Below are 144,179 nucleotides of genomic sequence, written 5' to 3' on the forward strand. Positions count from 1 at the left end.
TGCCCCTATTTGGGTGTGAGCAAAAACACGCCGTTTTTGTGTGTGTCCCTTTAAATGCAAATGAGCTGCTGCTCCCGACCCCTTTCCAGAAGAGGGCGGAGCTTTAACAGCTCAAAAACAACAAAGTTAGAGAATCTTACGCAGCCAAAATGACGACGGTGTTCAGCCTTACATTGTTCAAACTGGAGTCGACACTGATGGAGAGACTCAGGAAGAAGTTACAACTTTTAGACGTTTCTGAGTGGTTAGTGGATAAATTTATGTAGTTGCTGTGGAGTTGATTCAAGTCATCCACTAGCATGTGCCGTCATGTTCATCTTTTGTGTTGAATTGACCCTCGTTTGTGAAGCAGTCCGGCGTAAAATGACGGCATGTCAACAACACTCTACTACAACAACTCTTCCTCTTCTCTAAAGCAGCCCAACATGGCCCCGCCCCCTTTGTTGTGTGTTCTCGGGGGCGGGGTTTATGCAAATTTTAGGGTTAGTGATGTCGCTAACTCAGGAAGAAGCTTGTTGTAGTCCCTACCAGCTGTTTGTTGTAGTCCTTAAAAAGCGATTTCTGTAAAAGAAAATATCTCCCTTTGTATTGAACTTTGAGCGTTGTCAATCATTAAATCATGTTTTGGGCACTTGTGATTCATATACAGAACATGCTGCAGTATTTCAGTCACTAAAAACAGCGACTGAATAACGTTAAAAGCACTTAAAGTGCCTTAATGTACTGAAACAGTGACGTTAAACAATCAAAAGAAAAAGACTAGACAAGCATGAATCTCTCTAGTGCGCATGTGTCGAGCACTTGTTCGTGAACGCCATCAAAGGCTCGAGACTGTGCGCGCAAGTAAAAAACAAAATAACCTTATTTTTCCATGATGAAATGCAGTTGACATTCCTCAAACTTTGCAGTGTGTTGCCGAGGATCATGAAAAACAAACCTTTTATTCTTAATGTCAATGTGTTATAAACAGAAAGCAAGCAGAGACCTGTCATCACATCATTGAGCTCACAGAGATTATCTGATTTATCATGTTTTCAACGTTGGTTATAGTTAGATAATTCATGAGATTGTGATTGAACATTAAAAAAAAAGATTTTTGGATTCTGACCAAATTAAAATTTAGGTAATAATAATACAAATAATAAAACATTTATTCTCTGAATATAAATAGGGTGAATTGCCCTAATGTGGGACATTTTTTGCATTTCAGACTTCTGTGACATATTGCAATTTGTAGCCAAAACATTAAATTCACACACAATACCATTTTAAAAACCCCAGGATGTCTCCTAATCAAATCAAAAGATAAAATGGAGATAACACATTCATAAAAGAAATTATAGACATATTAGTGCTCTTAGTGCAAGTCGTCTAAAACAATCTGGTGTTCCCTAATGTGGGACACTGAAAATTCTATGATAAAAGGCCAAAATCTATGATGATGATAATAAGAATAATGATGACAATAATGATAATGATGATAATAATAATAATCATAATAATAAAAGGTCTATGAAAAGTCTACGATAAAAGGCCAAAATCAATTGATTCATGCAGAATAGTAAAAATCTTCTGAAGTTAGTAATTATCTTGGTTATGGATGGATTGATTGATAATTGAACATCATCAGAAAAATAATACAATATGATAGTTTTGATGCATTTATTGTAAAGACATTAGGCAACTATTTTCATAGGCTATGTTATGTAATATATAGAAAATAATTAAATGCACAGTCAGAATTCTTCACTGTTCTCTTCAACATATAGCCTAGGCTTATTTGAAGGCAAAATATAAAATCTTGCAACCTGCAAAAAATAAATTAAAAAAAACCTTGAACAAACTTTAGGCTAGATTTAACATTGAGTCAAAATTCATAAAAGTGCTGCGAACTGCATAAATGTTTATTTGGCATAATGTTTTCTATTTCACTAAACAACAAACACACACAATCATTCTATTATTGCACAACAACACTAAAACACTGTAAATAACCATTTTTGTCCCACAAACCATGCCCCAATACACATTTTTGACTGACTAAAGTACTGTCCCACATTAGGCAATCATACTGTCCCACTTTTTGAAACCACATTTCCTAAAGTGGGACACTAGGAAATTTGATAAAAATATAAAATATATAGTTTACACATACAATGTTATAGTATTTTTTGATGGACATACATTTCATAAGCACATTAGGCCAAAAGATATCATGATTTTTTTGTTTAAAATTAATTTATACTCCTTAATGTCAAGTTTGTCAAAACTCTATGTCATTGACCTTTGGGTGGCTTTCACACAAGGTCCTTCCTTTTTGATGATTGCTACAGTCTCATATATGACTGGACATTTGAGAGGCTATGTGATTTTGACCACATGGCACCACAGCTTCAGATAACCTATAGTTTCACTGACATTCATGTATTTATGCGGGACCTACAAACACTAAACCTTAGGTGTCCCACATTAGGCAGTGTCCCACTTTAGGGCAATTCACCCTAGGTGCTATAAAAAGTGTTAAAAAGGTGCAATGGAGTATAAAAATCAGGGGCGGATCTACCGGGGTGGCACCCTAAGAAAAAGCTTTGCCACCCCATAATTATCAGAGAATAAAATATAAATGTTAGCACTGTTTCAAGTACTACTGCTTTTCAGCAGCGGCGCTTCAATGTGATGACATAAAAAAGACAGCGTATTGCTAAATAATGGCAAGAAAACACGTCTTTCAATAAGCGCGCCCAATGTAGTCAGCTTCATTAACAAATGACTCTTATGAACCGGTTCTTTGGGAGTCAAAAACACAGCGCAGCCAAGTTCACTTACGAATTGTTTTCCATTTGTTCGTGAATCGGAAAATTACTGCTTCTCGGCTAACTCAGAAGTCCTCGAATTTTCGTAATTTTTTGCGAGCTGATTCACCGACCGCCCGCTCCTCTTTCATCATAAAGGTCTTTTTGCCATCCGACGAAACGGTAACATGAAATCAATAAGAAGATCCCGGTCACAGAAACTAGTTAGGTAAGAATCTAAATGTATTTTAGCTTTTCTCGATTGCTAACACATTATAAGTGATTCAGTCGGCCCACTTTCCCAAACCATTCACTCAGTTATCAAAACAAAAACACATTTCTCAAAATGTTTAACAATGACTACATTAGGTAGCAAAACTGATGACACACCAGTCAAAATCTGAGAGAGAGCTGAATGAATAATTTACAGGGGTTTTAAACTTACACAGTACCAGTACTTTAGATGAGGGAAATACAGTAAACTGTAGCACGCTGTACAGCTTTCTCTGTAGCCGTTTGTTATACTGTATTTTGCAGAACTGAGAAATGACTGTCTTGTGTCAGAAGACCAATACACTGCTATAGTACCTTATATACTGTAATAAAATTTGGCCAAATGTGCAGAGGATGCTGAATTTAGTTTTACTGTAATTGACAGTATATTGACAAAGAAAAAATCATTGCTGTATTTTACTGTATCTGTAAATTTATTTCTGTATAGTGTAGTAGACAGTGAGATGCAAAATAATTCCTGAATCCCAGTAAGTGGTATTTTTGTTACAGTGTTACATGAATTGATATCACTAGTGTTCACTGGGCAGTGCAGTAGTGTGTATTTGTTAAGTTTTGTGTGTCATCTGAGGCCAAAGTTTGATTTTGTCAGACAAGAATACGTTTTTGACTAAGACATTTTATTTTGACCTGGAAGTTTGAGGTTTGTACAAGTTGGTGCATAGTTTTGAGATTGTGTTTATAGTTGTGAGAAAATGTTGAATTGTTTCATTTCAACTAGATTAAAAGTTTAAAAGACAAATTTATGCTGGCTTGTCATAAAGCCAACTTAAAGTCTTGTTTATAGGCCAGAATATATATGTTCTGGGTGATTGCTAAAGTGTTGCTAGGTGGTTGCTAGGAGATTCTGGGTGGTTGCTAGGCTCTTGCTATGCAATTGCTGGGGTGTTGCTAGAGTATGTACTGTAGTTGATAGGGTGTTCTGGGTGAACACACACAGACATTCCCACCTCTGTTAATAAAAGAAACTCAAAAATTGTTTGCAAAGAACAAGTTTATGTTGTTCTTTAACTTGCACTAAAACATGTGATTTTTGCCATCGATGTAGCCTGTGTAATATTAATAAAACTGCTCATCTCCTTTAGTGATACAAGCTCAGACTCATTTTAAATCTGTTGATGTTTTTCATATAGTGCCTTTACTTGGTGCCATGATGGATATTGAAATCTTGTTATTTATTTTGGTAATGCAATGTTTGTGAACACAATTGTGTATGTCAGGCCATAAATCTCCAAAAACTATGCATGGGCGCTTGCTTTGGTGTTGCCACCCCTCATAGACCTCATGCCACCCCTTTGCCACCCTATAAATAATAAAGTCAAAATTCTGACATACCAAGTCAATTATGAGGTAAAAAATCAAAATTATTATAAAGTAGAATATAGACACTAAGTCGAAATTTTATGAGATTAAAAAGTCAAAATTATGACATAAAAATGTGAAATTGACATTCCAAGCCATAATTTAGATTTTTGTTGAGTCATAATTATGGCATAAAAAGTCAAAATTATGATATAAAGTCGAATTTATGACATGCTAAGTCATAATTATGAAATTTAAGTTATATATATATATATTATCAGCGAACATGTAGAATAAGTAGAATATAGTCTTGGTGTCTATATTCTACTTTTTGAGATTAAAAAGTCAACATTATGACGTAAAAAGTTGCCATTGAAAAGTCATAATTTAGATTTTTGTCAGTTATGACATACTAAATTTAAATTATGACATGCTAAATCATAATTATGAGATTAAAAATTCAAAAGTATGACAAAAAGCCAAAATTGACACTAAGTCATGTTTTTTTTATTTTTTGGGTCATAATTATAGCATAAAGTCAAAATTTTTATACAAAGTCGAAATTATGACATGCCAAGTCATGAAATTGAAAAGTCAAAATTGACACAAGTCTTTTCTTAAAAATTTTGGATTTTGTTTTGTCATGATTATATGGCGGGCCGGAAGGTCCAAAAATATGGCTACCGACTTGTCGCGGGAATTCACTATACAATTGCCAGTAGCCACTGAGTTTACCACTGATAGGCCGGCGGTGCATCTGCATACACACTCTCCTCACGCAGCGAACGACTCACTTTCCTCACGCAGCTGACCACTGACTCTCCTCAGCCGGCGACTCACTTTCCTCACGCAGCGGACGAATCACTTTCCTCACGCAGCTGACCACTGACTCTCCTCAGCCGGCGACTCACTTTCCTCACGCAGCGGACGAATCACTTTCCTCACGCAGCCGGCGAATCACTTTCCTCACGCAGCCGGCGACTCACTTTCCTCACGCAGCGGACGAATCACTTTCCTCACGCAGCCGGCGAATCACTTTCCTCACGCAGCCGGCGACTCACTTTCCTCACGCAGCGGACGAATCACTTTCCTCACGCAGCCGGCGAATCACTTTCCTCACGCAGCCGGCGACTCACTTTCCTCACGCAGCCGACGACTCACTTTCCTCACGCAGCCGGCGACTCACTTTCCTCACGCAGCCGGCGACTCACTTTCCTCACGCAGCGGACGAATCACTTTCCTCACGCAGACGGCGAATCACTTTCCTCACGCAGCCGGCGACTCACTTTCCTCACGCAGCCGGCGACTCACTTTCCTCACGCAGCCGGCGACTCACTTTCCTCACGCAGCGGACGAATCACTTTCCTCACGCAGCCGGCGAATCACTTTCCTCACGCAGCCGGCGAATCACTTTCCTCACGCAGCCGGCGACTCACTTTCCTCACGCAGCCGGCGACTCACTTTCCTCACGCAGCGGACGAATCACTTTCCTCACGCAGCCGGCGAATCACTTTCCTCACGCAGCCGGCGACTCACTTTCCTCACGCAGCCGGCGACTCACTTTCCTCACGCAGCCGGCGACTCACTTTCCTCACGCAGCCGGCGAATCACTTTCCTCACGCAGCCGGCGACTCACTTTCCTCACGCAGCCGGCGACTCACTTTCCTCACGCAGCCGGCGACTCACTTTCCTCACGCAGCCGGCGACTCACTTTCCTCACGCAGCCGGCGACTCACTTTCCGCAGCCGGCGACTCACTTTCTGCAGCCGGCTACTCACTTTCCGCAGCCGGCGACTCACTTTCCGCAGCCGGCGACTCACTTTCTGCAGCCGGCGACTCACTTTCTGCAGCCGGCGACTCACTTTCCTCACGCAGCGGACGAATCACTTTCCTCACGCAGCCGGCGAGTCACTTTCTGCAGCCGGCGACTCACTTTCTGCAGCCGGCGACTCACTTTCCTCACGCAGCGGACGAATCACTTTCCTCACGCAGCCGGCGAGTCACTTTCTGCAGCCGGCGACTCACTTTCTGCAGCCGGCGACTCACTTTCCTCACGCAGCGGACGAATCACTTTCCTCACGCAGCCGGCGAGTCACTTTCTGCAGCCGGCGACTCACTTTCTGCAGCCGGCGACTCACTTTCCTCACGCAGCGGACGAATCACTTTCCTCACGCAGCCGGCGAGTCACTTTCTGCAGCCGGCGACTCAATTTCTGCATCCGGCGACTCACTTTCCTCACGCAGCGGACGAATCACTTTCCTCACGCAGCCGGCGAGTCACTTTCTGCAGCCGGCGACTCACTTTCTGCAGCCGGCGACTCACTTTCCTCACGCAGCGGACGAATCACTTTCCTCACGCAGCCGGCGAGTCACTTTCTGCAGCCGGCGACTCACTTTCCGCAGCCGGCGACTCACTTTCCGCAGCCGGCGACTCACTTTCTGCAGCCGGCGACTCACTTTCCTCACGCAGCATTAACTCTCCTCACGTTTCTTTTCAAATACTGTGATGGTGCAATAACTAACTACATCTAGTAAAATTGATCATTTTTGTGTTGTAAATGTAATTTATTCTGAAGCAATATTCCCATCAGTGTTCTGTAAACTGTTACTGTTAAGATGTAAACTGTTAATCATCAGATTTGTATATGCCCCCTTAAAGGGATAGGTCAATCAAAAATAAAAATTCTGTCATCATTGACTTACCTTCTAGTTGTTCCGAACCTGTATGAGTTTCTTTCTTCTGTTGAACTAAAAATATATTTTGAATGTCAGTAAACAAACAGCTGACTGTAGCGAGTGACTTTCATAGTAGGAAAAAAAAACAAAAAAAAGGAAGTCACATCCTTTTTCTTTCTTCTGTTGAACTAAACTCATATAGGTTTGGAACAAACTAGACTGTAAGTCAATGATGACAGAATTATCATTATCATTATTATCATCAATTATCACAGGTTTAACGATCCCTTGAAATTGATTGTCATGGCATTTTTTTTTTTTACCTTTATAAAAAGGTACTTTTCCCCTAACCTTGGCTATCAGTCTCATGTTAATTAGATTAACTCACTGTAGGGCTTTTACCGTTATTTTTTCCACGGCAGAGGAAACAGAATCTGCATCAGAAGTGGCATTTAGATGCATGTATAAAATTGAATATGAATGTGCAAAACAAGCATGAAAAACACTGTTTAACAACTTTACAATAAAGATCTATAAAGCTTTTGTGGATTTTACAAATTATCTTTAATATACAATATTCTGAAAAAGTGACATTTCCCTTTTTGCAAAGTTCAAATGTTGATAAAATATATAACTTTAACTAAAGATACAACCATCACATTAGACTCAGTGAAACAGTCACTGTTTAGGGGCCCAAGCTGTTGGTGCCTTGTTTAAAATGTTATTTGTAGTGAATGCTCTTTTGAATGGTGTTATCAAATAAGGAATCTGTTGTAAGCTGACTAAAAACAAAACAAAAAAAAAACATGAAAGTAGCGTATACCATAAACTAATGTGATGGTTACAAAAACAATGCAAATTTGAAATGTCAAAAATCTGCAGAACCAGTGTTTAAGCATGACAGCTGCAAATCAAAAATTTATCTTTAGTTAAAGTTATATATTTTATCAACATCTGAACTTTGCAAAAAGGGAAATGTCACTTTTTCAGAATATTGTATATATTGTATAAAGATAATTTGTAAAATCCGCAAAAGCTTTATAGATCTTTATTGTAAAGTTGTTAAACTGTTTTTCATGCTTGTTTTGCACATTCATATTCAATTTTATACATGCATCTAAATGCCACTTCTGATGCAGATTCTGTTTCCTCTGCCGTGGAAAAAATAATAAAAGCCCTAGAGTGAGTTATTCTAATTAACATGAGATTGATAGCCAAGGTTAGGGGAAAATTACCTTTTTATAAAGGTAAAAAAATAAATAAAAAAATGCCATGACAATCAATTCCAAGGGACAGTTAAACCTAAATGATAATTCTGTCATCATTGACTTACAGTCTAGTTTGTTCCAAACCTATATGAGTTTAGTTCAACAGAAGAAAGAAACTCATACAGGTTCGGAACAACTAGAAGGTAAGTCAATGATGACAGAATTTTTATTTTTGATTGACCTATCCCTTTAAGGGGGCATATACAAATCTGATGATTAACAGTTTACATCTTAACAGTAACAGTTTACAGAACACTGATGGGAATATTGCTTCAGAATAAATTACATTTACAACACAAAAATGATCAATTTTACTAGATGTAGTTAGTTATTGCACCATCACAGTATTTGAAAAGAAACGTGAGGAGAGTTAATGCTGCGTGAGGAAAGTGAGTCGCCGGCTGCAGAAAGTGAGTCGCCGGCTGCGGAAAGTGAGTCGCCGGCTGCGGAAAGTGAGTCGCCGGCTGCGTGAGGAAAGTGATTCGTCCGCTGCGTGAGGAAAGTGAGTCGCCGGCTGCAGAAAGTGAGTCGCCGGCTGCGGAAAGTGATTCGTCCGCTGCGTGAGGAAAGTGAGTCACCGGCTGCAGAAAGTGACTCGCCGGCTGCGTGAGGAAAGTGATTCGTCCGCTGCGTGAGGAAAGTGATTCGTCCGCTGCGTGAGGAAAGTGATTCGTCCGCTGCGTGAGGAAAGTGAGTCGCCGGCTGCGTGAGGAAAGTGATTCGCCGGCTGCGTGAGGAAAGTGAGTCGCCGGCTGCGTGAGGAAAGTGAGTCGCCGGCTGCGTGAGGAAAGTGATTCGCCGGCTGCGTGAGGAAAGTGATTCGTCCGCTGCGTGAGGAAAGTGAGTCGCCGGCTGCGTGAGGAAAGTGATTCGCCGGCTGCGTGAGGAAAGTGAGTCGCCGGCTGCGTGAGGAAAGTGAGTCGCCGGCTGCGTGAGGAAAGTGATTCGCCGGCTGCGTGAGGAAAGTGATTCGTCCGCTGCGTGAGGAAAGTGAGTCGCCGGCTGCGTGAGGAAAGTGATTCGCCGGCTGCGTGAGGAAAGTGAGTCGCCGGCTGCGTGAGGAAAGTGAGTCGCCGGCTGCGTGAGGAAAGTGATTCGTCCGCTGCGTGAGGAAAGTGAGTCGCCGGCTGCGGAAAGTGATTCGTCCGCTGCGTGAGGAAAGTGAGTCGCCGGCTGCAGAAAGTGATTCGTCAGCTGCGTGAGGAAAGTGAGTCGCCGGCTGCAGAAAGTGACTCGCCGGCTGCGTGAGGAAAGTGATTCGTCCGCTGCGTGAGGAAAGTGAGTCGCCGGCTGCGGAAAGTGACTCGCCGGCTGCGGAAAGTGATTCGTCCGCTGCGTGAGGAAAGTGAGTCGCCGGCTGCGTGAGGAAAGTGAGTCGCCGGCTGCGTGAGGAAAGTGACTCGCCGGCTGCGTGAGGAAAGTGATTCGTCCGCTGCGTGAGGAAAGTGATTCGTCCGCTGCGTGAGGAAAGTGAGTCGCCGGCTGCGTGAGGAAAGTGATTCGTCCACTGCGTGAGGAAAGTGAGTCGCCGGCTGCGTGAGGAAAGTGAGTCGCCGGCTGCGTGAGGAAAGTGATTCGTCCGCTGCGTGAGGAAAGTGATTCGTCCGCTGCGTGAGGAAAGTGATTCGTCCGCTGCGTGAGGAAAGTGATTCGTCCGCTGCGTGAGGAAAGTGATTCGTCCGCTGCGTGAGGAAAGTGACTCGCCGGCTGCGTGAGGAAAGTGATTCGTCCGCTGCGTGAGGAAAGTGATTCGTCCGCTGCGTGAGGAAAGTGAGTCGCCGGCTGCGTGAGGAAAGTGATTCGTCCGCTGCGTGAGGAAAGTGAGTCGCCGGCTGCGTGAGGAAAGTGAGTCGCCGGCTGCGTGAGGAAAGTGATTCGTCCGCTGCGTGAGGAAAGTGAGTCGCCGGCTGCGTGAGGAAAGTGATTCGTCCGCTGCGTGAGGAAAGTGATTCGTCCGCTGCGTGAGGAAAGTGAGTCGCCGGCTGCGTGAGGAAAGTGATTCGCCGGCTGCGTGAGGAAAGTGATTCGTTCGCTGCGTGAGGAAAGTGAGTCGCCGGCTGCGTGAGGAAAGTGAGTCGCCGGCTGCGTGAGGAAAGTGATTCGCCGGCTGCGTGAGGAAAGTGATTCGTCCGCTGCGTGAGGAAAGTGATTCGCCGGCTGCGTGAGGAAAGTGAGTCGCCGGCTGCGTGAGGAAAGTGATTCGCCGGCTGCGTGAGGAAAGTGAGTCGCCGGCTGCGTGAGGAAAGTGAGTCGCCGGCTGCGTGAGGAAAGTGATTCGCCGGCTGCGTGAGGAAAGTGATTCGTCCGCTGCGTGAGGAAAGTGAGTCGCCGGCTGCGTGAGGAAAGTGATTCGCCGGCTGCGTGAGGAAAGTGATTCGCCGGCTGCGTGAGGAAAGTGATTCGTCCGCTGCGTGAGGAAAGTGAGTCGCCGGCTGAGGAGAGTCAGTGGTCAGCTGCGTGAGGAAAGTGAGTCGTTCGCTGCGTGAGGAGAGTGTGTATGCAGATGCACCGCCGGCCTATCAGTGGTAAACTCAGTGGCTACTGGCAATGGACTATATGCACGGGTTACTTCCTGGTTGTCGTTAAGCCAGCTCGGGCACTTCCGGTGAACTGTTAGCTGTTCATTCTGAAGTCCTTGTACATCGACACAAAACCATCTATGGTTGACTTTTTAATGTTGTATTTATATTTTAATGCAGTTATTACATTTACCTAATTTGCCAATAAACCAGTTTTATTGATTGCAATAAATACGAAGCTATTGGGACTGTTTAAAAATGCCGTGTCTGTAATTAGACACAAACACACACATTTTTTCCCCAGCACTTCAAATGTTATTTTTAATGCGATGACCACATGTAAAATATAACATAATTTGTTCATCCTTCTGAGATTGTCCCGCATTGTAAAACCGAACGTTTAAAAATGTAGGAAATTTAACATTTGATAAAAAACACTTATTTAAAAATAAAAAAGACAGTAATTAGCACTTTAACCAGCAGGTGGCGGCAAAGTAGCATTTATTTGCGTACATATCAGCCATTTCCTCTAAACATTTTTCACTTCGTTTTTGACTAAATATTAAACATTATAAAATAACTAGGTTTGAAAAAACATTTTGTCAATGTGAAGTATGAAATACTCACAAAATCTTATGAAAAACAATAACTTTTATTGTGAATTAATTACACAGAAAGCGAGCACCGCGCTCTCCCTTTGTAATCACAGCAGATGTCAGTCAGAGCAGCGCAAGATCAATGATTTCAGCACACTTGTGAAAACACACATTTTATTCAATTAATCTAACTAAAGTGCACAATAAATATTTAATTTTTGAAGCTTTTTTTTCACATAAAAGTGTGAAAACTAATGGTCGAATTGAATTTAGCCGAGGAGGAACATTGAGGTACGTCTTTATTTATTTATTTTCTAAGCTGTCTTACGTTTGAATAACTAAATTAATGCTATGCCTGACTATTTAAGTGACTATATTCTGATTATAAACTAAGTATTACACTACTGATGCTCAACACACCAGCAAATGACATCTCACCGGAAGTTATCGAGCTGGCTTATATTAATGCGGAAGTTCTAAAGAACGCTCCGTGCATATAGTCCATTGTATAGTGAATTCCCGCGACAAGTCGGTAGCCATATTTTTGGACCTTCCGGCCCGCCATACGCTACTGCCTATCCATGGGTTTCAAAGACGTCACTTCACGCTCTCCGCCCCCCCAGAGCTCTCGACTCTATCGTTGCATAAACAAAGTTCACACAGCTAATATAACCCTCAAAATGGATCTTTACAAAGTGTTCGTCATGCAGCATGTCTAATCGCGTAACTATGGTATTTATTTGGATGTTTACATTTGATTCTGAATGAGTTTGAGGCTGTGCTCCGTGGCTAACGGCTAATGCTACACTGTTGGAGAGATTTATAAAGAATGAAGTTGTGTTTATGAATTATACAGACTGCAAATCTTTAAAAATGAAAATAGCGACGGCTCTCTTGTCTCCGTGAATACAGTAAGAAACAATGGTAACTTTAACCACATTTAACAGTACATTAGCAATATGCTAACGAAACATTTAGAAAGACAATTCACAAATATCACAAAAAATATCATGTAATCATGGATCATGTCAGTTATTATTGCTCCATCTGCCATTTTCGCTGTTGTTCTTGCTTGCTTACCTAGTCTGATGATTTGGTTGTGCACAGATCCAGACGTTAATACTGGCTGCCCTTGTCTAATGCCTTTCATAATGTTGGGAACATGGGCTGGCATATGCAAATATTGGGGGCGTTACGTAACAGTCGGTGTTATGTTGAGATTCGCCTGTTCTTCGGAGGTCTTTTAAACAAATGAGATTTATATAAGAAGGAGGAAACAATGGAGTTTGAGACTCACTGTATGTCATTTCCATGTACTGAACACTTGTTATTCAACTATGCCGAGGTAATTCAATTTTCAATTCGATGGCACCTTTAAAAAATCTTACTGACTCCAAACTTTTGAACGGTAGTGTAGAAGTTCAGGTTTGCTCTGTGTGAATGTATTGTTCTGTGACTCAACCTTAAAGGGAATGGATATCTTCCATGTTTTATCTAATGGTGTGCTTGCAAGAATTGTTTAAGAACACAAACAGCAACAGGAATCAACAGCCACTAGATGAGAAGTGTCTTTGCTGGATTTATGACTCACCTGTGACTCTTATGATAATGTTTTAATATTGTTTTTGGTTCTAAGTATATTTGCAAAATGTGTTCATTCCTGTTGCTCAAATGGTGCTGAGGTCATGGGTTTGATTCCCAGAGAATGCATGAACTGATAAAATGTACACCTTGAATGCAATGTAAGTCACTTTAGATAGAAGTGCATAAAAATGTGAAATGTTTTCAAAGCCAAAGCTCATGTAACCTACAGCTCTTCACTACAGACACTAGATGGCAGTCACACATAAAGCTGCTGAATATCATCAGCATTCTGTGGGATTGTTAAAAACAACAGTGTTGAGCTTTGATAACACAGCCAACACTCGTTGACTCATCCTGGACTGATGCCATGAAGAGACAAAGAGATACACACACCAGATCACCCTCTCTGTGTTCCTGAAGGTTGTTATGTAAGCACTGTGATGAGGGTGACCATGCATTTACATCATTGACATACTGTAACTCTTTTAAGCACATTGTGCATTGAAGGAGAGACCTGAGCCATACCTAGAGACCAGAATATTCTTATTTAGACCAGTAAGCAACCACTCACAACACCCTAGCAACTGCTTGACAACACATTATTAACCTGCAGAACACACATGCAGCTGCATAGAAATGCACTTGTAACCATCCACAACACCCTTGCAAATGTATGGCAAACAATATTAACCACTCAGAACACCATAGCAACTGCATAGCAAAACACTGTTACCAATTCAGAACCCACATGCAACTACATAGCAACACCCTGGCAACTATCCAACTATTCCACAACACCCTAGAAACTGAATGACAACCCACTATTAACCCACAAAATACACATGCAACTGCACAGCAACGTCCTGGCAAAAAAATCATATGCAACTGCATAGCAACGCCCTGGCAACCTTCTACAGCACCTTAGTAACTGAATGGCAACAAACTATTAAGCCACAATATACATATACAACAGCATAGCAACCATCCTCTACAACCTAGAAACTGAATGGCAACATACTATTAACCCACAAAATACATATACAGCTGCATAGCAACGCCCTGGCAACCATCTACAACACCCTAGAAACTAAATGGCAACATATTATTAACCTGCAGAACACACATGCAACTGCATAGCAATGCCCTGCCAACCCTCCACAACACCCTAGAAACTAAATGGCAACACACTATTAATCCATAAAATTCACATGCAACTGTATAGCAACACCCTGACAACCATCCACAACAACCTAGAATCTGAATGGCAACCCACAAAATACATATGCAACTGCATAGCAACACCCTGGCAACCTTCCACAGCACCTTAGCAACTGAATGGCAGCACAATATTAAGCCACAGTATACATATACAACAGCATAGCAACACCATGGCAACCATCCACAACACCTTAGAAACTGACTAACAACACACTACCCACACAATTCACATCCAGCTGCATAACAACACCCTGGCAACCATCCACAACACCCTAAAAACTGAATGGCAACATACAATTAACCCACAAAATTCACATGCAACTGCATAGCAACACCCTGGCAGCCATCCACAACAACCTAGAATCTGAATGGCAACCCACAAAATACATATGCAACTGCTTAGCAACACCCTGGCAACCATCCACAACACCCAAGAATGGACAAGCACCACATTTTTTTCAAAAAGCACATTTCTTTTTCTTTTTTCTTGAAAGCACAGTGTTTTTAGGGAATGTGTGCCCGGTTTCATCGGCTGGCCCTATTTTTGAGCCTTGGCTTGGATGAATGAATTTGTTGGCTGTGAAAGATGAGCTGCCATGTTGCTTAATAATTCAGAGTTTGTAACAGACGGCACATCGACAGGAGAAGCAGCGGAGCTGCACTTGACTGATATGTCATGCCAAAACAAAAGGAAAAAGAGGCAGTCATTGTTTTTATCGAAATCGGATCTTTGGAATAGCCGAAGCTTGCCTTTTGTCCGGTCCGGTGTACACTTTGACATGGGAATACACCCCAGAATTCTGTTTGGACAGCTTGAAGCAATGTTTGATGCGCTGAGGGCACCATAAATGTGTTTCTCGCATATCAAGTTTTGCTCTGTCCAAACCACTACAGACTGCTGCATTGCTGCGTCTCCTCATTCATCATTTATTAAGGTGCGCCCATTTAGTTTCAGGCCTTATCAGTCACACGCCTGATAATGGCAGCTATAAAAGACATGGTTGATTTCTAATGCATGTTGGAAGCTTTCTGACAGCTGAACATATAGATAATCTGCACTAGTAGACACAGGTGACTGCGCTTCTGTCATACTCGAGCGCAATACAGATGCAAGATAAATAGAAGGGACCGTTTACAAAGAATGCGTTTTTCAATTCTACTGTGCTACTTTTCCATTGTTTTTCAACTTAAACACACACTAGACAGACATCTTTAACCATTGCACTCGTATCTTTTGCAGCATCTTGTGCATGATACACAGCATTCTAAAAATGCAGCACATTTTTTAAAAGTCAAACTTATTTTAACTTGAGCGTTGCGCTTTTAAAATGCCATGTACCATGCACAAGACGCTGTAAAAGACTCGAGATGTAAGCGCAATAGTTAAAGGTGTCCGTCTAGTGCGTGTTTACATTGAAAAACATTGGAATGGAAATGGACAGTGAAATGGAAAAACGTGTTCTGTGTGAACCGCCCTTAATTACATAGCGCACTAAAAACGCGACACTCAAGTTAAAATAAGTACATTTTTAGACATTGGATTTTTGTTTAACTTCACTGACTTACGTCTTACAACAGCAATAACGTGTTCTGTGTGAACCAGCCCTTCAATGATCTTATTTATGAATTTAAATGGATCCATCAGGGATTCTCCCAAAGGAAAACAAACACAGAGACACAGATTCTCTTTGCACGTTTTCTGACACCTGCAGCTCCACTGTTAACTGCTGATATGAGAATAATCATTTTATCATCGTAACATCCTGGAAATACTGTGAGTAACCTGCTTGCACATCAATTCATAACCAGTGTTTCATCAGCCTTACGGGAAACCAGTAAAAGTACCAGTAAATGGAAACTTTATGATCTAGCAAGCAACTCTAAGTGACAACTGACATATCAGCTGGTAAGAGAGGAAGATTTTGACATATATGGCTCTTTGCTCAACCCCGTTTAATCAAAACAGTGCAAAGTCACATCCATTACTCTCCATTTCCTCCTGGCAAAGGATATCACAGGATAAGCACCATTACCTTTGATAATGGAGCAAAGTGTCTGAACAAAAGAAGTGTGCTCCAATATATATATATATATATATATATATATATATATATATATATATATATATATATATATATATATATATACGGCAATGCCCCAGGAACCTCCCAACACCTTGGAACCGCATAGCAACACCATAGTGACAGCTTAGCAATCTCTAGCAACCACCCAGAACTCCCTAGAAACCACATAGCGGAACACTAACAGCCACTCAGGATATATCTTAGCAACCCTAGCACCGCCCTAGCAACCACCCAGAATACCCTCAAAATAGTTTAGCAAACCCCTAGTGACCACCCCAGCAATACATTAACAGCCACTCAGAAAATCTTAGCAAATCTTATAACAATGCACCTATAACAACTACCGAGAATACCCTAGCAACTACATAGCAACACCCTGACATCCACTCAGAAAATCCTAGCAACAGAACAGCTTAGCAAACTCTAGCAACCACCCAGAACTCCCTAGAAACTACAAAGCAGAACACTAACAGCAACTCATTATATATATCTTAGCAACGCCCTAGCAACCACCCAGAACACCCTCAAAATAGCTTAGCAAACCCCTAGCGACCACCCCAGCAATACACTAACAGCCACTCAGAATATCTTACCAACCTTATAACAATGTCCTTATAACAACCACCCAGAACACCCAAGCACCCACATAGCAACACCCTGACAACCATTCAGAACATTCTAGCAACAGAACAGAAACCTCTGGCAAACACCCATAACTCCCTAGAAACCATATAGAATCAACACTAACAGCCACTCAGAATATCTTAGCAACCACCCAGAAAACCCTCAAAATAGTTTAGCAACCCCCTAGTAACCACTCCAGCAATAAACTAACAGCCACTCAGAATATCTTAGCAATCTTATCAACCACCCAGAACTCCCTAGAAAACCACATAGCAGAACACTAACAGCCACTCAGAATATCTTAGCAACCCCCTAGCAACCACCCAGAACACCCTCAAAATAGTTTAGCAACCCCTTAGTGACCACACCAGCAATACAGCCACTCAGAATATCTTAGCAACCTTTTAACAATGCCCTTATAACAACCACCCGAAACACCCTAGCAACCACATAGCAACACCCTGACAACCATACAGAACAGCTTAGAAACCTCTAGCAACCACCCATAACTCCCTAGAAACCATATAACAGAACACTAACAACCACTCAGAATATCTTAGCAACCCCCTAGCAACCACCACACCACCCTCAATACCGCTTAGCAACCCCCTAGCGACCACCCCTGCAGTACAATAAATGTTATTATTTGAAAATGTATTTATTTATTTTCTAAAATGTTATTTATTTATTCTTTACAGCTTAGCAACCCCATAGCAACAACTCAGAACACCCAAGCAACAGCTTAGCAACACTCTAAGCACCCGGAAACCACATAGCAACAGAACATCAGAACATCGTATCAACCTCATACCAACGTGCTATCAATCACTCAGAACAAATGGCGAGTTTCTCACATTTTCAGTCCATTAAAAGCATACAATTTAAAAGCATGCAATACTATTTATTTATATATTTTAAAATGTTTTTTTGCCAAATGCATCTGCTAAATGAATAAATATAATGGTATTTTTTAAATTCTCCCATTGCATATGAATTACAGTAAGAGCCACAAGAGCTTTAAAACAAGTGTTTTGACCTCTGACACTGATCTTGCATGTTATCAGTCCTGAGTTGAACTATGTTCCTCCTTAACACACACATGAACACACAACAACAACACGTCTTCACTGCTAGTGTATAAAGGCAGCAGACAGTGAGTGCAGGAGAGAGAGAGAGAGAGAAGGAGGGAGGGAGAGAGAGAGAAGGAGGGAGGGAGAGAGAGAGAAGGAGGGAGGGAGGGAAGAAGAGAGGCAGTGTTAGTACAGCACAGACAGAAGACAGGCGCTAAAGGAGGCTGTTGGACAGAAACAACACGATCATGAGTCAGAAACACACTGCAGTATAGAGAGTCACAGAGGAGCAAACGACAGCAGGACTGAGACTGAAGGACCCTGTGTTTGAATCTGTGAGACAGACAGACAGACAGAGAGAGAGACAGACAGACGCCTCTTGGACTTCTCCCCGTCCGCGTGAGGTTGTGGCAGGCATGGCGTCGGAGCCGGGCACCCAGTCCATAGTGAAGTTTCAGACCAAAGAGGAGGAGCCTGCCCAACGCAAACTGGGCAAACTAACGGTCAAATACAACCGCAAAGACCTCCAGAGGAGGCTGGACATCGAGGAGTGGATCGACGGGCAGCTGCACCTGCTGTTCGACTGCGAGGTAAGACAGATCCAGAGAGACGCATTACAGCACCTTCCCTGCCATCAGACTGAAGTTAATAATGCACCAATATAAACAGCAAGACAGATGATCCTCCTGAAACAGATTCAATAGTTGTCATCCTATGAAATGAGTGTGAAGAGCAGCTCAGATGTTTGGGGAGAAGTGTTTGAGCTCATGCAGACGTTGTTGAGATCTCCTCACACACTCACACATGAGGTCTTTTCTCAGGAGAAACATCTGAGACTGCAGCGAGTATCTCGATTCAATCTGATGGCTGTGGAGGAACATCATTAAGGGAAGTTTTCCTAGAGGAAATACATTAGTTTACTATGGTAACACCGTAGTACGCTTTCTGTTTTTCCTGCAGTAAATATAATTTGAACATATAAGTCAAATTGACTATTATTTGTCATCAGTAGGAACATTGTTATTAGCACTGATTAAAATATTATGTGCCTCATTGTTCAACCCCATCAGAGATCATTCGTCTCATTTATAAAACTTTATTATAAGAAGTGCAAGTAAACATGAGACAGTTTACTGCTTAAAGAGTCAGCAATGAGTTTTACATGAACATTTATTCTTTTAGCAGATTAATTAATCTAAAACGAGTTTGAAAAATGAGGTCAGAATGTCTCAGAAAAATGCCACAGAAAATAATTCTGAATCCTTCCTCAGTTTGTAAAAACAAGCATGTCTACATGTGTATATATATACATATATATATTCCAAAAATTTTAATTATATATATTTTAATGTAGCATGTATGTATGTTTAACCCTCTGGTATTGTTCATTTGGAAGTCACAAAATGATCGAATACCTGAAATGTAACTTTTTTTTATTTTGAGTAAAGTCAATGTAACATATTTTTGTTCAATAATATTTTTTCTTTTTTCTTTTGCTTTTTGAAAAAAAATTATGTTACTACTTAATATTTATGCAATAATTACAATCCATTTTTTCCCATTGAAAATAATACAAAAAATCTTTTCTTTTTTTTTTTTTTTTTTTCAATTAAAGCTGTATTTCATGTTAAAATTGAGACAAGGCCTTTGAAATCCAATTTTCTGAAGGCAGATTAGTGTAATCTGGTGGGAGTAAAAAAAGAAAAACATCTGTAATGCCTACAGAGCTCTATATAAAGTGGTTTATAAATTCTCAAGTGGTTTTTAGACATAATTACTAACTTTTATTAGGTTGTGGATTTGGATTTATATGCATTCTCAGACTATTTTTTGTCAAGGTTTAGGATTTTTTTTTTTTTTTGAAATGTTGATTTGAAGTGTCAGTTTTTCCATTAATTTTACTACAGTCAAACTTACATATAACACTTCAATAAAAATTTAACAAAATTCTTTATCAGAGCTAGATCAATCTGGGTCTGATCTGATTTCAACCTCTTATTTGAGTCCTCTGTCTCAATTTTACCATATTGTTACAGCCAAACCAGCTCATTAGTGTGTGTGTGTGTGTGTGTTAGCCAATTAGCTTTTTCGAATCAAGTACACAATTTTGTTTGTGGTCACATAGCAATTGCCACAAAAGTCACCGATAAAGTAGCGATTTTTAAAAATTCTAAACTTTTTTTTTTTTGGTCTAAAATGACCAAACACCAGAGGGTTATATAGTAATAGCCTACAACATGTGTAAGACTACTAAAAAGGGCACTGTCTACATTCAGGAACTATCATCCTAAACACATAAAAAAGATGAATTAGACACTTTACAGATCAAATAACAATTTTTGCACCATGCAATATACATAAGAGCTCCACAGACTGAGGAGTGAATGTAAACGACAGCACGTCACAGATGCCGCTCATGTAGGTTAAGTTGCATTGAACCCAGAATATTCCTTAAAGCACACAGAGATCAGACTCTAATCAGCATCTCCACTGACGTCACGATTCACTGGTGATGAAACATCTGGGGACGTGCAACATCTGTCACGTTACATCAGAGAGCCTGTATCTGAGGTGCCATGGAAACAGGACTCCGGTTGGTTGAGCGGGAGGCAGAGCGGCATTGATGAGATGCGTGTGATGATGACACATGATGTGACAGTGACATTTACTCGAATGCACTGCAGATACAATGACATTAGAGGAGAAGGTGATATTTGAACAGATCCCAACATTCCCTCTCACACGTGTGGACGGTTCTTCCTCCCACATATCACCCAGCGCGCCACAGTTTTTGCATGCACCTTTACAGTTTGTGGTTAGACTGTTAAGGCATGTTCTCAGTAAGAATGATAACATTAACGCACGATAACGTTCTGTCGTCTGCCGCTTTAAATGCTCGAGCTGTCAGCTGGAAATTTTTAATGTTGCAAACTGAGATTTCTGGTTATATAAACACATCTTTGCCTAATAATATAGATAACAGGAGCAAAGTAGGACTAACTTACATTCATGCATTTTGGCAGGTGCATGTGATGATCAGTGCATGCATTCTCTGAATCAAACCCTTGATCTTTGCTTTGCCAATGCCATGCCCTAGTGTTTGAGATACAGTATTTATCATTTAATTTATTCCTGTGACAATCTCCTTGGTGTAGTGAGGTGTTTTACTCAGTGATGATATGGGGGTTTGAAGCTACAGCCTTTCACTTACCATCTAACCCACCCTGATAACATGATAAACTGGACCATGTGCTTTGGTGATATGATATCTTGCATATGACTGCAGGCCGTACACTGGAGTAAAGCTACCAGAGCAATACATGGCTCAAGCACTAGAGCATGACGCTAGTAAGAGAATGCATGAACTAAACAAAACATATAGCTTGAATGCAATGTTGCAAATGTCAAATGCATAAATGTATCAAGGAAAAAATAATAATTTCTTATTTTTACAGGCATTTTTACCTTTATGACAGTGTATTTCTTATGTAATTGCACTGTTTGTCTTGCAATTGCAACAAATACCTCAAATAAACCGAAAGAAATGTTCAATATTATGAACAATTATGTCTGAAATGGAAACAAATACATCAAATACAGAAGTATCTGTAAATAAACCGCAAAATATCGGTCACTCACTGCTATAATCTATGTAAAATATGTCACTGTATTTGATTCTTCAGCTCTCTGTTGTTTTTTAATATAAAAAATCACTGTAGATTTTAATATAATGGCTGTTTCAGGTTTTAGAGTTGTTGGAGAGTTTAAACACATTCAGTCTTTTATTGCATTTTCATCAACATCCACTTCATGTTATGTTAGTTCCACTTCAGCGAACAGGGAATGTCCTCAGAACGTTCTGACAAGGTTCTCACAAATGTTCTTCCAGCAACGTTTAGAGAATGTTTGTTAAAAGTTATCTGGTCTTTAAAAGATTAGTTCACTTCAGAATTCAAATTTCCTGATCATTTACTCACCCCCATGTCATCCAAGATGTTCATGTCTTTCTTTCTTCAGTCAAAAAGAAATGAGGGTTTTTGAGGAAAACATTCCAGGATTTTTCTCCATATAGTGGACTTCACTGGAGCCCAAACAGTTGAAGGTCAAAATTACAGTTTCAGTGCAGCTACATGATTACGTAATGCATGGAGCATCACAGAGCAGCGCAAGACGAGAATTTGTGGTTAAAAAGTATATAATTTTTATTAATTTTAGAAAATGGCCGATGGTTTCTCTAGATAAGACTCTTATTCCTCGTCTGGGATCATGTAGAGCTCTTTGAAGCTGCACTGAAACTGACATTTGGACCTTCAACCCGTTGAACCCCAGTGAAGTCCACTATATGGAGAAAAATCCTGGACTGTTTTCCTCAAAAACCTTCATTTCTTTTCCACTGAAGAAAGAAAGACATGAACATCTTGGATGACATGGGGAAATTTTAATTCTGAAGTGAATAATCCTTTAATAATTATTTATACATCATTGATGGATGGTGTTTTTCTGAAACATTTTAGTTTGACATTCATTTTTAAATGTTGCAAACTTGTTTCGGAACATTCAGAGAACATTCAAATGTAACATTCTCATAATGTTTGAAAATGCTAAAACGGAATGTTCGTACAAAAGCTTTTTAAAAAAAACTCGGCCTTGTGAATGTTCACAGGAAAATATTTTCATAACTTAATATGAACATATTTTTGTCAGCTGGGACATTCAACAACACTCACCTCTGAAAGCGCGAGGTCACTAAACACATTAGCAGCACTAGAATAGATGAGAATAAATCAAATGTTAGATAACAGATTAAATCATTTCAGCTCCCACATTGTGAATATGCGGATCGCTGGTGTCGGTGCTGGTTAATGTCTGACCCTGTTACTAATAAACTCAAGGACATGTGGGACATTCAAGCATTTCGCTGCGGAGATCTTTCAGCATGGTGTGTGTGAGAGAAGTGGCAGATGTCCAGCATCTCTTCAGTGTGTGTGTGTGTGTGTTTACTCTGCGGCAGCTGTCAGATGACACGCTGACTGATTGCTGACAAACACACAAGTACAGAAACACTGGATTATATCATTATTTTCTAGGATTTTCAGGGGATTTAAATGGAGCAGGCTTTGAGGGGAAGACGTCTGCTGTGTCCTAAATACATGCTAAAGCAGCTCCGTTTAAAGAGCAACGCTTTCATGTTTTCTGCATCTCTGATATAATCCCTCTACACTGAAGATACACAAGCTTAAGGCAAGACACAAAAGGATAAAAATAAACAAAGAAAAATCATCATACTTCACTAGTTGATTGATTACATTAAGAATTGCAAACAAATGTATGTTTAAATATGCAAATGATACATTATTTTATTAAATATGCACTAAATTGCATACACTTCCAGAGCAGAAGTATGAACATTGCATCAAAATTCTTCTTGTTTGATTTTGTTAACATATTAGACTTAAAGCGGACCTATAATGCCCCTTTCACAAGATGTAATATCAGTCTCTGGTGTCTCCAGAATGTGTGTGTGAAGTTTCAGCTCAAAATACCCCACAGATCATTTATTATAGCTTGTCAAATTTGCCTCTATTTGGGTGTGAGCAAAAACACGCCGTTTTTGTGTATGTCCCTTTAAATGCAAATGAGCTGCTGCTCCCGCCCCCTTTCCAGAAGAGGGCGGAGCTTTAACAGCTCAACAACAACAAAGCTGGAGAATCTCATGCAGCCAAAATGAGGCGGGGCTAATTTGCATATTCATTGATCTGCGTATATTAAATGAGGCAAGGGTACAGCTACATTCAAGCTTTTTTTTTTAAAGGAAAAAACACTTAAATATATAATTTTGGTGATCAAAGATGAGTTTTAGGGGTAAAATTATTGACTACAGGGGAACTTTAAAAGAAAATATTTCTCTTTGCATTGAACTTTGAGCGTCGTAACTTTGCAGATGTTGTTTATGATCAAATAGCAACATTACACACTAACTAAAGTCATATAGTTATTTCATATAGTTATTAGAGTCTTTTTATCACTCTATAGACCTTATGTAGCCCCACCCCTTTTCAGCGCTGCGCTCGTTGTCTTTTGACTTCCGGTTTGTATTTCCACAGCGATCTTACATTTATGAATGAACTGCTCGTTTTAAAATCCTCCGGGTCTATTGACATTTGTTAAGACATCTGCTTTAAATATAACAATGCTCATGATAACTTTCATTAACTCTACAACAAGTAAATCCACTTAACCAACTAATTATTCTTTGACAACGATGCCATAGAAATGTACAGAGCTACCGCAAAGCGGAAGTTCAAAGACAATTTTATAAAGATGGCGGCGCGCTTGTTTCTCTGGTAAATAAGGTCTATAAATCAGAAAATACTGTCAACAGACAGAAAAAAAAACATTGTCACCATGTTTTTAGGAATATGAACAAACCTTCTGAATATAGATAAGAATAAACTGTTAAATTTGGTAAAGTGAGATTTCTAACTCAAACTCATGCCTTTAAAGAGACATTTTTAGATTGAAATCTACAGACGTAACCTAAAATAAACACAATTTTGGATGTTTTCTTTCCACTAGCCTGAAACAGCACATTATGAAAAGTTTGAGCAGTGCATGAAAAACAGTGTTTTTGCGTGTAGATTATAGTGGATCATTGTATGTAGTTCAGATCAGTGCATTTGTTCTTTTAAGGCAGCAGATACTGTACAGAGCTTTTAAAAAGAGCTTGAGAATACAAAGTTCAGCTGGCTGTGGTTTGGGAGTGGCGGTGCGTTTGTCCACGTTTTGGCGATGATGATGAATATTTCATGGCCAGGCGGAAGGGTTTCACTCCGAAGGTTCTCTGACGCTTCCGTGTGGAAGCCGGTAACAGTCCGCCCACTGTGTCAACCGCTGCATTATTCATGAGCATCTCTAATTTATGCGTGAGCTCATTGGATCCTGCAGTTACTCTGCCCAACCTTGACTTCAAATCACGTTTTTGGCTTTTCTTAACATGATATATGAGTATGAGTGTGAAGAAACTATCTCACGAGTGGTTGCCAGGGGGTCGCTAGAGTGTTGCTAGGTGTCCGGTGTGAAAAGACATATGATTGCATGTCTCACACAAATGAAAAATCAGTCATTTACTCATTGAGGTGTTTGTATTAAGCTGTGTGAACTTTATTCTTTTTCAGAACACAAAAAGAGCAATTTAAAAGTTGCATGGGATTATTTTATGAAGCTTTTGCATTCTTTCTTAAAGCTCGAAGGGCATCATTTACTGCCATTATATGAACAAGCACAAACATGACTTTTGCTTTTGTGTTCTGAGGATAATACTAAAATAAATTTACACCAATGCCTAGAAAAGTATTATATTTTATTTAGCAAGCATGTAACCACTTAAATCATAGAAGGAAATGACCATTTACAACCAATACAGGCAGTTTACCATAGGAAATATATGTTTTTAAAAGCTTTTTTAATAGTTATAGCGCCACCTATGGTCCGATCTCCATAAAAATTGGCATGCTTCTTTACAGTCATATGCTGCATGTGCTCACCTATTTTCGCGAAGTTCCAAGTTTTCATTTAGGAGTTATAGGCTTTTGTGGGCACTTGGCCATGCCCCTTTTCTAAATGACCCTTCAAGAGTTCAAGTTTTTTTATTGATCTAGAGAGTCCAGAGAATTGTGCTGCACCGGTTTGGTTCCGATCAGACGAAAAACTTAGGACTGGTTCGCAAAAGTAGATGATTCGAACATGCCCACTGAGTCTCATTCCAATCGGCCTCCGTAACCTTGTCTAATAGGTGATCAAACTTCATTGGCCGATAGCGGACATGTTTTTTGAGATGCATCAATGTCCTCATAGACAATCATGGCACCTCCGACAAAGACATTGCATGCCAATTTTCAAGTCGATTGGACTAACGATGAAGTAGTTATAGCCATTTTCATGTTTTTTTTACTGTTATAGCACCACCAAGTGGCCAGTCATTGCATCCTTTTTCACGTGATGAAAGATGAGCTCTTACATAGGTGTGCTGAGTTTGGTGAAAATATCTCATTCTGTTCACGAGTTATAGCCATTTGAGTAAAAGTGGCTCCGTCCACTTTGAACGTGAATCGAAATTTCATCTTTTTTTTTTTGATAACTATTGACAATCAGACTCCTGAGCATTGGATTGGTTCTGATTGGGTCAAAAACCTAGGACTAGTTCACAAAAGTTTTTCAAAGAATCCAAAATAACCAAAAATTTCGCAGAAATTTAGGAGTTGAGCGTTTTCGTACTTTTGACTGCTGTAGCGCCCCCGTCAGGCCAATCAGGGTGAACCTTGTCAAGTCAATATAGCGCTTTTTACAATGTAAATTGTGTCAAAGCAGCTGGTACATAATTTTGGCTGCACAGCAGCTCTTAAAGAATAGTGTCAATGCAGGCAAATCAAAGCACTGTTGAATATCAAATGTCAAGTCAAATGTCAAGTGTCCCCAACTAAGCAAGCCAAAGGCGACAGTAGCAAGGAACCCAAACTCCAACAGGTGACATCAGGTAGCAAACAAGTGGCAAATAGGTGTTAAAATGGAGAAAAAAACCTTGGGAGAAACCAGGCTTAGATTGTAGACGGTGTGAGCACTACCAGCCCTCAAAGTTTCAAGTCTCTACGACTTACGGTTTGGTCCACCTGATCACTTTTAGGGGAGAATGCTGATCCTTGGAAATTTTAACAATTACAATAGAGTTTCAGCGCTACACGCTTGAACTACTAATGACTGAATTTTCATTTTTGCATAAACTATGCCTTTAATACTTAGAGCTAGAGGTTTGATCTTATCATTTGTAGCACCAGAATAGTAAAGCTAATTGCAGTAACTATGATAGTTGATAATTTGGCAGTCAAAGGTTACCACACTGATCAATAAGTCATGGCAACATGTTTTCCCCATTACTGAAACTCTTTAACCAACTTTAACTTTTTTTTAAAGTTTTTTTTTTATTTTTTATTTTTTTTAAGTTTTTTAAAAAAAAGGTAAATGTACACTGTGTAACTTTTGGCCCTCTAGCGTTTAAAAAACAAAACTGCATGATTTCGCAGAAGAGCATTGTTTTGGTTGTGCTTCGGCACTGCTTGACTGTGCAGACAATATAGTGCTTTACAATTAACTACTAATTATCTACATATGGCAATTTATAGGTTCAATAAAATACCTTACTTAACTGTTGAGTACTAAATCCATCATCTCCGTGTCGCTTTTACAACATTTCAAATCCAGTTCTCGCATTTCCGAAAATGTTGATTCTGTCGCGTTCTCTTTTTGCCAGCAGACTCTCCTCTGTTCGGCGTTTCTTTAAAATGGGTGAGTTTCGACATTTAACAAGATCTGTAAACTTTCTCGCTCGTTTCTCATTCCCACACCATTACCGTGTCAAAGTAACCGGAGCGGGTATGACGAGACGCACGGGCGATTGACGTATGCACGCGATTTCCCGCAAAAACCGTCCCGTCAGGTTTAAAATATGAATCAAGGTAAGACAAAAACACGGTTTTGAAGAAGGATTGGTTATATATTGATATATTGAAAGTTAAAATGACATTTAATTAAGTGTTTAAGCTTAAAGGATTAGTTCACTTTCACATTAAAATTTCCTGATAATTTCCTCACCCCCATGTCATCCAAGATGTTCATGTCTTTCTTTCTTCAGTCGAAAAGAAATTAAGGTTTTTGATGAAAACATTCCAGGATTTTTCTCCATATAGAGTATTACTGCCCTCCACAGGTCAAAGTTTCAACTAATTGTTATATACTTGCACTAGCATATTGAATATGACAATTTAGTTCAAACTTTGACCTTTGGAGGGCAGTAATGCACTTAGCAGCGTCTACACTGCTGGAATTCTAATAGAGAAGAAGAAGAAGAGAGCTAGTTCAAGATGAGCATTTATGGTTAAAATGTATACATTTTTTAATTTTTTTTAGAAAATGATAAATGGTTTCTCTAGATAAGACTCTTATTCCTCGTCTGGTATCGCTGTAAACTGTAATTTTGACCTTCAGTCGTTTGGGCTCCATTGAAATCCACTATATGGAGAAAAATCCTGGAATGTTTTCATCAAAAACCTTCATTTCTTTTCAACTGAAGAAAGAAGGACATGCACATCTTGGATGAGTAAATTATCAGGAAATTTTAATTAGAAAGTGAACTAATCCTATAAGTAGGTGGAATTATTTTTGTTTTTGTGCGGATGGTCATGTAGGCTATCATTTTCTCCGGGTCAAACAGTGTTTCAGGAGAACATTTCCACATTATGTGAAGGTGGCTTGTAGTATTTGTGTCCAGCAGCGTGTTTTGATGCTCTGAGCTGTGGCAGGAAACCCGGGAAGGAAGATCAAATTAGTAACGGATCCACATTAGGGAATCAGCGCCGCCCGACATCCCGTGAAATCTCATTCAGACAAAACACAACACACCCGCGTGCTAACGCCCTCCTTTACTGTGACTGTACGGTTATTAGCATTAGAGGAATAGTTCACCTTCATGACTTTGATGTTTTAATGAAAGCAGACAGACATCAGGAGCTGTAAAAAATACACTATCATTCATGATGCTAAAAGAAGTCATATAGGTTGAGTAAATGCTTTTACTTGATTAGCATTAAAGTGTTGGAGGCCTTTTAGTACTTAAATAGCTTTTATTTCTTATCTTCAGTTTTCATTTTCATAGTAAGTCTTCTTAATTTTAGTTATTATATATATTTAATATAGTTATTTTTTTTCAGTTTTAGACATTTTTGTCCTATTTATTTCAAATATTTCTGTTGTCATTACTATTTTGTTTTTAAGTTTAATTTTATTTCAGATTTATTATTAAATGTATTAATGTATTTATTCATATTTTAATGAGCTTTTAGTTTGTTTTTATTATTAAAGTAGCTTTTAGTTTAAGTTTCAGTCATTTGTGCTTTTGTCATGTTTATTCGTTTTTTAATATTTCTATTTAGCTTTAATTTTTTTTATTTCCATTTTAGCTTTAGTAATTTTAATATTTCAATGTTAATTTATTTTTTGTTAGTTGTCAATGGAACATTTCTAATTTTTCATTTAAATTTTTACGTTTTTTTAAAAATGACATTATTTCAATTTTAGACATTTTAGTCCCATTTCAAATATTTATGTTGTCATGGCAACATCACTATTTTATTTTTAAGTTTTATTTTATTTCAGATTTTTAATTTTTATTAAATGTATTAATATATATATTCATATTTTAATGAGCTTTTAGTTTAAATTGTATTAATATGTGCTTTTGTCGTTTTATTAGTTTTTAAAAATATTTTTTATTTTGCTTTAGTTTGTTATTTTAGTATTTAAACTTATTTAATTTCAATTAGTTGTAAAGACAACATTACTATTTTTTGTTTTTTTAAGCTTAATTTTTTATTTTATTTCAGATTTATTAATGTATTGTATTCAAATTTTAAATGTGCTTTTAGTTTTAGTTTTAGTAATTTGTGCTTTGTGCATTTTTATTTATTTTTTTTAATTTCTATTTTCTTTAATTCAATGTTTATTTCAGTTTTAGTAATTTTAGTTCTTAAACTTTATTTATATTAGTTGTAAACTACTATTTCCTTTAAGTTTTTTTTAAGTTGAATTTTTATTTAATTTCGGATATTAATGCATTAATTTATGCATTCATATTTCAAAGTAGCTTTTAGTTTAAGTTTCAGTCATTTGTGCTTTTGTCATGTTTATTAGTGTTTTTAATATTTCTATTTAGTTTGAATTTATTTTTATTTCCATTTTAGCTTTAGTAATTTTAATAATGTTATTTTATTTTTTGTTAGTTGTCAATGCAACATTTCTAATTTTTCATTAAAATTTTTAAAGTTTTTCATCTAATATTTATATATATATATATATATATATATATATATATATATAGCTTTATTTCAATAAACAAAATTTACTTCAATAAACAAAACTATTTTTAATACTTTTAGATTAACAATAACAACACTAACTTCCATCACATTACCAATCTAAAAAACATGACATGTAATAGCTATGTTTGAATAAATTACAGGAATAAATTCAGCGTATCCCAATAGAATCCCAGCTCTTTAAAATCCGCCCGCGGGTCATTAGTGCCCTGCTAACACAGCGGTTCCTCTAAAGTTCTCATCTCGGAGTTCCTGTAATATTCATGTGCAGCGATTAATCGTGCGGTTGGTAATGCGGTGTCACTCTGGGGGTCGTCATTTCTCTTATCCCTCTAATTTGAGAGGCTTTTAAGAGCGGATGCCATTTAAAGACTCCAGCAGAGATGAGATGCGGAAACACTTTGAGCTTAAACTCAAAGGACAGTCTCACTCAAGATATATACGTGATATATAACATACATTAAGTGTGAGATGCTGAAACATTTAAGTAAGGATATTTTATCATGCGGTTTGTATAGTTTGATGACATCCGCAGTGTCTGTGGACCAGCAGCCTTCATCATAATGAATTGATTTGTGTCGACTGCAGTAATGAGCGTAATCGATTGTCTGTGCAGGAGGAAGAGATTCCTGAGCTGGAGATCGACATCGATGAACTTCTGGAGCTGACCGATGAAGAGCAGAGATCGAGACTGCATGTACGTTCACATTCGGCTATAAGCATCAATATGCATCCATGACTTTATGACAAACATTGTTCCTGCTGTTCTGTTTTAACAGGAGCTTTTGCAAGAATGTGGAAAGCCAAAGGAGGTAAGACAAACTCTGTAAGACATTAAAAACACTTCCAGTTATTAACCTATTCATTGTTTCTCTAGCGCTTTATACGAGATTGTTTGAAAGCAGCTTCACAGTGACGAACGACTCAATAAACAGAGTTAATGTTGCTTCAGTTCTTCAGTTATGGAGCAAATAGAATCTGAAGATGATAGTATCGTTCAGTTCAGTTCTGGAAGCCCATTTCACCACATCGGGGGAAAAAAATCATAATTTCCACTTATATGACTTATATAATTTATTTTTGATTTTTCATAAATATGACTTAGTATGTCAATTTCGACTTTATCTCATAATTATGACTTATGTCACAACTGCAACTTTTTGTCTCAGAATTGACATTTTACATAATAATTATGATTGTCATAATTTTGACGTCATCTCATAATTATGACTTAGTATGACATAATTTCGACTTTTTATGTCAAAAATATGATTTTTTTTATATCTCAATGATGTCAATTTTGATTTTATGATTTCAAATGTTTGTCATAAATGACTTAGTATGCCATAATTTCAACTTTTATCTCATAATTTCAACTTTTTGTCATAAATGATTGTCATAATTTTAACTTTTTAACTCATAATTTTAACTTTTTTTCATAAAATTATTACATACCTAGTCATTTGATGTTTTATCTCATAATGACTAAGTACGTCATAATTTCAATTTTTTATCTCATAATTTCAACTTTTTATTATAAATATGACAGTATGTAATATTTTTGATGTTTTATCTCATAATAACTTAGTATGTCAATTTCCACTTTTCATCTCATAACTAAGTACATCATAATTTGACATTTTATCTCATAATATCTAATTTTGGTCATAAATGACAATTTCAACTTTTCATCTCATGACTAAGTACATCATAATTTTGACTTATCTCATAATTTCAACTTTTTATCTCATAATTTTAACTTTTTGTCATAAATATGACAGTATGTAATTTTTTTTAAGTGTTTTATCTCATAATAACTTTGTATGTCAATTATCCACTTTTCATCTCATGACTAAGTACATCATAATTTTGACATTTTGTCTCATAATATCTAATTTTTGTCATAAATGACATAATTTCAACTTTTTGTTAAATGACTTAGCATGTGAATTTGACTTTTTATCTCATAATTTTAACTTTTTGTCATAAATATGACAGTATATAATATTTTTGACGTTTTATCTCATAATGACTTCGTATGTCAATTTCCACTTTTCATCTCATGACTAAGTACATCATAATTTCGACTTTATCTCATAATATCACATTTTTGTCATAAATGACATCATAATTTCAGCTTTTTCATGACTAAGTACATCATAATTTCAACTTATCTCATAATTTCAACTTTTTGTTAAATGACTTAGTATGTAAATTTTTGACTTTTTGTCTCAGAATTGACATTTTATGTCACAATTATGATTTAGTATGTCATAATTTCAACTTTGTCACATAATTATGACTTAGTATATCTAATGTTGGCTTTTTCTCATAATTTCAACTTTTTGTCAAATATGACTTATCTCATAATGACTTAGTACATCATAATGTCAACTTTTTATGTCATAAATATGACAATAATTTTGACGTTTTATCTCAATAATGACTTTACACATTTCATTTCATGACTATGTCATAATTAATCTCATAATATCAAATTTTTGTCATAAATGATGTCATAATTTCAACTTTTCATCTCATGACTATGTCAATTTTGAATTTTATCTCATAATTTCAACTTTTTATCAAATGGCTTAGTATATCATAATTTCAACTTCATCTCATAATTATGACTTCGCATATCTAATGTTGACTTTTTATCTCATAATTTCAGCTTTTTGTCATGTGACATCTAATGTCAACTTTTTTTAATCTCATAATTTCAATTTTTCTGTCATAGTTTGACAGTCATATTTGTCTGATGAAAAGTCGAAATTTTGACATACTAAGTAGTAAAAATCTGATAAAATGCAACTGTAAGAAGCTGTTTATTGATAAGTTTCATCACCACAGATGGTTTTAACTCCACAGGACTTTATCAACGGGCTGCTCTATCGGATGAAGGGACTTCGTAAGATGTCAGGATCTCTGAAGAAATAGTATTAGGTCAAAGTCTGGATTTTTCCTGATAACGTGAACCGCCCCACCCCGCCCCTGGCCCCGCCCTCCCTCGACAGCCCTGCCCACAGTCCTCCCAGTATGTGTAGAGCGTTGAGTGTCTGTCTGTGGATGTTTCTACAGTAGAACTGTAATAATTGACTGCACACACGGGTCAATGACGGAAGCTTCCATAAACAGTGTTTTTGACCACTCAGAATTCTGTACAGTTTCTCCTAGCTGATGTAGAGTTGTATTGCAGATTGTCTATTATTACTCAAAGGAGATGTTTTTTTTGTGACATGTACATTTTGTTCCCTATTTATATATATTTTGTTCTGACAGGTGTTGTATGTAACAATAAACCATTTCAAGATTTTAGATTCAGTTCTTGATAATAAATCAAGAATCCAGGATATCTTTCTTTTCAGTTCTACACTGATATTCACTGCACAACTCAATTAACACTGTGACAGAAGAATATGTGATCGAACAATTTCGTCCAAACTGAAGGAAATATGTGCACTTGCTCTAACTAATGGAGGTTTATGGGGTCAGATATTCAAAAGGAGGTTATACATAAACACAAAGTAGCGTGCGTGAGGACAGTGAAATATAAAACACAATATAACACACCCGTAAACAACAGAGCAGTAAACAGTGACGCTGCAGAAAGCAAAAGTACATGGAGTGGTCATAAAAGTAAAGATGCTTGTTGAATGTTAACTATTATGGTGGCATTTCTCGGTTTAGTCATTGACCTCCGCTGTTTACTGTGATAGTGTTCCTAAGGAGAGGAACAACTGTGCTGTTAAACCAGAGATCATGTTCTTCCACACATTCAGAACTGAGTTTAAATACAAGTGTAATGCTCTGTATAAAATAAAATAAAATAGAAATAAGGTCAAATAAAATAATAAAGAAAAGTAAAATAAAACAAGATAAAATAATAAAATAAAAGCAAAACAATTAAGATAAAAAATAAAAAGTAAAATAAAATAATAAAACAACAGAAAAGTAATGTAAATTAATAAAATAAAAGCAAAATAATCAAATAAAACAAAAGAAAAGTAATATAAAATATCAAATAAAATAATAAAATTAAAGTAATAAAATAAAAGCAAAACAATTAAGCTAAAATATAAAATAAAAAAATAAGATCAAATAACATAATAAAACTACGGAAGAGGATTAGGGCCAAGCAATAATAAAAAAATAAAGTCATCTTGAGATTAAAGTTGTTAAATTACGAGAAAAAAGTTTAAAAAAAAATGTTATTCTTTTTTAAGAAAAATTTTATTCTCGTAATTTAACAACTTTTTTCTCGTAATTTAATGAATTTGTTCTTGTAATTTAATGACTTTTTTCTCGTAATTTAATGACTTTATTCTCAACATTTTATCTCAACTTTTTTCTCGAAATTTAATGAAAATTTTCTCATAATTTAACGAATTTGTTCTTGTAATTTAACGACTTTTTTCTCGAAATTTAATGACATTTTTCTCATAATTTAACGAATTTGTTCTCGTAATTTAACGACTTTTTTCTCGTAATTTAACGACTTTTTTCTCGTAATTTAATGACTTTATTCTCAACATTTTATCTCGAATTTTTTCTTGAAATTTAACGAATTTGTTCTCATAATTTAACGACTTTTTTCTCGTAATTTAACGAGTTTGTTCTTGTAATTTAACGAATTTTTTCTTGTAATTTAATGACTTTATTCTCAACATTTTATCTCGACTTTTTTCTCGAAATTTAATGACATTTTTCTCATAATTTAACGAATTTGTTCTCGTAATTTAACGACTTTATTCTCAACATTTTATCTCGACTTTTTTTCTCAAAATTTAACGAGTTTTTTTCTCGTAATTTAACGAGTTTATTCTCAACATTTTATCTCGACTTTTTTCTCGAAATTTAACGAGTTTTTTCTTGAAATTGAACAACTTTAATCTCGAGATGGTTTTATTTTTTTATTATTGCTTGGCCCTAATCCTCTTCCGTACAAAACAAAAGTAATATAAAATAAAAGTATAATTAAATAAAACCAAATAACATAAAAGTAAAATAAAATAAAAATAATATACAATAAAGGAAAAGCAAAACAATTAAGATAAAAATAATACAATAATAAAAGTAAAATAAAATCACAGAATAAAGCAAAATATAATAGTAACATAAAATAAAAGTAAAACAAAATAGAATATAAATAAGATAAAATAGTAAAAGAATAAAAATAAAATAAAATCACAAAATAAAGCAAAATAAAATAATAAAAAAATTAAAAAATAAAATATAAATGAGATAAAATAAAGTGATAAAAAGTAATATAAAATAATAAAATAAAAGTAAAATGAAATTATAAAATAAACACAAAATAAGATAAAAGAAAATAATAGAAGAAAAAAACAATTAAGTTAAAAAATAAACTATAAGTAAAAACAAGTTCAAATAAAGTAAAAATAAAATACAAAATAAATAAAATAATAACAGTGAAATAAAATAGTAAAGTAAAAACCATGACTAAAGGCGTTTTAGTTCATAACTATGTCGTTGGTGTGTGAAGTGAGTACAGAATGTATGTGGGCTGAAAGACAAACACTGGTCTATTGTACACACACACACACACACACACACACACACACACACACACAATATGTTAATGAGGTCATAACGTGACAACACTTGAAACCAGCTGATGTGCTGATAAACCCGTGTGTGTGTATAATACACATCTCACACAAAAGCCACTTTTCTCCATTTATTTGTATTGAGTTAGTTTTTATTGATCTGAGCCAGTGCCAGTGAATCTGAGAAAAATATAAAGCACAAAACAAGCAATAACAACAACAACAACAACAAATCCTCTAGCGTCTTCAATGTCTCTAGAGAGCGTCAGTATCGCTCTCAAACACTAATGCACTCCACTTCCTGTCATACGTCTGTGTTTGTGTGACGGCCCGACAGCGTCTGCTTGCTCTCAATACTGTCCGTTTCATTATTCATGACGACATGGAAATGCCAGCGCAGGGAAGATGATGTACAGAGCTGGTCTAACCAACACAGACGAGCTATTCTTCATCTTGAGCGCGTAAATGAATGAGACACGCTTTACAACTGACATAAACACCAACGCCCAGAATACAGCCGTACAGATCAGAAGAAGCAGCTGAAATGATAAAACACATGACTGTTCTCGAGCACATGACCTGCTGTCAGTTCAAGTGTTTTATTGGAGTTCACAATGACATAATATTAACAATCGTGAGTCTAAGGCTGCTTTGTGTCGTCCTTAACGTGTTTCAGCAACATTATTATCTTCTGCTGGCTATCGGAGAGGTCAAAAGCATGAGGAGTTTAATATGTTAATCACCTAATATATCTATATCTATATATGCTGCTGCACACTGAGGTTCATGTTTTCTTCTTGCCTTTCTTAGGAGCCGTGTATGTGGAAGTGCGATGCTCTTTCCTGTCGTATTTGTCGTGGCCTTCCCTGTGGCAGAATATGACACAGATTAATATTGCAGGATCAGTGTGTCAATATGCAGCAGATCTCATGGAAAAATCCCAGTGAATGATTCAATGTGTCAAGATTCAGAGTTCAACTCCGTAAACATCTCAAATCCTGACAATAATTAAGACTGGTGTGTCATCAAGAAAAACAAATCCTGCTTTGGTAAATCATAATTATGTCATAAACCTAATTATGACACATAAAGTTGAAATGATAAGATTTGAAATCGTTGTTATAATTAGGACTTTTTAGGTCATCATTTCATTTGACTTGTTAGGTCATATTTATGAGTCGTTTTCATTTCATAATTATGCCTTTTTATCACAAAATTACTTAATATGTCATAATTTTGACTTTGTGTTGTAACTATGACAGTATGTCATAAAAAAGAAAAAAAATTATGTTTTAGTAAATAATAATTGTGTCAAAAATATGTTGTAAAAAGTCAAAATTGTGAGATACTAAGCCATAATAATAAAAAAAAGTCATAACTTTCACTTTTATGTCATATTTATGCTTTTTTATCTCATGATTATGACTCTGTATGTCAGAATTTTGACTTTCTATCCAATAATTATGACTAGTATGTCATAAAGGGGAAAAAACATGCTTTGGTAAATCATAATGTCGCAAAATCACTTGTCATAAAAAGTCGAAATGATAAGATTTTAAGTCATATTTATACTTTTTGATTTATGTTATAATTGTGACTTTTTAGGTCATCGTTTTGACTTTGGTAAATTCTAATTATGTCATAAAAAGTTGAAATGATAAGATAAAAAAGCCATAATTATGAAATCAAAAGTCAAAAATATGACCTAAAAAGTCACAATTATAACTTAAGTCAAAAAGTTATTTAAAAAAAAAAAAAATCATGCTTTGGTAAATAATAATCATGCCAAAACATTTATGTCATAAAAAGACAAAATTGTGAGATACTAATAATTATGACCTCCACTTTTAGGTCATAATTTTGACTTTTTATTTCATAATTATGATTTTGTATGTCAGAATTTTGACTTTCTATCCAATAACTATGACTGTGTATGAAATAAAAGAAAATAATCATGCTTTGGTAAATAATTTTGTCATAAAGTCGAAATGATAAGATTCTAAGTTATTGACAAGTTTATGACTTTTTAGGTCGTCATTTTGACTTTTTATGTCATATTTATGACTTATTAATTATGCCTTTTTGACTTGTTATAATTATTAGTTTTTAAGTTATGATTTCAACTTTTTATTTCATAATTATTCCTCTATCTCATAATTTTGTCTAATACTAAGTCATAATCATAACAAAAGTCATAATTATGACTTTTGATTTCATAATTATGGCTTTTTATTTCATAATTATGATTTTGTATGTCAAAATTTTGACTTTCTATCCAATAATTATGACTTATATGTCATAAAAAAAAAACATAATTATGTCATAAAAATGATTGTGTCATAAAAAGTCAAAATGATAAGATTCTAAATTATTGACATAAAAAGTTTGACTTTTTAGGTCGTCATTTTGACTTTTTATGTCATATTTATGACTTATTAATTATGCCTTTTTGACTTGTTATAATTATTAGTTTTTAGGCTATGATTTCAACTTTTTATTTCATAATTATGCCTCCATCTCATAATTTTGTCTAATACTAAGTCATAATCATGACTTTTGATTTCATAATTTTGGCTTTTTATTTCATAATTATGATTTTGTATGTCAAAACTTTGACTTTCTATCCAATAATTATGACTTGTATGTCATAAAAGAAAAAAATCATGCTTTGGTAAATCATAATTATGTCATAAAAATGATTTTGTCATAAAAAGTCAAAATGATAAGAATCTAAATTATTGACATAAAAAGTTTGACTTTTTAGGTCGTCATTTTGACTTTTCATGACTTTTAGGTTATGATTACAACTTTTTATTTCATAATTATGCTTCTAATTTTGACGTTTGATTTCAAAATTATGGCTTTTTATCTCATAATTACGACTTAGTATGTCACAACTATGATTTTATCTCATAATCTTATTATTATGACTTAGTATTTCATAATTTCATATTATAAGCATGATTTTTTAACTCATAATTGTCAATTACCACAGCATGAATTCTTTTCTCATGTGGCAGAAATGGCCTTCCATTACTTTAGTGAGTAAAGAAGGTGAAATACTATATTAAATATTATATTTAATACACCGTGAACGCACCTGAAGCAGCGGGAGCAGTACAGATCGCGCTCACACGTGTGGCAGCGGATGGTGGCGTCTCGATTACACATGCAGCACCACGGCAGCTCTTCATCATCCTCCTCATCGCTGTCTTCATCATTACAGCGCTGGATCTGTGAGGCGGCAGCCGGCAGCGTTGATTTAGACCGCTGAACACAAATGAACACATGACGCACATCAGACAAACGCTGATTATACAGACACAAATCTTCATCATCTACTTCATCAGAGTGATACGAAACTTGGTGACTTTTGTAACACTTGATATATGAGGAAAAATAAATTATATCTAGTGGTTACATAGATGATTTTATTTATGTTTTTCCACCAGGTGGCACTAATCTGCCTCCATTCAATGGATTTTAAATACTTTTGCTCTGTAATTGACGAATTTTGTATAGATGAAATCCCCCAAACTACAAAATATTAAAGCTTTTTGGGATATTACCCATCATGTAGTGTGTAATAAAGCAGTTTGTGAATATAAAGTTTCAAAGATCAAAGATAAATGGAGTTTTTGTCTCCTAAAAGAAAGAAGTGATTCTGAACTGCTCGTAAGTAATTCAGTCTAACTTCCTATTGAACCTACGGACTAATTTGCATAATGCCAGCCCATTGGCTGCCCCCGCCCTCTGTAAGATGTTGATCAATCATAACAGACTGGAACCAATCAGAGCAGAGCAGCTCTCAGAAAGGCGGGGTTTAGAGAGACCGAATCTTTGAACGAAGCGTTTCAGACACTGTGAGAAAAGAGCTGATGCTGCAGTGGATATTATGAGAAAAATAAAGTGTTGTTTGAGTTTAGATGCCTGTAAATCTGTTGTAGGAGACTCCAAAACAACATTACGAACCTTAAAAATACAATAATAGGGGCACTTTAAAGTTTTGCTGCATTTTTAACTTAAACACTGCATTAAAATAGAATGGAAAAATAGTATAAAATATTTTTTAATCATAATTTAGATGTGAATATTGTTTAGTAACATGAAATACAAAATATTAAAGAAAAAAACATTACTGTGAAATATAGTAGATTCATTCTATAAAATAAAAATGATGGTCTCTGGTCTGTTTTGATGACAAACTATACAAGTGTGACCCCTAAATGAACAATCCCGAGGGTTAAATGTGACTCCATGTGTGTAAAGTGTGCAGGGATTGTACCGGTTTCCTGCCGGACGTGTCCTTCTCTCTGTTCATCGGGCCGCTGAGCTCTGGTGGGATGTTGTAGCCGCTGGCCTCATCTAGAGCCGCCTCCTCTGATAACTGACACACACACACACACACACACACACACACACACACACACACACAGTCTTCAGATTGAGCTCTGATGGATCTGTCTGAACAGCGGCCTCTGCTGGTCATTATAGGAAGTGCCACAGTAGTTTTATTAATATTTTGAATTAGCTTTTATTTTTATATTTTTATTTTACGTTAAATTTAGTAACATTTTTAGCAATTTCATTATGTGCTTTTATTATATTATTATTTTTTAAATATTGTTATTTAGGTTTAATTTTTAAGTTTAATCTTTTAGGTTTAATCTTTTGTGTCGAATCAGCGGTTCGGAGCGCCAAAGTCACGTGATTTCAGCAGTTTGGCGGTTTGACACGTGATCCGAATCATGATTCGACACAAAAGATTCATAACGCTCCGAATCTTCCTGAAGCAGTGTTTTGAAATCGGCCATCACTATATAAGTCGTTATTTTGTTTTTTTGGCGCTCCAAAAATATTCTCATAGTTTTATAATATTAATATTGAACCACTGTACTCACATGAACTGATTTAAATATGTTTTTAGTACATTAATGGATCTTGAGAGAGGAAATGTCATTGCTCAGGCCTCACTGAGCCATCGGATTTCATCAAAAATATCTTAATTTGTGTTCTGAAGATGAACGAAGGTCTTACGGGTGTGGAACGACATGAGGGAGAATAATTAATTACATTATTTTCATTTTTGGGTGAACTAACTCTTTAACGGTACACTTTAGCTGTACATTATCTATCAAAAGTTTACATACATCTTCCCATTCTGTATCATTTTCCACAGAATATTAAAATGACAAATATTATAATTATAAAATTATAATGAAAATGATTTTATTCTGTTTTATTCTTACCAGTAAAACAACTTTTTAAAAAAGCAACTAGGATCGTAAAGATACAAATTTGCCCACATGGACATACAAAACTATCCTTTTTTTTACAGATGTAATTAATTACTTCAAAGATTAATAAGGTTGAAAAATGTCATTTGAACTTCAGATCCTAATTTTTCATTTATAAATTAAAGGCACAATATGTAATTTTTCACCACAAGAGGTCACCGATTCAAAACAAAGGCATAGCTCTGGATTTACACATTCTTGAAAACATCTGGGATAATATAAGTACACAAGTCAAAAAAAAAAAAAAAAAATATATATATATATATATATATATATATATATATATATATATATATACATACACTACCGTTCAAAAGTTTGGGATCAGTAAGATTTTAAATATTTTTAAAAGAAGTTTCGTCTGCTCACCAAGATTGCATTTATTTAATTAAAAATACAGTAAAAACAGTAATATTGCGAAATATTATTACAATTTAAAATAACTGTTTTCTATTTAAATATATTTGACAAAGTAATTTATTCCTGTGATCAAAGCTGAATTTTCAGCATCATTACTCCAGTCTTCAGTGTCACATGATCCTTCAGAAATCATTCTAATATGCTGATTTGCTGCTCAATAAACATTTATGATTATTTTCAATGTTGAAAACAGTTGTGTACTTTTTTTTTCAGGATTCCTTGATGAATAGAAAGTTCAAAAGAACAGCATTTATCTGAAATACAAAGCTTCTGTAGCATTATACACTACCGTTCAAAAGTTTGGGCTCAGTAAGAATTTTTATTTTTATTTTTTTGAAAAGAAATTAAAGAAATGAATACTTTTATTCAGCAAGGATGCATTAAATCAATCAAAAGTGGCAGTAAAGACATTTATAATGTTACAAAAGATTAGATTTCAGATAAACACTGTTCTTTTGAACTTTCTATTCATCAAATAATCCTGAAAAAAGAATAGTACAATTGTACACATTAAATGTTTCTTGAGCAGCAGATCAGCATATTAGAATGATTTCTGAAGGATCATGTGACACTGAAGACTGGAGTGATGATGCTGAAAATTCAGCTTTGCCATCACAGGAATAAATTACTTTGTAAAATATATTCAAATAGAAAACAGTTATTTTAAATTGTAATAATATTTCACAATATTACTGTTTTTTACTGTATTTTTAATTAAATAAATGTAGCCTTGGTGAGCAGATGAAACTTCTTTATAAAACATTAAAATGTTACCGATCCCAAACTTTTGAACGGTAGTGTATATTATATATATATATATATATATATATATATATATATATAAAAACACTGTTCTAGTGTTTTTTTGGATACTTTAATCCAAAAATCATACATATTGTGCCTTTAATTATTAGAATAACAGTAAAGTCGTGAAACTCTGAAATAAGTGTGTGAACAATGCAGTGATGAAAACATGTGAAACTAATGAAAAACACATATTTGAGCTTCTTTGTGTATATATTCTTATGCATATTTGCAAACAAACTACTGTTCAAGATCAAAACATTTTTAGGATCACGAAAAACAATTCAGTTCAGTGTGTCTAAACGGGTAATAGATGTTCATTTCAGCAATGACCTAAAAAGAGTTACTAATGTTTCACTGTGAACATGTTGTAAACATTGTCTTTAGTGGCATCCAGGTCTGTGTCCAAAATCGCCCCCTATACCCTTAAATAGGGCACTATTTGAGGGGACAGACATTTGGACTGGTCTCATCCAATCCCATAATGCACCACAGTAACAAGTGCACAACTGGAGCTGCCAGTTTTCATATGATAATTAAACAGCAACCACAAAGTATGCAAAATGGCAGCCCTTCCTGCCCTCTGAATTCACTCACTCACTATATTAGTGGACTACTGTAGGGAATACTAGTGAATGAGGGTACAGAGGGCGATTTCAGACACAGCTCAGATGGATCCACAGACAAAGGTTCTTTGTAGGACTTTAGTAAACGTCACAGACCTTCTTCATCACCCTGCTGATGGCCTCTTCTTCTGTCTCCTCATCACTGTCAGGCTGCTGGAAATCTGACAGTCTGACTGAACAAACACATCAACAACATTGTTATCTTTTATGGATCTATTTAAAGCGTCTTTCGCAATACATTTAATTTCAATTATCTAAGACAGATTGGATTGGATTGTGAAAAGTGGTCTCCCGTTATTCTTCATCAGAAAAGGAAAGTTGTGATGACAATATTTTTTAGAATGCACTAATTAATCGTTCACATTAACACGTATTTAAAGGGACAGTGCACCCAAAAATGAAAATTCTGTCATCAAGTTGTTCCAAACCTCTATGAACTTCTTTCTTCTGTTGAACACAAAAGAAGATATTTTGAAGAAGGTCGGTAACCAAACATTTGACTTCTGCTGTGATTGGTCGACCGCTTACAGCACGTGTCAGAAACCAAACACTCATTATCATATCTGAATTTCAGCTCTTCCTCAGTATTTTTTTCCTACTATGGGGACCATCAACTGTTTTGTTACCCACAAAATATCTTCTTCTGTGTTCAGCTGAAGAAAGAAACTCACACAGATTTGGAACAACTTGAGGGAGAGTAAATGAATGTTCATTTTTGGGTGTACTGTCCCTTTAAGAGTACGAGACGCACCTTGTTCGGGGTCGTGTCCCTGCAGCACCGCCAGTCTCTTGGCCATCTCACGCATCTGCTCCTGGTTGTGTTTGTCTCTCTTCAGCTCCTGCATGGCCTCCTCCATCACACGGCTCTGCTCCGCCTCCAGCTGTTTGACTGACAGCTCGCCGTCATCCACGTTCTCATTCACGCCCCCTCCCTCTTGTTTATTGAGATCGTTTAATGGTTCGTCTGTATTTACACAAATGAGAAAAAGAAAATTAAATCAGCTTAACCATGGTAAAATCAAAATTGCTTTATAAACTGTAAAACTGGGCGCTTAATCTTTTATTTAGTGTCCTAAAATCAACAAAGCAACATGCATTATTTCCCATACAAGCCATATTAGGGTATTAAACTTCATAACTGAAAATATATTATGCAATTAGAGTCATAAAACTACCCTCTGAAGATGGATTCTGGTTATCAATAGCAACTTCCTCCGACATTTGGGTGAGCAAATCATTGGTCTGTTCTGTCTGAGTCCTGCCGTCGGGCGGCTGATGAACCTGCACACATTAAACACACACTTAAAAGCACGTTCTTGCTATTTTAAAGTCTCCTATAATAGATTTACATTCATCCAAGGTCATAAAACACTTTAATTTTCTCATAATATTCACTACAGCATCAGCTCTTTTAATACAGTGTCTGAAATGCTTCGATCAAGGATTTGGTCTCTCTAAACCCCGCCTTTCTGAGAGCTGCTCTGCTCTGATTGGTCGACCGCTTACAGCACGTGTCAGAAACCAAACACTCATTATCATATCTGAATCTCAGAGCTTGGTTCACTGTGATACGAACAGTAACGATGACAGAAAACAGAGTCTTCTCGAATCAGAAATCACAACTACAGTGATTGAGGGCGGGGCAAAGCAGACACTGTTCGCTGTTAGCCAATGGGTGGGCATTATGCAAATTAGTTACAAACCTACATAGGTTCAGCCAGAATCGCTTCTTTCTTTTGGGAGACAATAACTCCATTTATCTTTGAAACTTTGCAGAGCTTTTACATTCACAAACAGCTCTATAAAAGGTCATATCCGAAAAAGCATAATAGAGGCAGTGGAAGTGAAAGTTGATGTTGTAGTTACAGGCCGTGGGGCTTGAGAGGGCGCAGGTCTTCCCTGTAAGGCGGCCAGACGCTCCTCCATGTCTTTATCTGAAGGAACAGGCTGAATCGGTGCTTTTAAGGCCGCGAGACGAGACTCCAGATCCTTCTCTGAGGGGATGGACTCTGTTAGGACAGAGAGAAATATCAGAAATATCAGTGTTTTTGTTTTGAGAAAGAGGAGCTATACAGAATAATGTTGTGACATAAATAATAGATGACATTTCATGTTTATTTTGTATCAGTATTTATTTATTGATCCTAAAAAATCCTACTTGATACTAAAAAAACTAAAACTGAATTGAATATTGATAAAAGCTATAGACATGTTTTAAAAACAACAACTAGTTACTAGTAAAAATGACAAAAAACACAAAATTATTTAAAAAAAAATTTTTTAAATGAAAACAGAAAAAATGAAACATTCAAAATATTAATAAAACGTATATTAAATAGTACATAAAATGACACCAAAATATGATCATCCTCATCCTAAAATTTAAAAGGCATTTCTTTAGATTCTTGTAGAAATACATCATTTATATTGTAAAATTATAATCTTTATAATCTAAAAAAGTAAAGATTATAAATGTCTAAGATATAAAATATTTAGTTACTACTATGTTACATTAAATTTTTTCTTCTCATAATACTCTAAGATGTATTATGTGTTTATTTTAATAATTCTTAAAATTTATTTTAATCTTATTTATTTTAAATCACATTATTTGTTATTTAATTTAATTATTATTATTATTTAAATTTGTTACACTGTTAAAAACCCCTGCATTCGTCCATGTTATTATACAAACTAAATGTATTATTATTATATTATTATTATTATTATTATTATTAGTTGAATATATTTATTACTAATGTTATTTTAGTATCACTGAGATACTATAGATTTTATTAATATTTTGAACTTTTAGCTGCGTGTTAGCTTTTGTTGCATGTTTTTGTCATTTTTATTATTTTTTAATAATAAAAACAGATTGTTTTCATTCATTTTTATTTTTTATTTTTATTTTTAGATATTTTAGTACATCAATTTGAGCTAATTGAAAATTAGAAATGTTTCCTTGGCAGCTAAATAAAATATGTTATATATATATATATATATATATATATATATATATATATATATATATATATATATATATATATATATATATATATATATATATTTTTTTTTTTTTTATATTTTATTTTATTACAGTTATAGTTCATTTTATTTCAAGTGACAAAGTTTTTTTTTTTTTTTTTTAAATAATGGTTTTAGTTTTAGGGACCCAAATCCTAAAATTTATAAACATTTATATTAAAGACACAATTTTTTAAAATATATTAATATTATAAAAAATACATTTATATATATATATATATATATATATATATATATATATATAATTTTATATAAATTTAAATTTATATAATTTTAAATAAATATAAATTTATATATATAAGTCTAACATTAATATATATCATCAATACTTCTCGTTTCTTAAATTCAATCTAATAAGTGATACACATTGTTTCAAAGCAGCTTTATAGAAAATCATGAGGTTTATTAGGGATGACCGATATATCGGCCACCATATCGGTATCGATAATACAATTTGGCTGATATATTGAAGCCAATAAATAATGGATTGTTTCCTTCAGCTGAGACACTTTAGATGCACTCTGGTTTTCAATATACCGATTATCGGCTTTCAAATATAAAGAATTATCGGTTATCAGCCAAAATGTTCATATTGGTGCATCACTAATGTTAATGTTTATAGCGTCTTTATTCCTTCTAGTGCATTTAGTAGATTAGAGCTGGCCGATAATATAGATTAGAGATCGACCGATACATATCGATTTACCGATATTTTCCCCGATACTGAAGCATTTCACCATAATTGGATATCGGTTTTGTAATATTGGGTTTATAGATAAACGCCACCATCTTGTGGGTGTTTTGAGAATTGCGCGCAGGATCGCCATTACAGCACATCTTATTTAAATATTCCAGAGATTTAAATAAGATTTGTTTTCTATGCAATGAGGGAGCGATTGTTATAAATAAAATGGTTTGGTCAGTTCAGTGGTGTAATCGGGTCAAAAACAGAAGTATAGCAGTAAATAAATATTGGTTATCGGGCACATAAACACACAAATTATCGGTATCGGTTCTAAAAAAAAATCAATATCGGTCAATCACCAATACCGATTATCGGCTTTCAAATATAAAGAATTATCGGTTATCGGACAAAGTTTTCATATCAGTGCATCACTAATGTTAATGTTTATAGCGTCTTTATTCCTTCTAGTGCGTTTACAGATTAGAGCAGGCCGATAATATAGATTACAGATCGACGGATATATCGATTTATTCACCAATATTTGAGCATTTTACCATAATCAGATATCGGTTTTGTAATATCGGATTTACAGATAAACGCTGCCATCTTGTGGGTGTTTTGAAAATTGCTTTGAGTTGGTGTATAGTTCTGTGTAAATGCATAGATAAACAGCACTTTGTCAGCAGATATTTCATAATCTAGAACGACAAAAAAAATATTATTAATTCTGATATAACATACCAGTTGAGAAATGCAATAAAAAACAATGTTTTGTTTGTTATATTCCAATATTCCAGAGAATATTATTAAGTTATTTCACATTATCCAGCGAATTATTCTTCACTGTTTAGCTTATTAAACAGCTTATAAATCTACTAAAACTATAGTTTAAAATGAAGTATTACATTTCTGCTAAGTTGATATGATTCCTGTCTTTAATTAATTTTCTCCATTTGAAAACATATTCTACATTTATTTTGCTTATTGTTAACATTAGTGTTGCTGCTGATGCTTTTTATAAATACAATTATTTTTGTAATATGAAGATTAAAAATTAACAAAATGTATTGGTGTATAAATAAGATTTGTTTTCTATGCAAGGAGGGAGTGATTGTTCTAAATAAAATGTTTTGTTCAGTTCAGTGGTGTTGTAATCGTGTCAAAAACAGAAGTATAACAGTAAATAAATATTGGCTATCGGGCACATAAACACACAAATTATCGGTATCATTTCTAAAAAAAATCAATATCGGTTTATCACTAATACCGATTATCGGCTTTCAAATATAAAGAATTATCGGCTATCGGCCAAAATTTTCATATCGGTTCATCACTAATGTTAATGTTTATAGCGTCTTTATTCCTTCTAGTGCGTTTAGCAGATTAAAGCAGGCCGATAATATAGATTACATTTTGCGACAAAACAATCAAGCAGATTTTGCCAGATCTTACTCGGCTTGGTTTCCTCTTTCAGCTTGTTCAGTCGTTCTGCGATGACCAGGTCCTCTTTACTGAGTCCTCGGGTTGAAATCCGACTCACAGCATCGTTCTTTCCACCTCCAGGTCTGGACGGCTGAATCTGCTGAGCTTGTTTGGCTTCAAGAGCAGCAACCCGCCTGTAAGGCACACAGATTTGTGTTATTCCTGGCATTTTTACATCCGATACTCAGTTAAAGATTCTTACTTTTTGTAGTTTTCAGGTGGAGACCATCTGCCAGCATCATTCTGGTTGCCTGAACTGTACAAAAAAGGCCTGTCAGTTGTGCATTAGTGAATATACTATAACATTGTAACCTGTGTTTGGCTTCCAGACCTTGTTAAGTTTCCATAACACTGTTTACACACTTTCTGCTGGCTGTTTCCATATTTTGGCACTACAGCACTGAATGTCAGACACCCAGAGCAGAAAGAATGGCCACAGCTTTTACAACCCAACTGCAAAAACACAAAACCGCGTCAAACACTTTCAATAAAGGAATTTAAATGAAATAATCGGTATTTATAGCCGCTGACCTCTTTTCTGAAGAGAGTGAACTTTGATGCACAGCAGTAACAGCGATTATCCATATTGAGATTCTTCGGGGAATCGCAAAAACATGACTTTAAATGTTTAAGATTATAATAATTTAATTCACTGTGTTGTATGAGGCGATTTCAGCTGCATTCTCTTGAATCAGAGAACGTAAATACAGGAAACGCTGTGAGAACTGGGGTGTGATGGGAAATGTAGTTTTTCTCGCTTGCGGCGATGAGAATTATAGTGATTTTTTAATCAATACAAGCAGAATAGTGTAGAGGCTTCTTAATTTTTAAAAAAAAAAATGACCTAAAATGACCTAAAATGACCTTAAAATTAATCATGAATAGAATAATCAAAAATCTAATTTTGAAATGTACTCATTTCCCAGCATGCAACATGACAGCCACGCTTTAGCTTGCTTAGGGCTCTCAAACTGTCGTTTATACTGCACAAAAATACGGATTAAAAAAAATAAAATCACTATTAAACTATAATAAAAAACAAAAATACATATATTTATTTAAAAAAAAAAAAGTCGGTTATTGTTTCAGAGTGACCCTCGCGTGGTCACGTGAGCGGTTCATCCAATCATAATCTCTTCGGCGCGCTTCCGGTTTTTGTTCAAACGTCTTTTGCTCCAACAACACGAACAGACACACAATAGCGAGCAATTTATGAAATCAAGCTCATATTTGAACATTTTTATTATATAAAGAAGCTTCTTTCGACGGAGAAAACAATATTAAGGAGATTACTGTTGGAAAAAATGTAAGTTATATTTGTTTACTCTTCAGCTGTGCACAATATTACCTGATCAAAAGTGTTTCTCTGCTGTTTGTTTATCATCATTTAACGTTACTGCTATATGTGTGGGGCACCATAGTAATATCTTGGTTTTTAGAACATTATATTTACATTTGGAGTACCTTTTAGATGCCATTGCGTTGTATATGAATTTTGGTAACCATTCAGTATGATAAGTGGCATCTGTTATTCCACTTCTAGATCAGATCTCCAGCCATGGCAGAGTGTGATGCCGAATGGGAATTATGTAAAGAAAATATCCAGCCTTTGAGACAAGGCCGTACCATATCAGCCCTGCACCAGGCCCTGTGTCAGCAGCAGGAGGGGAACCACACGGCCCTCAATCAGAAGAAACAGTGAGTGGGCTTTTTAATAAAACACAATGCATGTTGCAGAACAACTCATTAATATTAACGTTTTCTTTCTTTTTCAGAGCGTTTGAGTCTGAGCTGCGGCTGTATGACGGAGACGACCCTCTCGACGTGTGGGTCAGGTATGGATGATTATGACAGCAGATGCATGTTGACTTTTAATATGCAGATCGCAGGAAGTCATATTTTCTTATTTGCTTCTGCAGGTACATAAAATGGACGAAGCAGACGTTCCCACAGGGTGGAAAGGAGAGTAATTTATCAGTGCTTCTCGAAAGAGCAGTCACACGCTTCACAGCTGACAAGAAATATCACAATGACGCTCGCTACGTTGAGCTCTGGATCGAATTTGTGAGTGACAGACCTTATGTTTAGATGAGCAGTTCAGATTGCATCATTTTTAACTTGTTTATTTCCATTTGCTTGCAGGCTGAGGGCTGTTCTGACCCGATGGACGTCTTCCGCTACATGCAGGCTCAAGGAATCGGAACCATGCAGGCGGCTCTTTACATCGCCTGGTCTGAAGAGCACGAGAAGAGGGGGAACTTAAAGATGGCTGACAGCGTTTTTCAGGATGGTGTCAAGTGTGGAGCAGAACCTGCAGATAAACTACATGCGTTTCACAGGTCTGGAAACTTACACTCAGTTTTTACTTTTTAGTCTATTAATCTTTGTCTGTCTTAAAATTAATTCAAAATTAATGCCTAATGTATCATATTTGATGCCTGAAGTTCTGAATTACCAATATAAATATCAGGATCTGCACCAAATTTCATATTTTTTGCTCATTTTGGGCCTCTGAATGAAAATGAAAGCTGTTTTTCCCTCCATATTCTCACTATATCAGATTATATGAGCCGTAAAAGCCTGGCGTATTAAATATGATGCAAAAAGTAAAACACATGCAACTTCTTTTTAGATTTTCTTTAATATTTTGTCTAAAGGTTGAATCTGTTCCATTTATTAAAAAATTACATTTTTATAACTGTCAAGCTTTACAGGGTTAAATCAGTGCATGTTATTCTAAACATAAAGGCACTTTTCTATGGAAGCTTGTTTCCGCCATGAAAAAAAGATAATTGTGACTTTTTATCTCACAATTCTGACTTTTTTTCCCTCACAACTGTGAGTTAAGTCGGAGTTGAGTGAGAAAGTTAGAATTGCGAGTTATAAAGTCAGAATTGTGAGATATAAAGTCGGAATTGTGAAATATAAAGTCGGAATTGCATGATATAAAGTTGGAATTGCGAGATATAAAGTCGGAATTGTGAGAAAGTCGTAATTGCATGATATAAAGTTGGAATTGTGAGATATAAAGTCGGAATTGCATGATATAAAATTGGAATTGCGAGTTATAAAGTCAGAATTGCGAGTTATAAAGTCGGAATTGCGAGTAATAAAGTCGGAATTGCGAGATATAAAGACGGAATCGCGAGTTATAAAGTCGGAATTGTGAGAAAGTCGTAATTGCATGATATAAAGTTGGAATTGTGAGATATAAAGTCGGAATTGTGTGATATAAAGTTGGAATTGCATGATATAAAGTCGGAATTGCGAGTTATAAAATCGGAATTTCGAGATATAAAGTCGGAATTGCGTGATATAAAGTCGGAATTGCGTGATATAAAGTCGGAATTGCGTGATATAAAGTCGGAATTGCGTGATATAAAGTCGGAATTGCGAGTTATAAAGTCGGAATTTCGAGATATAAAGTCGGAATTGCGTGATATAAAGTTGGAAAAGCGAGTTATAAAATCAGAATTTCGAGATATAAAGTCGGAATTGCGAATTATAATGTCGGAATTGCAAGTTATAATTACCTTTGTTTTTATTTAGTAGCGGAAACAAGCTTCCATACTTTTCACCATCTAATAAATTCCTCATTGATAAAATAAAGTGGTGCCCTGCATTTGCTCTCATGGATTATATTGTTTGAATCAGAAATATCACGTTATGGAAGTTGTGAATGTGGACTTTAAACTGCTGCCGCTGTACTGCAGTGTTTTCAGGGTTCAGATCATCTCATAATGAAATGTGTTGATCTCCAGAGCTTTGCAGGCACGAGTCTGCAGACAGATGATGTCATCCATGACAGATCAGCAAAGGGATGAAGACGAAGATGATGAAGGACCCGCAGACCCTCAGCGATCGTCACTGGCTGAGCTCAAAGCCAGAGGGAAGAAAAAGGCCGTCGTTCCCATCAACAGAGTGAACGCGTCTGTCGGATGTGAGTAGAAACTTTCTTCAAACGTGTTGTGAATGTTTGCTGTGTACACGGATCAGTTCAGTCACACTCTTTCGCTTTGACACACAGATGCACGTGGGCTCCAGTTTAAACAGCCGTTGGGCCCCAAACAGAACAGTCGCCTTGTGATATTTGATGAGAATAAAGCTGAAACTGAGCCGCAAGAACCCAAATTTGAGATCTGGACGGCGCCACCTACTGCCAGAGCCAAAGAGAACGAACAGAAACCTGAGAAATGGAGCAATGTGAAGGTGCGAGTCGGTGTTAATATTACCCGTTTAACCGGTCACCTGACTAGTTTTAGTGAGTTTTGTGTCTGGAGGCGGTTGAAGAAGAATGGAGGCTGTTATCTGATCGATCACTGATTGTGTTTGTTTCTGATTCCAGTTGCCCCTCAAGTCCAGATCGGGTCTCAGTGTCGCGGTTCCGCCTCCTAAACCCAGTTTCCAGCCGTTTGTGGAAGAGGACGACCAGCCGCCCACTGTGTGAGTATCATCAGAGGATATGACGATGGTCTCTCAGCGCATGACTGTCTTTGTGCTCCTTTATAATAACATTTGTTCTTTTAGTCTGTATAATAACATGGACTAATGCAGGGGTTTTCAACAGTACATAAAAAAAGGTAAATAAAAATGGTTTAAAGCAAATAAATAAAATTTGTATTAAAATAGACAAATAAAAAAGATTAAAATAAAAATTTAATAAAACAAACATTATTAGGGAAATTAGGGAGAAAAAAAACAGTAACACAAACTAGTAGAAACTAAATATTAATTTGTTCATTTTAATCAGTTTTAAGATTAAAATAAATACATCATAACATCATACAGTATTGTGATTAGGGGGAAAAAGGTATTTTAGACATATATATATATATATATATATATATATATATATATATATATATATATATATATATATATATATATATATATATATATATATATATATATTTTTTTTTTACAATATCAATTATATATTTCTATGATAAATTAAATGGATGCCATTTAAATTTTAAGATAAGGATGATCATATTTTGGGTTAATATACTTTTATAATATTTATTAATATTTTCAATCAGTTTTTATTTTCTGTTATTTTTATTTATTTTATTTCTTCAGTTTGCATTTTAATGTTACAGTTTTAGTAATTTTGTTTGTTTTTGCCATTTTACTAGTAATTATTATTAATATATTTTTTTAAATGTCTATAGCTTTTATTAATGTTTATTTCAGCTTTAGGTTTTTTAGTACTTTAGTTTTTTAGTCAAAATTGACCCTATATACTTTGTTAGTGCACATTACTAGTCTTATAGTGGGGGGAAATTGGCAGCATATATATATATATATATATATATATATATATATATATATATATATATATATATATATGAGAGAGAGAGAGAGAAAGTAAATTAAGTGCAAGTAAAACATCTACTTTTAAAATGTTCTGTTGTCAGTGAAACACTTATTTATGTAAAAATTTAAACATACTTATTCTGACCTGTACATATTAAAATATATAAAAGAATAAGTGAGCATGCTAAATTTTATTGCATTTTAAATTAGTAAAAAATTCTTGCTGACAAATGGGCAAAACCTAGGACAGTGGCAAAGTTTAAAAATGTAAAATTACAAGTAATTAGCATTTGGGGTAAAAATTATTAGTCTTTAATATGGCATTAATATATTTTTGTTGGAAATATCCCTGACAAGATTGTTACACTGAATGACATTTTAGTAGGTGTCTTCTGTAAATCATGGTAAAAATTAATATTTAATTTTGCTCAGAAACAAACAAATTAAACAGGACCCATTCTGATGTACTGAAAAACAATTCAAAGCTGTATTACACCTTTTTTGTCTTTGACCCATATATAAAAATCTTTCCCGTGTTTATAATCTTTAATCTAAAATCTGAAAATGTACCTCCCCCTTTTTTCTAGATCCAATCAATTCCTAATGGGGGAAAAAAACAAGCCACACCCTCTTCTCATTATTCTGTTTCACTCTGAAAATACGTCACAATACTGAAGTCGGTCACAGCTTCCGGTTCACGCAGACATTAAACTAAACGAAAATGAAAAATGTTGTCTTGGCAAATAAAAAAAAAATCTTATTTCAGTTGATATTTGTAATAGTTTTAGTTTTGGATAACAATAATAACTCTGCTCTAATGAATCATAAACAATAAGACCAAGCAGATGCAGAGAAAGTAGAATTTAAATGGTTCTTGTTCTTCTGGAACTGAACTAATGTGTTTATTATTTCCATGTGCTCACCTCATTTTCCCCCTCCAGAACTCCCTGTAAAATCAATCCTGCGGTGAACCCGGTGCTGTCAGCGAGGAAGCCCTGCAGACCGGAGCAGACGCCGCTGAAGAAGCTGCAGGAGAGACAGCAGCTCATGCAGCTCCAGACGCAGGAAGACGGAAAGAGCCGAGAACAGAGCATGTACTGCAGAGAGCTGCTCTACAGCGGAGCCACAGAGTTCTGCTTCGAGGAGCTGCGGGCCGAACGCTACTGGCAGAAACACGCTCACCAACTCCAGACGAGAGACGCTGGAAGGCCTGAGGATTCCAGCACAAACTGAAGGAGACAGATGAGCTGTGTTTGCAGTCTTCGATGTTTGAAACTCGCTGATGACACCTAAAAATGCTGTAGGCTGCTCACAACAAATATTTGTTGTAGTTGTGTTTGTGTATAACTGTTCCTGTGTTTTTGTACATAGACTTTTTCTTTTTGTATATACATACATTTTGTAATGCAACAGTTTTTTTAATATTGTGATTTCTTGTAGATGTGGTAATTAATGCTTCAATAAATGCAACTGATTCCATAACATCAAATTGCTCCTGTACTTTGACTTCAGGAACTGCATTTGCACTTCATTTATTCTACACTATCAGCAGAGTTTATTTGGAAGAAGATAAAGGTATTTTAACTGCATTGACTTTAATGTCATTTGTAATTGGGTCATTGATGAATAAGGTTTTTAAATGTGTAAAAAAGCATAATGGCATAAGCATAAAGTTTTATTAAGTGTTAATAATGAGATTATGTGGTTTTTATAATCAATTAACACTGCTTTTGTCATTTTTTTTTACTAAATTTGTCACCAAAAAAGTCATTTGGTTTAACACAAATTTCAGTTTTACCAAATGACACTTTTGGTTACACCGAATGACGATATTTTCAAACAATGCTAACAGGCTGATATCTAGCTAGCTAGCAAAAGGACAATCAAACATTTTATATTTAGTACAAGTTTTTAAAATTTAAACATTTTCCATGTTTTATAGCGGTTGCACCGAATGACCTGATGTTTTGGGACATGCGTATGATCAAGAGAAAACATGAATTTTTCAAATAGTTAAAGAGAGTTTGTTACTTTGCTTCATGACCATGTGGTCCTTTGCAGGTGCCTGAATGATGTCACATCCTGTCATATGATATTGACCACATGACTTGATCCAAAATAGTCCCTTTATATTGGTTACTCCGAATGACATCAATGAAATTCATTTTTCCGGACATTCTTTCTCATAACAAAGCAACGACTTCTACACATAATTTTAACACCATTTTGCACTATGTTCAGATATGATGTTATAAAATCATGCCAGAATAAAAAATATATACATTTATTACATTTTAAGATATTTTAATCACAAATTAAATGGCTGTATTGGCCTTTGGACGGTTAAACCGAATGACCTTTTGACACTTTAAAATACATTTATATGTAGCAAAATATAATTAAAACCTTTTGGATTCAATAAAAGAGATCTAGTTGTACTACCTTACATACTTTGGATGTCATATCTTTGTTTTCTTAAATTATTATTAAGACCTTTGGACAAAAAAGTGACCCGTCACGTCATTGACCCGAAACAGGGCAAGGACACTAATGTGGAATATGATAGTGAATCTGAATGCTGCAGAAGAGTTACACACTTAAATTTAATATGCACAGATTATCTGACCTGTTTTAAACAAACCTCTAAACGTGTAATTCATTGATGCATCAGCAGGTGGCGCTAAAGGGTGATGTGGGTTGAGAAACGAGCCTCTGAAAGCTGCTGATGTTCGAGTGTCTATCAAGTGAGAACTTACAAGAGCTCTTATTTATCTCGATGTGGTTTAAAATAGTAACACATACTGATGAAGAATGGCATGCTTTAGTATGATAAAAGTATGCTGACCTGCTTTACTAACACACTCATCTGTATTATATAACTTTTGTGTTACAGTGGTAACAAAAAACGTGATTTTAATCAAAAAAAAAAAAAAACAATTTTTTTTTTTTTTTTTTTTTAAATGCATGCGGAAGAACATTGTTTTGGTTGTGCTTCGACTCTGCGTGACTGCGGATGAATATGACGCTTCACAATAGATAACACTTTACAATGAACTCTGTTAGAAAGCCAAACTTTTCTAAGGGGTCACGGATATGACGAGATATGCGCGGGCGAGTGACGCATGTGCGCAATTTCCCGCGAAAACCATCCCGTCAGGTCTAAAATATAAACATTTATAACAGGCCTACCATAGTGAATCTGTTTTGGATGATGTATTGAATCATTATTTACATTTTGTTAATTTTGAACAAATAAGTAATATTTAAACAATATTAAAATAAACTCATTGCTATAACAATTCCAGTGCAAAACATTTTAGAATATTGTTTTTTAAAACATTCTGATTGTCAAAAATCCATTAAAACTGTTGGTGGTATTTTAAGATGAAGATGATTTAACTGCAGACAGATTAAAGTTTGTAGCGTTTCGTCGCTGCTGCTCTTCTGATCCCAAAGTTGAGCAGAAACTTCTTAGTTTGATGTTAATAACAATAAACTTCAAGAAAAGTCAGAAAATATAGGTTTGAAGCCTCTGTAGATTCAATAAACAATGTGTTATCTAAAACATTTATCTATTTTACTAAACTAATATATTCAGAAAAATCCAGAAGCTTTTAAAGTGTTAGTTCACCCAAAAATGAAAATTCTGTCATTTATTACTCACCTTCATGTCGTTCCACACCCGTAAGACCTTCATTCATCTTCAGACCACAAATTAAGATATTTTTGATGAAATCCGATGGCTCAGTGAGGCCTGTATAGCCAGCAATAACATTTCCTCTCTCAAGATCCATTAATGTACTAAAAACATATTTAAATCAGTTCATGTGAGTACAGTGGTTCAATATTAATATTATAAAGTGACGAGAATATTTTTGGTGCGCCAAAAAAACAAAATAACGACTTATTTAGTGATGGCCGATTTCAAAACACTGCTTCAGGAAGATTCGGAGCACAATGACAGAATTTTCATTTTTGGGTGAATTTACCCTTTAATACATTTCCGTTTTTGTGTGTGTCCCTTTAAATGCAAATGAGCTGCTGCTCCAGAAGAGGGCGGAGCTTTAACAGCTCAACAACAACAAAGCTGGAGAATCTCACGCAGCCAAAATGAGGATTGTCAGTAACGGTGTTCAGCCTTACATTGTTCAAACCGGAGTCGACACTGATGGAGAGACTCAGGAAGAAGCTACAACTTTTAGACGTTTCTGAATGGTTAGTGGATAAATTGATGTAGTTGCTGTGGAGTTGATTCAACTCATCCACTAGCATGTGCCGTCATGTTCATCTTTTGTGTTGAACTGACCCTCGTTTGTGAAGCAGTCCGGCGTAAAATGACGGCATGACAACAACACTCTACTACAACAACTCTTCCTCTTCTCTAAAGCAGCCCAACATGGCCCCGCCCCCTTTGTTGTGTGTTCTCGGGGGCGGGATTTATGTAAATTTTGGGGTTTGTGATGTCACCAACCCGGGAAAAAGCTCATTGTAGTCCCTACCAGCCGTTTAAAAAGCGATTTCTATAAAAGAAAATATCTCCCATTGCATTAAACTTTGAGTGTCATAACTTTGCAGATGTTGTTTATGCTCAAACAGCAACATTACACACTTTTTCTTTCTAGAGGCTCCATATGAATAACTCCATGTGTTGTAAGGTTAAAGGCTTACATTTTTTTCAGTGAAATCTGGTTTCTGCGTGATGAGGATCTGAAGCCTTCAGTGCATATGGAGGATCATTCAGCTATTAATATGCTAAAGTCAAAAGACAAAAGCTCACTGGGCGTCATTGTTTAGGGATGGACTTAAATTGCCCTGATCCTAATGCTGCGTAACAAAAGCTCTGAAAGACAACAGCAGGAGAGCAAATCACACTAGAGATGATTAACTCACAGACCAGCCCAATGTGATTATTAGGGAATTTTGCAATAATTTTACATTTGATCTTATGTATTGATAGTTCTGAATTGCTTTGGCTGTCATAGATGAGCTTTTTACTAATTAAGATGCAAATGTAGGTTCAAATGTCTGTGTTTTAGATGAACGGTTGATTATTTTGGCGGGTGCAGTCAGTGGTAAAATAGGTTTCATGATTCGATGTCATGAATGCTTTATTTTTTGAATAGAAAATCATTTGGGTTATTTTTGTGTGGGTCTGAAGAAAATTGCATTAAAATTCTGATTAAAATTCAATAAAAGTTTGATTTTGAAAGCAATTCTGTTTTAAAATAGTATTGGAAAAACATTTGTCCGCCAAATTCAAAATAATAAATGCTTTAATAAATTCAACATGTTAAATAACAGTTTATTTAAACTAGAAATATTGACACTGGTGTTTTTACACTGAAATAAAACGTTTTTAAAATATTTTTCATGTTTATCCCATATGCCATTAATGTATTATGATTTATCAGTCATATTAAATGACATTGCATGAAGCAATTTCTACTGGAAACTGTTTGCCGTGGTAAATATTTGTCTATTCAGCCTTTGTCATCTGACTGCTGTTATTTCGTAGCATGACATGACCCTCATTATCTCATGAATTATTCATGAGCTGACCGGTTTATCAGCGCGCGACACTACCTGCCGTCTCAAATCACCTGCTCACGTGGAAACGCTTCACCAAGGCGACAGAGGGGGCGTGAACTGTCTCCTAGGTGATGCTGCCACACACACACACACACACACACACACACTGCAAAGACAACCCACTAGAGCGAGCGAGAGGGAGAGACAGAGAGAGAAAGAGAGAGGGAAGAGGAGGCAGGCCAGGCTGTTTTCGCATCCTCTAGATGTGGATTGTACCTTGTTTTCACCATGGCACCATCACGGCACCGGTAGCAGGGGCTGCTGGGAGATCAGATGCGCGGCTTCGAGCATCATCTCTCTGAGATGGCCGTGCACGCGTGCAGCTGGAGGCAGAAATGCATCGGGCTCTCTCAGGCGAACGGCAGCCTGCAGTGGGAGGCTGACTGAGAGCGCGCGCGCGCGTGCGTGCGTTCACACAGCCCCACAAAGCCTCTTCCCAGCTGGAGAGGCTGCTAAATTCATCACCGCACAACGGCAAGGTAAGAAAACCCTGTGTTTTGACATCTTTACGCAAGCTGTGTTCATGCACTGTGATGATGCTGAGCGCTGCTGGAGAACGCGTGATGGGAGAAAGCTAAAGCACAAAGCCTAGACGACAATGAAAAGGCTCAAGAGAAGGTGAAGCTCTGAAGGACTGCGTTGATGTGGAAATGCTTTTACCTTCCCTCACCCTCACCATCCCCACCTCATCCTCCTCTCTCTTGCGCGCGCTACATTTGCATGCAAAGATGTGCAACCACAAGGCAAACCTTTGAAAAATGGCTGGAACGTGTAAAATCTGAGCAGTTGACCATTATAATGAGGGTTTGATGTATTAAAGTTGAATAATAGGACATTTGAGGCACCTTCAAAAGCATGCCTAGATGTTCTCCAAAGGGCAATTTGAGGAAGTCCGAGTGTGTTGTTATTTTATAGCTCCATCAGAATGAAAAGCCTTTATCCAAACACCTGAAATGGACCTGGTGCTGATCTTGCACTGTGAAACTGAATAATTGTCATTTAAATCTTTTAATATGAATACTTGCACAAACATGCACTTTCACAATATAGCAAATCTTGGCGGCATGATTGTTTATATCATCGCACAGCTCTATATAATCCACAAAATGAAACTACAATATCGCCCAGTTCTTTATATAAAGTTGGATATACATGTCCAAAAACCAATATATAGCTTGCAAATCTCAACTGATTGCTTGTATCATTGCAAAATGTTGTATAATATAAAGTTGGATATGTATATAGCCTATCCAACTTCATCTGCATACATACAGTAAAAGCAATATACCAAATCTCAACTGCTTAATTGGTTGTATTGTAAAGGCCAGCTCTAATCTGCAAAATGCAACTATAAGTCATGAAGATATTAAGATATTATAAACATTAAAATCATGATTTTCTTTAAAGCTGCTTTGAAACAATGTGTATTGTGAAAACGCTAAACAAATTTCTGTCATGACAACTCTGAGTGTTTGGCATGGTAATGTATGTGACAATGTTGATACGTTTGGTCTTGGTGGAATAGATCTGCTATGCTGCTGCTGTTATTATTGCTGCTTCTACTGTTATTATTGCTGCAGCTGCTATTGCCGCTGTTGCTATTACTGCTGCTGCCATTATTGCTGCTATTATTGCTGCTGCTGCTACTGTTATTATTGCTGCAGCAGCTGTTATTGTTGCTGCTGCTATTGCTGCTGTTGCTATTACTGCTGCTGCCATTATTGCTGCTGCTATTATTGCTGCTGCTACTGTTATTATTGCTGCAGCAGCTGTTATTGCTGCTGCTATTATTGCCGCTGCTGCTGCTGTTACTGCTGCCATTATTGCTGCTGCTGCCGTTGTTGCCACTGTTGCTATTACTGCTGCTGCTGCTGCTATTATTGCTGCTGCTACTGTTATTATTGCTGCAGCAGCTGTTATTGTCGCTGCTGCTGTTACTGCTGCTGCTGCCATTATTGCTGCTGTTGCTGCTGTTCTTGCTGCTGCTGCCGCCGTTATTGCTGCTGTTATTATTGCTGCTGTTGTTATTGCCGCTGCTGCTGTTATTGCTGCTGCAGAGCAAGAACAAGACTTGCTACTGCCAATACATACATGACGCTGCTGTGTGCAAGACATGCTGCGGCTGTAGAAAATAGCGTACATAAATTACCCATAGCAGATCTATACAGGTGGAGCTGGGGAAGGTGGAGGGTTTCTGAAAGCGTGCTGCAACTGCTACAGCAAATGCTGACCGAGCGTTTAAAGGTTGAGCAGCAAGCTCATTGGCTACTGATACAGCAGGAACCAATCAGCAGTGCCCGATAGAGAATGATATGATTGCAAGCAGATTGAGTTAAGGAGCTATCAGCCTGCGCCATCTAGAGTTTCATGACAGAACTTTGTATAAATCTGACTTTTGAGTTTCAAAAATACTAGGGTGTTCTCATTTGTATTTGTAGGTTATGCATATGTAAAATGTGCATTTTCAGGCATTTAAATGTACAATAATATGCTGACAGAATCTAAAATATGAACTCATATGCATAATTCTGCAGATCTTCATGAATCATTTCAAGGATCGTCACAACTATGTTTTATATTGATAAATCTTCATATTCTTGAAATGCATACTATATTAAAAACACAATCAGTGTGTATCATGTGTGGTGTAATGCAACTCTTTTCCACCAATGTGCTTTGGAGAGAGAAAGAGCCTGAGGCTTTACAAGAATGAATTTTGCCTTGTTTGTTAAATTAGCAACATGACAAGAAATCTTACTTTCTAGGTTAGACATGTTAGAAAGGCAAACACAAATATGGCTTCTTTAATCAGCTGACTCCTCTCGCTTTGGCTGGTTAGCAGGGTTAGTTCACATCTGCTTATGGAGGTTGTAACTAAAAATTAGCATCGTTTCCAACTGACGATCATTCAAAAGTAACAATGTATTCTGACAAAATTACATTTGATGCAAGCAACATATAAATTGCAAATATGTCATCATATTCTAGTAGATGTTTCAACAATAACAGATTCTTTTTGGAGGCTGTTAAAGTGGGTTATGGTCATATTATATTTGTTTTGTTTGCTGTCTGTGACTGTGTGTCTTCCTGTGGCGATTGGTGTGAATGATGTGCTTGAACAGAACAAAAATATCAGATTTCAAATTGCATACTTCTTTCATCAGACTGCAGTGTTTAGGGTTCATATAAATATGACATTTGACTGCCAAAAATCTGTGCAAGCGAAGATCTGTGTCTTGACCTCGTTGAGGTGAGATATCAGAGTGCTTCTTGTGCCACATGTTTTGAAGTGAAGGTCCTCACGGACGGCTGCTGCTCAGAACTGGGCCGTTTGCTGCTGTCAGACTGTGTTTATTCTCCTTCCTACTCAAGCGATCATGTGAACTGATCTTATTAGACAGTGAGCTACACAAACGCCAGAAACAACCCAATGCCGTTGCAGCGTTACACTAGATATCTGTCATGGAGGAGAATATTAGAAGTATTTAAAGAGCACATATTCTGCTTTTTTACATTTTCATCTTTCTTTAGTGTTTAATGCTGCAGTTTGAGCATGAAAAAGGTTTCCAAAGTCCCTCCAGCGGGAGTTCTTCTCTATATCAGTGTCAGTGTTTCTGATCTCCCTGAAACACCTCCATTGTAGTTTTCTTCCCAATATTCCTCATTTAAATAATTAATGCGCATAATAAAAGGGGCGGGGCCTGGTTGAGTTAGTTAGTAGTGTGTTGAAACTGGCGGTTATGGTAAGGGTGGGACATTTCCCAAACACCAATCACAACACACTGCTCCAGCCGACCAATCAGAGCACAGTGTGCTTTTCAGAAGGCGGGGCTTCATAGAGACAGGAACTAAACAGACATTGATTTTTCAAAGCTTATTTGAGTATGTTTTACAAGAAAATATTATTACAGTCTTTCTACTTCAAAATTTCATGTTTTATTCAATGTTTCTCTTTATGAAATAATTTCAGCCGCTGACAACCTCATTCCTGAGCACTAGAGACATGACGATAGTGTTTGAGACGTTTAAACTCCTTCACTCTTCAGCGGTCAGACTGACAGATGAGCACTATAGTTGTGGATGAGGACAGACGACGCGACTCAAGCGTTCAGAGCTGGTCGTATCACATCTGAAGTCCTGCTTCACACTTCACTTCACTACCGTTACTGTGATGGGACTGACAAACGATCTAAAATATGAACGGGGAACAGGGGATTGGATTCTGCTTGGGACCGAATCCAAACATTCCCTGGAGAATGAGGTGGCAGAAAGAAGAGAAAATAAACAGACAGATTCTCATGAAAGGCTGAACATGGCAAACAGCCACAACAATATATCCTGGTTTGGAACAAGCAGAAGCTTCTGCACTCTTACAGGAGAAGGTTCTAATTAGGGTTCACAGAGGTTCTTATGGATTCAGTTTTAATTGTAATTAAATTTTAAAAATTAAACCACTACTTTATCACTAGAAAACATTGAAATAGATTAAACATGAAAGTATTATAATGCATTATAAAGGTATTCATAATGTATGTTATAATGCATTATATCTTTTCATGAATAATTGTAAATGCATTATAATATTTGTAGATTCCTTGTTACATCTGAATTTAATTGTTCTTTAATGGATTACACTTTCTAAAGGTGTAACAATGAATAGATCGGTATTATAATGTATTATAACTGTGGTTGCAGTTATGCATGATATAAGTGCATTATAAGGTATAATTAATGCATTAAAAATGCATTATATATAAAGGCTATCATTTTTCCTTGTATGGAACTTTTTTGGCATAAAATGTTCTTTAAAATTCAGTCAAGAACCCCATTCAAACTTTTTTTTCTATGGATCTTTATGCAGAAATATAATAACAATATTCCATTATTTGCCCAAAAACATATTCTACACAAGCATGCAAATGCAGATATAAATATTCAGCCAATGCATGAACAACACAGTCCTTTTGTGTATATTAAATGAAAAATCATCATATTTTTCTTATGCATGTTATATAGATGTTACTGTGATTGATTCATCCATGTACACAGCAAAATCTCCAGTTAAATCAACTCTGCTCAGAGTACATATGAGCGCTCTCTAAATAGTGTTAAAATAACACTGAAGCAGAGTTAAAGTTAATGAGATAATTAAGCAATTAATTAAGTGATGATGCACATTAGTGATGAACACCTGCTGTTAACAAGCAGAATCACTGAAGAAAAGAGAAACACAAGAACTACAACTGACTTCAGTCACAGCATTATTAATTGCTTAATTATCTCATTAACTTTAACTCTGCTTCAGTGTTGCTTTAACACTGTTTAGAGAGGGACCATATGTACTCTGAGCAGAGTTGATTTGTTTTGTTTTTTTAATTTTGACCTTGTAATTTTTAATCAAAATGTCATAACTGGATTTATCTGCCTCCATTGTTGAGTGCCACACTCACATCTTAACATCCAATCAACAATCAATGCATAGAACCGTTTTTTTCCTTTTCAATAATCTCGGATATACATAATAATACAGAAAAGATCTGTTGCAACTTCTGTTTCATTGTGACTTTCAAGCAAACATGAAATGAGGTTTGCATTTCAGGTGTATTAAAAATAAGAAGAACTAGTGATGATTAGAATAATGTGCACTGATGAATAATTTACTGTAAGACCAGGAATGTGAATTAAAATAGTAAATAGTCTGTTACTGTGGCTGAAATGAACCTTTTACTCAAAGTGATGCTGGAGTTTATAATAGAACAGAACAGAATGAAATACTAGCTCACTTTTTCTGTCTACTATTTGTTTTTAAATAGAATGTAAAACATGCGATGCGTTGATATGATGTGAAACAGCATGCCAATGCGTAGATGAACATTTCGGTCACATGACCTCAATATGTTGCATGCTTAATTCAGTGAGTAGCATCCAGTTATTTCATCTCTGTATCTCTAGTTCAGCAGTTTAAACCCACACATTATCCCTTCAGTTGTCTTACAGGAAAGCCGTATCTGTGTCACTGGGATTCGGGCTGTCAAACATTCTCTGTGAAACACTCCTCGCCCACAAAATCCCTCTCGAAGCTGCAGCTGAAATACAGCGTATCCACTTCTCAGGTCAATAACAAACTTTCAGTGTTGTTGGTCCAAAAAAGAACTTGACTTCTCCGTTTTCAAGAACTCAAAACTGATATACTGCAGTGGCCAAAAGTGATGAAAATTGACATCTTCACCCTTTATTCAAACATTAATGAAAATGTGTTAAAGATTTCGTAGTCATATTGCGTAGTTGTGCTTGGAGTCGATTGTTTTATTTGTGATGATAATGCAATGAAACATGCCAAATTGTGCCAATATTATTTTTGGCCAGACTGTCATACAAAGAAATTATGAACACACACAAAAACAAGAGAGAACCAACCAAATATTAATAACTGTTTATGTTGTAGACAATGTTTGCTTTTTCCTGTCAGCTTTTTTGTTTTTTCTATGCATTTTTTAAAGCCTATAGCTGTAGTTTGCCAAATAATTTTGTCAGATAAATACCTTAACCAAGTTTAGTATTTTGTGCTTCAGTCATATTTAAAATATTTTATATATATATATATATATATATATATATATATATATATATATATATATATATATATAGTCATATTTTGATGGTTTAATTTAACTTATAGGGTCATTAAAACAAATATCTGTTTGCTTTGCACACATTCTAAGTTTTATATATAATTGCCCGGAGTTTATGTAATTTATGCATAAACTACAAAAGTCTGTCTCTTCTGAGAGAAACATTGCACAATGCATTTGCTGAAGTGTTGCTTGACTCGAATGTAAAATGTTCTTATCTCACACATTACAAGGTTTGTGATGTCGAGAGAGCAGCAATTATAGGAAAGAAAATAGAACAAATTATTTGCAAGTCAGCTGTCAGAATGTGATAAAAATAAAGCTGTGAATGTGATTTTCATCTAAATTAGATCTGCTGATTGAGTGGTTTGGACATGAGTAATACAGAAAGAATTATCAATGAGAGACAGATGGTGGCTGCATAATGCATTAATAAAATACTGAACATGTATTAAAGGTGCAGTAAGTGATTTCTGAGAAACACTGTTCATATGCGAAATCAACAAAAAACGAACTCTCCCTTCTAGGGTTGTCAAAAGAGCTAACTTCGGTACCAAGTTGGTACTGAAATTGTAAAAATATGACTTACCAGCTGTGGCAGGGGGGGCGTGGTTCAGCGGAGTCTGCAGCGGGAGAGAGAGGGAGGAGACGCGCGGTGTCTGAGTGGATTAGACACAAATATTAAACACCTGTCTCTTGTTTCAGTAATTGGCGTGGAGAGAGTATTTAACGCCAGGAGAAACAGGAGCCTGCGAGAGAGAGAAGGACTACTGGCTGTTCCCCCACTCCTGGATGTCTGTTGGATGGAGTGAAAGTCTGACGATTAGGTTGATTGTTTTGTGCCTGTTTGCACGCTGTTTTTGTGACTTTATTATTTTGGTGTCAATAAAACAGCCAGTAGTCACCTGCCGACCCTGTCCTCTTTCCTCCTTACCTACGAACATTGTTACACTGGTGCCGAAACCCGGGAGGAAAGATGGATGCCGCCGCCATGCCCGAGTCCTCCGCCGCGCCATTTGCGGATCTGATTACATCCCTCGCGGTCATGCAACATGATCAACATCAGGCCCTGCTGGACTTACGTCAAGAGGCATTCCTTGATCTTTTTGAGACCTCGGCCGAGATCTCTGGATGGCCGCGGGACCAGTGGCCGATGCGCCTGGTCCCCTTGCTCTCCGGGGAGTCCCAGGTCGCGGCGCAGCAGCTTCCGGTGCGGAGCCTCCTGGACTACAACGACCTCAAGAGGGCCATCATCCAGCGGGTCGGCCGGAGTCCGGAACAACATCGCCAGCGCTTCCGCTCCCTGGAGCTGGGCGAGTCCGGCCGGCCCTTTGTGATGGCCCAACAGCTCCGGGACTCCTGCCGCAAATGGTTGCTGGCCGACGGAAGTGACGTGGAGGAGATCATCGACCGAGTGGTACTGGAGCAGTTTGTCACTCGGCTTCCGAGGAGAACCGCCGAGTGGGTCCAGTGCCACCGCCCCACGTCGCTGGAGTCGGCTATCCAACTTGCGGAGGATCATATGGTGGCGTGCCCCGGGGTCGGCGAACCCCTGCCATCAGCCTCTCTCTCTCCCTCTTTTCCATCTCCTTCTCTCTCTCGCCCTGTCCCTTTACCCAGGTCTCGTCCACCCGGCCCTCGAGTCCCGCCCCGGGGGCGGGGCGGGAATGGTCACATTCCCCATTCAACTCCCAGAGTCCCGCCCAGGGGGGCGGGACTGGCACCAGCCGGGGTGGACACGGCTCCTGTGTCTCCGCTCTCTCCACGCCAGCCGTCTGATCCACTCTCCGCCACTGAAGCGGCGGGGAGGTCTGGGCCGGCCTGTTGGCGTTGCGGGGACCCGGGCCATTTCGTGGACAGGTGTCCTGTAATGGAGGTGGGAACAATGGTCCGGGTCCCGGATGCCCCGCAGGCTGCCCCCGGTCAAGCTGGGTGGTACCAAATACCTGTGAGTATCGAGGGGGGTACCTATCAGGCATTGGTGGATTCAGGATGTAACCAAACCTCGATCCATCAAAATCTGATACAATCTGGGGCATTGGATAATAGCCGCGTGGTTAAGGTGCGGTGTGTGCACGGGGATGTGGTGGAGTATCCTATCGTGCCAGTCATTATTCAATTCAGGGGTCAAAAGCATAGTGTTGAGGTGGCAGTTAATCCGCACCTCCAGCATCCGTTAATTTTGGGTACGAATTGGCCAGCGTTTACAGAATTATTAGGGGCTTTTTGTACGGATGCTTCTTGGGGTAAAAATGCACCGGAGGGGAGCGTGAGTGTGCAGGCGGGAGAGACTGAATCGGGACCTCTGAGTACTGCCTCGGGGGAGCAGAGCGAAATCGAGAGACTTATTCTCTCGGAGCGCGATGATTTTCCCCTGGAGCAGTCTCAGGACGAGACGCTGAAACGTGCGTTTGAACAGGTCAGTACCATCGACGGTCAGCCTCTCCATCCTGGACAACCGCTTACCTATCCATATTTTGCAATTATAAAAAATAGGTTGTATCGAGTGACCCAAGACGCTCAGACAAAAGAGGATACAACCCAGTTGTTAGTTCCTAGGAGCCGCAGGGAAATGCTTTTTCAAGCGGCTCATGCTAATCCAATGGCTGGTCATTTAGGACAGGTAACGACACTAAATCGCCTCATGACCCGATTTTTTTGGCCGGGCATTCACGAGAATGTGCGCAGGTGGTGCGCGGCTTGTCGTGAATGTCAGTTGGTAAACCCACCGGCCACCCCAAAAGCGCCTTTGCGCCCCCTCCCATTAATGCAGGTCCCCTTCGAGAGAATTGGCATGGACCTCATCGGGCCATTAGAGCGATCAGCAAGAGGACATCGTTTTGCATTGGTCATTGTGGATTATGCAACACGATATCCAGAAGCAGTGGCTCTCCGCAACATTTCCGCTAAGAGTGTTGCTGACGCACTGTTTTCGTTAATCTCCCGAGTGGGGATTCCTAAGGAAATCCTCACTGATCAGGGCACGGCGTTTATGTCACGGACGTTACGCAAACTTTACAAATTATTGGGCATTAAATCGATTCGGACCAGCGTCTTTCACCCACAAACGGACGGGCTGGTCGAACGTTTTAATCGCACGCTTAAAACAATGATTCGTAAATTCGTTCAGGAAGACGCCAAAAATTGGGACAAGTGGTTGGAACCCCTGTTGTTCGCTGTGCGAGAGGTCCCGCAAGCCTCCACGGGGTTTTCCCCTTCGAGCTTCTCTATGGTCGTCAGCCCAGAGGGGTGTTAGACGTCATCAGAGAGGCTTGGGAGGAAGGACCTTCTCAATCTAAAAACGAAATTCAGTATGTGCTGGACCTGAGAACAAAACTCCACACTTTGGGGCGGCTATCTATGGAGAATTTGTTACAGGCCCAGGACAAACAGAGCCGGTTGTATAACAGGGGGACCAATTTGCGTAAATTTGCACCGGGAGATAAAGTGCTTGTATTACTCCCAACGTCAAGTTCAAAATTACTTGCAAAGTGGCAAGGGCCGTTTGAGGTCACACGGCAAGTTGGAGAGCTCGATTATGAGGTAATACGCTCAGATAGGAGAGGAGCACGTCAAATTTATCACCTCAATCTTTTAAAAAAATGGAATGAGGGGGAATCAGTGATGCTGGCGACGGTGATTAGCGGAGAGGATGATCTTGGGCCAGAGGCGAATATAAAACAACAATCTCTCGCACTGGCCCCAGGGGGAGATCATCTCTCGCCCTCCCAGCTCATTGATTTAACCAAATTACAAGCAGAGTTTGCTGACGTGTTTTCTCCCCTACCTGGCCGTACAAACCTTATTCAGCACCATATCGAGACAGAGCCGGGCGTGGTGGTTCGCAGCCGGCCATATCGCTTGCCTGAACACAAGAAAAAAGTAGTTCAGGAAGAATTAGGTGCGATGCTTGAAATGGGGGTAATAGAAGAATCCAACAGTAACTGGGCGAGCCCGATAGTTTTGGTTCCTAAGACGGACGGCTCGGTCCGGTTCTGTGTGGATTATCGCAAGGTGAATGCTGTGTCGAAATTCGACGCATATCCAATGCCACGGGTTGACGAATTGCTTGACCGGCTTGGTACGGCTCGTTTTTATTCGACACTGGACTTAACAAAGGGTTATTGGCAGATCCCCTTGTCTCCATTATCCCGAGAAAAAACAGCTTTCACGACGCCGTTTGGATTACACCAATTTGTTACACTTCCGTTCGGGCTGTTCGGGGCACCGGCTACCTTTCAGCGGCTGATGGACAGGGTTTTACGGCCCCATGCTGCATATGCGGCTGCCTATCTGGATGATATCATCATATTCAGTAATGACTGGCAGCGGCATATGCAGCATTTGAGGGCGGTCTTGAAGTCGCTGAGGGGAGCCGGGCTCACGGCCAACCCGAAGAAGTGTGCAATTGGGCGCGTGGAAGTAAAGTATCTGGGTTTCCACTTGGGGCATGGACAGGTGCGTCCCCAAATTGATAAGACTGCAGCAGTTGCGACCTGTCCGCGCCCTAAGACCAAAAAGGAGGTGAGACAGTTCTTGGGGCTGGCGGGATATTATAGAAGGTTTGTGCCTAATTATTCGGACCTCACCAGCCCCTTGACTGATCTTACTAAAAAGGAGGCACCAGATACGGTCCAGTGGACGGAGCTGTGCCAGCAGGCCTTTACCCAAGTAAAGGCTGCTCTGTGTGGCGGGCCGTTGCTTCATTCTCCTGATTTCTCTCTCCCATTTTTGTTGCAGACGGACGCGTCGGACCGGGGGTTGGGTGCTGTCCTGTCTCAGGAGATAGAGGGTGAGGAGCGGCCGGTGCTGTACATTAGTCGTAAGCTCTCTAAGAGAGAGACTAAGTACAGCACCGTGGAGAAGGAGTGTTTGGCCATCAGGTGGGCTGTCCTCACCCTCCGCTATTATCTTCTGGGACGGGAATTCACCCTCTGTTCGGACCATGCCCCCTGCAGTGGCTCCACCGCATGAAGGATACCAACGCGCGGATCACCCGTTGGTATCTAGCTTTACAGCCTTTTAAATTCAAGGTGGTCCACAGGCCGGGTGTTCAGATGGCTGTGGCCGATTTCCTCTCCAGAAATGGGGGGGAGGGCTGCAGGCCGGACGGCTCCCCGGCCTGAGTCGGGCGGTGGGGGTATGTGGCAGGGGGGGCGTGGTTCAGCGGAGTCTGCAGCGGGAGAGAGAGGGAGGAGACGCGCGGTGTCTGAGTGGATTAGACACAAATATTAAACACCTGTCTCTTGTTTCAGTAATTGGCGTGGAGAGAGTATTTAACGCCAGGAGAAACAGGAGCCTGCGAGAGAGAGAAGGACTACTGGCTGTTCCCCCACTCCTGGATGTCTGTTGGATGGAGTGAAAGTCTGACGATTAGGTTGATTGTTTTGTGCCTGTTTGCACGCTGTTTTTGTGACTTTATTATTTTGGTGTCAATAAAACAGCCAGTAGTCACCTGCCGACCCTGTCCTCTTTCCTCCTTACCTACGAACATTGTTACACCAGCATTTCCCGCTGTTGAGTGGATTCTTAAACACCTCTGATTGGCCACTGTGTTCACGCGCTCAACAGATATGTCTGTGATTGGCTACAATGATCAGCGCTTCAAAAACATGTTGTAAATAGACATCTTTGTGAATGATCCATTTTTCCGAGCACTTACACAGACATACATAGGAGTGTTTGAAAACAGGCTTCTATCAGCAGATATATTAGGGATCTGACCAAGGGATTCTCACCTTTTCTCTTTTGTAATGTCTCTCATCCATCTCTCTTTCTACAGTCTTTCTTCAAATCTCCCTCTTGCTCACTTTCTCTCCTCCCTCATTATGAGTCAACACGCCCCCTACTGCTGATTGGCTCACTCTCTCTCCTCCCCCATCATGAGTGGATACGCCCCCTACTGCTGATTGGCTCACTCTCCTCCCCCCATCATGAGTCGACATGCCCCCTACTGCTGATTGGCTCACTCTCTCCTCCCCCATCATGAGTGGATACGCCCCCTACTGCTGATTGGCTCACTCTCTCTCCTCCCCCCATCATGATTGGACACGCCCCCTACTGCTGATTGGCTTATTCTCTCTCCTCCCCCCATCATGAGAGGACACGCCCCCTACTGCTGATTGGCTTATTCTCTCTCCTCCCGCATTATGAGTGGACACGCCCCCTACTGCTAATTGCCTCACTCTCTCCTCCCCCATCATGAGTGGATATGCCCCCTACTGCTGATTGGCTCATTCTCTCTCCTCCCTCATTATGAGTCAACATGCTCCCTACTGCTGATTGGCTCACTCTCTCTCCTCCCCCATCATGAGTGGATACGCCCCCTACTGCTGATTGGCTCATTCTCTCTCCTCCCCCATTATGAGTCGACACGCCCCCTACTACTGATTGGCTCATTCTCTCTCCTCCCTCATTATGAGTCAAAATGCCCCCTGCTGCTGATTGGCTCACTCTCTCCTCCCCCCATCATGAGTGGATACGCCCCCTACTGCTGATTGGCTCACTCTCTCTCCTCCCCCATCATGAGTGGATACGCCCCCTACTGCTGATTGGCTCATTCTCTCTCCTCCCCCCATCATGAGTGGATACGCCCTCTACTGCTGATTGGCTCACTCTCTCTCCTCCCCCATCATGAGTGGATACGCCCCCTACTGCTGATTGGCTCACTCTCTCTCCTCCCCCATCATGAGTGGATACGCCCCCTACTGCTGATTGGCTCATTCTCTCTCCTCCCCCATTATGAGTCGACACGCCCCCTACTGCTGATTGGCTCACTCTCTCCTCCTCCCATCATGAGTGGATACGCCCCCTACTGCTGATTGGCTCACTCTCCTCCCCCCATCATGAGTCGACATGCCCCCTACTGCTGATTGGCTCACTCTCTCCTCCCCCATCATGAGTGGATACGCCCCCTACTGCTGATTGGCTCACTCTCTCTCCTCCCCCCATCATGATTGGACACACCTTCTGCTGATTGGCTTATTCTCTCTCCTCCCCCCATCATGAGTGGACACGCCCCCTACTGCTAATTGCCTCACTCTCTCCTCCCCCATCATGAGTGGATACGCCCCCTACTGCTGATTGGCTCATTCTCTCTCCTCCCTCATTATGAGTCAACATGCTCCCTACTGCTGATTGGCTCACTCTCTCTCCTCCCCCATCATGAGTGGATACGCCCCCTACTGCTGATTGGCTCACTCTCTCCTCCCCCATCATGAGTGGATACGCCCCCTACTGCTGATTGGCTCACTCTCTCTCCTCCCCCCATCATGAGTGGACACGCCCCCTACTGCTGATTGGCTTATTCTCTCTCCTCCCCCCATCATGAGAGGACACGCCCTCTACTGCTGATTGGCTCATTTTCTCTCCTCCCCCATCATGAGTGGATACGCCCCCTACTGATGATTGGCTCATTCTCCACCCCCATCATGAGTGGCTACGCCCTCTACTGCTGATTGGCTCACTCTCTCTCCTCCCCCATCATGAGTGGATACGCCCCCTACTGCTGATTGGCTCATTCTCTCTCCTCCCCCCATCATGAGTGGATACGCCCTCTACTGCTGATTGGCTCACTCTCTCTCCTCCCGCATTATGAGTGGATACGCCCCCTACTGCTGATTGGCTTATTCTATCTCCTCCCCCCATCATGAGAGGACACGCCCTCTACTGCTGATTGGCTCATTCTCTCTCCTCCCCCCATCATGAGTGGATACGCCCCCTACTGCTGATTGGCTCACTCTCTCTCCTCCCCCATCATGAGTGGATACGCCCCCTACTGCTGATTGGCTTATTCTATCTCCTCCCCCCATCATGAGAGGACACGCCCTCTACTGCTGATTGGCTCATTCTCTCTCCTCCCCCCATCATGAGTGGATACGCCCCCTACTGCTGATTGGCTCACTCTCTCTCCTCCCCCATCATGAGTGGATACGCCCCTACTGCTGATTGGCTTATTCTATCTCCTCCCCCATCATGAGAGGACACGCCCTCTACTGCTGATTGGCTCATTCTCTCTCCTCCCCCCTTCATGAGTGGATACGCCCCTACTGCTGATTGGCTCACTCTCTCTCCTCCCCCATCATGAGTGGATACGCCCCCTACTGCTGATTGGCTCATTCTCTCTCCTCCCCCCATCATGAGTGGATACGCCCTCTACTGCTGATTGGCTCACTCTCTCTCCTCCCCCATCATGAGTGGATACGCCCCCTACTGCTGATTGGCTCTTTCTCTCTCCTCCCCCCATCATGAGTGGATACGCCCTCTACTGCTGATTGGCTCACTCTCTCTCCTCCCCCATCATGAGTGGATACGCCCCCTACTGCTGATTGGCTCGTTCTCTCTCCTCCCCCCATCATGAGTGGATACGCCCCTACTGCTGATTGGCTCACTCTCTCTCCTCCCCCATCATGAGTGGATACGCCCCCTACTGCTGATTGGCTCATTCTCTCTCCTCCCCCCATCATGAGTGGACATGCCCCCTACTGCTGATTGGCTACAAGTGTGGTGTGCTGCTCTATCCGATGCACTTTCAATAGTGTTTCTCAGAAATCACTTACTGCACCTTTAAATTTATTATGCTGCTTACTCTTACAATATGTTATGAGATAACAAGTGAGATGTTTAACAGATATGCAGAGCATGTTCATGCATTTGTAGGTCACAGTATATTCCGTAGCTTTTAAAACTATCATTTTAAATTCTGTATGTTCAGTCAAAAATAGATAGGAGGAACCAAAATGACCATAACAGAGTCAGTACATATTTATTATTTACGTGTTTGATTTTAAAGCATCTGTGAGAGGATTTACATTCATGCATATGGCACAGATATTTTAATCCAAAGCGATTTTCATTGCATTCAAGCTGTACATCATATGCGTTCCCATGACCTTGTTCTACTGTTTGAGCCTCAGAGAGGACGCTGTACACAAACTATAATGAATCTAATGCAGGATTCAGCATACTGCACTGCAGCCACAAACACAAGCAGAGACTTTCATCATCTCAAACATGCGACCTGTGATGATTTTCCTATATTGACAAACACAAAAAGAGGATTAGCTCGTGTCTCACCGCCACAGTGAAAAACCTGACACAATTATTGCATAAATGCCGAGTGCTCGTCCAAAATTGGATCGGTGAAGAGGCGTGTGTTCTGTTAAGAGTCCCAGACTGTGTGTGTGTAACACTACTGTTGACATAAATGAATAAAACACTCAAATCCATGAGCACAGTATCGTCTTTGCATCCTTATGCATACACTCACATATATGTAACGCCTTCTCAGATTCATTTTAAAGATTTACATGCATTTATAGCAGATAATCTGAAAATATAAAATCTTAAATTGTTTTACATGGCATACAAAAAGCCCCTGTGGTTCAATGCATCAGTCTGTCTTCACAGAAAGCTGAACACGAGCATAACTATGAGTGTTATCTCAACGATAATGGATTATATTACCTGAGGGCAACACAAACGGGCCTCAGACGGAGACTTGTGGGACACACAGAGGATTTTATGCTCTCTCGAACATGCACAGAAATGTGAAATGCTTCCCAGGTACGAATAAGAACCTGAAAAAAAAAATCTACCTTTAAAAAGAATTTGACTTTTTCCAAGTCTTATTAAATAAACACAAAAAAATGTACACGATGAGAAGACAAACATAATCCTTCTCCATTTTCTATTACAGCAGACAGATAATATGCACTATTCTGTTCTCAACACACAGCGATTTGGACTGATTGCAACATTATTTTTCACCAGTTGAAACTGCTCAGGTCACTCAGTCCGGCCTCTGCTCCATTTCAATTGCTGTCATCATATCAAATCTGGATTAAATGCTGTGACAGTGAAAACGGATTAGTCTTTTTGAAAGCTGATATTGCTGCTTTAGCTGCAGTATTTAAATGGATTATGAGCCACATGGGATAAAGTGCTGGACAATATTAAGATAGATAAACATTGTGCTTTTCCTGAGATTAATGGATGAAGTAAGGTTGACAACAGCTTTTAATAATGATATCCGATTAATACCAAACGACATGCAAAATCCGATTACATCTCGTTGGAGTTGAGTGTGTCATTGAGAAAGTTTTGAAACACTACAACTTGGCAATGTCAAGCTGCTGAATCAAACTCTTATGTTTGGAAATCCTAATCTGATTTCTCATGCATCTCAGCTAACCGGGATCATTCTGGCAAGGTTCTCTCAAAGTTATGACCAAACTTTCTTCCAGTAACGTTCATTCAAAGCTATCTGGTCTTTAATAATGTTCCCAAAACAGCACAAAAATGCGACTTATACATTGCTTATACAACATTTTTTTCTAAATACACTCATGCAAAGTTAATTTTCGTTCTTCGCTTTGGGAAAAAAAAAGTTTGAAATAGATGTCTGCGCCAAAGAGGCTTTACAAGTGTTGTGTTTTGGGATGTACCAATGCACATAAGAGTCTCCATAGATTCCCACCATCTCAGTCACTGTGGACATTGTAGTTAAATTTCCTTTTCGAAGAAAATCGGTAAAGTCGATTGCACCTATCATTTTGTGCCGGACTGCTTCACAAACGAGGGTCTGCTCAAGCCGTCGTACCCGTCTTTTCACCCAAATGCAATATTTCATGCAACTGTAATAGCACGTCAAAAAAGCAAGATGACAACATAAGTTATAACCATAATTAAACTAAACTATACCTGCTATATCTCCATGCAGCTTATATAGATCTTACAACAGTTCCCACATGGGCATCTGTACAGCATGTTATAGATTATCACGACAGAACATGCTAGTTGATGACTTGAAGATAATTAGCGCCACATCAACTACATAAATTCATCCTCTAACCATTCAGAAACATCTTGTTGCGTTCTACATGTTGTCACTTCTTCTTGAGTCTCTCCATCAGTGTCCAACTCCGGTTCGGACATATAAGGCTGACATTTTCAGTGCGTGAGATTGTCCTGTTTTGTTGTTGCCGTTTTTGCTCACACCCAAAAAGTGGCAATTTTAACATGCTATAAAAAATTTATTTTAAGTTAAAACTTCACATACACACTCTGGGGACATCTTGTAAAAAGGGGCATAATAGCTTTACAATATTAAACATGAAAAAACAGTGTCAGTACATCTTTCAATTAGATTTACAACTTCATTTTCTACTACAAAGCGGCTCTCCAGTGTGTTCATGTTTTTACTCGCGGACGTCTGACCTCGAGGGACTGAACAGAAGAAATGAACCGGAGGAGATTTCCACATCAAAGAAGGCGGAGCCTCATAGCCACACCTACCTATTACGTAATTGCAACGGACCAATGGTAGTTCGAATGTGTTTACCAGCTAGAGCAAACTTTTCCAGAGAGTTCGCTTTGGCAAGCTGTTTTGAACTCCTGAACTGAACAACAAATAAACTTTACTTTGGCCTGATTTTGTTCGAAATTACATCAAAACGTTTTTTTAACACAGCGATTGGGTTGTTTTAACACAGCGATTGGATTGGGTTGTTTTAACACAGCGATTGGATTGTTTTAACCCAGCGAATGGGTTCTTTTAACTCAGCGATTGGGTTGTTTTAACCCAGCGAATGGGTTGTTTTAACACAGCGATTGGATTGTTTTAACCCAGCGATTGGGTTCTTTTAACTCAACGATTGGATTGTTTTAACACAGCGATTGGATTGTTTTAACCCAGCGATTGGGTTGTTTTAACACAGCGATTGGGTTGTTTTAACGCAGCGATTGGGTTGTTTTAACACAGCGATTGGGTTGTTTTAACGCAGCACACCAGTTCGTTTGATTTCATTTGAAGTATATCGGGGCATTTAGTTGGATGTTCCTCTAACGTTTTTTTAAAATGTTACTACTTGTTTCAGAACATTCAAAAGTAACAATTTCATAATGTTTGCAGAAACATTGCATAACAAATAAAAAGTGTTTTTTAAAACACTGGAAGTTTTGAATGTTCAGAGAACATTCAGAAATAGTGTTTTTATAACTTAATTGACCCTTCGCAAAGACCCGCCCCCCTTAGTTACTGTTGCTTTGTTCGACAAGCCGTGGCTCGTGGCGCCACATAGAGTGAAAAATACATCGCGGAGCAAAGAGGACACTGACAACACGCTGACAGACAAGACAGAGCAGGTTACTTATGATATTAAAGTCCCAGCTTTCAAACTGTGTAATTTTTTAAGAAATTTGAACAATAAAAACCGTTTTGTGGCTCCTCAGATCAAGCAGCTCGTGAACCGATCATCTCTTCCTACTAGTTAATTTGTAGCATCAAAAAAACATGAATGAACATCAGAAGGTATGTTGCTTCAAACGTGGAAAAACATCAGTACACACCATTTTTCAAGTTCAAGTCCACCGAGGTTAATCTTCTAACTCCTGACTGCTTTGTTGGACAAAATGGCTGGATTTGGCGTTATGATTGGTTAGGTCGCTTGTCAATCAAACTCCTGGTAAAGGGTCAATTAGCTAAATGTTCTTAGAACGTATTTTTGTTAGCTGGAATGTTAGTCTGGCTGAGGTTTCAAAAGTGACAGCTTTGGTTTTGGATTACGTGACCACAAAGTCCTTAAAAAGAAACAATAGCTGTAAAAACAAAACAATCCATTTAGGGACCAAAGACTCCCATATAAAGGGCTTTTTTCACCTGCCGCCAGGGAGCAGATGCTTTAGATTATACCATAAACACAGACTTGATGAAAACATATCAAGAGTAATATTGAGCGCTGAAGTTGATGTGAAATGTGCTCAATTACATCAGTTCTGTTCTATTAAACACAAATGTTCCATGTTCAACACGGCTGTCTTTGTTTTAAGGATCCGACTGATAGATGAAGTTCCTGGATTCAGTTAACACACACAGATCAATATTCGCCCCGAGCCCTCATGCAAACAGAAACAGATAGTCTTGCCATCTAGAGAAGCATTTATTCTCAAGGACAATCAGTTAAATGGCGTTTAGTGTTATTGTCAGTTTGTAATAGACAGTGTGACATCATATAGTGCTGCTGCTTATAAAGAAACAGAGGAGAAATTTTTAGAGTTTGCTCAGTTATGTAACACTAAAGTATCAATCTTGTCTCAGATGTTTCTCCTTTAATTTCTTGGGAGAAATAAAAATATACACAAATGATTAAATATAGAGCGATAAAATGAATGTTGAGATATTTTCTGAAACTCTTGAAGAGAGAAAGGTCTCATTATGTTCATGTAAACTCATCAGCTTCATAATGTCCCTGTCAGATGTCACTAATTAAACAGCCAAATAGCTATTTAGGTATTGTTTTAACAAACTGACAACCATCGTACTTGTAATGTGACCCATTTTTTCATATCAACTCACATCTACCCTATAGCTGCATTTCTGTATGATTGAATAACCTGTTTCTCTCAGAAACGTGTCATATTACAGAAGTTAAATGGTTGAATGCTGTTGCATGTTAAGGGCTTCTGACATCGCTCGAGTCAAGTCAAAGAGAATCCGAGGTGGTTAGTGGTTTTGTTGATTTTCACACAAACCATCTTGTCTCTTCCCAGGCATGTCGGGTCGATCTCCTCCAGGCTGTGTTTCTGTTCTTGTTCAATCATCTTACAGGCTCCTATAAAACATACTCTTCTCTTTTTCAGGAGAAAAGATTAAGACTTTTGCTGTTCTTCTAAGCAATCTTTGAAGATAGTATATCTACAAGGAATACATTTTTGAGATATACCCAGCTAACAGGGAATGCTCTCAGAACTTTAGCTAATGGTCTGAGAACGTTAATAGAAAGTTATCTGGTCTTTAATAATGTTCTCAAAACGTTTGCACAAAAACGTTATTTATACATTGTTCATGGAATGTTTTTTCTGAAGTGTCTAAGATTTTTTAAGTGTTACACTCTAAAAAATGCTGGGTTAAAAACTAACCCTTACCCTGCAAATGGGTTCTTTTAACGCAGCGATTGGGTTGTTTTAACCAGCGATTGGGTTGTTTTAACCCAGCGATTGGATTGTTTTAACCCAGCGATTGGATTGTTTTAACCCAGCGATTGGGTTGTTTTAACACAGTGATTGGGTTGTTTTAACACAGCGATTGGATTGTTTTAACCCAGCGATTGGATTGTTTTAACCCAGCGATTGGGTTGATTTAACGCAGCGATTGGGTTGTTTTAACACAGCGATTGGGTTGTTTTAACGCAGCGATTGGATTGTTTTAACCCAGCGATTGGGTTGTTTTAACGCAGCGATTGGGTTGTTTTAACCCAGCGATTGGGTTGTTTTAACGCAGCGATTGGGTTCTTTTAACTCAGCGATTGGGTTGTTTTAACGCAGCGATTGGGGTGTTTTAACGCAGCGATTGGATTGTTTTAACCCAGCGATTGGATTGTTTTAACCCAGCTATTGGGTTGTTTTAACCAAGCGATTGGGTTGTTTTAACCCAGCGATTGGGTTCTTTTAACTCAGCGATTGGGTTGTTTTAACGCAGCGATTGGAACGCAGCGATTGTTTTAACCCAGCGATTGGATTGTTTTAACCCAGCGATTGGATTGTTTTAACCCAGCTATTGGGTTGTTTTAACCAAGCGATTGGGTTGTTTTAACCAAGCGATTGGGTTGTTTTAACCAAGCGATTGGGTTGTTTTAACGCAGCAATTGGGTTGTTTTAACGCAGCGATTGGGTTTTTTTAACCCAGCGAGCGATTGGATTGTTTTAACCCAGCGATTGGGTTATTTTAACGCAGCGATTGGGTTGTTTTAACCCAGCGATTGGGTTGTTTTATCCCAGCGATTGGGTTGTTTTAACTCAGCGATTGGGTTTTTTTAACCCAGCGAGCGATTGGATTGTTTTAACCCAGCGATTGGGTTATTTTAACCCAGCGATTGGGTTATTTTAACGAGCGATTGGGTTGTTTTAACCCAGCGATTGGGTTGTTTTATCCCAGCGATTGGGTTGTTTTAACTCAGCGATTGGGTTTTTTTTAACCCAGCGAGCGATTGGGTTGTTTTAACCCAGCGATTGGGTTGCTTTAACGCAGCGATTGTGTTGCTTTAACCCAGCGATTTGGTTATTTTAACGCAGCGATTGGGTTGTTTTAACGCAGCGATTGGGTTGCTTTAACCCAGCGATTGGGTTATTTTAACGCAGCGATTGGTTTTTTTAACCCAGCGATTGGGTTGTTTTAACCCAGCGATTGGGTTGTTTTATCCCAGCTATTGGGTTGTTTTAACTCAGCGATTGGGTTGTTTTAACCAAGCGATTAGATTATTTTAACTCAGCGATTGGGTTGCTTTAACCCAGCGATTGGGTTATTTTAACGCAGCGATTGGGTTGTTTTAACCCAGCGATTGGGTTGCTTTAACGCAGCGATTGTGTTGCTTTAACCCAGCGATTGGGTTATTTTAACGCAGCGATTGGGTTGTTTTAACGCAGCGATTGGGTTGCTTTAACCCAGCGATTGGGTTATTTTAACGCAGCGATTGGGTTGTTTTAACCCAGCGATTGGGTTGTTTTAACCCAGCGATTGGGTTGTTTTATCCCAGCGATTGGGTTGTTTTAACTCAGCGATTGGGTTGTTTTAACGCAAGCGATTGGATTGTTTTAACTCCAGCGATTGGGTTGTTTTAACGCAGCGATTGGGTTGCTTTAACCCAGCGATTGGGTTATTTTAACGCAGCGATTGGGTTGTTTTAACGCAGCGATTGGGTTGTTTTAACGCAGCGATTGGGTTGCTTTAACCCAGCGATTGGGTTATTTTAACGCAGCGATTGGGTTGTTTTAACCCAGCGATTGGGTTGTTTTAACCCAGCGATTGGGTTGTTTTAACCCAGCGATTGGTTGTTTTATCCCAGCGATTGGGTTGTTTTAACTCAGCGATTGGGTTGTTTTAACCAAGCGATTGGGTTGTTTTAACGCAGCGATTGGGTTGCTTTAACCCAGCGATTGGGTTATTTTAACGCAGCGATTGGGTTGTTTTTAACTCAGCGACTGGGTTGTTTTAACCGAGCGATTGGGTTGTTTTTACATAGCCATTGGGTTAAATGTTTGCCCAATGTGCTGGGCAGTTTTATTTAACTCAACTATTGTTTAAAAATGACTATATGTCTGGCTTAAAATGAACCCAAAATATGTTGGAAATTAAAAATCAGACACATAATTACTAGAGGAATCAATAATAATCAAAATGTGAACATTTATTAATAAGCAATTTAATAAATGTTTATTGTTTAATTATTATCCGTTAAACTTATATAATAAAATGTTCATTTATTAAATATTTTAATAAATGTTAATTTCCAACATACTTTGGGTTCATTTTAAGCAAGCAATAAGTAATTTTTAAACAATAGTTGAGTTAAATAAAACTACCCAGCAGGTTGATCAAACATTTAACCCAGCCGCTGGGTTAAAACAACCCAGAGAAACAGCAAGATACACATTGGATTAAACATGAAATTTTTAGGTAGAAAGACTGAAATAGTATTTTCTTGTAAAACACACGCCAATAATCTTTGTTTTATTTACCACTTCACAGTGTTCATAACAAAAGTAATGAAGAAGAATGTGACCCCTTTAAATGCTACGCATTATTAAATCATTTTAAAATGACCAATAGATTCATTACCTGAACTGAACTAGAAACTAAAAACGACATAAAATATACAAGGTCAGTCACCGTCCTTGCCTTTCCGAAAGCTCAGCAGCAAGAAGACAATGGCATGAATGGATGTTTCCCTGAACATCAGAGAGAGAGAGAGAGAGTTATTCAGCGCAGTCCTTCAGTGTGATGGGAGGTCAGCTGCTTTCTGGTCTTTTATCAAGTTAATGCACTTTGAACCCAAAGGCACGGGCCGGAGGCCTTCAGCGTTCCCTGTCTGTCATTTAAAGGGCAGGCAGAATGAGTAAGCCCTAATTGAGCAGATATACTTCATTTCACATGCAAGCACACACACACACACACACACACACACACACACACACACACGCATACGAATGGCTGCCAATAGCGGTGCTCTCAAGCACAAAATAGCCTTCGATGAACAGGAGGAGCAGACAAAAGAAGATGTGCATGTCACAGACAACGTTCTCTTTGCTGATTAAAAATGCTGACAGTGAATCAGTAGATATGTCTGTGTTGGGCTTTCTATTTTAAGAATAAAAATGACTTGATATTTCTTTTGCTTTGAGGCAATGCAACACAATTAAGCCAGATTTAGTGCAACTATGCAATGAAAGGACAAAAATAGAAATGTGTATTCTGTAGTATAGTGTTGCTCATTTTAATTGAAAAATAACCCAATACATTTCACTTTCAACAGGTTTTGTTCCATGGTAGTAGTATTGTATTCTTTGAAGTAATGTAAGTTCTTGTTACATTTGAAATTGGTTGTTTGTGATGTGTTTTAATGAATTATATTTTCTGTGTAACAATGAATAGAAATATTATAATGTAATATAATTATAAATCACCTTTTGAAAGTAACTTGGCTTTTCAAATAAAGATTGTATCACTTACATTGTTACATCAGTAAGTGATGACAAGAGACTGTTAAAAAAAAATGTATATCACTAAAACATTTATTCAAGAGATTCATTAAAAAACACTGATTCATCCAGTAATGAAACAAGTGAAGTCTTTATAAGTGAGTCATTGAATCATTCACTCAAGAGATTCATTAAAAAACACTGATTCATCCAGTAATGAAACAAGTGAAGTCTTTATAAGTGAGTCATTGAATCATTCACTCAAGAGATTCATTAAAAAACACTGATTCATCCAGTAATGAAACTAATGAAACAAGTGAAGTCTTTATAAGTGAGTCATTGAATCATTCACTCAAGAGATTCATTAAAAAACTCTGATTCATCCAGTAATGAAACAAGTGAAGTCTTTGAGTGAGTCATTGATTCATCAGTAATGAATCATTGAGAGAACACTGATTCATCAGTAATGAAACAAGTGAAGTCTTTATAAGTGAGTCATCATAAAGATTCATCACTGATTCATCCAGTAATGAAACAAGTGAAGTCTTTATAAGTGAGTCATTGCATCATTTACTCAAGAGATTCATTAAAAAACACTGATTCATCCAGTAATGAAACAAGTGAAGTCTTTATGAGTGAGTCATTGCATCATTTACTCAAGAGATTCATTAAAAAACACTGATTCATCCAGTAATGAAACAAGTGAAGTCTTTATAAGTGAGTCATTGAATCATTCACTCAAGAGATTCATTAAAAAACACTGATTCATCCAGTAATGAAACAAGTGAAGTCTTTATAAGTGAGTCATTGAATCATTCACTCAAGAGATTCATTAAAAAACACTGATTCATCCACTAATGAAACAAGTGAAGTCTTTATAAGTGAGTCATTGAATCATTCACTCAAGAGATTCATTAAAAAACTCTGATTCATCCAGTAATGAAACAAGTGAAGTCTTTGAGTGAGTCATTGAATCATTCACTCAAGAGATTCATTAAAAAACACTGATTCATCCAGTAATGAAACAAGTGAAGTCTTTATAAGTGAGTCATTGCATCATTTACTCAAGAGATTCATTTAAAAAACACTGATTCATCCAGTAATGAAACAAGTGAAGTCTTTATAAGTGAGTCATTGCATCATTTACTCAAGAGATTCATTAAAAAACACTGATTCATCCAGTAATGAAACAAGTGAAGTCTTTATAAGTGAGTCATTGAATCATTCACTCAAGAGATTCATTAAAAAACACTGATTCATCCAGTAATGAAACAAGTGAAGTCTTTATGAGTGAGTCATTGAATCATTCACTCAAGAGATTCATTAAAAAACACTGATTCATCCAGTAATGAAACAAGTGTCTTTATGAGTGAGTCATTGAATCATTCACTCAAGAGATTCATTCAAAAACTCTGATTCATCCAGCAATGAAACAAGTGAAGTCTTTATAAGTGAGTCATTGAATCATTCACTTATTTAAATAGATTGCACCAAAAAACATTGTGTCAGAACTTCTAGTTAATTTCATTATTTTGTTTCGTTCTCCATTCAGAATCTTGGCAAGAAAATCGTGATTCTCAATTTCACCAGAATCATGCAGCTCTAGTGTTACCTAATTCTTTTTCTTCATATTTCTTCATGTTTTGAAAGGTCTCTGCTGTAGTATCTGACAATGTTTCGCAAAAAGAAGAAGAAGAGGCCAGAGATTTCGGCACCGAAGAACTTTGAGCATCGTGTTCATACGTCTTTTGACGCCAAGCGAGGGGTCTTCGTCGGCCTTCCGACACAATGGCAGAGTTTAATAGAAAACCTCCGGAGACCCAAACCAATGGTGGACCCTTCCAGGATAACACCAGTGGAGCTCAAACCAAAGAAGGTCAGAATTACATCTCGTATGTTAAGAAATATCCCACAATGCTATGACAGACCACTTCAGTTCACTTTCATTTGATTGGAAAACCATCCATACCACCTCAGCAACTGCATAGGAAAACATTATGAGCGACAGATGTGTATAATTTTTTTTTTTTTAAGTTTTCCCCAGTATACATAGTTTTAGAATGTTATTGAATATGGCAATGCTGCATAATACATAAATCCTGTAGCAGATCTAGGCAGGTGGAGCTGGGGAGGTGGAGGGGTTCAGCGGAACTGCTGCAGGACCAGCTTACAGCAAACAATGAACTAACAGGCTATTTAAATGTTGAACAAGCAATCTCATTGGCTACAGGATCAGCAGAGGCCAGTCAGCTTGTGCCATGTGATTGTTTGCAGATTGCATGTAAAAGATGAACTAGATATATATTAATGCAGAAGCTTCATTTCTACACTGTAAAAAAAGGAATTGTTGAGAAAACTTAAAAGTTAAACAACATGATGCATTCAAATTTTTGGGTTATTTCAACTAAAATTGGTCCGTCAATTTGAATTGGTTAATTCACCAAATGCAAAATGCCTCATTCAGCCAATAAATTCATCAAGGCAACTGGATTATTCCGCAAATTTTCAAGTAGTATCACAATACATTATGATCTATCATTTGGTAACCATATATTATAGGACATTCAATCCATGTTAGTTTCTGATTTTGAAGCTTTAAGCTTTGTGAAGCTTCAAAACTGTTGTGAATCATTTGTTTGGATTCAGAGCACGTATCAAACTGCCAAAGTCACGTGATTTCAGTAAACGAGGCTTCGTTATGTGGTAACTGTTTTGAAATTGCAGTGGTTCGCCGCTAGGGGAACTCTGTGAGACACTTCATATTTAATGGCATTAGATGATTTGTTAATTGCATTTAATAGATTTAATAGATAAAAGTTGGTAAAAGGTGTTTTTATGCATGTTTTTATGTGACCTTGAGCTTGGGAAAGGTGCTTTATAAATAAAAATTATTATTATTATTATATATTGCTATTATTTTTGCTGTATTTACACTGTTCTGACCAGCAGGCATCAGAATTGTGGCGTTTCATTGAATCATTTAGTGAAGCAATTGATTCAAAAAGCTTCACTAAACATCACTAGTTTCTGAAGATGCATTCACTTACTTTACACAGCAAAGATATTTGGGATGTATTTTTTGAAGGTTGTACATAGACCGCATCAGTTGACACACAGACCTCAAGAACGGTGACAATCAACAAAAGTAAAACGATGAGCTCTTAATATCACAACACAACAAATAACTAACAATAACGACAAAACAACTACAAAAATGTAACCAAAAAAGTCAGCAAACAGCGAAACAATAATCCTATAACAGAAACCGCATAATTTATTCGTGCTGCAATGCATGCATGGAAACCCATAACATCTCAGCAATATTGTTCAATTTAAAACTCTTTGTTCGGAGACTAACATTTGGAGGATTCTGTTGGTCTAACATGGGGTTTGAAGCACATAAACTGGAAAATATGTAGTTGCTTTTTTGTTTTCAGCGTATAGCATGCTGACTCTTGACTCATAATGATTTTACCAGCACCTTTAATCTCAACACCCTTCTCAATCTGTCAGCAAAGCATTATCGTTGGTTCCCATTTTGGCTTTTGCCTCACTTGGGACAGGGCTTGAATTTAAGTAGAGAATTCAGGTCTTAATCTTATTTCAGAGACTTACTTTCCAGGCTTTGCGGCGGCGCGTTTCCCCTCGAGGGAAGCCAACGGCGCTCGGAAACACATGTTTTTTTCCTCTGTCACATTGGCTTCTTATCTATCACAGGCCTCAACTAACAGCCCTGCTGTGAACACCGATTCAGAGCGCTGAATCCTCGGAGGGAGAAAAGATTTATTACCTCACGCTGGCAATTAATAATGATGCATGCTGGCCGCCACCACTGCCAGACTCAGGCGTAAAAACTGCAACTCCAAGCAAAAGAGCCATCTAAAGATCTCTGTTCTTCTATGCGTGAACATATGCTTGCTCTGAATTACTTCATGAATGTGATGTCAGAGTGTTTGATGGGGAAATCAAATGCATTTTGAATGAATGATTTTCAAACTTACTTGAAAAGCAAAATGACTTTTGTTTTCTGCTGAAATGTGCTCTGCACCTTCATTTGTGGATGTTGTTAGACATCAGTTGTCCCTTCTCTTCTCCATCTTATTGTCTGCTGGTGAATATGTGCCCTGAGCTCGTGTCACTTCCGTCAAAACCTCTGTGAATAAAGCACACGACAGCTGTCAGTAAATGCTGCAAATATAATACAGACACATGAATGTCACATCTTTTCTGAAAAGTATGAGCAAAGTGTGCGGTGTGTCCTCAGTTTGAACTTCATTGAACGTCATTCTTAGGAAGCGGTGCCTGTTTTTGTTTTGTTATTAATGTTTTTTCCTTACAATAAAAAGAAGTGAGCTGCAAAAATGGCATTTCTGCAAACAGGATGGACTCATTTGTATTTTTACCTTTTACATTTTTGCTCTTCACATTTGTCACTGCCTATTTGTTTAAAAGGTTTTTCCTTTGCTTTGGTCTTTATTTGCAAGTAAATAAATAAATCCGTCCATCCATCCATTTAGCAGAAATGCCATTTTTGCAGCTCACTTTCTTTTTTTATTATAATGGAAATAAAACAGCAACAAAACCAGTGTTGGAGGTAATGCATTACAAGTTACGTAATTAGATTACTTTTTCAAGTAACTAGTAAAGTAACACATTAGTTTTAAATTTACAACAAAATATTAATATTTTCAAGTAAGTAAAGCAAATTACATGTGTGAACATGATGGTTATTGCAGTTCTAGACTAAATGTGAGCATTTACTCACCTCACTCGCACAAAAACTGATTCAGTATTCCTTAAAAATGAATAAAAACAGTGAAATGCAAAGTCAGAATATTACGCAAACCTGCAATAATTAAGTAGGTTAAGTAATACAAATACACCATGGCCTGGTTTCACAGACAGGACTTAGGCTAAGCCAGGATTAGGTCTTATTTCAATTAAGGCATTTAAGTAGCTTTTATAAACGTACCCTAGTAAAAACATTACTGGTGTGCATCTTGAGACAAAACAATGGCTCTGACATATTTTAAGATCTGTCAGTGGAAGTTGCTTTCAGTTAAAACAGCTCAAACATGCAGTTTCGTCTAGGACTAGCTTAAGCCTTGTCTGTGAAACCAGGGGTTTATGTACTTAATCTCACTTTACTTACCAATGTCTTTGCTGCTGAGCTTGATGATCCAATTCAACCATACGAATAATCAAAAATGACATCACATTAGTGTTTTATGTGCTAAATTGAGTGTTGAACTTTCTTCTTCTGCAATCCAGAATGGCAGCACAGCTGAAAGGTTTGTTTGAGCTGCGCCCTCTATTGTACAGGCTGGGTGTATTTCAGCAGTGGCGTGTAACGCAGTTACTCTTTGGCGGATTGAATTTTATATATAATATATACATTTTCAATAGTCTTTTAAAAAGGCATCTGAAATAATAAACTAAGTGCAATGTAGTGTTGTCAAAAAATATTGATTTTTTCAATATATATTAATACTGAAATATCTGAAATGCTTCCAATACTCCATATACGATACCAGCTGCACTTTCTTTCTCTCATCTCTCCTACAGCGGGTCGACACACAAACCTGCTTTGTTTCATTTGCTCCGGATTAATATTGTTGATGTTACAGGGTTTGAATTTGCACATAAAGCCACCTCTCAGTACTGAATTGAGTTCCTTTTCGCTGCTTGTTGTGCTTAAGCGGTCAAATACACACAAAATAATGTCAAAATGCCAGTCAAGTGATGTTTTAAGTGAATGTAAACAGTTGAGAAAGAAAACGCATGTGTAACAGTGTAATGGATCAGTGCGTCAGGTCTTAAAGTGACAGCAGCCTAATATACCTGCTGCCAAATTATGAGATAATATTAAAAATATCTATATGGCAGTTTTTCCAAAATTGTGGCCAGTGAAAATGCTGAGTGGATAGTAATTTTGGAAAACCACAGTGGCTGGTGAACAAAAAGTTAATGTCAAGCATATTTATTAAGCTCTTATTCACTTTCCCTTGTATATATATAACACACCTGTACAGTACATATATTATGTATATTTATAATACATATTTATTTTTTTCACTGATTCTTAAAAGTAACTTTCCCTAACACTGAACAAAACAAAAAACATGTTATAACAATCAAATACTAATAAGCAATAAATAAATAAATAAATAAATAAATAAAAATAAAAATATAAATAATATTATTATAAATAACATAAACATATACACTCTAAAAATGCTGGGTTAAAAATAACCCAAGTTGGGTTAAATATGGACAAACCCAGTGAACAGTTTGCACAACCTGCTGGGTAGTTTATTTAACTCAACTATTGTTTAAAAATGACTGTATTGATTGCTTAAAATGAACCCAAAGTATGTTGGAAATGAACATTTATTAATATGTTTAATAAATAATAATTAAACAATAAACATTTATTAAATTAATGTTTACCTTTTGAATTACTCTAGTAATTTTGTGTCTGATTTTTAATTTCCTATTTTGGGTTCATTTTAAGTCAGCCATATAGTCCTTTTTAATCAATACTTACTGTAAGTTAAATAAAACTGACCAACAGGTTGGTCAAACATTTAACTCAACCACTGGGTTAAAACAACCCAATCGCTGGGTCTGTCCATTATCAACCCAACTTGGGTTGTTTTTAACCCAGCATTTTTTTAGAGTGTGCATTTATATCATCTGTAAATGAAGGCGACATAAATGGCATCATCAAAAATGAACAAAACAGGCTCTTTGTTAAAAAGGTTTTACTTCACTTTGGTCTTTATTTGCAATAGCTCAGACGAGTCATTCAGTGTTTCTCAAACACAAATCAGCCAGAAATAGGCTCCTTAGAGGAAAGTGTGATTTTGAGTTCATCCGCACCCAGGTGAATTCACACGCTCTTTAAATAGCGCCGTGTTTCAGTTCGCATTAATCACAAACCGCCTCTCCTCCTCCCCAGACCATCGTGCGAGGCAGTATGATCGGCCATGGAGACTACATCTCAGCCATGCTGTCCGACATGAGCCGGCTGTCCGTCACCAGCTCCAACTCCCTGCGCAAGAGCAGCCCGTCGGCACGCAAGAGAGCGCAGTCGCTCGGCCGCCTGGGGGAAGTGAACGAGGCCGACGCCTATCAGTACGAAGGACTCGATGAAGCCGAACCACACTGGGGTGACAGGTCACGAAACATCCACAGCGAGAGCGGCACGCCGTACATGGGCCTGAAGAAGAGCATTACACTCCAGCCCAACGGCGTCCTGCCCAGGGCCAAATCCACCTATGAGGTCAGCATGAGCTCTCTGGAGGGGCCTCCACCCCCTCCGGCCCTTCCGGCCCCTCCGCCGCCCCCCATCCCCGTCCCAGAGCCGCCCAGATCCATGTATCTGGGTGGAGATGTGGGGAGCCCCACCGAGAGGCTCATGATGAGACGAGAGTTTCCCATCGTGTTCGCACACAACCAGAGGCCCATCACCTGTTTCTACAGCCCCACGATGCCCATGCAGCATCCGCACGGAGACAGTCTCACTCCGGACATGAGGACGGCCAACAGACTGCTGGTCCATCCGCAAAACAGCCCAGGGAGACCATTCTCCTCATATGACCTGAAGGTAAACACATGTCCAACGTCTGTGGCCAACAGGCTCTTTATGGAAGTGTATTTCTGCCATGGAAAAACATATGAAAAAAGGCAATTCTGACATTTTTCCTTTAGAATTCAAATCAAGGCAAGTCACCTTTATTTCTACAGTGCTTTACACAGTACAGATTGTTTCAAAGCAGCTTCACATTAAAGAGTTAATTCACCCTAAAAATGAAAATTATCCCATAATTTACTCACCCTCACGCCATCCTACACTCTAAAAAGTGCTGGGTTAAAACAACCCAAGTTGGGTTGAAAATTGACAAACCCAGCAATTGGGTTGTTTTAACCCAGCGGTTGGGTTAAATGTTTGCCCAACATGCTGGGTAGTTTTATTTAACCCAACTATTGTTTAAAAATGACTATATGTCTGGCATAAAATGAACCCAAAATATGTTGGAAATTAAAAATCAGACACATAATTACTAGAGGAAACAATAATAATCAAAAGGTGAACATTTATTAATAAGCAATTTATTAAATGTTCTTTTATTAAAAATATTAATAAATGATAGTTTCCAAAATATTTTGTGTTCATTTTAAGCAAGCAATACAGTAATTCTTAAACAGCTGTTGAGTAAAATAAAACTACCCAGCAGGTTGGGCAAACTGGGATAAAACAACCCAATCACTGGGTTTGTCCATTTTCAACCCAACTTGGTTGTTTTTAACCCAGCATTTTTAGAGTGTACAGATTGAGAAAGCATTTTAGAGAAAGCAGAGAAAGCAGCTTCACATTAAATGGTATATTCACACAAAAAATGAAAATTATCCCATAATTTACTCACTCTCAAGCCATCTACACTCTAAAAATTGCTGGGATAAAAACAACCCAAGTTGGGTTGAAAATTGCCAAACCCAGTGATTTGGTTGTTTTAACCCGGCGATTGGGATGTCTTAACCCATCGACTGGGATGTCTTAATCCATCGATTGGGATGTCTTAACCTATCGATTGGGATGTCTTAACCCATCGATTGGGATGTTTTAACCCCGGCGATTGGGATGTTTTAACCCGGCGATTGGGATGTCTTAACCCATCGACTGGGATGTCTTAACCCATCGATTGGGATGTTTTAACCTGGCGATTGGGATGTCTTAACCCATCAATTGGGATGTTTTAACCCGGCGATTGGGATGTCTTAACCCGTCAATTGGGATGTTTTAACCCGGCGATTGGGATGTCTTAACCCATCAGTTAAATGTTAGTTTCCAAAATATTTTGGGTTCATTTCAAGCAAGCAATACAGTAATTTTTAAACAATAGTTGAGTTAAATTAAACTACCCAGCAGGTTTTACACATTTTTACCCAACAGCTGGGTTAAAACAACTCATTAGCTGGGTTAAAAAAACAAACAATCGATGGGTTTGTCCATTTTCAACCCAACATGGGTTGTTTTTTAGAGTTTAGGTGTATATGACTTCCATCTTTCAATCAAACACAATCAGAGTTATATTAAAAAATATTCTGGCTGTTCCAAGCTTCATAATGGGAGTAAATAGTAAATGTGATTTTGAAGCCCAAAAAAGCACATCCATCCATCATAACAGTAATCCATACGACTCCAGGGGGTTAATAAAGGCCTTCTGAAGCGAAGTGATGCATTTTTGTAAGAAAAATATCCATATTTAAAACTTTATAAACAAGAATCACTGGCTTCCGCATGCGAGTCATTAATGGCGGAAGAGTGAATTTTGAGCCAACGTATGACGTATTGATGAACATGGAAGAGCAGAGGATAGAGCAAAACAAAACACCGGTCACGAATTAAGTCTAAAATTAGACTTTTTAAAAAGTGTCATAGGAGCTTGGTGTTAGCATCAAAAAACATCACTTTGCTTCAGAAGGTACTGTATTTTCAGCATCATTACACCATTCTTTAGTGTCACATGATCCTTCAGAAATCATTCTGATACACAGCAAAATCTCCAGAGTTAAATCAGCTCTGCTCAGAGTACATATGAGCGCTCTCTAAATAGTGTTAAAATAACACTGAAGCAGAGTTAAAGTTAATGAGATAATTAAGCAATTAATTAAGTGATGATGTGCATTAGTGATGAACACCTGCTGTTAACAAGCAGAATCACTGAAGAAAAGAGAAACACAAGAACTACCACTGACTTCAGTCACAGCCTTATTAATTGCTTAATTATCTCATTAACTTTAACTCTGCTTCAGTGTTACTTTAACACTATTTAGAGAGGGACCATATGTACTCTGAGCAGAGTTGATTTAACTCTGGGGATTTTACTGTGCATGCTGATTTGCTCTGATTTCATTCAAAAGATATTTAAAAAAAAGAAATTAATAATTTTATTCAGCAAGGATGCATTAAAGTCACTCAAGTTTTTGTCGTGCGAATGCATGTTAATGAGAAAAGCAGGTTAATGCAGAAATGTGATGTTCTGTTGAAGATCACTGCCTAATTTCTGTTTGTCCTTCAGGCCGACGCAGCCATGAGACACCAGCCGGGATATTTGCACAGCGGCACCAGCAGTCCTCTCATGAGCGGCACAAGGCCACACAAAACCGTCCGTTCCTCCTCCAGCTACACGATCGGACTCTCACCCAACATCAGTTATCGGCCCACCGGTCCAGACCCCTTTATGAGACACTCGGGCTGCCCGAACCCAGGACTCTACCCTAGACAGGACAGTCCGTCCCAGCCCCGGCCGTCCCCCACCGGCTCTCTGGCCAACAGCCCTCCGGGAACCTGCTCGCCTGCATTCAGACCCCCACTGTACCCCTCGCCGCGCCCGCCGCCCGACCCCCCGAAAGTCACCCACGAGCAGTTCAAGGCTGCCCTGCAGATGGTGGTGGATAAAGGAGACCCACGCTCATATCTGGAGAACTTTGTGAAGATCGGAGAGGGATCGACGGGTGTGGTGTGCATCGCCCGCGAGAAACACAGTGGACGCGTGGTGGCCGTTAAGATGATGGACCTCAGGAGACAACAGCGCAGAGAGCTGCTCTTCAACGAGGTGAAACTAAGAACATTTTATCCAGCCCATGTCATCCAAGATGTTCATGTCTTTCTTTCTTCAGTCGAAAAGAAATGAAGGTTTTTGAGGAAAACATTCCAGGATTTTTCTCCATATAGTGGACTTCACTGGGGTTCAACGGGTTGAAGGTCCAAATGTCAGTTTCAGTGCAGCTTCAAAGAACTCTACATGATCCCAGACGAGGAAGAGTCTTATCTAGAGAAACCATTGGCCATTTTCGAAAAAAACATTAAAATGTATACACTTTTTAACCACAAATGCTCGTCTTGCACTGCTCTCCTATGCGCCACGCGTTACGTAATCATGTTGGAAAGGTCACACGTGACGTAGGCAGAAGTACCGATCCAGTGTTTACAAAGGGAATGGTCAAAGATTAAGTCAAACGCCCTTTACAAAAAAAGGTAAAACAACGATGTCGGACAATTTTGAAGTTGGAGGAGAAAATGAGATGGAGTTTTTCGCCTTACCACAGTACTTCCGCCTACATCAAGTATGACCTTTCCAACATGATTACGTAATGCGTGGCACATCTCAGAGCAGTGCAAGATGAGCATTTATGGTTAAAAAGTATATAATTTTAATATTTTTAGAAAATGAGCGATGGTTTCTCTAGATAAGACTCTTATTCCTCGTCTGGGATCATGTAGAGTTCTTTGAAGCTGCACTGAAACTGACATTTGGACCTTCAACCCGTTGAACCCCAGTGAAGTCCACTATATGGAGAAAAATCCTGGAATGTTTTCCTCAGAAACCTTCGTTTCTTTCCAACCGAAGAAAGAAAGACAAACATCTTGGATGACATGGAGGTGAGTACATTTTAATTCTGAAGTGAACTAATCCTTTAATACACGCAGTTCTACCCTAATATTTAAAATCCCCCTGTAATCAATCATTTTATCCCTTAAAACTCATCTTTGATCACCAAAATTACATATTTAAACGTTTTTTTCCTGTGAAAACCGTTGCTTCATTTAGTAAATGCAGATCTATGAATATGCTAATTAGCCCGCCTCCACTCACTCGCACAAGCTTAGAGATCCGCTCGGTCAACTTACTGAGGTAAACGCTGCACAATGGTATCGCTTTTTACAACGTTGGACACATAACGGTAATTAATATGATTATCCTTTTGCTTGACAGCTAATAATGTGTTGCTAATGTTACACAAACCATGTTCAAACCAATCAATATCCTTACAAACGATTTGAACAACTCAGAACGTCAGTGGAGAAACGCATATAGTCCATCACAACGCCATCATATACATAATTCACCCGCTATATTGCTAAATGCACATGGTTTTTCATATTAACAGATAAATATATAGTGGTCATAGTTGATATGATATGCTAAAGCCCGCCCCCCTCAAGACGTGATTGGTTACAAGGTAGTTTATGATGTTAGAAACACCAGTGATTTCAAACCACGTGTGTTTAGACAAAGAACCTTTAAGACAAGTCATTTCACTCGGCGGCCATCTTTGAAACGCCTCTCGGGCATCCTGGGCATCATGCAATCTCTTTGAATGAGGAAACATCAAATTCTCCAAAACTGTTCTCCAACCTTACTATTAAATTTCATATTTGAAATCACCAATGAAATCTAACAACAACCGGCTCATAAATTGTATTTCTAAACGCTCAAATCGTGACAAAAAAAACTGTATTTTTCAGGCTGGATCAAGCTAATGCGCATGCGCAGACCTAAATGCGCATCTCTTCGGAGGCGCACGTCTGACTGTTTCTATAGAAACCGGTGATTCTAACGGCCGCTGAAGTGACGCGATGACTTTACCAGTCGGCGATTGGCTCTTATTTAGAAGGCGGGACTTATTCCGCCATATTGCGCGTTACACTTTCTCCCATTCAAAACAATACGAGTGACACGTCTTGTGTTATTCTATAGTCTTTGGTTTAGATCACTGCAGTTTAAAGAGAAAATACTCAACAATGGTGTTGACTTATGAATTTGCACATGGTTGGTCTTAAATCATAAAATTAAAAACACTACATAGACATATGAACAACATTAAAAACTTGATCTTCACCACAGGGAGACATTAAAGGGTTAGTTCACCCAAAAATGAAAATTCTGTCATTAATTACTCATCTTCAGAACACAAATTAAGATATTTTTGATGAAATCTGAGAGATTTCTGTCCCTCCACTGACAGCTACGCAACTGAAACCTTAAATGTTATCAAATCAAACTAAAATAAAAGCATAAATGACCACTGTTGCATTGATCAGACTGTGTCGGTCTGTGTTCACAGGTGGTGATTATGAGAGATTACCAGCACAGGAACGTGGTGGAGATGTTCAAGAGCGCTCTGGTGGAGGAGGAACTCTGGGTAATCATGGAGTATCTGCAGGGAGGAGCTTTAACAAACATTGTGTCTGAAACCAGGTATGAAAGCATGAAGGAGCGACTCGTTTATCTCTTCCTTCTGTTTCATGAAAGTAGAGAACTGGATTTCTTAGACGATTAATCTTGAGGTTCATGTTTTCAGTGATTGCAGTTCTGCTGTAAGGATGAGCAGGAGACAAGCTGCAAACACTAATCCCATGTTGTGTTATTGTAGTGTTTTATTCATACCACAAGAGGGTGATGTACAGTTAACTCATTGATCTGCTCAGGTTTGGCTGTGCATCTCCTGCATGTATTCGGACTTTAATTTGATTAGACGATCAGATTAGAGGACGTTGTGATGACATGCAGGGGGATTTGATTAGTGGTGTAATTAGTTTGGTAAATGCATGTCTCTCTTTGTCTGATGAAGGACTAGATTTACATGAATCCACACAAACGCGCCTCTATGCCACATCCTCTCAGGCCCGAGACGGCAAACAGGAATTGGCATGGCAGAAGGACGAGATCTGACCCGAGCGTTGAGAGGACACGTTCACAAACATGATTGATTCTGCACACAGTGCCAGAAGACAGCAGAGCAGCTTTAGTTCAGATCAGCAGGATTAGGATTCAAGAATTAGGCTATTTTCACACTGATTTGACAAGCAATTAAATGACATGAATAAATTAATATGCCTGCATCTCAAAAAGTGTTTTTCTGGACAAACAAAATCTGTTAATACAAATCTCTATATAAATAATAATAATAATAACCAAAACATTCCTTTACAGCAGCCTAAACCTAATATCATAAATATATAAAAGGAAAAAAAAAAAAAAATAGTCAACAAATTAAAATTAAAATATTAAAATAAAATAAATTATAAAAAATTTGATTTGAAGACTTTTTGTTTGAAAAACAATTATATGACATGAATAAATTAATAAGTGTCTCAAAAAGTGTTTTCTAGACAAACAAAATCTGTTTTAAATTATATATATAAATAATATATACATAATAATAATAATAAAGAACCAAAACATTATTTTACAGTAGGATAAACCTAATATCATAAATATACAAAAGTATTATTTAAAAAAATAATTAGTCAATCAATTAAATTGGCCAAATAAAATAATTTTCAAACTTATTTGAAGACATTTTGTTTAACAAGTAATTTTATGACATGAATAAATGAATAAGTCTGCATCTCAAAAAGTTTTTTCTAGACAAACAAAATCTGTTTTTGAATTAAATATAAATAATATATGAATAATATTAATAATAAATGAACCAAAACATTGCTTTACAGCAGGATAAACCTAATATCATTAATATACATAAGAAAATGTTTTAAAAAAATTAATTAGTTATCAAATTAAATAAAAATAAAAATAAAAATATTCAAAATTATTTGAAGACATTGTGATTGACAAGCAATTATATGACAAAATAGGGCTAAAAGTTTTTTGGATATTTTTGCATTTGCTCTCGAAACATTTAAAAAGGTCATTTTTTTGCCCTCCAGTTAGCTATTGTTACAAAGTACAAACAAATAGTTTACTGCAAAAAATAATAATAATAATAATAAAGACAGTGACAATTGCTGCTTTTTTCACAATGAACACGAAAGGAACATTTAAAAATCGTTCGTACTTAAAGGTACCAAAATAAAAATATGCTAAATAAATTGGAAAACTATTGATTGAGTGGATGATTCACTGACTGATTGGCCAATTTATCTCTGTGCAAAAAACATGAAAGCTCAATATCATGACATACTCTTAGATCAACTACAAAATTACACTGGTATTCAGGGACAGGCATTAAGGTGGTTTAGATCGTACCTATCAGACTATTCCCATATTGTCTATTTAAGCGGGGAAAAATCCAAGATACCGTCAGTAAATGATGGAGTGCAGCAGGGCTCTGTGTTAGGCCCTTTGTTGTTTTCAATATATATGCTGCTGCCACTTGGCAACATTGGAAAACTCCAGCATTTTGATCGACATTGACTGAGTGAATTATTCAATGACTGATTTAAACACCTCTGATTGGCCAATTTATTGTATGTAAACGCAGCAGGAATAAAACTAGATTCTGAAATGATATGAATCTTATGATTATCCTGGTGTGGTGAAAGAAAGTAAACTGAAAAACAATAGATGCATTAAGAAATGGCCACTTAAAGCTGTTGTGAAGCACCGTTATGTAAGTGTGTCCTTGATATTGTGTCCAGGCTGAGCGAGGAGCAGATCGCCACGGTGTGTGAGGCCGTGCTGCAGGCGCTCGCGTATCTCCACTCACAAGGCGTCATCCACAGAGACATCAAGAGCGACTCCATCCTGCTCTCGCTGGACGGCCGCGTGAGTCCATCTGTCTCTCTGTTAACCGCCTTCATCTTCACTTCCTCTGATATGATCATATGGAAGCTTGTTTGTGAAATATGTGTTTTAAGCTCTTATCTTGTCTCTATGTTTCGACATTAGATCAAGCTGTCAGACTTTGGATTTTGCGCTCAGATCAGTAAAGATATCCCTAAGAGGAAGTCTTTGGTGGGCACGCCGTATTGGATGGCTCCTGAGGTCATCTCTAAGTCTCCGTATGGAACTGAGGTACAGCACAAATCAAAGACACGTTAACTCGTTGACAGCAGATGTAATTAAAAATAAGGACCGAAAAGAAAATGTGTGCTGGAATCTGCAGGTGGATGTTTGGTCTCTGGGCATCATGGTGGTGGAGATGGTGGATGGGGAACCTCCGTATTTCAGTGAAACTCCTGTGGCTGCGATGAAGCGGCTGAGAGACGAGCCGGCGCCCAGCGTACGCAACGTTCATCAGGTTAGAGGAATATATATTTGTCCATTCATCACAGTGAGGCAGACATCAAGACAGAGAGAAACACACGGGTACAGACGGACAGACAGTTAAGCATTCTTGGCTCAAAGTAATGACATGAAAAATAATTATGGGCCAAGTAAGTAAGTAAGTAAGTAAGTAAGTAAGTAAGTAAGTAAGTAAGTAAGTAATTAATTAATTAAAAAATTAATAAATAAATAAATAAAATAAAAAATAAAATAATTAAAATAAAATAAAAAAATTACAAATTAAATTATAAAACAGTAAAATACAATAAAATAAAAAATTACAATTAAATAGTAAATAAAATGATAAAATAGTATACTAAAATAAAATAATAATATAAAATAAAATAACAAAATAAATATAATAAAATAATAAAATATTAAAATAAAATAATAAAATGATAAATTAGAACAATCAAATCAATTAAAATTAAATTAAATAATAAATCACAAATCATTAAAATAAAATAAATATTAAAATAAAATAGTAAAATCAAATATTAAAATTAAATATTTAAATAAAATAAATAAAATAATAAAATAACAATAAAATGAAGTATAAAAAATAAAAAACTACTACAATTAAATAATAAAATAAAATATAAAATAGCACAATAAAATACAATAATAAATAAAATAAATAAAAATAAAAAAAACAAAATAAATAAAATATTAAAAGAAAAGAAATTAAAATAAAACAATAAAAAAATAATAAAATAAATGATTAAAATAAAAACATAAAATAAAATATTCAAACTTATTTGAACCCATTTTGTTTGACAAGAAATTATATGGTATGAATAAATTAATAAGCCTGCATGTCAATAATTTTTTTTTTTCACACAAATAAAATGTATTTTTGAACTCAAAATAATCCTTTATCGGTCACATGTGGTTGAAAACAGCAGGAATAAAACTAGATTTTGACATTTTCTGAAGTGCAAAACTCACCAAAACTCATGTTGCTGGAGTTTAAAGATGTTTAATTTAAAATAAAATGTAGGGTCCCATTCATTGACAACCATATAAGCATTCACCGCGCTATCTAGATAGTCAGCTTGCTGATGTTTCTGGAATTTCGGTCAAATACATGTTTTCGCTGAGTATTAAAAAATACAATACGCTTCAAATGATAATTCATATACACTACTTTACCAACAAGAGCATTCATGTCCAGTTTTCAACTAGGAAACTCGTATTTACAATAATTCTGATAGCACATGAAGGCAGCAGAACCAGGTAATGACATTGTACGTTCATATGCTTGTCTCATCTAAATGTCCTGTTTGTCTGCAGGTGTCCCCGGTGCTTAAGGACTTTCTGGACCGCATGCTGACGCGAGACCCGCTGGAGCGAGCGAGCGCCACCGACCTCCTGGAGCATCCCTTCCTCCTGCAGGCCAGCTCTCCGCAGTGCCTGGTGCCCCTAGTGGAGCAGTACCGCAAGCGCATGTCCCGCTGCTGAAGTCCCCGCCATCCACCCGGCGCCTACGGAATGAAAAAGAACCAGAAAAGCAGTGGCTTTTCCGGCCTGCCAGAGTGGAAAGCACCCAGAGCAACCGGGACTGAGAGGGCTGTTTTAGGAGATATGAACTCACACAGCCATTTTCTTCCACCCGAGGACGTACGATTGGTGCTTAAAAGGCAGTGAATTAGAGCAGAAGTGCGTCTGACTGAAAACGCCACTGGGTTTTATTGTGTTTTTTGTGAAGCTGCTCATTTTCAGTGTTATCTGCGGCCACAGAAACCTGGAACTACTGAATTTGTACACATCCATCACGCTTGTGTTCGTTTATCAGATATTTTGGCTAAATTTATACTGTTTCGATATAATGATTTTGCTCTCACTGTTGGTTTTTACAGCTGTATTAAACAGTGTTAACACGGATCCATTTGTTAACATTAGTTAACTAACACTGAAAAATACTTTCAAAGCATTTATTAATGTTAATTTCAACATTTACTAATATATTATTATTATTATTATAAACCAAAAGTTGTGTCTGTTGATAAAGTTTAATGGACCTGAACTAACATGAACTAACAGTTGTGTTTTTATTAACTACACAGTAAAATCCCCAGAGTTAAATCAACTCTGCTCAGAGTACATATGGTCCCTCTCTAAACAGTGTTAAAATAACACTGAAGCAGAGTTAAAGTTAATGAGATAATTAAGCAATTAATAAGGCTGTGACTGAAGTCAGTTGTAGTTCTTGTGTTTCTCTTTTTTTCAGTGATTCTGCTTGTTAACAGCAGGTGTTCATCACTAATGCACAATCATCACTTACTTATCTCATTAACTTTATTTTTATTATTTTAACACTATTTACAGAGGGGCCATATGTACTCTGAGCAGAGTTGATTTAACTCTGGAGATTTTGCTGTGTAATGTTAACAAATGTGTTGCTCAGTGTTATTTAATGCATTAACGAACATTAACTAATTGAAACATATTCTAAAGCATTACTTTATTGTCCAAAATCTGGAATTATATAGAATTCAGTTGATGTGCTTCACAAGTTGTATGTATATTGGCTAAATTTCAACAGCTTCAAATGAGGCTCATCCAATCAGATTTTAATGTTTTGTTACATAAGTTGAAACCTAAACCTTTTTTGGGTTGATTTTCATGACTTGCACCATGATTTTGGACATATCGACCACGTTTACTTTCAACAACTAACCGTTTAACACATTTTACCATTTTTAAACTGCAATATTTTACCCAAAATCAGCACAGAAAATGTGAAAGTCCGGGCCTGCTGAAACAGAGATCTTTCGCCACTGTAGGCATATATTTCACCTGCGTTTTAAAGCTTGTGTAAGACTGGCTTGCATGGCTAAACAGTGGCACACGCTTGAATCTCAATCTGAAGAACGAAAACGTTTTTTCAGAAAAGGCGGTGAAATGATGTCATTTGTTGTCAGCACTGACGGGTGCAAAACATTTTTATGAGCCATTGTAACCAATTGTATATATTTTAATGACTTATTTATTATTTTTTGTCAATGGATTGACGAGCACCTGCTTTTGGAAAGGGTGCTGTGAATGGTTTGTAAACCGTGTAAATATTGCATCTGAGCTTGAGATTCTTCAACGGCTGATTTTACTGTAAAGGCGTCAGAAGAACAAATAATGTACATAATCAGAGTGGGAAACAACCCGTGTTTGCATTCGTTCGCATTATTTAATGATGAAAGAGAGAAGGAAATGTTTGTTGGTGTGCGTGTGTGTGTGTGTGTGTTTACATTTTGGATGCAGCATTCATTGTGATATTTTTGCATCCTACCTGTTGTACTGTGATATTTGCTAAATTATCATACTGACAGATTAAAAGTGAGCCAGAGAGAGATGTTGATTTGTGTTTGGGGCCGTTCACACATGACGCATTTATGCATTATTTGTTAAAAGGTACACTGTGTAACTTTTGGCCCTCTAGCAGTTTAAAAACAAAACTGCATCCATTTTGCGGAAGAACATTGTTTTGGTTGTGCTTTGGCTCTACATTACTGTGCAGATGAATATGAAGCTTCACAATAGATAACGCTTTACAATGAGCTACATATGATATCAATAAAACACCTTACTCACCTGTTAAGTAATAAAAACACCATCATCTCCGCGTCGCTTTTACAATATTTCAAATCCTTCAGTTCTCACTATTTCTGAAAAGCCAAGTCAATGTTGATTCTTGTTTTATTACGAGCTCTGTCGCATTCTCTTTTTGTCAGCAGACTCTCCTCTGTTCGGCGTCTGTTTAAAAAGAATGATTCCCAGGAGGGTTGATTTTTAGCAGCTCCATGTCAACCTTTCTCGCTCATGTGACAACTAACCTCTGCCCCTCCCACACCAGACACATGTCAAAGTAGGCGGAGCAACTTCAAATTGAAGAGGCATTGCGCAAACCAATCGGTGCAAAAGTGTTTCAAAAGCATGCGGGTTTCTAATCGCTCTTGCGGTACTTCAATGTCGTACACTCATCGGTCTGCACAGCACCGCTTAAAGTCAAACAAACTGTGGCTGTATCCGAAATCGCATACTTCCCTACTATATAGTAGGTGAAACAGTATGTGACAAAAGTATGTCCAAATTCACAGTACTCATAAAAGAGTAGGCAAAAGTGACATACTATTTATGGCGAGATTCTGAAGTGTGCATACGATGGACACTTTCCTATCCCATGAGGCCATGGGAGATGAAGTGAAATGACACAACTGACGCTGGTCAGACAACATGGTGGATGTAGTATATCCGGATTACATTCATACATTTTTAGCAGTTGAAAAAGTAATTACTTATTGAAAATAAGTATCTACTCAAGAGAGTGTGCGATTTTAGACGCAGCCCTTTTCTCTATTTACAGATATGACGAGACGCGTGGGCTAGTGATGCATGTACGTAATTTCCCGCAAAAAAACATCCTGTCAGGTCTAAAATCTAAACACTTATAATAGGCTTACCATAGTGAATCAGGGTAAGACAAAAACACGTTTTGAAAGAACGTTTTTGTTAATTTTTGATAAAAAAAGATACATAGTGTACCTTTAATGTTTATGTAGCCTACACATGCATCACATGCAAAATGAAAATCATTTGAAAATGAAGATCAATAATTATGCATATGTAACTGGTCCAACTCGACCTGCTCTGCGTGGGTTTCGAACCCGTGTCACTGGCATGGGAGGCAGGCGCGCTAACAAGGACGCTAAAGACCACAGCCTCTAGCGTCAGTTACTAGCACGCCTCTTGAGGCCAGGGGAGTGAAATTTACACACACAGCTCTTACTAGCTTGCCTCTGTTACACTCACCCGCCTAAACCTCACTCCCATCCGGGTCACGGCACCAAATGTAACCATTCCGACTCAACCGGCTCCGAACCGCCGTCCCCAGCATGGGAGGATGGCACACTAACACAGACGCTAAAGACCACAATCTCTAGCATCAGGCGCTAACGCATCTCTTGAGGCCAGGGGAGTGAGGTTTACATGCACAGCTCTTAATAGCTTGCCTCCATTACACTCACCCCCCTGATCCGGGTCACGGCACCAAATATAACCAGTCCGACTCAACCGAGCAGGATTCGAACCGGCGTCTCTGGCATGGGAGATGGGCATGCTAACAAGGACACTACATTCTCTAGCGTCAGTTACTAACAGTTACTTGAGGCCAGGGGAGTGAGGTTTACATGCACAGCTCTTACTAGCTTGCCTCCGTTACACTCACCCGCCTGAACCTCACTCCCATCCGGGTCACGGCACCAAATGTAACCATTCCGACTCAACCGGCTCCGAACCGGCTCCGAACCGCCGTCCCCAGCATGGGAGGATGACGCACTAACACAGACGCTAAAGACCAAAATCTCTAGCGTCAGGCGCTAACGCATCTCTTGAGGCCAGGGGAGTGAGGTTTACATGCACAGCTCTTAATAGCTTGCCTCCGTTACACTCACCCCCCTGATCCGGGTCACGGCACCAAATATAACCTCAACCGAGCAAGATGCGAACCGGCGTCTCTGGCATGGGAGACGGGCATGCTAACAAGGACACTAAATTCTCTAGCGTCAGTTACTAACAGTTACTTGAGGCCAGGGGAGTGAGGTTTACACGCACAGCTCTTACTAGCTTGCCTCCATTACACTCACCCCCCTAAACCTCTCTCCCATCTGGGTCACGGCACCAAATGTAACTGGTCCTACTCGACCCACTCCAAGTGGGATTTGAACCGGCGTCTCCGGCGTGGGAGGTGGGCTCATTAACAAGGCCTCTAGTGTCAGTTACTAGCACACTTCATGAGGCCAGGGAGTGAGATTTTCTTGCTAGCTTGCCTCCCTTACACATATGGTTATTTTTACAGTGTAACATTTTTTAGCAATTTTTGACACATCTTTTTGCAGCTAAATGTTTATAGAGAAAAAAAAATCAACACTCTTAGAAGAACAGGTTCTTCCGTCAGGCACTTCATATATAGAACCTTTTAGCTGTTCCCATCATGGGATCTTTTTATGGATTTAGTTTTAGTTAATTTTTAATTTTAGTTAAACATCTCATAAACATACTTTATCACTGAAAAAAATGGAAATAACTCATTAATGTAAGTATGATGCAATCATTTCTGCTTATATAGAACCTTTTGTCATAAAGTGTTCTTTAAAATTGAGTTAAGAACCCTAGGGTTCTATATGGAACCCCACTGAACCTTTTTTTTCTTCTAAGACCGAACATTAGAACTATATTCAAAGTCTTCTGAAGTTACATGATGGTTTTTGTGAGGAAACAGACCAGTATGAATATAGAAATGAGATTTGGGACCTGCAGTGGAGGGAAGTGAACAATAACAGGCTGTTCCCCTCACAAAACCATGTCATACAAAAGTATTTCCAAACTCATGTGTTTTGTGTGACTCCATCTGTGTTTGAACGCAGGAGGGCATCTGGTGTGAACGGCCCCTTGTTAGTGTGCACAGCTCTGTGTTTGTGTATATGCCAGCAGCCGAGGACACGTGACTCATAATCAAACCTTCTTTCCACGACATTGTGTGATGTGTGCTTGTCTGTTGATGAAAAGAGACATCTACATTTAAATTTTTTAAGAATAAATCATGCATATAAAAGAGCACCGCTATCATGTTTTATTTTGCTTTAAGCATATAAGTGGTTTATTCATATATATGTCTATCAAAAGAAAACAAAATACACACAGACAGATGCTTTGAGTTTATACAGTATAAATTATTGGCATCATAGATATGCAAAGATATACAAAACTGTATTTTAATGCATACAAATCACAAACAGTTATAAGATTCACTTTACTCCACATTTCTCTCTCTTTCTTTCAAGACAAAATATGCTTATAAAAATATAACACGCATGCATTATAGTAATAATAGCTTAATGCAGACACACTTTAGCAGTGCATAATAATGTCAGCAATAATTAAATCACTTCATTATTAGCTGAAGGACATTAATGAATCTACAGAGGCAGTAAAAGACCTTGAGAGCAGTGAGAGAGTTCAAGTTCTTACATTCATGAAGTACACAGCTATTTATAGTGTCGAACATCTCTCTACACTGCAAAAGAAATCTTCTTACTTGGTGTTTTTGTCTTGATTTCCAGTATACTTCTGAACATTCAGATGCAGATAAAGAAAAATTTATCAATATTAAGTGAGTTTATGCTTAAAACAAGAACAAATATCTCCTAGGGGGATCTGAAAAATAATCTTAATTCAAAGGGAAAACAGAACTGCATGCGTCTTGCGGAAAAACATTGTAGCCGGAGCTACTTCTCTCTGTTTATGTCTATGACAAGTCACGCAGGTACTGTGTTAATCCACAGCTGCACGCGCACCAGATACTGATTTCTTGTTTCACTGCAATATTATAAATTTCAGTGTTTATATTTCTAGGACAAGACAAAAACACAGGTTTGGGAAATGGATTCATGATCTACTCGCTCATTATATAAATCTTGTAGATATTGAACACAAAAAAAGTTAGCTTCAATAGCTCCACAAGTACTTGTATTTTGATTTAAGAATGCTTAGATATTTGTACTGGAAAACAAGACAAAAAAATCCATCATTTCTTGCAGTGTGATAGTCATAAACATCTTTGAATTCATTTCCCAGGTCTTTCTAAATGCCCAATATAGTGTTTACCTCATCTAAATATGCCTTTATCGGCTCATTTAAGAGCTGAATTGTTCTCAAACTCGCATCTCACCGCACTGATGCTGTCCACACTGGGCTGGCTGTTCACTCTCATGTGTGTGTGCGAGAATGGGAAGGTCTCGGACCTGGACATCTTCCCTTTAACGTGTCCAGCGTCGCTCGGACAGTCTCTGATGTGCCGCATGAATTCAGGAGCTGTGAATCTGCGCAGCAGCCTGGTCCCGAGTCCGGAGATCCCTGAAGGGCGAGGTTTGATCCTCTCAGGTTCCAGTTCTTCCCGACTGAACAGAAGTTTGCTCTGTCTGGATGTTTTGGGAACTTTCCTGCTCTGGGACTCCTCGAGGTTGATGGTATCGCTCATTTTTGTGCTGTAGAACTTCGCCACGAGAGGTTTTTCATCCTGGAGCGAAGCTCTTTTGAATCGGCTGGCGGATCTGTTGATTTCGCGAACGTCGCCTTGGTAGGATTGCTTTCTGAGGTCCAGGTTGAACGATCGGGTTTTCCCCCAGAGTGGCGTTTCGATGTCTGTCTCGCGTTCTGCACTCCCGGTGCCGCCAACCTCTTTCAACACTGAGTTTTGAATCTGTTTCGAAGCAAACAGCAGATCTCGGTCCGTGTCGGGCAACGGCGGTGGACGTCTGAAGCGGGTTCGCAGGTTGTTGCCGCTGTCGCCTACACGCAGCTGTCTCTGAAACAAAGCCGGAAGGAGTTCCTCATGTCTGCTCTGGATTTGTTTGGAGAACCTCTCCAGAACATGCTTCGGGAGGCGATTGGGCCAACGGAGTTCTTCCACGGGTTCTCCCGTGCTGTTCGTCGGACTCACCATCTTCTTTCCGCAACTACTGAGGGCTTGAACGCACTGATTGTGGCCGAAGAAATCAGCAACTTGTGCGGCCGACTGTCCCGCGTGGTTCGTGCGGTCCAGTCGCAATCCGAGCTTCTTGAACGCCCGCACCAGGAACTCCAAAACTTGATTGTGTCCTCCGCAGGCGGCGTACATCAGGGCGCTGTTTCCCCATGTGTCCGTGAGCTCCGGGTCGGCGTTGAACTGCACCAGGAGCTTCACCGAATCCAGGCGTCCGTGTTCGCAGGCGAGGCTCAAGGCCGTGCGCCCGTGGTCGTCCCGGGCGTTCACGTCCGCGCCTTTCTCCAGCAGAAGCTTGGTGAATTTGGATCTGCTCCCGGGGTCTTGAAGGTTCACGGCGTGCATCAGCAGCGTACGGCTGTTTTCGGTTTTGCCGTTGATGATGCGCCCGTCCAGAGCGTCCAGCACGAAGCGAGCCAGGTGGACTTTACCACTCTGCATGGCTTCCAGGAAGGTTTTGGTGCCGGATCCCTGACACAAATCCTTCGGCCGCAGCATGGCGAGTTTGTCTGGCAGGCAGCTCAGAGTTTCTGAGTCCCGTCTGAGAAAGCGTCTGTGTTTTTATACCTCAGCGCTCTGCACGCCCTCCCTGTGTTGCTACGGAAACAGCCATCTGAGAGCGGAGATGCTGCTATGGAGCCCATTCACAATCACCTCCTCTTTTCTCAGCCGGGAGGGGAGAGAGATACACTAATTCAGTGACAAGAATTACTCAGTGGTTTGTTTTATTCTTCTGTCTGAAAGAAAGGTTGGATATGAAAGGATCCGTTGCCCAAGCAACAGCGTTAACGGCCTTCTCTTTATCATTCCCCTTGGTATATCAAATATATATATACATTTACAGAAGAGGTTGAAAGAGCGCTTTGTAAAGGTCATGACAGTGTATTATGGATGTTTAAATCCCTGAGTCATGCTTGATGAGCCATTCGTTAGTATGCATATTAATACACATTTACAGTCCAGCTAACACAACCAATCAGATCTAATGAAACATAATTCATTTTTCACATATCATACATTATCATTTCTCATACATAATATATAATTTCTCAAATATCATACATATATCATATCTAATGTCAAATATAATTTATCACACATATATCTCATACATCATATGTAATTTCTCATACATCCAATATATAATACATAATTTCACGTATCTCATATAATATCGTACATTACATATAAATACATCATACCACATATCATACATTTAACATTATATATCATTGCTCATACATAATATCTCATACATATAATTTCTCATATCTCTCATTTCTCATACATAGTTCATTTATCATACATTATATCATACATTTCTCATATCATATCTCATACATATATCACATCTTATGTCAAATATAATTTCTCATACATATATTATGTCTCACACATATCTCATATGTGATACAATATCTCATACATAATATATCATACATTTTTTATTTCTCATACATCATATCTCATGTCAAATATCAAATATTTTGGTATAGGGAAGACATGTTCACTATTAACTGACTTTTCCCTCAATAAACTCTTAATTTACTGCTTATTAATAGTTAGTAAGGTAGTAGTTAAGTTTATGTATTGGGTAGGATTAAGAAAGTAGAATATGGTCATGCAGAATAAGGCATTATTATGTGCTTATTAAGTACTAATAAACAGCCAATATTCTAGTAATATGCATGCTAATAAGCAACTAAAAGATCCTAAAATAAATTGCTACCAATATTTCTCATAAATCATATGTTTCACACATATTATCTCATATCACATACGTCATATATTATACATCATATCTCATGCATGATATATAATTTCTCAAATATCATATCTCATATGTCAAATATACAGTGCTCAGTGTAAACGAGTACACTCCCTTTGAAAAGTAACATTTTAAACAATATCTCAATGAACACAAAAACAAGTTCCAAAATGTTGACAAGACTAAGTTTTATATAACATCTGTTTAACTTATAACATGAAAGTAAGGTTAATAATATAACTTAGAGAACAAAATTTTCGGTTTTACTCAAATCAGGGTGATGCAAAAATGAGTACACCCCACTGAAAGTCTCTGGAACAAAGCTAAATTTTAGACTACAAATGTCTAATTTAACAAGAATTCAACCACAGGTGAGTCTAATTATTCATTACACAGGTGTCCAGCAGACAGTTGACTATAAAAGGGAGTTAAAACCCCATTTCTTACTGTCAGCAATGTCACCACATGGAAGAGAAATGTCACAAGACCTGAGAAAGAAAATAATTTCTTTACACCAGAAAGGTGAAGGCTACAAGAAGTTCAGCAAAGCTTTACTTATCAGTCAGAATACTGTAGCAAAAATGGTACAAAAATGTAAAAAAGATTGAACTGCAACCATCTCACAGAGATGTCCAGGTCGTCCACGGAAGTGAACACCTCCACAGGAGCGTCTGTCATGTTTGGCACAGAGACAAGAAGGTAAGATCCATATGCAGCTTTAATGGGGTAATCCAAAACGTAATCCAGAACAGACAAGGGTCAAACTCCACAAAACAGTCCATACAAAAACAAGGGAAAACAAACAGAGAAGCAGGTGACCGTAAATGAAACCTCAATAACAAAAGCAGAAACAAACAGGGTATAAATAGACAGACACAAATGATCAAACACAAAACAGCTGAATGCAATGACGGGATAATGAGTCCGGGAAATGGTTTATGGGAATTGAAGTCCAAGTGCGGTGAACAATAGTCCGTGTTGGAGTGCCCTCTGGTGGCTAAATAGGGCACTCCAACTTGTGATCATGACAGTACCCCCTCCTTACGGAGCGGCTACCAGACGCTCCACCTGACAAAACAAAAAACAAAACTCTCAGGAGGGAGGTGGACTGGAGGAGGACCAGGAGGAGGGATGGTGGGCCAGATCCAGAGTCCCCGACTGAAGGCCAGGGGGGAGCCGGAGGAACAGACCATGGGGGCTCTATCGAGGTCAGAGTCCTGGCTGAATGCCAGGGCAGTGCTGGAGGAACTGACCAGGCAGGTTCCAGCAGGTCTGGATTCCGGGCTGAATGCCAGGGCGGTGGTGGAGGAACTGACCAGGCGGGTTCCAGCAGGTCTGGAGTCTGGGCTGAGTACCAGGGCGGTGCTGGAGGAACTGACCAGGTGGGCTTTAGCAGGTCTGACAGCCTGGGCAGCGGTAGCAGGGCGGACAGCCTGGACGGCGGCGGCAGGGCAGACGGCCTGGGCAGCGGTGGCAGGGCAAGACGCTTGCGTGATGCCAGCTGGACAAGGCGCTTGGGTGGCGCCTGCAGGGCAAGGCGCTTGGGTGGCGCCAGCAGGGCAAGGCACTTGGGAAGCGCAAGAATGACCTCTGGGGTGGTCTCCGGGCCTACCACGAGCTCTGGGAAGGCCTCCGGGCCTACAGCGGGCTCTGGAGCGGACTCACGGGCTGGAGCGGGCTCTGGAGCGGAATCACAGGCTTTCTTCTTTCTCCTTGCCCTGCAGTTTTCAGTGGGACTTAGGAGACCAGGGTCTGGAACCAGAGATGGAAAGTCTCTACGGACGGGTTCAGGTTGGCCCGGTGTTGCCCATTGAACCCGATGGTGTAGATATTTCACAAACCCCCAAAAATCCAAGACCTGCAGCCCCTCCATCTCCCATTGTGGCAGAGGGTCCTTCAGACACTTATTAAAAATCTTCTTTAGAGCAGCCTCATTATAATTTAGCCCCACTGCCATCGTCCAAAAAGTCTGGGCGAAACATCCTACCTCCCATCCCTCTTGGTGTAGAACCATCAACACCCGAAGTCGAGCCATTCGCTCCCTCATGGTAGCTGATGAAGACTACTGGGACTATATACTCTGGAGTGATGAGACCAAGATAAATGTTTTTGGAACTGATGGCTTCAAAACAGTATGGAGTCACAAAGGTGAGGAGTACAAAGAAAAATGCATGGTGCCTACAGTGAAACATGGTGGTGTCAGTGTCCTTATGTGGGGCTGCATGAGTGCTGCTGGTGTCGGGAGCTGCATTTCATTGATGGCATCATGAATTCACAGACGTACTGCTCTATACTGAAAGAGAAGATGCTACCATCACTCCGTGCCCTTGGTCGTCGTGCACTTTTCCAACATGACAATGATCCTAAACATACATCTAAGGCCACTGTGGGATTTCTGAAGAAGAACAGGGTAAAAGTGATTCAGTGGCTCCTGATCTGAACCCAATAGAACACCTATGGGGAATTCTGAAGAGACAAGTTGAGCATCCCTCTCCATCCAGCATCCAGTCTCTAAAAGAGCTCATTCTTGAAGAATGGAAAAAGATAGATGTTGCAAAATGTCAAAAACTTGTTCATTCCATGCCTAGAAGACTTGGTGCTGTCATGAAAATACAAAGAACTAGATGTAGTAGTTTTGTTGTAGGGTGTACTCATTTTTGGATCACCCTAATTTGAGTAAAACTGAAAAATGTGAAATCAAAGTTATATTATTAAACATACTTTCAACTTAGTCTTGTCAACATTATGGAAATAGTTTTTGTGTTCATTGAGATATTGTTTAAAATGTTACTTTTCAAAGGGGGTGTACTCATTTACGCTGAGCACTGTAATTTCTCATACATCATATATTATACATCCTATTTAATTTCTCATAAATCATATCTCATTTCTCATATATCACATCTCATACATCATATACAAGTTCTCAAATATCATATATCAAGTCAACACCTCAAACTCGTTGTGCTCATCAAACCATTCCTGAACCATTTTTCTTTGTGGCAGGAGCATTATCCTGCTGAAAGAGGCCACAGCCACCAGGGAATACCGTTTCCATGAAAGGGTGTTCATGGTCTGCAACAATGCTTAGGTAGGTGGTACGTGTCAAAGTAACATCCACATGGATGGCAGGACCCAAGGTTTCCCAGCAGAACATTGCCCAAAGCATCACACTGCCTCCACCGGCTTGCCTTCTTCCCATAGTGCATCCTGGTGCCATGTGTTCCCCAGGTAAGTAACACTAAGAGGTGCCGTGATGAAGAGATAACTAGTGTTATTCACTTCACCTGTCAGTGGTCATTGTTATGCCTGATCGGTGTAATATATCATGGGTTTTGATTCGGGCCTGTATGCAAGCATCCACAGCTCTCTCTAGTGTTGTGGTGGAGAGTTTTGCACAGGCAATTGTAAAAATCTAGGTTTTCACTCATTATACATTTCTTTAACAATTAGCATATTGTTGAAAGAATCATTGTGTGTTTGACATCAGTGCAGCCGAACAGCATTACTGGAGCTCAAACATAGAGCCTCACACTCATCATGGGCTTGATTCCCAGGCAGTGTGTGAACTGATAAAAATGTGTATCTTGAATGCAATGGAAGTCGCTTTGGAGAAAAGCATCTGGCAAATGCATAAATGTAAAATAGCCATAAATATGACCCAGTCAACAAAGACAGCCTGGCCAAAAGTCACCAGTGCATTACCTGCATCTCAGATCACTTTGATCACTCCGTAACCAGACACGAGTGTCTCCTTGTGGGTTATTGCATTTCCCATAACCAGGATGACCTGTTGCTTGGATGTTACTGATTTTATCTATCTAATGGCACATGTGGTGTGGATGGGCCGCTGCTTCACAGGAGCACTGCTGGGTAATTCAATTTATGAACAAATAACCTCCACTTGAAAATCTTGCAAACTGTGAGCTCTTGAAACGAACCGAGCATGAAAAACCCAGAGAAACTCTGAGATTCAAGAGGATTTAGATCAGTTGGTTCTGAGAATGGAGCAGTGATTTGCCATTAAGAGATGAAATCAAAAGTAGGCCAATAAATCCAGTGTGACAATGTTGTATTCGGGTCATTGACAAATGAGATTTTTAAAAGTGTAAAAAACAATGGAGATATAATTAATTTTGAAGTTTTATTAAGTGTTAACAATGAGATTATGTGGTTTTCATAATCAATTAACACTGCTTTTGTCATTTTTTACAAGATGGAAAAAAATTTGTCAAAAAAAATAATAATTTGGTTTACCAAAATTTTTTTCAAACAATGCTAACAGGCTGATATCTAGCTAGCTAGCAAAAGGACAATCAAACATTTTATATTTAGTATCATTTTCCATGTTTTTTAGCGGTTGCACCGAATGACCTGATGTTTCGGTACATGCGTATGATCAAGTGAAAACATGAATTTATCAAATAGTTAAGAGAGAGTTAGTTACTTTGCTTCATGACCATGTGGTCCTTTGCAGGTGTCTGAATGATGTCACATCCTGTCTTTGGACGGTTAAACCGAATGACCTTTTGACACTTCAGAGTTTTTAAGTTGTACTACCTTACATACTTTACATACTTTGGATGTCATATCTATGTTTTTTGTTTTTTTTATTATTAAGGCCTTTGGACATAAAAATGACCTGTCACGTCATTGACCCATTCAATATACATGTAATCAGTTCATGCATTCCCTAGGATTCAAACCAATGACCTTCACATCATACATCTTATAAATCATGAATCAATTCTCATAATATCATATATCATTTCTCATTCATCATATCTCATACATATATCATTTATCATATATAATCTCATATATCATACATTATATCACTCTATATCTATATCTATATTATATATCTATATAGTATAATTTATGAATTGCTGATTCCTAAATGAAAGGATCATATTTGTAGGATCATTAAGAGCCGCTTTCGCTACTGTGATCTGAACACTCACTGATTTTTAATTACACTTTTATATTTTAATATAAATCACTGTGAGAATGAAGCAGGTCCAAGCTGTGCTTGTGAAAATACCAGCAGGATCCGCACATGCTCCCGTCCGTCCATACGGTCCGAACCTGCTCTGAACGTCGCTGAACAAGAAATCAATGACTGGTGAGTCAGAGCACAGACGATTACTGAAGAGAGAGAGAGTTGTGTTTATCAGTCTATATTTACTGATATTATGCAACAAAAGGTTTTCAGAAAAGATTCTGCCAATCAATCAATCAATCAATCAATCAATCAATCAATCAATCAATCAATCAATCAATCAATCAATCAATCAATCAATCAATCAATCAATCAATCAATCAATCAATCAATCAATCAATCAATCAATCACTGCTGCCTCTGCTAAAATACAGCCATGAAGGAGTTAAAGTGAGTCGATTCTCCTGCACTGATTTACTGATGTAATGTTTAAATATGTCATTCACCGGAGGGATTGAGTGAGTTTGATTAATATTGTGCCCCGGGACAGATTTTTCTCCATCGTCACATCTGGCTCCACTTGTGATGAACTCTGTTGGGGAAAAGCACTTTCCAAGAAGATGGTCTGAAACTGTAAAAAAAGATCTTCAAATAAATAAGAAAATAAATAAACGTCTAAATAAATGTGTAAATGTAAATACATTTCTAAAGTAAAAATACATTTCTGAATTAATAAAAATAAATAAGTAAATACATAAGTTCTATATACATACACAAAAAGATATGAAAGAAATGATATGTCCTGAAACTGTTTTAAAAAAGAGGTCAAAGGAGATCTTTAAATAAATAACAAAACTAAATAAATGTCTAAATAAATTTGTGAATGAACAAATTGTACAAACCCAATTCCAAAAAAGTTGGGACACTGTACAAATTGTGAATAAAAACAGAATGCAATGATGTGGAAGTTTCAAATTTCAATATTTTATTCAGAATACAACATAGATGACATATCAAATGTTTAAACTGAGAAAATGTATCATTTTAAGGGAAAAATAAGGTGATTTTAAATTTCATGGCATCAACATCTCAAAAAAGTTGGGACAAGGCCATGTTTACCACTGTGTGGCATCCCCTCTTCTTTTTATAACAGTCTGCAAACGTCTGGGGACTGAGGAGACAAGTTGCTCAAGTTTAGGAATAGGAATGTTGTCCCATTCTTGTCTAATACAGGCTTCTAGTTGCTCAACTGTCTTAGGTCTTCTTTGTCGCATCTTCCTCTTTATGATGCGCCAAATGTTTTCTATGGGTGAAAGATCTGGACTGCAGGCTGGCCATTTCAGTACCCGGATCCTTCTTCTACGCAGCCATGATGTTGTAATTGATGCAGTATGTGGTCTGGCATTGTCATGTTGGAAAATGCAAGGTCTTCCCTGAAAGAGACGACGTCTGGATGGGAGCATATGTTGTTCTAGAACTTGGATATACCTTTCAGCATTGATGGTGCCTTCCCAGATGTGTAAGCTGCCCATGCCACACGCACTCATGCAACGGTGAATGGCACGGTGGTTTGTATTCACCAACAATGTTTTCTGGAAGTATTCCTGAGTCCATGTTGTGATTTCTATTACAGTAGCATTCCTGTATGTGACGCAGTGCCGTCTAAGGGCCCGAAGATCACGGGCATCCAGTATGGTTTTCCGGCCTTGACCCTTACGCACAGAGATTGTTCCAGATTCTCTGAATCTTTGGATGATATTATGCACTGTAGATGATGATACCTTCAAACTCTTTGCAATTTTTCTCTGAGAAACTCCTTTCTGATATTGCTCCACTATTTTTGGCCGCAGCATTGGGGGAATTGGTGATCCTCTGCCCATCTTGACTTCTGAGAGACACTGCCACTCTGAGAGGCTCTTTTTATACCCAATCATGTTGCCAATTGACCTAATAAGTTCCAAATTGGTCCTCCAGCTGTTCCTTATATGTACATTTAACTTTTCCGGCCTCTTATTGCTACCTGTCCCAACTTTTTTGGAATGTGTAGCTCTCATGAAATCCAAAATGAGCCAATATTTGGCATGACATTTCAAAATGTCTCACTTTCAACATTTGATATGTTATCTATATTCTATTGTGAGTAAAATATAAGTTTATGAGATTTGTATATTATTGCATTACTTTTTTATTCACAGTTTGTACAGTGTCCCAACTTTTTTGGAATTGGGTTTGTATAAATACATTTCTAAAATAAAAATACATTTATAAATAAATAAACAATGGTAAATAAATAAATTCTATACAAAACTACATATTTATAAATAAATAAATACATTTATAAATTAATAAACTAATAAAAACACCATAATAGATTTGTCCTAAATATATGTACAACATTAATCAGTTTCATAAGTTCTACATCTACAACAACAACAACAAAAAAAGCTGCAAAACTCAATCCCAATTTGCACACAATCCATTAAATCCGTGCATCCAAAAATACATGTCGTCTCTGTGATGGTTCATTTAGTGCAATAATTACTTCTGTTTTTAAACCCAGGGCCACAGAATAAGCTGCATGGTTCAAAAATATGCCACCATCATCATACAGGCTAATTTTGTGATGCATTGGACAACATTGCAGACAAATACATGTCAAAGATGAGCCGATGTTTTGCAGTAAAAGAAGACCATTTGAAAGCAGGACTGAAGGAGTGATTATAAGACTGTATTTGGTGAAGTGCTCACAGCTCTCACAGCCTATTTCAGCCTTTTACTCGTCCAAAAAAAGACCTTTGAATCTTTGCATTCAGCCGCTCGGCTTCAAGTGAGTTATTGTGTAGGTTCTGTCGGTTTGGATGACAGGAGATAATCTATGACTGACCGCCCCAGACTCAAGGAGAGTCTGTTACTATTTCAGATTCAGTGGTAGATCTCCAAATATACCTAACCCATTATAAATAACAGCAATAAACACTGAAAAAAATCTAATTAAATAAGTTTCTAAATAAATATAATTCAAAATAAATGTTGAAATAAATAAATGTTTAAATATATAAATGCAAATATAAATGTCCAAAAAAATACATAATGTAAATCCATTTCTAAATAAATAAATAAATAAAATCACTAGAATGGGAAACATGGTATCAGATATGGTCTAAATATATTTGTCACTCAGTATTGACTGATCAGTTTGTATAAAATGTCTAAATAAATTTTTAAATAAATATTAAAAAAAAAAAATAAGTACATTTTATTTAAATAACTAAAATTTTAATTAAACTTTTAAACAATTTTAATACATTTTAAAAATAATAATAAAAAAATTACATATTTTTTTTAAATAATACATTTTAAATAAATAAATATTTCTAAAATAAATAAATAAATAAATAAATATTTAAAATATTTTAATAAATAAGTACATAAACATTTTAAATAAATAAATATTTTAATAAATAATTTAAGTAACTAAATATTTAATTTAACTAAATAAATAAATAAATTGGTCTAAATATATCACTCAGTATGGACTAGCAGTTTGTCTAAAATGTCTAAATAAATTTCTGAATGAACAAAATGTCTAAATTTGCAAATAAATAAATAAAATCACCAGAATGGGAAACATGGTTTCAGATTTGGCCTAAATATATCTGTGACTAATCAGTTTGATACAGCAGAGCAGCTAAAGCCCATATTTAATCAACACAGTAAAAACTCCACTGAAGAATTCTTCAGTTTGTTCTTTAATTCCTGGTGAGGGGAGACCATGTAAATCAGGATTTAAAAATAAATGGCTTATTATGCAAACATCTTAAGAGGGTGGGTGCGCAGCGGTGGGCTGATGGGGTGTAGCTGGTTTGGCATAATTGGGCAGATGGATGCAGAAATGCCCACATAAATACCCCGTGTCTCATTCCCCACGCGGATTGGACCTTGAGCTCGCCTCTCTGAATAGCCGATTAGAAATTAACGTTGATTCTGTGTTAATGCCTGATCACCAGTCAGGATTGGAGGTTTCTGCTCAGAGAGACTGATGACTGATTCTGAGAGGAGACGTTTATAGAAACATAAATGTGAACTGAACTGAAATGACTTCAAAACATCTTACCAGAATAACCTGGCCTTTTCATTTCCACAGAGAAATTATCTGGGTATATTAATGTGAAGGTCAAATGTAAACATGGATTAACAAGTAAACTGAGATTATACTATTTTAGTTTACACAAAATCCACCACAATGCAGTTTCTTTCTTAACAGGTTTGAGGAGTTGGTGTGTGTGTGTGTGTGTGTGTGTGTGTGTGTGTGTGTGTAAGCAGCTGACAGACTCAAGCAATAATAGTTCAATGAATACAAGGTTCTCTCATGAAACTCTAGATGGTGCAGGCTGATAGGCCCATCACTCAACCTGCTTGCAATCATATCATTCTCTATCGGGCACAGCTGATTGGTTCCTGCTGTATCAGTAGCCAATGAGCTCGCTGCTCATCCGTCAAATACTTGGTCAGCATTTGCTGTAGCAGTTGCAGCATGCTTTCAGAAACCTTCCATCTTCCCCAGCTCCACCTGTATAGATCTGCTATGGGTAATTCATGTGTGCTATATTGTACAGCAGCAGCATGTCTTGCTCACAGCATGTTGTGTGTGTATTAGCAGTAGCAAGTTCTGTACTTGCTCTGCAGCAACAATAACAGCAGCTTCGGCAGCAATAACAGCAGCAGCAATAACCAAAAACAGCAGCAATAATTGCAGCAGCAGCAGTAATAACAACAACAACAACAGCAATAACCAACAACAGCAGCAATAACTGCAGCAATAACAGCATCAGCAGCAATAACTGCAGCAGCAATAATCAACTGCAGCAGAAATAACAGCATCAGCAATAATCAACAGCAGCAGCAGCAGCAGCAGCAGCAATAATCAACAACAGCAGCAATAACAGCATCAACAATAATCAACAGCAGCAGCAGCAGCAGCAATAATCAACAACAGCAGCAATAACTGCAGCAGCAGTAATCAACAACAGCAGCAATAACTGCAGCAGCAATAATCAACAGCAGCAGCAGTAATAATCAACAACAGCAGCAATAACTGCAGCAGCAATAATCAACAATAGCAGCAATAACTGCAGCAGCAATAATCAACAATAGCAGCAATAACAGCAGCAGCAATAATCAACAGCAGCAGCAATAATCAACAACAGCAGCAGTAATAATCAACAATAGCAGCAATAACAGCAGCAGCAATAATCAACAGCAGCAGCAATAATCAACAACAGCAGCAATAACTGCAGCAGCAATAATCAACAATAGCAGCAATAACTGCAGCAGCAATAATAAACAATAGCAGTAATAACAGCAGCAGCAATAATAATCAACAGCAGCAGCAGCAGCAGCAGCAATAATCAACAACAGCAGCAGCAGCAGCAGCATAATCAACAACAGCAGCAATACTGCAGCAGCAATAATCAACAACAGCAGCAGCAATAACAGCAGCAGCAGCAATAATCAACAGCAGCAGCAGTAGCAATAATCAATAACAGCAGCAGCAGCAGCAGCAATAATCAACAACAGCAGCAAAAACTGCAGCAGCAATAATCAACAACAGCAGCAACAGCAGCAATAATCAACAACAACAGCAGCAGCAGCAGCAGCAGCAATAATCAACAATAGCAGCAATAACAGCAGCAGCAATAATCAACAGCAGCAGCAATAACTGCAGCAGCAATAATCAACAATAGCAGCAATAACTGCAGCAGCAATAATCAACAATAGCAGCAATAACTGCAGCAGCAATAATCAACAATGCATCAATAACTAACTGCAGCAGCAATAATCAACAACAGCAGCAGCAGCAGCATAACAGCAGCAGCAATAATCAATAACAGCATCAGCAGCAATAATCAACAACAGCAGCAATAACTGCAGCAGCAATAATCAACAATAGCAGCAATAACTGCAGCAGCAATAATCAACAATAGCAGCAATAACTGCAGCAGCAATAATCAACAGCAGCAGCAGCAGCAGCAGCAATAATCAACAGCAGCAGCAGCAGCAATAATCAACAACATCAGCAATAATCAACAGCAGCAGCAGCAGCAGCAGCAATAATCAACAACAGCAGCAGCAGCAATAACAGCAGCAGCAATAATCAACAGCAGCAGCAGCAATAATCAAAAACAGCAGCAATAATCAACAGCAGCAACAACAATAACTGCAGCCATAATAATCAACAACAGCAGCAATAACTGCAGCAGCAATAATCAACAACAGCAGCAATAATTGCAGCAGCAGCAGTAATAACAACAACAACAACAGCAATAACCAACAACAGCAGCAATAACTGCAGCAATAACAGCATCAGCAATAATCAACAGCAGCAGCAGCAGCAGCAGCAATAATCAACAACAGCAGCAATAACAGCATCAACAATAATCAACAGCAGCAGCAGCAGCAGCAGCAATAATCAACAACAGCAGCAATAACAGCATCAACAATAATCAACAGCAGCAGCAGCAATAATCAACAACAGCAGCAATAACTGCAGCAGCAGTAATCAACAACAGCAGCAATAACTGCAGCAGCAATAATCAACAGCAGCAGCAGTAATAATCAACAACAGCAGCAATAACTGCAGCAGCAATAATCAACAATAGCAGCAATAACTGCAGCAGCAATAATCAACAATAGCAGCAATAACAGCAGCAGCAATAATCAACAGCAGCAGCAATAACTGCAGCAGCAATAATCAACAATAGCAGCAATAACTGCAGCAGCAATAATCAACAATAGCAGTAATAACAGCAGCAGCAATAATCAACAGCAGCAGCAACAGCAGCAATAATCAACAACAACAGCAGCAGCAGCAGTAATAATCAACAACAGCAACAATAACTGCAGCCATAATAATCAACAACAGCAGCAATAACTGCAGCAGCAATAATCAACAACAGCAGCAATAACTGCAGCAGCAATAATCAACAATGACATCAATAACTGCAGCAGCAATAATCAACAACAGCAGCAGCAATAACAGCAGCAGCAATAATCAATAACAGCATCAGCAGCAATAATCAACAACAGCAGCAATAACTGCAGCAGCAATAATCAACAATAGCAGCAATAACTGCAGCAGCAATAATCAACAATAGCAGCAATAACTGCAGCAGCAATAATCAACAGCAGCAGCAGCAGCAGCAATAATCAACAGCAGCAGCAGCAGCAATAATCAACAACAGCAGCAATAATCAACAGCAGCAGCAGCAGCAGCAATAATCAACAACAGCAGCAATAATCAACAACAGCAGCAGCAGCAATAACAGCAGCAGCAATAATCAACAGCAGCAGCAATAATCAAAAACAGCAGCAATAATCAACAGCAGCAACAACAATAACTGCAGCCATAATAATCAACAACAGCAGCAATAACTGCAGCAGCAATAATCAACAACAGCAACAACAATAACTGCAGCCATAATAATCAACAACAGCACCAATAACTGCAGCAGCAATAATCAACAACAGCAGTAATAACTGCAGCAGCAATAATCAACAATAGCAGCAATAACTGCCGCAGCAATAATCAACAGCAGCAGCAGCAGCAGCAGCAGCATAATCAACAACAGCAGCAGTAACAATCAACAACAGCAGCAATAACTACAGCAGCAATAATCAACAATAGCAGCAATAATGCAGCAGCAATAATCAACAATAGCTGCAATAACAGCAGCAGCAATAATCAACAGCAGCAGCAGCAGCAGCAGTAATAATCAACAACAGCAGCAGCAGCAATAATCAACAACAGCAGCAAGAACTGCAGCAGCAATAATCAACAATCGCAGCAATAACAGCAGCAGCAATAATCAACAGCAGTAGCAGCAGCAGCAATAATCAACAACAGCAGCAGCAATAACAGCAGCAGCAATAATCAACAGCAGCAGCAGCAATAATCAACAACAGCAGCAGTAATAATCAACAACAGCAGCAATAACTACAGCAGCAATAATCAACAATAGCAGAAAAAATGCAGCAGCAATAATCAACAATAGCAGCAATAACAGCAGCAGCAATAATCAATAGCAGCAGCAGCAATAATCAACAACAGCAGCAGCAGCAGTAATAATCAACAACAGCAGCAATAACTACAGCAGCAATAATCAACAATAGCAGAAATAATGCAGCAGCAATAATCAACAATAGCTGCAATAACAGCAGCAGCAATAATCAATAGCAGCAGCAGCAATAATCAACAACGGCATCAATAACAGCAGCAGCAATAATCAATAACAGCATCAGCAATAATCAACAACAGCAGCAGCAGCAGCAGCAATAATCAACAGCAGCAGCAGCAGTAATAATCAACAACAGCAGCAGCAATATCTGCAGCAGCAATAATCAACAGCAGCAGCAAGAACTGCAGCAGCAATAATCAACAATAGCAGCAATAACAGCAGCAGCAATAATCAACAACAGCAGCAGCAATAACAGCAGCAGCAATAATCAACAGCAGCAGCAGCAATAACTGCAGCAGCAATAATCAACAACAGAAGTAATAACTGCAGCAGCAATAATCAACAGCAGCAACAGCAGCAGTAATAATCAACAACAGCAGCAGCAATATCTGGAGCAGCAATAATCAACAACAGCAGCAAGAACTGCAGCAGCAATAATCAACAATCGCAGCAATAACAGCAGCAGCAATAATCAACAGCAGCAGCAGCAGCAGCAGCAATAATCAACAACAGCAGCAGCAGCAATAACAGCAGCAGCAGCAGCAATAATCAACAACAGCAGCAATAACTACAGCAGCAATAATCAACAATAGCAGCAATAATGCAGCAGCAATAATCAACAATAGCTGCAATAACAGCAGCAGCAATAATCAACAGCAACAGCAGCAGCAGTAATAATCAACAACAGCAGCAGCAGCAGCAATAATCAACAACAGCAGCAATAACAGCAGCAGCAGCAATAACAGCAGCAGCAGCAATAATCAACAACAGCAGCAATAACTACAGCAGCAATAATCAACAATAGCATCAATAATGCAGCAGCAATAATCAACAATAGCTGCAATAACAGCAGCAGCAATAATCAACAGCAGCAGCAGCAGCAGCAGCAGCAGTAATAATCAACAACAGCAGGAGCAGCAATAATCAACAACAGCAGCAGCAAGAACTGCAGCAGCAATAATCAACAATCGCAGCAATAACAGCAGCAGCAATAATCAACAGCAGCAGCAGCAGCAATAATCAACAACAGCAGCAGCAATAACAGCAGCAGCAATAATCAACAGCAGCAGCAGCAATAATCAACAACAGCAGCAGTAATAATCAACAACAGCAGCAATAACTACAGCAGCAATAATCAACAATAGCAGCAATAATGCAGCAGCAATAATCAACAATAGCTGCAATAACAGCAGCAGCAATAATCAATAGCAGCAGCAGAAATAATCAACAACGGCATCAATAACAGCAGCAGCAATAATCAATAACAGCATCAGCAATAATCAACAGCAGCAGCAGCAGCAGCAATAATCAACAACAGCAGCAGCAGCAGCAGCAATAATCAACAACAGCAGCAATAACAGCAGCAGCAATAATCAACAGCAGCAGCAGCAGCAGCAGCAATAATCAACAGCAGCAGCAGCAGTAATAATCAACAACAGCAGCAGCAAGAACTGCAGCAGCAATAATCAACAGCAGCAATAATCAACAACAGCAGCAGCAATAACAGCAGCAGCGATAATCAACAGCAGCAGCAATAATCAACAGCAGCAGCAATAATCAACAACAGCAGCAGCAGTAATAATCAACAACAGCAGCAATAACTACAGCAGCAATAATCAACAATAGCAGCAATAATGCAGCAGCAATAATCAACAATAGCTGCAATAACAGCAGCAGCAATAATCAACAGCAGCAGCAGCAGCAGCAATAATCAACAACAGCAGCAATAAAAGCAGCAGCAATAATCAACAGCAGCAGCAGCAGCAATAATCAACAACAGCAGCAGCAGCAGCAGAAGCAGTAATAATCAACAATCACAGCAATAACAGCAGCAGCAGCAATAATCAACAGCAGCAGCAGCAGCAGCAGCAGCAGCAATAATCAACAACAGCAGCAATAATTGCAGCAGCAACAATTAGCAGTAATAACTGCAGCAGCAATAATCAACAATAGCAGCAATAACAGCAGCAGCAGCAGCAGCAGCAATAATCAACAACAGCAGCAATAACAGCAGCAGCAATAATCAACAGCAGCAGCAATAACTGCAGCAGCAATAATCAACAGCAGCAGCAGCAGCAATAATAATCAACAACAGCAGCAGCAATAACTGCAGCAGCAATAATCAACAACAGAAGTAATAACTGCAGCAGCAATAATCAACAGCAGCAGCAGCAGTAATAATCAACAACAGCAGCAGCAATATCTTCAGCAGCAATAATCAACAACAGAAGTAATAACTGCAGCAGCAATAATCAACAGCAGCAGCAGCAGTAATAATCAACAACAGCAGCAGCAATATCTGCGGCAGCAATAATCAACAGCAGCAGCAAGAACTGCAGCAGCAATAATCAACAATAGCAGCAAGAACTGCAGCAGCAATAATCAACAATAGCAGCAATAACAGCAGCAGCAATAATCAACAGCAGCAGCAGCAGCAGCGATAATCAACAACAGCAGCAGCAGTAATAATCAACAACAGCAGCAATAACTACAGCAGCAATAATCAACAATAGCAGCAATAATGCAGCAGCAATAATCAACAATAGCTGCAATAACAGCAGCAGCAATAATAAACAGCAGCAGCAGCAGCAATAATCAACAACAGCAGCAATAACAGCAGCAGCAGCAATAATCAACAGCAGCAGCAGCAGCAGCAGCAATAATCAACAACAGCAGCAATAACAGCAGCAGCAATAATCAACAGCAGCAGCAGCAGCAGCAATAATCAACAACAGCAGCAATAACTGCAGCAGCAACAATTAGCAGGAATAACTGCAGCAGCAATAATCAACAACAGCAGCAATAACAGCAGCAGCAGCAACAATAATCAACAGCAGCAGCAGCAGCAGCAGCAGCAATAATCAACAACAGCAGCAATAACAGCAGCAGCAATAATCAACAACAGCAGCAATAACAGCAGCAGCAATAACCAACAACAGCAGCAATAACAGCAGCAGCAATAATCAACAGCAGCAGCAATAATCAACAACAGCAGCAATAACTGCAGCAGCAATAATCAACAACAGCAGCAATAACAGCAGCAGCAATAACCAACAACAGCAGCAATAACTGCAGCAGCAGCAATAACAGCAGAGTAGCAGATCTATTTCACCAAGACCAAACGTATCAACATTGTCATATCTATTACCATGCCAAACACTCAGACTTGTCATGACAGAAATATTTTTGTAATGCATTATATTTAAAGGCTTTAAGGAAAAACATATAAAAACATAAAAGCTGCATGCAAAACTCAAGCCTAATTTGCACACAATGCATCCTAAATGATCAGTATTAGTGCCTTAAAAAAATGCATTCAAAAACATTGAAAAAACATGAATCTAAAAACATAAAAACAGATGTTGAAAGTGACAAAAAGCATGCACTGGAGTGTGTGAAATGAAAAGGAAAATTGAAAGAAAGTAGTTGATCATTTTAATTTAAGTTGTAGAAAAATGGCACCAAACGCAAAGCTTAAACAGTTACTGTAGTTTTTAAATGCATGAATCTGCAAGTGAAGTGATAATCAAATTTAACTGTAAATGTGATGGATTTAGACAGAACACCAAGTTGGTAGACAGTCCTAATTCTGTCTAACAAAACCAAAAGCAAAGATAATGCATTAGATATATAATTGGAGCTACCTGTGTATTTTTGTATTCTGCCTCAAGGAATGATGGGAAATGTAGTCACAACCTCATTCTTCAGCAACAGCACACAAAAGCATGTGAACAAACTAAATGTACAATCAACATTCACCATTACAGCTAATAGCTTCCGCCGTGATTCATTAACTGACGCCCTCAACTCTGAACTCAAAGAAAGTTTTTCACTGATAATTATGACTTTCACATGCAGTCGTCTCAGACAATCGCTGCGATGTGACTGAAGGCAACACAATCACTTTAAAATACAGTCCTTTGAGGCGAGCGACTGCATTACAGCAATTTCCTCATGTCGCATCTGTCATTTAGTCTTTCTGAACAGACAAGGATACAGAGAAGCTTTGTGCACGTTCAGAACAATTGAAAACACTGACTTATTGAGAAAGATTCAGCCATTCTCATCTCTTAATGGATGGGTTATAATTCAGATTTCTGTTGTAATATCAGGCAGATCTTTGATGCAGTTTCTTTCTTAACAGGTTTGAGGAGTTGGTGTGTGTGTGTGTGTGTGTGTGTGTGTGTGTGTGTGTAAGCAGCTGACAGACTCAATCACATTCACACTCTCTCCATCTCTACTGTCCTTTGATTTGATTCAAGGACACACAACAGCTTGACTTCAGCGAACGCTTCACACTTTGTCATTTTGGATGAGAACGAGCAGCTGGGTCATTGCCACAGTCTCCTGTGTGTCCTCACAGGAACTATAAAGTCGTGAGAGGCCAGGTCAGACAGACATTTATTTCAATATAATCTGTTCAGTTCACTAGCTACCACCTGGAAGCCCTGTCTACTAGTTTGATGCAACAAACACTTTCGAGTGAGAAATAATCACTGGATTTTTCCAACTTAGTGGCATCTCTGAAATAATAATTGAGGAATAGTGACTGAGAATAATAATGAGAATGTTGCTGTCTTTGGTCAATGAGGCTCAGTAATTGGCCCCCTCATTACCCACAGGCCACGCCCCCATAGGACACACCCACTGGCCTCTACAGACCTCAGAAAATATTTCAAAATAGCACACTAACATACTGTTTCTGTGATATAGAATATGTATACAAAAGTAAATTAAAATGAAATGACCAATGTCCAAGATATCAATTGGGCATTAGATCACAAACAACTGGACAATCTAAACATGACCACATTCTCACAGCAGCAGAATACAGTTGACCTGTATTTAAGTCCTTATAACATGATTACTGTACACACAGTACAGTTATTTATGGGAGTTTTCTATTTCTATAACCAAACTCACATCTGTAAATTTTCAGGACTCTCAACCGCATTCTCTGAAAATGTTCTCTGTGTGAACGGAACCGGACTGGACAATAGTTTTCTGTCACATCATAAAGTGTGAGAGTTGTACAAACATGTCTACTGTGCAGAGGTGTAAAGAGTACCTGAAACCATTACTTGAGTAAAAGTACAGATACCTTACTGTGAAAATTGTTCCATTACAAGTCACCAATTCCAATACGACTTGAGTAAAAGTCTTAGAGTGTCTGATTTTAACAGCACTTAAGTGTTTTACTCATACTGAATGTAGGGTCAAAACACCTATAGAGACATGCCAGTGAAAAACAGCAAAAAGTTGATTTGTGAGGTTATTTTATAAAATCAAAACTGAATGCCTCAAAACAACACAACAGCCTCTTAAATGTCTACAAAGAAGTCTCAGTCAAGCTCAAAAAGATAAGTAAAATGAAATAATCAAAGCCTACTTGCACTGGACGTGCTGGTTTCTTCGTCATCACTGGCTGCAGGCAAGTCCTCATCCTATACAGGTGCTGGTCATATAATTAGAATATCATCAAAAAGTTGATTTATTTCACTAATTCCATTCAAAAAGTGAAACTTGTATATTATATTCATTCGTTACACACAGACTGATATATTTCAAATGTTTATTATTTTAATTTTGATGATTATAACTGACAACTGAGGAAAATCCCAAATTCAGTATCTCAGAAAATTAGAATATTGTGAAAAGGTTGAATATTGAAGACACCTGGTGCCACACTCTAATCAGCTAATTAACTCAAAACACCTGCAAAGGCCTTTAAATGGTCTCTCAGTCTAGTTCTGTAGGCTACACAATCACGGGGAAGACTGCTGACTTGACGACCATTGACACCTTGCACAAGGAGGGCAAGACACAAAAGGTCATTGCAAAAGAGGCTGGCTGTTCACAGAGCTCTGTGTCCAAGCACATTAATAGAGAGGCAAAGGGAAGGAAAAGATGTGGTAGAGAAAAGTGTACAAGCAATAGGGATAAACACACCATGGAGAGGATTGTGAAACAAAACCCATTCAAAAATGTGGGGGAGATTCACAAAGAGTGGACTGCAGCTGGAGTCAGTGCTTCAAGAACCACTACGCACAGACGTACGCAAGACATGGGTTTCAGCTGTCGCATTCCTTGTGTCAAGCCACTCTTGAACAACAGACAGCGTCAGAAGCGTCTTGCCTGGGCTAAAGACAAAAAGGACTGGACTGCTGCTGAGTGGTCCAAAGTTATGTTCTCTGATGAAAGTAAATTTTGCATTTCCTTTGGAAATCAGGGTCCCAGAGTCTGGAGGAAGAGAGGAGAAGCACACAATCCACGTTGCTTGAGGTCCAGTGTAAAATTTCCACAGTCAGTGATGGTTTGGGGTGCCATGTCATCTGCTGGTGTTGGTCCACTGTGTTTTCTGAGGTCCAAGGTCAACGCAGCCGTATACCAGGAAGTTTTAGAGCACTTCATGCTTCCTGCTGCTGACCAACTTTATGGAGATGCAGATTTAATTTTCCAACAGGACTTGGCACCTGCACACAGTGCCAAAGCTACCAGTACCTGGTTCAAGGACCATGGTATCCCTGTTCTTAATTGGCCAGCAAACTCACCTGACCTTAACCCCATAGAAAATCTATGGGGTATTGTGAAGAGGAAGATGCGATATGCCAGACCCAACAATGCAGAAGAGCTGAAGGCCACTGTCAGAGCAACCTGGGCTCTCATAACACCTGAGCAGTGCCACAGACTGATCGACTCCATGCCACGCCACATTGCTGCAGTAATTCAGGCAAAAGGAGCCCCAACTAAGTATTGAGTGCTGTACATGCTCATACTTTTCATGTTCATACTTTTCAGTTGGCCAAGATTTCTAAAAATCCTTTCTTTGTATTGGTCTTAATTAACATTCTAATTTTCTGAGATACTGAATTTGGGATTTTCCTTAGTTGTCAGTTATAATCATCAAAATTAAAAGAAATAAACATTTGAAATATATCAGTCTGTGTGTAATGAATAAATATAATATACAAGTTTCACTTTTTGAATGGAATTAGTGAAATAAATCAACTTTTTGGTGATATTCTAATTATATGACCAGCACCTGTATATGAAACACCTGCGATCCACAACTATCTGTACTCACGTTCGAGTAAAGAAGCCATGTTGACAAGTTTGTGCGAGTAAGAGCAAAACACAAGATGCCCTGTAGATGGCGACATCATTTCTTTTGTAGCAGAAATAAACTGCTTCAGAAAAAGTTGTGCCGTGCAAAATGTAACAAGTAATCATATACCTATTCAAAAATGTACTCAAGTAGAGAGTAAAAGTTTCTAATATCTAATATTGATATTCAGTCAAACTAATTGCATTTTCTCAAATTGTTTTTTAAATGTTACTACTTGTTTCAGAATGTTCAGAGAACATTCAAAAGTAACATTCCCATTATATTTGAAGACTGATAAAATGGAATGTTCCCTTAACATTCATATTACCGTTTAGAATGTTTTCATAACTCAGTGGGAACGTTAGCGAAATGTTTTCAGAACATATTTTTGTTAGCCGGGATGCATCACATAAAAGCAGTCTATAAGCAGCCAGTCAACTACACTAACAATCTGAGATTGAGTCCATCAGTGATGTGGCTGTTATCCCAGCAGGAGGACAATCCCACAGAATGAGAGGGAGACGCTGCCAACTTTAAAAGAAGTGCCAATGTAAAAGACAGAAGAGAGACGAAAGACTGTCTTTTCCCCTCTGAACCTATCAATTAACAACTCCTACAGCTGGGACGATTGGCATTGTGTGTCATCGCTAATATCTGCTTTCCTTCAGCTCGCAGACATGTGAGATTTTTGTCCGGTGGAACTTCTCAGCTGTTTGTCTTATTATGTAATCGTCAACAGCAGGCTGGAGATTTCCTGGTCACAGCTGTAAGTGTGTCTCAGCGGACAAAGTCCTTATTAAAATGACTTGGCATACAGAGTGAGGAAAGACCAACATTTCCAAAACAGTTTGTCATTGTCATGCCTCAAAAATATGTCAAACGTCCCACAATCTATAACAATTCATGTTCCATGAACAGTTTATTTTGAGTTCAAGTGTTTTTAAAGAAGTACACTTAATTGTATAGAATGTCCGTAATAAGTACTTGTTTTAAAAGTATGCTGAAGTTTACTTCTTTTTCACAAGGGATTAGAAAAAGGAATGTTAATATTGTGTTTGCAGAGGTGAGGATATATGAGCAACATGCACATATCAGTCGTTTTCTATAGCAGTTTTATCTCTATTAACAAACATAACTATGAATCAAAGGAGCGTCAGAAGAGCTACCTATGGCCTTGACCCTCAGATCAGGCCATGGTCAAGCGTCTAATTGGGATTTGGCCGTCAGGTGTGCTCTTAATCGGAAGCAGAATTCTGGGAAGCTTCCTTTCAATCTGCTGACCGTCATATCCAGGCCGTTTGGACTTGCTCCCCACTGACAGCTCAATAAATCGGACGATTGGATAACAGATGTATGTCTCTCATGCCTGTTTTTTCAGCTAATGGCCTTGCTGGATCTTTGTCTTTTATAGGTGCAGTGACAGCAGACGCCAGAACAGAAACCTTGAGTTGCAGCTTTCAGGAGCCTTGGAGTTAAAAGCTTATACTGCAAGGTTGCATTAAATTGATCAAAACATTTATTATGTTACAAAAGATTCTATTTCAAATAAATGCTGTTCTTTTGAACTTTCTATTCATCAAAGAATGTTGAGTGCACGATTTAGCAAATCGAGGGAACGAAATAGTAAATCCTGCACGATTTAGCAAATCGAGGGAATGAAATAGTAAATCAGGGAATGAAATAGTAAATCGTGCACGATTTAGCAAATCGAGGGAACGAAATAGTAAATCACACATGATTAGTAAATATAGTAAATCATAGTAAATCATGCGCACGATTTAGCAAATTGAGGGAACGAAATGGTACATTTCGTGCACGATTTAGCAAATTGATGGAATGAAATAGTAAATTGCGCATGATTTAGCAAATCAAGGGAACGAAATAGTAAAATCAAAGGAAAGAAATAGTAAATCAAGTGCACGATTTAGCAATTCGAGGGAACAAAATAGTAAATCACACAAGATTTAGCAAATCGAGGGAACAAAATAGTAAATCACACAAGATTTAGCAAATCGAGGGAACAAAATAGTAAAATCAAAGGAAAGAAATAGTAAATCGCACATGATTTAGCAAATCGATGAAATAGTACAATTTACTTCTTTCCCTGCATGTCATGTGCGGGGCTCTGTATAAAATAGCTATTTTAAATTGCAATAATATTTCACTGTTTTTACTGTATTTTTGATCAAATAAATGCATCCCTGCTGTGCATATGAGACTTGTTTAAAAACTATTATTCCAACCCCAAAGTTTTGAATGTTGTATGTTTTAAAAATTTGTTATTTGATCAGACTGCCAAAAGTTAAGGCATTTAACACAAAATTTGAAAAAAATGCAAAATAGCTGTTTTAATTTACATGAGGAAATTATGGACGCTGGACGCTGCTCACGGAATTAAGCATGAGTCGTTATGAGGTCATGTGACAATATTTGTAACATTTTTTGAAGAATACAACATTCTGAATTTGTATATTATTAATCGTGATTAATCGATTATTATTAAAACAATTAATCACGGTTAATTGCATCTAACATAAGTTTGTAAATATAATATATGTGATCATACACACACACACACACACACACACACACACACACACACACACACACACACACATATATATATATATATATATATATATATACATACACACAAACACATACATAAACTCTTATGTTAGATGCAGTTAATCGTGATTAATCGATTTGACAGCACTATATGTTATACATTTGAAAGTACTTGTTATTGGATAATAAATAAAGTGAGTGGTATCAGCCATCTCTAGTATGCAGTATACAGTATAGGAGCACTGCACAGTATGCAATAAGGAGAAGAACCATTCCATTGATTCACAAGCTCTGCGGTCGTCCTCGACCTTCTGAACGAGTCACGTGGCATTTCCGTGACTGACACACTTCCAGGCCTCACGTTTCTCTCTCGGCTCTACCTGCGTTTGAACTCATGTAACACTTGCTGTTTATAGATGCAAAAATGAACTATAATTGGCCATAAAGCAACAGAGTGCAGTTAAGGCTCAGTGCCTTGTTTTGCTCTGTAAAGCCATAGGGGACGCTAAATTGTTTTTAAGGAAAAAGCCGCTGGGGTGATGCAACTGGAAATGAACACTTAAGGGATGAGGGCTCCCGCACAGAGCCAAAGAGCAACAGGTGCATCCAAAAGAACAAATAAAGCGATCTTATTGAGCTATTAAAAACAGGCGGGATTCTGGGTAAAGCAAACGATTGATCAACATAAAACAAACACGAGCAGAGATGCAGCAGATATTCTCTATGATATTATATTATAGAGGTTTGAGGAAGTCAATTTTCTGCTGCATAAGAAAAAGAAATCATGCTTTGGTAAAATAAAATCTAAATTGTTCTGTCTACATCCTATGTCAAAGGTTTTATGACATCATTTCGACATTTTATCAGAATTATGGCTTAGTATGTAATAATTTTGACTTGTTTATTTGATAATAAGGACTTTTTATGTTATAATTATATATTTTTATTTCATAATTTCAACTTCAACATAATTATGACTTAGTATATCACAATTTTGACTTTTTTATTTCATAATTGACTTTGTGTGTAATAATTTCGACTTTTTATCTCATAATTGTGACTTTTATTTTATAATTGACACAGTATGTCATAATTCTGACTTCATTATTATTTAGTATTTCATATTTATGTTATGCCATAATTATGACTTTTTTACTTAATTATTGACATAAGTATGTCATAATTATGACTTTTTTTTTATCTCATTATGATTTAGTATTTCACAATTAACTTTTCATAATTTTGACTTTTTATTTAATAATTATGTATTAGTTTCTAATGACTTAGTATGTTATAATTAAAACTTTTTGTCGTAATTTCAACTTGTAATAATTATGTCTTAGTGTCATAATTTTGACTTTTTATGTAATTATTATAAGTTAGTATTTCATAATTATAATTTTTTGTCATTATTTAGATTTTTTTTATTTCATTATTGCCATAGTATGTCATAAATTTTGACTTTTTATCTCATAATTATGATTTAGTATTTCATAATTATTACTTTTTATCTCATAATCTGAATTAGTATTTCATAATTATAACTTATTTCATCATTTTGACTTTTTCCACTTCATTATTGACATAGTATGTCATTATCCCAACTTTTTATCTCATTATTATGATTTAGTATTTCACATTTAACTTGTCATAATTTTGACTTTTTATTTAATAATTATGTATTAGTTTCTAATGACTTAGTATGTTATAATTAAAACTTTTTTGTCATAATTTCGACTTGTAATAATTATGTCTTAGTGTCATAATTTTGACTTTTTATGTAATTATTATAATTTAGTATTTCATAATTATAATTTTTTGTCATTATTTAGATTTTTTTATTTCATTATTGCCATAGTATGTCATAATCCCAACTTTTTATCTCATTATTATGAGTTAGTATTTCACATTTAACTTGTCATAATTTTGACTTTTTATGTAGTGATTATGTATTAGTGTCTAATGACTTAATATGTTATAATTATAACTTTTTGTCAATTTCAACTTTTAATCTCAAACTTAGCATGTCATAATTTTGAACTTTTTATCTAATAATTATGATTTAGTATTTCATTGTTATTTTTTTGTCATAATTTTGACTTTTTATGCAAAAATTGTAACTGTCTTTTTTATTTTTTATCTCATTATGACTTTTCATCTCATAATTATGATTTAGCATTTCAGAATGATAACTTTTTATGTCAATTTTGACTTTTTATGTCATAGTTATGACAGTATTTCAAAATTATAACTTTTTGTCATAATCTTGACTTTTTATATAATAATTATGTATAAGTGTCATAATTTTGACTTTTTAATCTCATAGATTTTGTCTTATGTGGCAGAACCAGGCTTCCATACAAGGTGGTTTCATGATGTCAAGCATTAAAAGAGTGATATATAAGTGATATTCTTGTCTGTAGATATGGCCTAGATAAGTTTCACTGGTTGAATAACTAGGTGAATTCACCGTTCAGAGTCATCATTCATTACTCAGAAACAAGGTATTTAATTAAGTTTAATACATTGTGTTAGAAGTTTATTTAAATCACAATGAGCAAAAATAAAAGGGATACTGGCCTTCTCAAACGAAAAGCGGCATTGAAACCTTGAGTGACGGATGAAAAGCATTTTCAGTTCAGTCCAGAAGAATACCAGGAATGTTGTCATGGTGAATATGATGTTTTTCTCGGTGGATGATGTATTTTTGGATCGTCAGGACCCTCGCTGAGACCAGATGCTGTGGTTATTTCGCCTGAGAGCCACTCAAGCAGTTCGGACACAAAAGCGAGTTGCTTTTTATAGCTAAAGTACTCACTTTCACAGTCTGACAGAACCCTGAACAAAGAATTAAAAGCTTGTCCGTGTAAAATAGCTTTTATTCTCACAGACCCTGTCATTTCACACATCTCCAACTCCAACTTCTCTGAAGGACACAATTATTGAACAATTCGGGCCACGGATAACTGAAGTTATTTTCTGGAGGATTGTAGGGTTCAGTCTCTGCTTCTAAGTAAATTCTGGGTTTGCTGTAGCACAACTCGTTACCGTTTGTTCAAATCATTGACTCTATAGAGCATTATTTATTACTATTAGCATTATTATTATTAAAGGATTAGTTCACTTCAGAATAAAAAAATTCCTGATAATTTACTCACCCCCATGTCATCCAAGATGTTCATGTCTTTCTGTCTTCTGTCAAAAAGAAATGAAGGTTTTTGAGGAAAACATTCCAGGATTTTTCTCCATATAGTGGACTTCACTGGGGTTCAACGGGTTGAAGGTCCAAATGTCAGTTTCAGTGCAGCTTCAAAGAGCTCTACATGATCCCAGACGAGGAATAAGAGTCTTAACTAGAGAAATCATCTGCCAGTTTCTAAAAAAATAAATAAAAATTATATACTTTTTAAACACAAATGCTCATCTTGCAATATTCTGCGATGCTCCATGCATTACGTAATCATGTTGGAAAGGTCACGCATGACGTAATTGGAAGTACTGATCCAGTGTTTAGAAAGCGAACGTGCAAAGACTAAGTCAAACACCCTTTATTAAAACAAAATGTAAAACAATAAAGTTGGATGATACTGAAGTTGGAGGAGAAAATGAGATGGAGTTTTTACGCCCTACATCAGACGTGACCTTTCCAACATGATTAGATAATGCGTGGAGCATCACAGAGCAGCGCAAGACGAGCATTTGTGTTTAAAAAGTATATAATTTTTATTTGTTTTAGAAAATGACTGATATTTTCTCTAGATAAGACTCTTATTCCTCGTCAAAAAAACTTAGTGTTTTGTGTTTTTGAAATTCACAATGTAGAGCCTTTCACTGTTCTTGTTCTGCATGCCGTGCCTTCAGTGCTTGACCCTGCATTGTTGCTTGCAGCTATATTAGTAAAAAGTAATTTTGCTTCTCAAGTTAGCATATCTTGATATAATAATGTTTAGATATTTGTACTGGAAAGCAAGATAAAAACTACAGAGGAAGAGCATCATATTTGTCTTATTTGTTAACATTAGTTAATGCATTAAAGGATTAGTTCACTTCAGATTTAAAATGTCCTGATAATTTACTCACCCCCATGTCATCAACCATCGCTCATGTTCTAAAAAAAAAGAATGTATACACTTTTTAACCACAAATGCTCGTCTTGCACTGCTCTGTGATGCTCCACGCATTACGTAATCACGTTGGAAAGGTCACACATGAAGTACTGATCCAGTGTTTACAAAGCGAACATACAAAGATTAAGTCAAACGGCCTTTACATGTCGGATGATTTTGAAGTTGGAGGAGAAAATGAGATGGAGTTTTTCGCCTTACCGCGGTACTTCCGCCTACGACGCATGACCTTTCCAACATGATTACGTAATGCGTGGCACATCTCAGAGCAGTGCAAGACGAGCATTTGTGGTTAAAAAGTGTATACATTTTTATTTTTTTTAGAACATGAGCAATTGTTTTGTCTAGATAAGACTCTTATTCCTCGTCTGGGATCATGTAGAGCTCTTTGAAGCTGCACTGAAACTGTCATTTGGACCTTCAACCCGTTGAACCCCAGTGAAGTCCACTATATGGAGAAAAATCCTGGAATGTTTTCATCAAAAACCTTCATTTCTTTTCGACTGAAGAAAGAAAGACATGAACATCTTAGATGACATGAGGGTGAGTAAATTATCAGGACATTCGAATTCTGAAGTGAACTAATCCTATAATGTTCCTGTCAGAACTTTGAGAGAACTACAATGTTAGGAAAGTTCTGAGAACTTTCCCTGTATCTGACCTCTTGTCAATCCGCCACCATCTGAAATCATGCAGCATCTTTTGTTGATGCAATTGTACTGTTTTCCTGCCTCAGAGATGAAGTGAATTGCGAGGCATCAGCGGGCAACACAGGGAGCAGATGGCACCGGGGCGGCCGCTCTAATGGAAGAGGCAAACCCTTTCGACGTGTGCCAATCTGGCAGAAACCCTGCGTTAGAGTTACAGGAGACAGCGGAGGCCCGCGGGCAGGAAGAGGAGCTGCTCGTAGGAGGCAGGAGAAGATCTGGGCAGGTGGCCGGAGTTCTGTATGTGCCATCAGGAGCAACAGATCGCACGTGTTTACAGGGAAACTGAGGCTGGTGAGTCAGCGCTGCCTCGCATCGCAAATTAGGATAGCATTAATGCATTACATTTCCCAGAAAATACTAACTTGGAGTACACTGAGCATATTTGAACATATTCACAAAAAGATATAAAAAGATGAAGATTTTTTTACGTACAGATCTTATTGCAATTCTTGGATGGACTACGTATCAGATTCTCATCATATATTGTGTTACACTGCAAAAAAAGATATACCTATTTAGTGTTTTTGCTTGTTTTCCAGTTCAACCATTTAAACATTCTAAAAATCAACATACATTTACTTGAGATGCAAAATGACACATTAAGTCTTCTTATAAGTTTTCTTATAGAAATATATAAAAATGAGTGAGTTTATGCTTAAAACAAGAACAAATATCTGCCATTGGGGTCTGAAAAATAATCAAGTTGATGTTTTTGTTATTTTTCAGATTTTTGTGCATAAACACTTCGTTTTGATTTTTCTTTTTCAGAAAATGAGACTTAATGTGTTATTTTGCTTCTCAACTTCGATTCAAGAATGTTTAGATATTTATTGAAAAACAAGACAAAAATACTAAAAATCATTTTAAATGGTTTCATTAGATGCTGTCTATTAATTGGCATCAATACTAAATATAAAACTTTTATGTATAAACAAGTGAAAAATTACACATCTTCTAAAAATAAGTCTTAATATCTTAATTTCTCAAGTCAAGTAATAAAATGAATGAAAAATACTCATTAGGAATAGGATTTTTTGCGGTGTATTTTCAGTAACACTTCACAATACGGTGCATTATAAGCATTAACCCATGCTTAAATAATGCACAGATAATCTTGAGTTAATGTATGACCCATGAACATCTAAATTAATTAATGATCGCCACATCAGCAACTAATTAAGAGATGAAGTCATATGAATTGCTATTAATTAAACATGTCATCATTGATTATTCCCTTATAAACATCTGCTTACAGTAACTGAACATTTGAAAATGAACAGCTGTCCTGTGGATTGTTTTACAGGACACATAAACAATAGTGAGATGTAAAAGAGTGTTACTTCTAGTTCAGGCATGGATGTGACACAGTATTTTTTAGCAAACCCTGCAAATGTACATTCATAATGAGGAATTGTGACACGTAATGATGCCATTGCTCATTGAGAAGATCAGAACGGCCCGTGAGAAGAGTGAGAAGAGACATGAGTCACGGGCAGATGGGAGATCTGTGTGTGTGTGTGGGCAGACCGCTCAGACGGACATGCTAATTAGTTCATGACACACTTCACCCCTCTGTGCATGTGAATATTAACATGTGAAGCCCAAAACCAACAGATTCCAGCACGTTACTGACCTTTGACCCCACCTCTTTTCACTAAGACTGATATTTATATGTCCAAAAAATAAGATGAAAATAGTATGATGATAATTAAATGCTGAGTTTTACGATCAAACAAGAATTTTACTTGATAAAAAACTCTAGTCAATCTCAATTTGAGTGTTGAGATCATGATGATCATTTAGAGGCCTTTGAAATTCATATATCAAATATGATAGAGTATGTTTATAGGGTTGAGGAGGGATCGTGTGGTTAAAGACTTGCATACTCTGAACAAAGCTGTTCTCTTTGTACACTCCTTTTTCATTCTCGCACACTCGCATTTGAGAAAGTTTGTTGATGAGCATAACAGCCGGGCACTGTTAGTGCGAGTGTGTGAGGACATTCAATTACACGTCGCAGTGAGAAACAACATCAACAACTTCATTATACAGGAGAACTATTGCTCTTTTATACCTCAGGAGACTTAATGGAGACCTTCAGCACAGTATAATCTCAACATTTACTAAAACATTTTAAGATCGAATGTTGGATCTGTTGACATTAGTTGAACTAACATGAATATGAACATTTTTATTGACTAAAGGTTTATAAATGCTGTAAAAATATATCACTCATTATTAGTTTATGATACTTAAAGGATTAGTTCACTTCAGAATTAAAATGTCCTGATAATTTACTCACCTTCATGTCATCTAAGATGTTCATGTCTTTCTTTCTTCAGTCGAAATGAAATGAAGGTTTTTGAGGAAAACATAAAAATGTATACACTTTTTAACCACAAATGCTCGTCTTGCACTGCTCTGAGATTTGCCATGCATTACGTAATCATGTTGGAAAGGTCATGCGTCGTAGGCGGAAGTACCGCGGTAAGGAGAAAAACTCCATCTCATTTTCTCCTCCAACTTCAAAATCGTCTGACATCGTTATTTTACCTTTTTTTTGTAAAGGCCGTTTGACTTAATCTTTGTATGTTCACTTTGTGAACACTGGATCAGTACTTCCGCCTTTGTCATGTGTGACCTTTCCAACGTGATTATGTAATGCATGGAGCATCACAGAGCAGCGCAAGATGAGCATTTTGGTTAAAAAGTGTATAAATTTTTATTTTTTTTAGAACATGAGCGATGGTTGATGACATGGGGGTGAGTAAATTATCAGGACATTTTAAATCTGAAGTGAACTAATCCTTTAATGCATTAACTAATGTTAACAAATAAGACAAATATGATGCTCTTCCTCAATATTTTTTTATCTTGCTTTCCAGTACAAATATCTAAACATTATTATATCAAGATATGCTAACTTGAGAAGCAAAATTACTTATTTAGCTGCTAATTACTAATATAGCTGCAAGCAACAATGCAGGGTTAAGCACTGAAGGCACGGCATGCAGAACAAGAACAGTGAAAGGCTCTACATTGTGAATCTCAAAAACACAAAACACTAAGTTTTTTTGTGTATAATTGCACTGCTTATTGTGTTTAATAAGTTCAGATTAGATCATTCTCAGAACTACTTGCACCATTTCTGGGCATAATACCTCTTGTAGTCTGTGTGTGTGCCATACAGGATTCAAACACAACCTGAAAGGTTCGGGGCTTGTGGCCTCAATCGATGCTGATTCACCAGGCTGCCGAGGAGTGTGAGAATGAGCACAACAAAGCATTAGTTAGCATATTAACCAATTAGCAAGCTAAGAAAACTTGGCCATTAATGTGAATTATGTTTAACCTGATAGCCAAAATCCACATTAAAAATAATGGCCTCTGATAAGCATGTTATTTCAGGACAACAAACACAGTGACAGTTGACTTCAGAAAGTTATTTCTCAGAAACAGCAGCAAATATAAAAAATATATAAAAAAATGTTTGTCTGGCTTGGTCCATCTGAGTCAATTTTGGACAAAATTGGAAAACAATTGTAGGATGAGTAGCAAAAAAAACTGTTTTTCATTTACTTCAATATAGCAGACAAACAAAAAATGATGTAAAATGACAAATGAGATGATATTGGAATTTTGGACAATGTTTTTAAAAGTTATGCGTTTTTGCAAAAAACCCTATATCTCTAGAACACTAGGTGGTGCTGTGTTCAAACTTCTCAGGTACCTTAAGGACATGCTGCCAATGAATCCTACCACATTTTGTGTCCATTTGTCAATTAGTTTACAAGATATTGCAATTTATGTCAAAATTCAAAATGGCGGACGTGGTTCGCCCAGTCCTGGCAAAATCAGTATTTATGGATTCGGCATGACACAAGGAATCCATAAAAACCAAAACCATGATTCTGACAAACTGTTTAAAAGTTATGAGCAAAAATAGCCATTTTTCATATCTCATGACCTGTAGATGGTGCTGTTCCCAACTTTGGCATGGACCCTCCAGATCATGGCTCTAATGCAGTGGTCAACTGGTGGTGGCGCTATAGAGTTAGTCCTAGAGACCCAAAAGTTGGTCAGATTACTATTCGTTACGATTACTACAAGTCTGCCAATGTTCATAATTTTCCTACTTATGGTTCATAGGGCTGCCGTAGTCTTCCCATGGGGAAAAATAATAATGATAAAACTAACAATTAAGTCTGATTAAGACGTGTTTTCCTGCACAAATCACTTAATTATGATTATGTTTTCAGAAAACAAGACAAAAATACTGAGGGAGATTTTTTTGTATTGAAAACTTAATGAGATACTTTTAACGATTTTATTAATATTTTGAATTAGTTTTTATTTTCATATTTTCAGTTTTCATTTAAATTTTAGTTAAAGTTTTAGTAATTTTGCTGTGTTTTTGTCATTTTCTAAATGTCTATACAGTTTTGTTTACTTATGTATTTATTTTCATCTATTTTATTACATCAAGCAAAACTAAATGAAAATGAGAAATGCTGTCTTGGCGAATAAAATAAAATGTTAAGTTTTTCAATATTTCTTTTACGTCAGTTCAAGTTTATTTCATAAGTAACAAAAATGTTTTTTTTTATGTTTTTAGTGTTAGTGAACTATAATAACCCTGTTTGAGCCAAAAATAAATATTCTGCCATCCGCTCCCATCATCAGCTATTTCAAGAACATCATTGAAATCTCAACAGAAACAATGAAGAGCCGGAAACTATCACTCCACACTCTCTATACTTACATAATACAATCATTGGCACTCCTATCAGTATTTCATATTTATTTATTGGGTAAGTATGTGTGTAAGAAGCGAGATACAATCAGTCATGCTGATCAGCCTGTCTGGGTTTATTTAGTGACATCGACCGGCCGACTGTGAACTGTAACTGTTATCTAGGAGACGGGCTTCACCAGCCCATCTGAATAATTGTGTGTGGGCTGATGGATGATGGATGGACTGACTCACTGTCATTCTGCAGCCTCTCTTCACAGGATCCAGAACACACCGGCGGACGCTTCAAACACAAGTACTGAATTCATTTCAGCTCAATCAAACTACCACTCTCTCTTCTTGAATATCATTTTACTTGTTTACAAGTTTTGCCACTAAAAGCAGATCTGACCAGATCATGTTTGTCAGTGCCAATGAGTTTATGGTTATCATCACTGCCACAAAACACCTAAAATCTTGGTTTGTGTGCATCATTAGAATTTGGAATGACTCAAATAAATATCAATGACATATAGCCATAAATTACAATTTACTGATCCCGTAGATGGAACCTCCATGTAATAAATATTACATATAAGTATGAACTGTATACTGTATATATGTAGTGTATATAGTATATTTGCATTACAAAATGAGAATTGGTGGGCAAAATGTGAAATGTCAAAATGCAAAATGCAAAAAAAAAAACCACCTTAAGATCCTAAAACAGGCTTAATTTAATTCAATATAATATTTATATTCAATATAATATTTAACCCATTATATATATATATATATATATATATATATATATATATATATATATATATATATATATATATATATATATATATAATGTCACAATGCAATGTTTCTGAAACAAATTCAAATGATTCTATGACTAAATTTCCTTTAAAATTATATTTCATCCCATAATAAAAACCAAAAAAAGTCTCTCTTTCTGTGTATATATATATATATATTAGAGATGCACCGATATATCGGCCACTAATCGGTATCGGCTGATAAAGGCAAATTGTCACACTATTGGTCGATAGTTTAAAAACAGCCAATAGTCAGGGCCGATATATCCTGTCAATCAATCAATCAAAAAAGGGCAGGAAAATGCACTGAATTTATGATTTGTGTAAAGAAAATGCTAAGAAACCAGTTTGATGTTCAATTTTAATAGTAATTATATGAATTAATAACATTCAGAAAGTTAAGAAATATTAATTAAATCTGCAGAATGTAGTTAATGTGTTAATATTAATTTGAGTAATGTGTTTGCTTATAACTGATACCAGTTACTCTGAAACAAGTTGATGAAATGAAGAGAATAAAGTTTTTATTTGCATTTCTTTCAAAAGATAATAATTAAAAATATAATGATTAATTATTAATAATAATGAAATTATCATTAATTTTAAAGAAGGTATAAAAGGCAGAACCCCCAAACTATCAGTATCGTTATCAGTAGATATCACTCTGAATAATCGGCTATCGGTGGAAAAATGTATATATGTATATATATATATATATATATATATATATATATATATATATATATGTAAAAGAAAATTAAGCCTTTAGGACCATTTAGATCAGGATCTGAAATGTGTCACAATGCAAAAAAATCCTAAAGGCTTACTTTTCTTCATGCAATGTTTAATTTCTTATTTTTTCCATTTAATGTTTTATTTTGGAGTGAATGACATCCCTGGTGTGATGTTGACAGTTTTCATGAGATGTCCCTTCATTTTATACACTTACTTTCACTTGATTGTTCTGTAAGGTTGAGTGCTAAAGTGTATTACAGCAAAGAAAAGAGCACAGTATATCATAAAATATAAACACGTGTAAAACGGTAAATATTACATTAGAGTTGGTTTAATCTATTGTTATGATCATCCAACGAAAACGTGACTGTACTGTCCCGCGTGTTCGGAGCGGTTCTCGCCGGCCTTGTCCACATGCTCCGGGAAATGAGGTTTAACGCAGGAGTTCACGGCCTCGGACAGATCGCTGGGCAGCGACCACATCTTCTTAGCATGTTCCGCCACAGCGTCTTTGTTGAGCTGAATGCAGAAGAGAAGAAAGGACACCAATGAACATCTAAAGACAAAACTTACAACAACAGCATGTAACTAGACCGTTAAAGCCGTGACACACCAAAAACTAGCCTCGACTAGACCTATTATGCTCTTTTACAGTCTTGATGTTGTTTTTTGTTCTACTAGAACAGGTTTTCATGCTTGAATGTTCATTATTCTCCTCATATTCTCCATTGGAGGGACTTTTCAGCATCACACAAACTGTGACTGTAAGCTTAAAGCGCACTGAGGCAGATGGTTTATCTGAAGTGACACGACCAACCAGAGATATACAAGTCCTGAGAGATTCGAGCGCTTTATTTAAACACGAGCGTCTGTTCCTGTCACAGAGATGCTCACGTCAGCAAGAGTCTGAGATCTTTGAGACCAAAGCATGTGAAACTAAAATATATCTGCATAAGAGCTCAATTCACAATCCAGGTGTTATTAGTGACAGCACATCTGGACCATTAACAGGAGATTCACTGATGAACTCATAATTGTGATCTCAGCATATGATTCAGTTGCTGAATTAGTCATGGGCTTCTCTTCCAGTTATTACAGTCATCACCTTATTTAATTCTTTCCTGAACACTAGGCCAAATCTGACATAATGAAA

General features: G+C 37.8%; 7 protein-coding genes across 7 annotated transcripts in view; 4 read left to right on the plus strand and 3 right to left on the minus strand.

The window, feature by feature from the left end:
- The first annotated feature begins 18,177 nt into the window (after positions 1-18,177).
- Positions 18,178-33,265, plus strand: ppp1r14d (protein phosphatase 1 regulatory inhibitor subunit 14D). Its single transcript, XM_048192159.1, has 4 exons — positions 18,178-18,613; positions 30,564-30,644; positions 30,727-30,759; positions 32,819-33,265. Exons 1-4 carry the CDS (start codon positions 18,440-18,442, stop codon positions 32,885-32,887), a joined length of 357 nt encoding a protein of 118 aa, XP_048048116.1. The 5' UTR covers positions 18,178-18,439; the 3' UTR covers positions 32,888-33,265.
- A 2,370-nt stretch (positions 33,266-35,635) lies between these two features.
- zfyve19 (zinc finger, FYVE domain containing 19) lies at positions 35,636-48,604 on the minus strand. Its single transcript, XM_048192161.1, has 11 exons — positions 48,411-48,604; positions 48,211-48,332; positions 48,082-48,135; positions 47,850-48,013; positions 44,531-44,673; positions 43,840-43,945; positions 43,416-43,628; positions 42,761-42,837; positions 39,803-39,904; positions 38,618-38,787; positions 35,636-36,383 (listed from the first exon to the last, which is right to left on the minus strand). Exons 1-11 carry the CDS (start codon positions 48,462-48,464, stop codon positions 36,302-36,304), a joined length of 1,287 nt encoding a protein of 428 aa, XP_048048118.1. The 5' UTR covers positions 48,465-48,604; the 3' UTR covers positions 35,636-36,301.
- A 420-nt stretch (positions 48,605-49,024) lies between these two features.
- On the plus strand, positions 49,025-54,684 carry bub1bb (BUB1 mitotic checkpoint serine/threonine kinase Bb). Its single transcript, XM_048192160.1, has 9 exons — positions 49,025-49,185; positions 49,423-49,577; positions 49,655-49,714; positions 49,799-49,943; positions 50,022-50,218; positions 51,641-51,819; positions 51,907-52,088; positions 52,225-52,322; positions 54,137-54,684. Exons 2-9 carry the CDS (start codon positions 49,438-49,440, stop codon positions 54,426-54,428), a joined length of 1,293 nt encoding a protein of 430 aa, XP_048048117.1. The 5' UTR covers positions 49,025-49,185; positions 49,423-49,437; the 3' UTR covers positions 54,429-54,684.
- Positions 54,685-58,848: 4,164 nt separating this feature from the next.
- On the plus strand, positions 58,849-100,871 carry LOC125269271 (serine/threonine-protein kinase PAK 6). Its single transcript, XM_048192162.1, has 9 exons — positions 58,849-59,263; positions 84,539-84,764; positions 89,850-90,497; positions 92,974-93,510; positions 95,804-95,937; positions 98,121-98,247; positions 98,371-98,496; positions 98,588-98,722; positions 100,042-100,871. The coding sequence occupies exons 2-9, from the start codon at positions 84,561-84,563 to the stop codon at positions 100,207-100,209; spliced, it is 2,079 nt and encodes a 692-aa protein (XP_048048119.1). The 5' UTR covers positions 58,849-59,263; positions 84,539-84,560; the 3' UTR covers positions 100,210-100,871.
- LOC125269272 (zinc finger protein 444-like) lies at positions 65,574-70,870 on the plus strand. Its single transcript, XM_048192163.1, has 2 exons — positions 65,574-67,364; positions 70,672-70,870. The coding sequence occupies exons 1-2, from the start codon at positions 66,393-66,395 to the stop codon at positions 70,672-70,674; spliced, it is 975 nt and encodes a 324-aa protein (XP_048048120.1). The 5' UTR covers positions 65,574-66,392; the 3' UTR covers positions 70,675-70,870.
- A 4,498-nt stretch (positions 100,872-105,369) lies between the features above and the next one.
- LOC125269273 lies at positions 105,370-107,825 on the minus strand. The gene has a single exon (XM_048192164.1). The coding sequence runs from the start codon at positions 107,780-107,782 to the stop codon at positions 106,433-106,435; it is 1,350 nt and encodes a 449-aa protein (XP_048048121.1). The 5' UTR covers positions 107,783-107,825; the 3' UTR covers positions 105,370-106,432.
- Positions 107,826-142,798: 34,973 nt separating this feature from the next.
- The window catches only part of plcb2 (phospholipase C, beta 2), a 40,181-nt gene continuing 38,800 nt past the window's right edge, over positions 142,799-144,179 (minus strand). Inside the window, 1 exon segment of the mRNA XM_048192165.1 lies at positions 142,799-143,545. Coding sequence (XP_048048122.1) covers positions 143,375-143,545 — 171 coding nt within the window. The 3' untranslated portion in view covers positions 142,799-143,374.

This window comes from Megalobrama amblycephala, linkage group LG5, assembly GCF_018812025.1.
Source record: "Megalobrama amblycephala isolate DHTTF-2021 linkage group LG5, ASM1881202v1, whole genome shotgun sequence".
Lineage (NCBI taxonomy): Eukaryota > Metazoa > Chordata > Actinopteri > Cypriniformes > Xenocyprididae > Megalobrama > Megalobrama amblycephala.

What these genes read in the sequence shown, in the direction of transcription:
- LOC125269273 (XM_048192164.1), bottom strand. Translation starts at nt 107,782, where the DNA reads ATGCTGCGGCCGAAGGATTTGTGTCAGGGATCCGGCACCAAAACCTTC.
- bub1bb (XM_048192160.1), top strand. Translation starts at nt 49,438, where the DNA reads ATGGCAGAGTGTGATGCCGAATGGGAATTATGTAAAGAAAATATCCAG. An exon ending in CCTCTCGACGTGTGGGTCAG is followed by an intron (nt 49,715 to 49,798) that starts GTATGGATGATT and finishes TTGCTTCTGCAG; the next exon opens with GTACATAAAATGGACGAAGC. An exon ending in TTGAGCTCTGGATCGAATTT is followed by an intron (nt 49,944 to 50,021) that starts GTGAGTGACAGA and finishes ATTTGCTTGCAG; the next exon opens with GCTGAGGGCTGTTCTGACCC.
- zfyve19 (XM_048192161.1), bottom strand. Translation starts at nt 48,464, where the DNA reads ATGGATAATCGCTGTTACTGCTGTGCATCAAAGTTCACTCTCTTCAGA. An exon ending in CCAGAATCCATCTTCAGAGG is followed by an intron (nt 43,629 to 43,839) that starts GTAGTTTTATGA and finishes GTGTAAATACAG; the next exon opens with ACGAACCATTAAACGATCTC. An exon ending in GGGACACGACCCCGAACAAG is followed by an intron (nt 42,838 to 43,415) that starts GTGCGTCTCGTA and finishes GTGTTTGTTCAG; the next exon opens with TCAGACTGTCAGATTTCCAG.
- LOC125269271 (XM_048192162.1), top strand. Translation starts at nt 84,561, where the DNA reads ATGTTTCGCAAAAAGAAGAAGAAGAGGCCAGAGATTTCGGCACCGAAG. An exon ending in TCTCCTCATATGACCTGAAG is followed by an intron (nt 90,498 to 92,973) that starts GTAAACACATGT and finishes TTTGTCCTTCAG; the next exon opens with GCCGACGCAGCCATGAGACA. An exon ending in AACATTGTGTCTGAAACCAG is followed by an intron (nt 95,938 to 98,120) that starts GTATGAAAGCAT and finishes TATTGTGTCCAG; the next exon opens with GCTGAGCGAGGAGCAGATCG.
- ppp1r14d (XM_048192159.1), top strand. Translation starts at nt 18,440, where the DNA reads ATGGCGTCGGAGCCGGGCACCCAGTCCATAGTGAAGTTTCAGACCAAA. An exon ending in ACCTGCTGTTCGACTGCGAG is followed by an intron (nt 18,614 to 30,563) that starts GTAAGACAGATC and finishes TTGTCTGTGCAG; the next exon opens with GAGGAAGAGATTCCTGAGCT. An exon ending in AATGTGGAAAGCCAAAGGAG is followed by an intron (nt 30,760 to 32,818) that starts GTAAGACAAACT and finishes TTAACTCCACAG; the next exon opens with GACTTTATCAACGGGCTGCT.
- LOC125269272 (XM_048192163.1), top strand. Translation starts at nt 66,393, where the DNA reads ATGGATGCCGCCGCCATGCCCGAGTCCTCCGCCGCGCCATTTGCGGAT.